The sequence below is a fragment of the Amphiura filiformis genome, chromosome 1 (genome assembly GCF_039555335.1).
Source record: "Amphiura filiformis chromosome 1, Afil_fr2py, whole genome shotgun sequence".
Classification (NCBI taxonomy): domain Eukaryota; kingdom Metazoa; phylum Echinodermata; class Ophiuroidea; order Amphilepidida; family Amphiuridae; genus Amphiura; species Amphiura filiformis.
The window spans coordinates 99,421,842-99,553,532 of record NC_092628.1 but is presented as its reverse complement, the minus strand read 5'-3'; the positions used below and the strand labels follow the sequence as shown (position 1 = coordinate 99,553,532).

Sequence of the window (131,691 nt, the reverse complement as noted above, 5' to 3'; positions counted from 1 at the left end):
TCAACGGGAAATTTTACAACTCAAACAAACTAGTGGCGGGAATAAGAGTATGTAATTTACCCAATGTTTGTTTTTTATAGTGTTTTCTTCTTCATGAATATCGACGAGAACGATCGTGGATCATGCAATTACAACAAATAACTCAATTTAATGATATCATTATTAGCAGGTTAATATCAAATACAAACTTGATGCAAGATTTTCAACGCGTAATAAATGTGCAGCTGAAAGGCACCAATCATTTCTGTAAATGTCAATAAATGTTTTAAAATTGTTGTGATTTGTTTAGTTTTCAACGAGCAATTCAATTAATTCGACGAAAGCAAAAGGGGATGATTTAATGAAATGTCAATTGACAACATTATGATTGCAATCAATTTAATATCATCATCGGATCGCTCCAAAATTGCAAAACTATCTGAAAGATATAGTTTTGTAAAGCACAAAACTGGTGGTTTGGATCAGCAAGCTCAACTCTAAATCAAACAAAAATTGAATATGACCCTAGGAATAAATAGAATACATCACATGGACTTTTACTAATAAGTGCGTGCCCATGTCAATCAGCTGAGTGTATTTATGAATCCTTTCATAAATTCTAGTTGTCAAAAAACTTTGCTATCCATTTACGTTTCTACTCATCATGAAAAGAAAAGGCACTGACGTCACTGCCACATCAGGGTGAAAAATGGTACAGTGGGTTAAAAGTAAGCATAAATGATGACCTACAACTAGCCGAAGCCATTTGGTGCGAGAGCATTTGGCGATTTATTTTATCGGTGTAGTACGCTGGATGGAAACATAGGGGTGGTGCAGGAACAAGGGTTAACCTTTTTAAACCACAAAATTGATGTAAAATATACCAAATTTGAAAATCACGCCGTTGTCCCCTTTCCAAGATGACTAACTGACCAAATGTCCACAAAACAGATTTACTATTTTATTGTATTTTTATTTTATAGTAAAAAAAAGAATAAAATCAAATAATAACATTTTGTTTATATTTTAAGTGACAAAAGGACAAAATAATATCAAAAATTCATAACCTTAACATCATAATATCAAAAATTCTAAAGTAAACCTCTCTAAAAGAAAGCAAAAAGATTTTAGGATCAACAGATTAAGAATAAAAACAAAATAATATACTAAACACCTCATAAATAAATTATTAACACAAATATTTGCTTCCATGATAGCAGTATAATTAAAAGAAACAGTCGGATGATTTTTTTTAAAAGGACATATAAAATTTGTAGTACTTGCCTTTCTAGTTACATTGACGGTATTGTTAGACAAACAATTTTTCTAATTAGTGTAATTATTTAATTAAAGGTATCAGTGGAAGTCGCAATGTTTCGATACTTGGCCTGTAGTGATGTCACATTGCACACATTGGGCGGGCGCTTAGTTCGTGCGATAAGCAAAATTGGCAACACGGAAATCAGCGCAAAATGACATCAATAATAATTATTTGATACATTTCAAATCACTGCTATTTTGTCCCAGTTTTAATTTTGACATTCTTTTATTAATAAAAAAGATATGTCATTGGACAATAGGGAGCAATTAAAATATTTTGCGGGGAAAAACTATTTGCATTGTCTAGTGTCTATGGAATTTTACGCGATTTCATATTTATCATTTAGTTATTTTCTTAATGCCCTAACAAAAATTTATTATGTTGGTGATTAATTGATTTATTTTGTTAAAAGTTTTTTTTCTTCTTGAAAGGGAGATACACGTCGCCTAATTTGTTATGTTGTAATTGATTTCTCCATACCAGAAGAGGGCGACATTCCATTGGAGACAGAAGCATGCCGTGTTGAAAAGTAAGACATTAGTAACTTGCAAGTTGCGATTACAGTATTTCTTTATTCATTTACGGTATATTTGAGAGAATAGCCCAGATTAGTGAATAAAGCACTGGTTACCAGTGGGGCAATGTTAAAATTCTAAGCATCATTCACCAGTCCATGAACCGAGCGAACAAGGTATAATGTTACATTCCAAAAGCTCTCAATAATTATAAATATAATACTAGAAATACTAGAAATTACCGATACATAAAGTCGGAACCATACTAAATGTTGGTCCCAAGTTTTGGAATGAATTACCTTTGTATTTAAAATCTGCTCGAACAATAGGTCAATTAAAAAAAATCTGGTGCTTTATCTTCAGATAATGTAATACTTATTTTATAATATTTATAATCTATAATCTTGTTCAGAGGCTCCGGAAGATTTTTAATATTGGTGGGCCCCAAAATCTTGGCCTGCTCTGGAACGCGAAACGCTGAAGGGGTTGGGTGCGGAGGGTGTCCCCTCCCACGCGAAGCGCGGAAGCTTTTGAAATGCATACATTTTTACATGAATTCTATCTTACATTTTGAATTATACCTAAAATTATGAATAGTTACCTTAAAATTATGAATAATTACCTTAAGGGATCTGGAATGAGCGTTTTGAGGTTAAATACCACTAATTATGTATTACACGGGTTTCAATGGGAAAATGCCTAATTTCGGGTGGAATTTTCTCATATTCAGAACTCTCACAGTTCAATGCCACTAATATCAGGTGAAACTATATGATTTAGATGCCATATGATCAAAAAATTCAACATAGGTTGACCTGAGACTTTTCTTGTTCTAACGTACTGACCCCTAAACACCTTAAAATGACAGAGCGCCCTCGAAGCTGAAAGTTACAATATGATAGGGCGAATATTTACTAAAAACCGAAGCCGTGCGTATGAATTTTGGTACTATTACAACAAAAATGTCATATAATGAGAGAAAATGTACCACTTTGAAGCATCAAACTCTAAAAAGTACTTTTTTGGCTATATAACTTGATCAATTTCAGCGATTTTAATGCAGTCTTTTCGAATGCCATGAAAACAAGTAGTTACTCGTCGTATTTCAATGTATCGTCCATGCCTATTAGTGGTATTTAACCTATATAAGCACAAAGGTGCTCCAATCCCGGGTAAATGCCATGAATGTAAACATTGACATTTGCAATACATGTTTTAACAAGAAAATTTCTGGAAAACAGCATGACGAGTAAAATATCAACGATTTTCGGACACCCTGTATGATGACTGTTTCGCTGTTTTTGCTTCAACCTAGGACTATATCTGGAGATTCGTATCTGTAGCCTGTCCTAGCACGATCAGATCAGATTAAGATTGATTTAGGGTTAGTGTTCCGATTTAGGCTTGCTGATTAGGGTTAGAATTGTTGATTAGGGTCAGGTTCGCATTAGGAATAGGGTTTTTATAGGGCTAGGCTCGTGGATAGGGATAGAGATACGGCTAGGTCCGAGGATTAGATATGGGTTTAAAATAGAGTTATAGATTAAGTTAGGGTTCCGGCTTGAGTTAGGATAGAGTGAGGCCATACAGGATGCTGTAGAGGCCCTTAGACAACGTGTACACAAAGACTAGGTTTTATTTTACACGTGACTATAGGCCTTACATGCGCCTTAAAGCTTAAGCAAAATGCCTAGCCTAGGCCTATACTGTATTTACACGTATAGGCCTATGTACGATATTTAGGCAAGGAAATCACCAATAAAATGTGCATGTGGGTCTAATTAACAAAGTGGCATGTCTATATGATCATCAACATTGATTTTTCATCATCATTAAGCTTTCTATATGTATACGCAGGCAAGCGAAGGTTGTTGAATTTAGAAGCCCTGAAATCACAGAAACCAGCCGTAAACCCAATACTAATGCCACAAGCCCCCCCCTCAACCCGTTACTACCTCAACGGGTTCTAAAACATACCTTAGTAGTCGAAGAAGATGGACGTTTTCTTGCCAGGGCAAATACAGTTAAATATTGAAAAATGTAAGCAAAAAAAAGCTAGAAAAGTCTCCATGACGAATATCAGATCCATAGAATTCAGTGTTTCTATAGGTTAAATACCACTAATTATGTATTACACGGGTTTCAATGGGAAAATGCCTAATTTCGGGTGGAATTTTCTCATATTCAGAACTCTCACAGTTCAATGCCACTAATATCAGGTGAAACTATATGATTTAGATGCCATATGATCAAAAATTCAACATAGGTTGACCTGAGACTTTTCTTGTTTTAACGCACTGAACCGTAAACACCTTAAAATGACAGAGCGCCCTCGAAGCTGAAAGTTACAATATGATAGGGCGAATATTTACTAAAACCGAAGCCGTGCGTATGAATTTTGGTACTATTACAACAAAAATGTCATATAATGAGAGAAAATGTACCACTTTGAAGCATCAAACTCTAAAAAGTACTTTTTGGCTATATAACTTGATCAATTTCAGCGATTTTAATGCAGTCTTTTCGAATGCCATGAAAACAAGTAGTTACTCGTCGTATTTCAATGTATCGCCCAGGCCTATTAGTGGTATTTAACCTTGAGCGTTTCGACAGTATTTTTTTGGGACATGAGAGCACATCAGACATATCGAATTGCATTCTGAATACGAAGAATGTCTTTCTGATATCAAATTTTATGAAATTCACGATATAATACAAATTTTATGACAAATTATTAAAATTTGATATTTTTCACACTTTTGATATAACAGTCCTCGAAGTAAATTTCATAAAGTGTATGTAGCTGGAAGGAAAAGCCGACGATCAATTGAAAATTTTGACCTTTCATATTGAAGATATGTATTTTTTTCCCAAAAAGACCTAATTTTTTTTGGTGTTTTGGGAAAAAATCCATATCTTCAATACGAAAGGTCAAAATTTTCAATTGATCGTTGGCTTTTCATCCCACCTACATACACTTTATGTACATATTATCAGATTTATAAAGTTTACTTCGAGTACTGTTAAATATCAAAAATATCAATTTTTGCCATAAAATGTGTATTCCCAGCAAACACAAAAACGTTTTAAAAACGTTTTAAACAAGTTATATTTTGGCTTTTGGTTTAGGTAAAAACGTTTTAATAACATTAAAATGTCGGGTTATATAAAGGTCATGATAACGTTTTAAAACGTTTTGTATAAAAACACACTGCAACAATATTTTTAAATGTTTTCAAAAAATGTTATTGTAAACTATTTTTGCAAACATTTTTGCCAAATATTGTGTCAATACTTAAATAACATTATGTTAAAATATTTGAACCCAGCAAACACAGAAATGTTTTTAAAATGTTTTTTTCAAAAGCTTTTAATAACATTTAAATGTCGGGTTATATAAAGGTCATGAAAACGTTTTTAAAACGTTATTGAAAATAGGTTTTGCATTTTTTGCAAAATATTTTTCAACCCCAAAATAACATTCTGTTTAGAATGTTTTGTATCAAGTTTTCAAGAATGTTTTTGGAATGTTATTAAAACGTTTTTATACCCTTTATATAACCCGACTTTTAAACGTTTTCTGTAAAACATTTTTGCTTGCTGAGCAGTAGATGATCAAAAAATGTTTTTTAAGGTTATGAAAACGTTTTATACTCTTAATATACCCTTTATATAACCCGACATTTAAACGTTTCTCACAACATTTTATAACCTTTTGCGAATGATGTCGAAAACGTTTTGTGTTTGCTGGGTTACATTGCGAATTTCAAAAAATCAAAATTATTTGATATCAGAAGGACATTCTTCGTATTCAGAATGCTCTAATGTCCCACAATAAATACTGTCCAAAGGTTCATACCCCACCCCTTAAAATTATGAATTTTATCCTAAAATTATGAATTTGACCTCAGATTATTGGGGGGTAAGGTACTGGGCCCCCTCACCAAAAATTATTGAGGGGCAGTCCTCCTGGCCCCCGGTTCCGAAGCCACTGTTGTTGATTCAAATTGCTATGGTATTGCAAGTTTATTGAGCTGCTTGCTACATGTTTCACTGTTTTTTAGTAAATATGTTTTGGCTTTGTTTTTGGCAGTATTTTTGTAAGGTAGTATTTTTCTCAGTTTTGCATAGAGGGGTCAACATTTTGCAGGCATATTGCCTTTCGTTGTCCCTCCTCCATCTTATTGTATTTTGTTATTTTCTATTTGGTATGTTTATAATGATGGAAATAAAGTAACTATGAACTATGGACCATGCTTTGAGTAACTGTTTAACTTTCTTCATGATGGATACCATGGGTAAATCAATGTCAAGTGCAAATCGGTTAGCCGTAAGACAAAGGAATATCAATTGGTAAGCCTCGGTGGAAATGGCAATCTCTCAATTATTCATACTAAGACTTGATGTAAGTTCCCTCAACAGTAAAAGCATTGACCGGTTTTAAAAGAGGGCGGCATTAAATGAAATTGAACACTCAGTTTATATAGGTACCGCGTCTCAAATGCTTGATTTAGCTACTTGATTTAGTAAATATGATAAAAGTAAAGTCAGCATACATAATGTATCAAGCAGCTTAATCATTCACGCAAATATAGGTACGCAAGATTGTCACCGGACATGATAGACCTTTATTAAATTTGAATTATTTTTCCATAAAAATAGCCTGTTGGAAAAACTACCGTTTTGTATTTGATTTTGCTCATAATAATTATGATATGGAAACCGTTCTATTTCAGATATGTTATAAGCACATATGAAAATTTAAAATATTAAGAATATAAAATATGAACAATTTCTATAACGCTTGGGTTATAGGTTAATAAATGCGTATCACTTGTTGGGAGTGAAATTGTACAAAATAATCAAGCAATAAACAATCGTACTGAAATGCTGATACTCATTTATTTACCTATTTTATACACAAGAAAAAATTCCATGATGTTTGCTATTTTTGTAACAAAATTGTCATTAATGTTTTGGAGAATACAAACAAATATAAATGCATCAAACCGCAAGTAAAATATCGCGTCCGCGGAGTTCGCGCCCGTGCATATATACACAATCATGAATTTTTATAACGCTTCTTCTGATTGGTTCTCGCTATCTAAGAGTTTATGAATCACATTCAACATGGAAACTTGAAATTGAATTGCTTAAAGCAATATTTTAAGATTATGCTTCTGATGTTTAAAGGCTCATGTGGTTGTAATTTTGACAAATTCTGAAATAGATTTGATATTTTCGGGATCCCTGGGTCTAGTAAGCAAATCAAATTCGATGTTACTCGCATTTACGATCTATGAGCTGGAATAAAATAATGCAAATCTTAACTCAAAAAAGGACTTTCATTTTATCCCAATAAAGTAATAATAAAAATATAAATATAAATAATAATAATAACAACAACAACAACAACAACAATAATAATAATAATAATAATAATAATAATAATAATAATAATAATAATAATAATAATAATAATAATAATAATAATAATAATAATAATAATAGTAATAATAACAACTAGCGGCAAATGGTGGTCATAGACCACAAAACTAGCTGGGACATGTTGGTGTTTTGGAGGTATCTGACCCCGGCAAAATGTTCCAAAAATATTCCCCTGGTCATGAGATTTGTTGTCACCGAATTTGAGCCCCATACGAGTTACAGATGTCCAGATAATACGATTCTAAGATTTGACCCCAGATAACCTTTGACCTGCCCCCTGCACAGTGTTCCAAAATGTTCTCTTGAATTCGAAATTAACCTCTGCATGACCTTTGACCTGACCCCTGCAAAATATTCCCCTGGTCATGAGATTTGTTGTCACTGAGTTTGAGCCCATACCCCTTACATATATCCAGAAAATGAAATTATACTATTTATACGATATATGACCCCTGCAGTGTTCCAAAAGTTGGTTGTCACTAAGTTTGAGTCCCGTACCCTTTATAGATGTCCAGGAAATGCATTTCTACAATTTGACCTCTGCATGACCTTTGACCTGACTCCTACAAAATGTTTCCCTGGTCATAAGATTTGTTGTCACCGAGTTTGAACCTCATACCCCTTACAGATGTCCATATAATGCAATTGTAAGATTTTGTCCCCTTAATGACCTTTGACCCCAATTCCGTGTATAATTTATAGGTACTGGGTAAAGCCGATGCATATGTACAAGTCACGATATTGTGCTATGTACTATGTGGCCGAAGAAGCATTTTGAAGGTATTTGATTTTATACTAGAAATGCCCCAATTCTGTTTACTCCCTATGGGCACAGGATATAGGCGATACATATGTGCAAGTTACATAATTGTAGGGTGTAACATGTAGGAGGAGATGCATTTTAAAGTTTGTTGCCAGAATAAGAAAGAAAGAAGAATCGCATATCATTACAGTACCTAGCTCGGGGTGTAAACCCCCAGCTAGGTAATACATGTAAAAGAAATAGAAGATATTACTAATATTATCCTAACTTTAGTGCAAGAAATAACAGCATACTATATTTGACAGAAATCGTATAATAGGTTTTATGTTGTATATTAAAGCTAGCATTTGTAAAATGATGCCATCTGTTAAAACTCTCATCGGTGATCGGTAAAATGTTTGGGTAATGCAGTGATGTGACGCAGTGCCGTATGATCTTCCCCCACTCGGTATTGGGTTAATACATACTTGTTCTCTTTATGAAATAGGTAACCTACATGATACACTGACTGATATAAAGGATATAAAGATACAGAAAAGCAAGTAGAAATAATGGTGGGCGGCCCAAAATAAAAATGGGGAACGGGGACAAAAAGGCGGATAAAGGGATCGAGGTTGATAAAAGGTTAAATTGAGGAAAATTCAAATTAAGGTAAGAGGAAAAAACCAAGGACTAAAAGAGAAGTAAAAAGGGAATTAAAGGAAAAGAAGAGTGGATTTGGAATAAGATATTGTTTTACAAGATCAAGTTCACCCAATGGACAAAGTATAGGCCAACATTAACGAATGTGCAGAAATGTTGCGAAATTGAAAAGCATTTCAAACCTAAAAATTATATGGATATTTGGCAAACCTCCTAGCCGTAGAGATTTGATGGTCAGCTTTACTCCATGGTGAGATGGTAGTTAAAAATATCACTAGAATGAAGTCATTTGGAAGTCATTTAGTGGAATATAATAGGGTAACCAACACATTCCCGTATCAGTGGTGTTCTATATGCATGAGTAGCCTACTGATGGCAATACGAACTACGCAGGTTTGTCTTTTACGCCGCCACATAAATATGCTGTATTCTTGATCACCTAACAGTATTAGCATATAAAGTCAATAACTTATCAAAGCCAACTGGAGGCTTACTACATATTTTCAAATATCTCGGGAATAAAGTATGCCTACGCAATCTGTTGCCGTTTGGAATGAAACTAGACAAATAACCCCTACTTGACGCCATGTTATCTGTAGACCTAGACCGTTACCATTTCTAGTAAATTTACGGAGACAAGCCTAATTACTTCTTTCAATAAAACGACATAGTAAGTTTAAACGCCAAAAATGCCAAATATTAAAAACAGATATAACTTTGAAAATAAATTAAGTATAAACTTCATATTTGATGCGGAGAATACATGCCACTTGTAGGGCCTATAGTCAAAATTTGTTAACCAAAAATTTCATCTTATATCTTGATGCAATATTTTGGGTGAAATGCATTATTTTGATGATTTTGTTCAATTTTGAACAAAAAAAACACGTTTATTTTACATGGTAAAAATGGACTTCAAATTTAAATAAAAACAATCGAAAAAAGTATACCCATCATGACAGCTTCCTGAAACAAAAGGGGTTTGACTTATGACATCTTGATAATCGAAGGTCAACATAAAATGGCAGTTTGGCTATCAAAATCGACTGGACAATGTCGGGAAATGTGACTGCTATTGTAACTAACCAACCTATGACTTCTGCAACTATCCTGAAATTTTGACGCTAGTTTGTATAAATAATATTAGTTGAAATAAAAACTTGTGTATAGTAAGTAAGCAATAAAAATGTTGAAGAAAAATCCCAATCAAGTTGACATGATTCACTTTTTTGATGTACACATTCATATCAATACATTGGTATACTTTTTATTTCAAATGTTTTTAATTTGAAAAGAAAATTGATTTACCATGTAAAATTCAACTTTTTGGTCAAAATTGAACAAGATCCCTAAAATATGCATTTCTCCTTTAAATATCTTAATTAAATATAAAGATACATTTTTTGGTTAACGAATATTGAATATTACTGTAACAAGTATTCTCCATAGCAAATTATGAAGTTCATACTTTATTTAGAATTGCAGATTCATAATTAGTGGTAATAAAATGAAAGTAAATTAAATTAAACTTCAACACTACTTGTTTATTTTCGCTTACCGGGAGCGCTTTCGAGGAACTTCCTCGTCAGCCGATGTTGTTGGCTCTGATCGACATCGAGACCAACCTGATCATCAGAGCCAACAACATCGGCTGACGACGAGGAAGTTCCTCGAAAGCGCTCCCGGTAAGCGAAAATAAACAAGTAGTGTTGAAGTTTAATTTAATTTAATTTACTTTCATACTTTATTTTCTTTCAAAATTATAACTGTTTCAAAAATTGACATTTTTGGTAACAAAATATTAAAAGTTCACAAAAATTGCATTTTTAAACCCAAATATCTCAGCCCATGTCACTTTTCAGAAATGCCAGCAGGGTAAAATGAAAGGTATCGAGCGTGTAGATACATTTTAACACCATAATTGTTGGACGAAAATGTCAAAATCACTATGTGGCCTTTATAAAATAAAATCTAATCATAGGGCTTGTTATAGCGACCTTCCTGCTATTATAGGTCTATGTTTTTACATGTATAAAAGTGTAAAAAATGTATTTCATGTTGAAATGGCTTATGGTTTTCTGGAGGTCAAAGGTCAAAAACTATGTGTCACAGACATATGTCACTGTAACTTTTTCAATTCAAACATCCAGCTCAATACTTTGATATACATTTCGTGTGAAATATATTTTTAAAAAAAAAAAAAGCGTAAACATTTTGTTCACAGATTTAAAATATTCATATGCCCTCTATTATTCAGAGCAAAAATTTGCAGTCAATTTTCTTTTGAAGTTATGGCTACTTTAATATTTTGACAATTGTGGGTAAGAATGTTTCCACATTTGTCGATGAAATATCCTAATGTTTACACATTCAAACATGCATGCCATCTACGCTTGCACAGATTTGGATTTTGGATTTGAATGATTGTACTGAGACAATTCAAAACAAATGTTCTCATCTCATGTTAATATCTAGTTTATGAATTCCCAGTTGTCACTGCATTTGTTTTGTATTATGTATATCTATCTTATATTGTATTACTTTTGTATTATTATATAATGCTATAAATATTATGTTTTGCATTGACTGAGGGTCTGCTTGGAAAGCAGTGCTGGTCATTGAAGTTGTTACCCTCAATAAAGAAAGAATAAACTACTGGTAACTATCATCTCTTAAAAACCCTACCAATCATTATAGTTTTCTTTCTTTTACTTTGGAGATCAATGTGATCTTATTTCTCACGTCTTTCAGAATTGTATTGTTTTTCTTAAAATCACATTTCTAATGAAATTCAAAATAATCAAATTTCACCTAGTTTTATGGACACACCTCCTAAATCAAGCACGCATAAAGTGAGGTTTCACACTTTCTTGAATAGGGAACTTTATGTCTGCCCCTCGTTGTGCAATTTAGCGTACCGATTTCAAACCACCCCCTCTCTTGATCAGACCAGGAATATTCCACGAAGTTGCAGAGTACTATAAACGTGATAGTGCTTTAAGGGATGAGCCTATAGGAATAACGACCAAACAAAGAAATTCTTGTTTATGCCGTAATATTGTAGTCTTTCAACCCTTTCACAACTTCAGCTGTGTAACTTACAAAAATTCCCGCTAAAAAGTGGTTCTTTTAATTTTAGAAAATACATTAATAATCGCATTGGACTTTTCGTACTGATCGTACTATAAGTGACCACCAGCCTATAATGTTCTAATCACACTATAGACTTGTATTACATGTGACGTCATTGCCAGGCAATTGGTCTCTATTGTTCCTTGTCCGGAAATATGCCCACGCAGTCAGGGACCGTGCTTTTAAAACGCCCGCCAGATCACAATAAGGCCATTGAACTGCGTAGTAGCCATACGTACTCACTGGAGTATAACGGTAGCACGTTCCCTTACCGACTCATTATTAATGTGTTGAAAGGGGTCAGGGACGTCATTCTGATCATTCTAATCCTTTCTTTTGAGGTCAATGGATAAAAGAAAGGCCTTGAACACAGGTGCAGAGTTGTATAGATAATATTTAATCATCAAAGCTGATGGCATAAGAAATTTCGAGGAGGCAGCGCTTATTATTTCTTGTAAACACAATCTAATGTGGTACTCACTACATGTGGAAGGCCGGGCGGGTCTGCAAATTAGTGCATGAAGCTAGTAAAGATATAGCTTCATGTTCAGTTTAATCAATTAAAATACTATGGCTGGATATCAAAAAAAAAATCGCGAGGCATTATTTCTTGTTATGGACGACAAGTATTAATTTTATATTATTATGACAAAATCCAGTCCCTTCTCAATTGAATAGGCTCCGAGATTAGACTTTCCTTTCCAAAAATAAATTATATGGCCTAGAGGACATGATATAGGCCTAATCTAAACCCATATTCGGTATCCAGAAACCTTCACAGTCCGAGCGGCGCTTGCACTCGCATCGCATTAAACTAGACAAAGTTCGCTAAACTGAGGCCTGCTTCAATTGCCAACCTTTATCGTGCGTGCGTATGTACACCAGCGCCATCGAACTCCAGCGAGTGATGCTGCGCCTAATAAAATTCGTATAGACCTTTTTCCCTCTTTCCCACCATGCACTATTCCAGGGGGTATGAGTGTCGCAAAATACATCATCTCCCCGGGGGAGTACAGAGTTATGTTAATTGCATTCTGGAAAACGGACATTTCGGCTGGTGCCTTCATCACAAAAAAGGAATCCCCGATCATCACGATAATGGCGCGCGATCACGAACACCCGGCAAGCGGCAGAGCGTTTCAACCAATGACAAGCCTTGATTGTGTCCGTTTGTCTGCAATACGCGTGCGCCACGCCGCTCATTGCAACCGGCAGGGAGGGTAGTATGAAACCAGCTTTATACTGACGTGACCCCGGATGTGACGTCACTGTCACATCAGGGTGAAATGGTATTGAACAACGCAAACCAGCCAAATTTGTCATAAGTTTGAATAGCCATTAGAACAACCGTGAATATAGTGTCAGAAAGTCACATCTTAGTATAACCTTGTCGTTAGTGTGATACTGAATGCAGCGCCATATTTGGAATCTATTCGTACACGGTGTGGGCAAATAGTTGGTCAAATGTAGGCTAAGTAGGCCTAAATCATGAAAATTGCTTAATCTGAATAATACCAACCAGTAACGGACACTGAGACAGCACTACGTTTGAAGTTTGAGGTTTGAGGCTTTTCCTTCTTATAAAAAACAAGGAAAAGGCAGTCATTTTTATCACAACGCGATATTTAAAAAAAGTACATTTTGAGAGGGCCTGCGCTGGTTCTTTTGATTCTAGTGTAAAATCTGTTCATCAAATGCAGTCCGATTTGGTATCTATGGTTTCATCAAAGTCTTGAGAACTCTTTTGGATGGTATGTTGGTTAACAAAAACGATACTGTTAAAAATAGCGGTATTTATGCAAGCGACGTATCTATTGTGTAAAATGCATTGAAAATTGTCGGCTAAAGAGGGCATAAATTAAAATCGCGAAGAGTAATAACAACAATAACTATCTACATTCCAAGCGGAAACGCTTTTCAAAAACATACCAACTTTTTCGGGCAATCGCTGAAACCAAAATATGAAATTCCAGGCCATCTGTAAAAAAGTGCGTGAGCAGAAATGACCATGAACTTGGGTCACCGAAACAAGTGTTTATATTGGTGTCAGGTCTATCATAGTGATACAACAATTAGCCCCCAATAATGGCTTTCATTTGAACCGTTATTTGTTAAACTGCGATTTTTACTTTTTGAAAAATCAATGAATGTATCAAAAAACTTTTCGAAAGTCGATTTAAAATGGCCTAATCCGTTAACATAGCTTCTAGCTTCATTATTTTGTTGTAGTGATGCATTCACAGAAAAAACACTACCTTCAGTTGACCTATATACACTACACTCTGATGTTGTTTCCGTCGGTACGCCATTTGGACTGTCGGTCCTTTTGGTCTCGAAATCAGCTTAAGAACCAACTTAAGCCTTAATATAAAACTTAGGGCTTGGCTGTTAAGTGTTTTTAATGTTGTTTTAAATTGTGTATGAAACTTAGTTTATTTCTTGCTTTCTATGAATATTGAATTTATTGTTTAGTGATGAAGTTTTAACTCTTACCTCTTCCATTACACTTTTTGAAATAAATATTTTGATTTCATTGTATTTGAAGTTGGCTAAGCCGCAACGATGAAATAGATGACAAAATAAATGATTTTGATTGATATTATACAATACAATAGCAGATGCGAATTGTTTAGAGCTAAGATGGGAAATTAAAATTAACATTAGAGTGAAGAATCTTCCTGGAAATATTGCTCATGAAGACAGGGGGAGAAAATTGAAATAAGAACCAGCTAGATCAATCAATCGTGATGTTCTTGAGAATATTAAAACTGGACAGATATAGGCCAAATTAGCCGGGAGAATTAGAAGAAATAAAAGAGAAAGGGGAAACGGTTTAATGATGAGATCAAACATAACTGGAGTGGGACACGGAGAAAGTCATTTTGAGAGCTAGAAAAAGGAAATCATGTTCACAATGCATTATTAGAAAATATGAAACAAACAAGAAAAACGAAAGGACGAAACCTTTAAGTTCTATTCAAAATAATATGAGTTTAAGAAACAATTTAACATGGCGAAACAAATGGTAATCATTATCAAGTTATGAATAGATGGTCTCAAGTTCCCTCTCAACATTTAATTGATAAAGCAGATTTGTTCTTCGAATTTATTTCATAGGTAGAATTGGGCATAATAATATTGATAAACTAAAAAATTAATGATATCTTAAAGGCCCAAAAACATACTTTCACAGACGCGATAATTCTTGAAAGAAGTTCCTTTACGTGAACAAATGGTACCCCATGGATTCGAACCTTAGACCCCTCGCATGCCAAGCACACTTAGCACACGATCACTGACCGGTAGTGAAATCAATGGGGTAAACCATAACCTAGTAAACACATCCAGTCATAACCTTCACTCTTAGAGCGAATGTATTTTACACTCTATCTTGAATAGGGAACTTTATGTCTACCCATCGTCGTGCAATTTAGCTTACCGATTTCAAACCACCCCCTCTCTTGGTCATACTAGGGTTATTCCACGAAGTTGCAGAATATTATAAACGTGATAGTGCTTAAACATAGCTTCTTGCTTCAATTATTCTGTTGTAGTGATGCATTCACAGGAAAAACAATACCTTTAGTAGTACCTATATGTGATGCAATCAAGCAAAATCAGTCGGAACTCGGAAATATTAAGTTTTTCAGTTTCTTACAGGATAGTAAATAGCATTTACAAATGTGGATTGTGCAGAAAACCCCGTTGAAATTGAACAACCAGTTTCAAAGATATGAGCAATCAAAGAGTTTCCAAAACAAGAGGGAACAAAAGGGAATCGCATTACATATACACTACACTATGATGGTGTTAAGGCCGTCGGTACGCTATTTGGACTGTCGGCCCTTTCGGTCTCAAAATCAGCTTAAGAACCAACTTAGTTGCATGAAAGTTATGCTTGGCTGTCTTTTGTAATTTTGTATGAAACTTAGTTTGTTTGCTTGCTTTGTATGAATATGGGTAACCTTTATTGTTTAGGGGTGAGGTTTTAACTCTTACCTCTTCCATTACACCTTCTTAAAATAAATATTTTGATTTCATTGTGTTTGAAGCTGGCTAAGCCGCAAAGATGAAATAGATGACAAAATAAATGATTTTGATTGATATTATACAATACAATAGCTGATGCGAATTATTTAGAGATGAGGTGGGAAATTAAAGTTGTTTCAAGTAGCATTAGAATGAGGACAGGGGGAGAGAATTGAAATAAGAAATAGCTAGATCAATCAATCGTGATGTTCTTGAGATTATTGAAACTGGGCAGATATAGGCCACATTAGCCGGGAGAATTAGAAGAAATAAAAGAGAAAAGGGAAATGGTTTAATGATGAGATCAAATGTTACTTGAGTGGGACAAGGAGAAAGGTATCTTGAGAGCTAGAAAAAGGAAACCATGTTCACAATGCAATTAGAAAATATGAAACAAACAAGAAAAACAAAAAGACGAAACCTTTAAGTTCTATTCAAAATAATATGAGTTTATGAGGAAAAATATTCTTGAAAGAGGTTCCTTTACGTGAACAAATGGTGCCCCCGGGATTCGATGGTTTTGCTTCCCGGCCAGCGATTCCCTGAGCATATAGTCTTTAAATCATATGTTTAGGGAATAACGAATTCAATTGACCATCAAAAATTACGATTGACCAAGTAGAAGTATTTATTTGATTTCTGCTCTTTTTCCTTTCCGAATAAAATTGAAAATAAATTGTTTGGATACAGTAGTGGTATCGTGTATAGTTATACTTTTGCTACAATTTAAGACACATATTTGAAATAAAGGTGTTAAGTCCTCCATTGATTAGTCTGATCGTGAGTGAAAGATCACAAAGATCAGAAATATTCAATCTGAATATTATTAATTTACAACTTCGCAAATTGTGCAATATGTACGACCTTTTCAATGCACGGTAGATATGAAATGAAATACCACTTGTTTCAGTATAGAATTCTAAATTGGATTCAAACTACAAATGCCAAAGAATTAACATAACAGAAAGAGCAACCGGAAATGATGGAGCACCTCTTATTATGTTCGTAATGTAAAAGGTAAAACATATCTTGGCTCAGCCCCAAGCCTGGATTTTACAAAAACTTTTCTGTATTCTTGTTACCGCCAACCAGAAACATTAAACATTCCGGTGCTGAAGAAAGTAAAAGTAATCATGCTGTCAACTTGAATCTTATTTTAAGCAACCGACTACATTTCTTTGATCATTCTTCAAAAAGAAATTGAAAAATATTATAAGCTCGAAATATTCTCTTTTGTTGAATCCTTAAATAATCGAATTTGGCGAAAAAAATGTCAGGTTTGGAAGGGATTATTCTACCAATGCATGGAAAGAGGAACCAATAGCAAGCATTAACAGGTGGGAGGGATGCAATAGTCCCCCATCGTTAGACTACTCCCTTTAATTTTTCGACGTGTTACAAAAAATGCCTCAATGAGAGGGTTAAGGATTGTAAATTAAGGACCAAGCAATAATAATGTCAACCTAGAATATTAATAGGTTTGGATTTAAATGGATTGGTCCATAATCGCAATCCTTAAGGTTTATTTTAAATTTTCTATCTCGATTTTGTACTTTCCTTTTTAAAATCTGGCAGAGAACGAGCTTATTGTGTTTGTGCATTTTAAAAATAATATTAATTTGCGTTTATGCCTTTTAAAAATAATATCAATGATATTTATTAAAAAGATTGTAACAGTACACGCCTTTAGTATAATAGCGAAACCAATCATTGTCCTTACTATATGTAGCGAGAGAGTATATGCAATACGCCAACCCGAAAGCATACAAGCTCTCATTGGCTAACCTGTTATAAATATTAATGCCATTGGTAGTTGAATGAGTTGGCCCTTGTACGTGTCATAATGAGATTTGTCACTGAAGTTTGAAAGCGAATGAGCAACGCATCGCAATAGTTTGCGCTCTTCTTCGTCGTCTATAGTATTTTGCTTGGTGATATTATTATTTTCTTGTCAGTTTTGGACCATCTCATAAACGGCCACTGGGTTGAATATTTTGCAAGGCAATTCCTGAGTGGTTTGCGGTTCGTGGTAAGAATCTCTTTTACGTATTTTAATAGACGAATGCATTATGAAAATATAGTATATACTTTTCCAAACAACTTTAATTGGTAGTTTTGTTGTTATAAGTCTGTTTGTCTAAGAAAATGTAATTGAAGCGTGTGTATTTGTATGAGACCATTAACTACAACGTCATTAGGGCATGTATTCATTACTTTTAGCTGTACTAAATGCATCAACCATTAATAACGTCAGCAAATACTATAAATTCCTTGTTTAGTACCGTATACTAAATACACCAATCATCAGTGTATAAGCTTATTGATTGAATCAATGTATCTATCTGGCAGCATACGGAGATATGCAGTCTATCTGCAATAATGTACACGAACCATGACGTATCTCTTAGAAATTACTGTCTTAAGAAGTATAGATTTGTACAAACAGGGAAAGTTTGGGCAAAATTGAGTACCATATTTTGCCGTTTTATCCTCGTCTAAAATTTGTTTTGCATTTTTTTTAATCCTCGACATATCAATTTAAGGTGGGTGACATGATTGACAACCCCATCCTCACTTAACATAGTCATTTTGGAAGTTTGGAATCAAGTAAATTTGGTAAGCCCAGAATTTATTATTTTGAAATATCATGTACCAGGGCTATACAATTCAACAATTGAAATGCATATTTGTGGTTCACAGATATTTGACTCCAAACTCGGGAATCTAATTGCTTTGATGCTTTGATGGTAGGCCTCCATGTATTAAAGATATAATACATCGAATGAACTAATCGGAACACTCAATACGCAGGTTAAATAGAACTTAAAGTTTGTAACACGTTTTTATGTTAGATGTCATGAATACGGATCATTTAATATTTGAAACAAAGCGGAGGTATAAACTTTAGAATACATAATCCTTCGAAGACAAATGACATTTAATTAACTTTATACATACTATACGTTAAAACACATATTTGTACTATAAGACGGACGCTAAACTAGTATTATGACGCTACTCACATTCTTATCTACCACTTGCTGACAAAAATAATTAAGTATGCAAGCTATTGTTCTGTAAGGTATTACATTTATAGAATAATAAATACGATAGATTTCTTTCTTTTCCTCTATTTGCTTTACTTTCTCATTTCTCATACTCTCCATTTCCCTACCGCTCTCTATCTCCCTCGTGGCTATATTTAACAAATCTTAACATTTTCAGAAAAATGTCTTTTGGAATCGGGCTAATACCTTCAAATGTAAGAGTATGATCAGTTATTTCTGTGTGATAAATTTCTAATATGGCAGTAATTATTAATGTAACAATATTCGATTGCACTCTTCCGACACGTTCTTGATCATTGATGAAAAAACACATGGGTTATGCAAAATGGCTGATGTCTATCTGTGTTTTTCGCGAGAGTTTTCACGTATGCCTTTTTGTTTTCTATTTTAGCTTACGCACATATATAATGCCATTAAAAAATTTCCATTTATACATGTGGCGCTTGCAACATTAAACATGCATGACATTTATCCGAAACATATTGAGATTTGGTATATTTCACGACTATGATATGAGTTCAAATTTTAATTCATTTTGGTATTAGGTTAATAACTAATTAATCGCACGATTGATTTCAATGTTACTTCCAAACTTTACGATAATAAAATAACCTAAGAAAAGACAAAAAGCACAATAGATGACTTTTGCTCCCGAATCAATATTATGTAAGCAAATACCACGCCCATCTCAGAGGAATTACCTGGAAGAAGATACCTTAGTTGATGAAATGTGATCTTAATCAAATCCCATACGGACGTTCTTGTACAACCTGTTTATGTGTTACATTTACCAAAACACTTGTAGAAATGCGATATAAGAGACCCGGGATAAGAGATTGACAATGCGCAAACAGTTTCTAATACCGATCTCTTCAATTAAAATCAGTTTTGAACGTTGCTCGAATGACATTTTGACGATAAAAACGAAAACATAATATATAAAAAAAAGAGGCCAATTTATTAGCCGGGTTGGTCACTAAAAATGATGAAAGGAAAATACACTGATCAAGCTAAACAAAACAAAACCTGTTATTTATTTTTTAAATTCCGTAATCATAGAAGACAAAGAATAACAAAAGCTAATACCAAGAACAATTCCAAAGAAATTTATGAACTTGTAAGTATGCTTGTTAATCTATTGCGACATTTGATATCAAAAAGGATTACGCTATGATCATGATGGCTGATCACAATTAAGTCAAGAAGGTGGAACACTAACAAAAACATTCCATTACATAACTCATTTATTATCATTAAAGCAGTATCAACTGTCAAGGAGATTTTTTGATCATTTTAACACGAAATAGTGAGGTAAAATGAAAGAAAACAGAACTGTGGAGCTCTATGGGCGAATTGGCGAATTCCTAAATTTTTATATATTATTTTAGTACACCATTGGGCATTACAATCACGCAAAAAGTAGAAATCTGAAAAAGATTGAAGGTGTTGTTGTGGAGTAAATCACACATTATGGCTTTAAACAAGTCATTTTATTTTGTACAGAACATGTTGATTTAAATGCGTTAAGGAGATCGAGTAGTAAAAACATGTGAAGAACTTTTATGATATATGTTTTTGTTTTGTCATCATGTTCGTCGCTATTCTGCTAACCTTCCAGCGTACAGTTCTTAAGGGCAATGTTTATACATGTAAGTAATAGTGGGTACACATGTATTTTCAACATTGACTCCTAATTTGCACTTTATTGAACTTATAACATTAAATATCATGATGCGTACAGATGTATTGCCTCCTTTGTCCATGAAATGTATGCTTAGCTCGCGGTAAGTTACGCCTTTGTCAAAGCTACCGATCCTTTTCCCCGATTATTAACTTGAAATTTTCTTCTAACGAAGGCCCCAAAGGCATGAGAATACCGAGTAGGAAAAATCCATTAGACGAGGCTGAAACGAAAACGCCTCCTTTATAAGTGTGTATAGAAATGAAAACTACCCACGTCCCTGCTGATTAGGGCAAAAAAAGCCTTAAGCTAACTGGAGAAAAGTAAGACCGCATTTACAACCAATCGCGAAAATCGAGACTCACCGTTGAGAAAATCTATAAGGCGTGCTTGTTATTAAACAGGACCACGTTATTGAAGTAATTTCATCGCATTGGTAGAGATAAAAAAATGAAGATTAATCAAAACGTGGTCATTACGAAAGAATACATTCCTAATGATTTTGGACATTTTTTAAACATTTCAAGTACTAAGATAGGTAGATACACATTGAGGATTTCAACGGGTTCACCGTCGGACAAGCATAAAAATATTAATCCTTCGTCAGACAAATCTATTTAGAGTTCTGCATGTAGGCTGCCTTTGTCTACAAAATTTCATTGTGGCCTGATCCTTGCCCAATGATAGAGTAGATTGTAGTAGGTTTCTTTTCATACTGAAGATTCAGTGGCTCTGTAAAGAGCCGTTTGTAGTACGCGCCCCTTTCCTACTAAAGATGATGCAAGTGACGAACCCGTTGAACCCTTAATTTATATTATGAATACCCATTGTAAAAGCTTTGTCGTGCAATAGGCAATCATATTAATAGAAAGTTACATTAATATCTAAAGAAGGCAAAATTACACACACTCAACATGACAGGGAGGTTTGCTTTATCCGTTAAACAATTAATATATCACGAATGTCCACGCTAATGCGATATTTGCATTTATATCTACTTAAACTTTCTTATGCAAAATAATGCCCAAGGGAATTTGTCAATCTAACATAACCTTGAGACAGACAGATCAGTATTATATTTCTTATAAGACAATGCTTTTATAGCCACCGATCAAGTTCTTATTGTTTACCCTTCCCAAGAGATGACATACAATACTAGATTCTAACGCCCGTTCTTTTCTTTGCTAGCAGTGGGAGTTCACTTACTAAAACTCCTCAAGCATACACGAGCTATATATGATACTTCCCTTATCATCTTTTACAACCTAAAATACAACTCGTCAATGTAATAAAATAGAAGTTAACCGAATTATTAGCCTCTTGATGCATGCAGCATTAACGCAACAAGAAGCTCAACGGGTCTTAATTTTCTGCATTTGAATGAAGACAAAACATCAGTAGATTTTTATCTCGACCCAGTTTCTGTATTGATACCTGAGGATATAGGCAACGTGTAATTTGTTAGATAAAAAGTACACTCACATCATAGGAACGTTATAGATAAGTAGATTTGTTATACCTGATGGACAAAGTTTATTTGATTTACTTTGTTTTGATATTATTTGTCATTAAAATATCAATCAATTAGTACAGAATGTAAATCATGGTATCAGTACCTTTTATAAAGAAGTATGATGCTAGATACCTTTTAAACCACTATTTGGAGGAACATTAAAACAAGATATATTTGAGAGTATAGAGTATATAAAACAAGGCCACTTTACATTGACCCTAGAACTACTGAGCCATATTTGTAACACGGACTACGAAGGGGGGGGGGGGGTTGCACCCCATAATTTTCAAAAACAAACGTCATATACCGTTATATCTGTCCCAATGTACAAGCTATGGGTCTCTTGTATCTAATGATAACCAAATAAGTACAAATATTCCCCACATAATATCACTATGACGTCATCATGTGAGGGCGCCTATGAAAATTTGGGAAATTCTGGCTATGTACAAGAGTATAGGCAAAATTAATTTTCGGCTCAAAAGCCAAAAAAAAAAAACCGCTCCAAGTACGAAAATGCAATTTTCACCAAATTTTCTCCTATATATAAAACGAAATGACTATTTCATCATAAATGACAAGTAAAAAGTCAGTAGCTCTTGGAAATGAAAATCATTGATTTTACTGTAGAAACCAATGGTAGGCATCATCACCAACTCCCCGGTCAATTTTGATGGCCTACCCACGGGTAAGGTGCTGGATAACAATTTTATCACTAAAATGAGCGCAAAAGATGGATCTACGATTAGCTAATGTCGTTTGGGCGTTTTTATGACAGATAAATAACCTTAGGAGGTTTGTATAACATCCCCCTTCGTAGTTCTAGGGTTAAGAATTCCATTAGAGAAAGGAGAAATTATGGTCAGTGCGTGACAAAGAGCGTATAAACAGGTGAATAAAGAATACCAACATTACATAGAATATTTGCGTAGGAGAGATATCAACTTTAATAATACATATTGATTCGTAGTTATTTCACATTATTGCGATTCAAGCAGTATATGAAACGCTTATATTTGCAAATACAATTCTAACTAAACTGCTCAAATAAAGAAAGTCCGCAGTCATGTAACCTGTCCTAGACCAAAACCTGATCTTGTTATGACAATTTGATTGATACGGTCGTGTGCAGACTCTTGTTATCTCCAGTTTGATACCAAATTTGCTACCAAACACTCAAAAGTGACAAAGATTGATACCAGTTTATGACATTTGCTACATTTTCAAAAGTTGAAAATCAAACTATGCACGCGGTCGAAATTGCTTAGCGTGGCAATGTGGTCAAGCTTGCTTGCCCACGATGGGCCCCTGTCGACTATCCCAAGTGCGCGCTTTATTCAATTGTTAATTTAAAACGCATGGATTGCTACAGTGCTTTACTGATGAATACTAGGGCACGATGCGATTGATATGACCTAGCAGTTGTTTCGGGCTATGTCAATGGTCGTGCTCTGCCATTCACCTCTGCAGGTCCGCGTGGTCCGTTTTTAATTTGCAACTTTTGAAAATGCACCAAATTTCATATACTGGTATCAATCTCTCTGAATTTAGAGTGTTTGGTAGCAAATTTGGTATCAAATTGGAGCTAACAAGATTCTCCACACGACCTTATCAATTAAATTGTCATAACAAGATCAGGTTTTGGTGTAGGACAGGTTACATGACTGCGGACTTTCTTTATTTGAGCAGTTTAGTAATGTTATGTTGATTTTAGTAACCATATCAATAATTTGAATTATTTATAGGATTTACTAATTTCAGTCCCAAGTGAAAACTAAAACGGCAAATATAATATTTATCATGTTCAGCGAAGACAGTCTTAGGGGTTTGGTACAACTCCTTTCGTAGTTCTAGAGTTAAATGCAATTATGCTAGTATGATATTAGCATATGCTTTTAAGCAAAGGAACTTACAAGTTCTTTTGCAAAATGATGCCTAAGATAACTTGTCAATCTAAAATAATATTTGTCATGTCAAAGAAAAAAACCTGAGTCGAGGGCTTCAGAAAGATCAGTATTATGCAATACTTTTTATTACAACCGATCAAGTTCTTATTGTTTTCGCTTTTCACAATATGATACTAAAATCTATTCATATATTAATTAAGGCCCATCTCAACTTTGTCAAGAGTGGGGGTCAATCTAAAATAATATTTGTCATGTCAAAGAAAAAACATGTGTCAAGGACTTCAGAAAGATCAGTATCATGCAATACTTTTTATTACCACCGATCAAGTTCTTATTGTTTCGCTTCCCACAATATGACATATAAATGTATTACCAGAATCTATGTATATATTAAGGCCCATCTCACCCTCGCCAACAGTGGGGTTAACAAACTAAAAAGTCTCAAGCGTATACACGAGTCATATACAATACTTTCCATATCATTTTTGCAGCTCGTCGATGTAATAAACTGGAAGTCAACTGAAGTGTTAACCTTTTGAAGCATAAAATATTAACGCAACAAAAAGTTCATCGGAACTTATTATTATTATTTTATTCTTTGAAAGAACACAAAACATTTGTAGATTTTCTGTAACCTTAAAAACAACTCGTCAGTGTATAATAAACTGGAAGTCAACTGAAGTGTTAACCTCTTGAAGCATAAAATATTAACGCAACAAGAAGTTCGTCGGAACTTTTTTTTAAAATTATTATTTGAAAGAATTGGTCGATTGTCTATATTGACACGTTATGCAACGTGTAATGTATTACATAAGAAAATACACTCAGAAAGGTTGTAGATAAGTTGATGAACGAAGTATTATTTTTGTAAATAATATTTAAGGTACCTAAAGAAAGGTCGTACAGTAACGTTTGAACTGTTAACCGTGAAAAATATAACTGATGTCTACGCTGATGCGATATTTGAATGATTTACTTAAATTTTCCTATGTTAGTTTTAGTTTATTAATAAAGATTTAAACTAAACTAACTAAACTGTTAAAGAATGCCCAAGGAAACTTGTCAATCTAAAATGATTGCTGTCACGAGAAAGGAAAACCTTGAGACAGATCAATAATGTATGTCATATAAGACAATGCCTTTATAGCCATCGATTAAATTCTTATTGTTTTCCCTTCCCGCAACGTGACATACAATACTAGAATCTAAGGCCCTTTTCTTGATTGACAATGAGGGTTCACTTACTGAAATGCCTCAAGCGTACACGAGCTATTATACGATAATTCCCTTATCATCTTTTAGAATACAACTCGTCAACGCAATGGAAGTTAACCGAATTATTAACCTATTAGTATACAGCATTAACACAACAAGAAGCTGAGCGGAACTTAATTTTTTGGATTTGGATAAAGACTTTTTTTATCTAGACCTAGATTCTGTATTGATACATGAGGGGATATATGCAACGTGTAATATGTTAGATGGAAAGTACACTCACATCATAGAAACATTAAAGATAAGTTGATATGATTTGGACGTAATATATATGATTGAATTTTGTTTGTTTTATATTATTTCCTGCTCTTGATCTAAAATATCAATAAATTTTGTAAGTCATGATAAATTTACTTGATGGTAGAAACTTTTAAAGCACTGTATAATTATGCAAAATATATTATAATAAGGTAACGTTAATTCAATGCAATATGTCAGTAAGGTTTCTACCGTTAACTGTGGAAAATTTAAAATGTCACCAATGTCCATTGAAATGCGATATAAATCTGCTTAAAATTTCTTTACTTATACGCAAAATAATGTCCATGGGAATTTGTCAATCTCAAATAATTACTGTCACGTTAAAATAAAACCTTGAGACAGATCAGTATTATATTTCATATCAGACAATGTTTTTATAATCACCGATCAAGTTCATATTATTTTCCCTTCCCATGATATGACACATAATACTAGAATCTAAGACCCGTTCTTTTCTTTGATAACAGTGAGAGTTCACTTACTAAAACGCCTCAAGCATACACGAGTCATATACTATACTTTCCTTATCATTTTTTACAACCTAAAATACAACTTCAAGCATAAAGCATTAACGCAACAAGAAACTCAACGGAAAACATTATTTAAAAAAATTTGATTTGAAAGAAGACAAAACAGTAGATTTCTATCTAGACCTAGTTTTTGTAAGGATCTATGCAACGTGTGAGTTGTAAAAAAAAAAGTACACTCACGTCAAAGGAACGATACAGATAAACTGATTTGTTATAGTTGATGAACAAGGTTTATTTGATTGATTCTTGTTTTGATATCATTTATTGCACTCGCTTTAAAATATCAATATACATTTGCAAAATGACGATCAACAATAAAGGTACGTACCTCGATCAATTCTGTATTGATTTTTGTTATAAATGTCATATATTCTTTATTGAGAACCTGACGCCAATAAAATCTTCATTTTCGCTTTCATTTTTTGTCAACTTTGATTGACCAAATATTAGATTGTAATGCTCTCTTAACATCGCCTTATTACACCTGCTGTAATGGAATAGGTAAGCGCAGTAAAGCGTTTTGCCCAAGTGTACCACAAATTGATGCTGCAGGGATTCGAACACAAGGTCTCCTTACACCTCATGAAAATAGACAGGATTTAATAGTTTTCGTACGTGGACGAGGTACATGAACACATGATGTCACTTCAACCGCAGTATACAAATTGGCACAATTGAATGACATTCATATTGGGGTCACGCATTCACATACCCTTCACACATACCACTATAACACGCAGTTACACGAGGCTTCAAGAAATATCATTTAGTCTTGGTCGTTGGTTGAACACTAGTACACTACATTCTCCTTCACTGCAAAAGTGGAGCAGTTTCTGAACGTAATCATAACACGTCACCACAAAACAGTTTTGAATAGCTTTATTCCGGCATTGGCCATGCGGGGTCACTTTCGTGTGTCATTTGAATAGCAATATGCTAATCTTAAAGGTCACTTCCGGTATTGATATTCCGTACTTACACCTCAGAATCACAATGATCGACTAAGTTGAATTAACCAGATACCTGTTCGTAATTGCCAGTCCTATTATGATATGATGAATGTTTGCTGTCAACCTTGAAATTGAAATGAATCAACAAATAACACCCAAAATGTAACTACTTCTACTAATCGACGGCCCATCTCCATCATTTGCTGTTTGTTTAATATACCTATGAGTAAATTATATGAGCTGTTTTTAGATTAATACATACTAGTACTACATTTAAAGATGAGAAGAGAAATATATTTATTACAATGTCCAACTTCTTTTCATTGTAATTTGTGATTCCCTACCCATCCAAATCGTGGCCATTAAGGAGCAGAATATAAAAGCTGCGAAAACGTTATTCAATAATGAAGTCGCTTAGTAAAGCACTTGAGGTAAAGACTATATGAGACAGGAATGGTGGGAATCTAACACCTTTCGCTTAAGACATGAACGACCTAAACATTACTGTCGTTACAACGCCGAAGGCAAAAACCGACTCACTGGACCAAATGCTTCTTGGCTTTGGCTAATTTAATACGCATCCATATAACTAAAGTGGTTGTTACAATTTAGTATTGAAGACAAGGCGTTGGTATTTCAGTCACTAACTGTTAACAGGTTGTGAGTTTCATCTACACGATACCATCAAATCTAAATCAATCTGGAGTGTCAAAATGTGGTTTCTGCATGTAAGATTTTGGTACATTAGGAATGTGTGGTGCTTAGTTAGTGTTAGTTCTAACATTGGCAAGAGCTCCATGTGGCCACTATGGTACGGAAAAGTTGTTTGGGACTCTGAGTTTCTTGCGTATAGTCAAGTACTTTTAAGTAAAAACCAATACAAGTTATGCCCTGTTCTTAATGATATTTCTCTACTAGGTATTGAAGGTAAAAGTGGTGTGTTTATTTGACCATTGAAACATCAACTGATATACCAGGTGTCCCAAAAAATGACATAATCTACGTACCCACTACTAGTACCCCTGTGAATATCAAGTTCACAACCTACGTACTTAGCCCGCATTCCAGGCATTCCTGACAAAGCTCTTTGAGTGACATAATGTAACGCGAGGTTCATTATACCACCGTCACAGCCACCGTGCATTTGGCGGGGCACTTGAGTAGGTCCAGCTATATCATGGCAGATGCAGTATTTTATTCTGATAAACAAAGAATAAAACTTGTTCAGTTTTATTTCAAGAGTTCAGTCGGGAATGTAAAAACAAACAGCAGCGATTTTAAGTTAACAAAATCCAAACAAGGCCTAAATGAAAAAGATTGTTATTCATTTCACTATGTTGATGAATACAGCGTGCAGAACTGCTTTCACCAAAAACGTGCTCTTCTCTAATGACCATTTCCCTTTATTTGTCACCACCAAGAGTCAAGAAGCTCTAAAACTGATTTATTTTCATGTAAAATATTTAATTATCCAATATGTTTGTTTTGTGCAACAATGAAAAATAAGAGAAACATAAAAGTAATAAAGAAAAAATCTGAAAACAAAGGTGTGCGTGTCACTCTGGACACCCCTGTCATCTTGCGCTCATAATTTAAGTTGCATTTAAGATACGGAATTGAAACTTAGCGAACAGTTACAAGAAGGATACATAAATAATATCGGAAAACATGACACTGTTTTGTTGTACCATCACAAAATGCGGTTCAGTTTCTACATGTAACCTTTTTATGGGACACCTTGTACTTAAACGGTTAGGGTATTATGAGATCCTTCGCCAGGAGCCAAGGGAAGCAATTGGAACAACAGTTAGTGGGTGCCGTGTTGCTGACATGTCAACTACACATATTCCAGTAAACACAGATCCCCGTATACAAATCCCCGTATCTTAATTCGACCATTTTTATCGTCAAATTCGGACAATAAAAATATCCAATATTCAGGAAATTATATTAAGTAGCCATGTCGTTTAGGGGCACGTTGGCGCAGCGGTACGTATATCTTCCCACAAGTGACAAGATGTGTCAAGCATGTGCATACATAAGGGCGGTATATTCAAATGGTATTGTCTGGATCATTGAGTATCGATTGCGCACGTATACACGGATGTGTGTGGTCCTCCCCAGGTTTTGACATGAATTACAAATGACGTCGTGAATGACCCAGCGTTTTCATTTTATTATTACAAAAATAATCGTCGTTTATCACGAGTCCTAAGAGTCGTACCAGTTCAATTCATCAAAATTAATTTGTATTAAATGAAAAACAAACAGACAAGTAAAGTCATATGTCTTTCTATGACTGTATCACTAGAAACTTGTTGATATGTATATCTTTGAAAATCGCCAAATATTAAACACAGTCACCGTGGCAGAGTAGCCTATGCATCTTTAGCATTCATAGTGCCTTGGCAGTGGTTCGAACCCTGGTGAAAATTTTAGTATTTTTTATTCTTTTTACTAATGCGCTGTGCCGTTTTTCAAACACGCCCCTGAATGAAATTGATGGGCAAGTACCCTTAACAATAACTGCATGATGACTAGCCTCCATTCTGGCTACCAGTACATATTTCGGAAAATGGTTGAGGTCCAATGTTCTTCAACCTTATTCCGACCCTCCAATGTAATATGGAGTCTATTATAGTAGCAATACTTCTTACTATACATAAAAGGCAACGTGTACTTTGGTATTTACTCATAAAAGAAAATACCTACGGCAATTTAACGGCTAACGCAACGTAATATTCCAATATAGCTTTTCACTTATGCCCTTTTGACGTGATGCGGAAATAATTTACTACAACCTTTACCCCAAATATCTTAATTATTATTTATTGCAAGCCTTGCATCAATTACCCGATTTCTTTATTAAGATGGATGACATAATTAAGCATTCGGCTAATGGTCTCAAAATTAATCGAGTGTATACATCTACAAGTAGCTCTTCAAGTGTTATTTTACCATCCCCAAGTGTGATGATATAGTCACGTAACATGGGAGAGATTAAGCTTATGTTTGCAGACATCAAATGTTTTGATTTTGCAATCAATGTATTCAGCCTATAGCGTTACATTTTATCACAGATTTTACAGTTGAAACACTTCTCGTAAGTTAAGATATTATCGGAGGTATTTTTTGGAATACTCTGGAGAAATCGATCATGCATAATTATGAAACATTTTGTATGGTGCTTGAGGTGGGAGATACTAGTGAAATATATTTTTGTTTTATTTCGTCACAAGATTTGCACATGTACTGTTTTCCATAAAGTCATCATCATCATCATCATCATCATCATCATCATCATCATCATCATCATCATCATCATCATCATCATCATCATCATCATCATCATCATCATTTCATGCAAATCGTCACGAACCAGAGATAACGATCTGTATGTATAACGGTTTGGCAATCTAATTCCAGAGGTTATGACATTTCCTTTTTACGTTGACAATATTGTTTTAATATAGATCATTAAAATTAAACATAATTGGAAATTGAAGCCCGATCAGCAGAAAGGCAAATGTTCGAATTTGTGGACTTATTATTTCCTATAGAATGTGCAAATTATTCCGCATGATATGAATATGACATTCAAAGTGACAAGCACGAGAATCGGAAAGACACAAACTTGAATACAAAACAGCGGTACTACAGTGATTTTGGATTTATACATTATACATCTCAGAAACCGATGTATCAGCTGTCAAAACAAAAACTACTTATTAAATCATTTCGCAAAGACTGTTCAGCCAACGTGAAGAATGCTCTGTATTAATTCATCGGTGTAACATTTAACACCCGTTGTCACCACTTATGTCACAAGAGTATTTGACATAATAATATAATTGTAGAAAACGTGATTTTTTTTGTCATGCTATGCATTATATACTTATTTCTTTTGTTTAATGGGAATTTTATCTTTAATCTGGGTCTTTTTAAACCTTATTGTTCTTGCTTTGTCAGTTTGTTGTGATTGTTTTTGCACTTACGTGACATCCTAGATCAGACTCCCCAAAGAAATGTGTTTCACTAGGACGATCGTTCAAATGGCAGTAAAATAGTATTGAACACAGAACTTACTTCTGATCAGTTACTGGTACCAAGGGTCAATTGTCAGTTGACCAACGGTCAAAGATTTTCTCCATGTGCATCACTTTGGCCCGGTATTATCTGTGCAATTATTTACTTCTAATTATCATAGGTTTTTAGATAGCCCGATGTACATGATGTAAGCAGTTCCCGCCGACTGGCTTCAGAAAATACTTTACTGGGACGATTTCAACCATGTGCTCTTTTAAAATATATTTTGCCTATAAACAATAATCAAACCTAATTGCTGTATTAAGCGCGCAAAAACAAGATATAGACAAAGAGAGAGAGAGAAAGACAGAACGAAAGAAAGAATAAAAAATAAAAGAAAGAAATAATAAAAGAAAGAAAGAAAGAAAGAAAGAAAGAAAGAAAGAAAGAAAGAAAGAAAGAAAGAAAGAAAGAAAAGAAAGAAAGAAAGAAAGAAAGAAAGAAAGAAAGAAAGAAAGAAAGAAAGAAAGAAAGAAAGAGAGAGAAAGAAAGAAAGAAAGAAAGAGAGAGAAAGAAAGAACGAAAGAACGAATAAACTAAACTAAAAATAAAAGAAATAAATAATAAAAGAAAAAAAGAACGAAAGAAAGAAAGAACGAAAGAAAGAATGAAACAAACAAACAAAGAAAGAAAAAAAAAACAAAGAAAAAAAGAAACAAAGAAAGAAGACACATTAATAAATGAAACAAAATGAAAACGTTTTTTAATCTATTGTTTCAATCACACCTGGCATGGGCCCGATATACGTCGTCTTATTTATAGAAAATACAACTTCGAGGAGACGTTACACCAAAATTCAAAGTGCATTCGTTTAAAAGTTGCTCACATTGATGGTTAAACTATTGAATATCTAATTTGATTTTTTACGTACTACAGCTACATTCTACGTTGAAGCAAGGAATGTATGTAGATTATCATAGTACTTTAGAATTGATTTTACAAGAATTGCAGCATCAATATCGATATATAACTCTTTTTAATGCTGATTATTTTCTGGCTAACAGGTATCATTGAAAATAGACTAAATGGATGAATCAGCTATTACCTTGATGTAGGAGGATATGTTATATATTTCGAGAGCGTAAAAAGGTTCTCCTCAACTTAAGTGGGTTACAAGGTTCATTTAGCTACAGGCTATATTTCAGCCCTGGTAATTTTTATCTTCCTTTTCTTTTTTGCATGAGCAGATGACTAGGTAATAAGAAACGTTATGCTAAGAAATAGTAGAAGAACCTACTGCCACCTTAATGAAAATCCTACTCTCATTTACATAATGCCGCTAAAATATGCGGATCAAAACCTCGATTTATAAACATTACCTGTTTTGCCATATGTATACAACTAAAATCTAACGATACCAATGAGATATTGATTAAGGGTTTGCTGATTGGAAAAGGGTAAAATTAGAAATTTCTAATAAGTAATGATCATTCAGAAGAAGAGAGTACAAAGAAACGGATAAGGAACGTGGTGGTAGAAAATTCTATGATTCTTTGACCATCTTTTGTATTTCTTTGCGTAAACAAATAGGGGAAAGATACTTTTAAGTAAAATATACACCATTAATTTATTACTTATTGCATTATTCACACTCTTGGCATTGTAAGTACTGAGGCCTATGATTAGTGGTGAGACACGTTATGATAATCTGACTTATTAAGGTTGTTAACGACGGTCCAAGATTATCTGTGATACTGTATCTGTTATGTATAATCTTCGTCTTCTCTTTCTCCAGTTCTTTAGAGTGACAACAACACTCCTACGCTGATAACCCATATGGTAAATACTATTGACACATGGGCCAAATGTTTACCCAGAAGGTCGGTCGTTTCCGATCAATAAAGTTGACTACGCCCCTAGTTGGCTAGTTGTCGTGCCATGCGACCGACCTCTTAGGTATCCCTTGGGTCTATTGCCATTTGATCCGGTATCCCTTGGGTCTATTACCATTTGATCCGGTAACCATTTGGTCTGATAACCATTTAGTCTAATAACCAATAAATCTACAAACCATTTGGTCTAAGAAGCATTTAGTTTACGAAACAATTGGTCTACTAACCGATTAGTCTAATATCACTTCATATGCAAACGACAAAAACAGGAAAAACTATTTTGTTGGAATGTTGGAATGGCATAACTCATACCGGCACATGCCCTGCACCCGTGGCACCCCTGTAGTGATGCATGATATGATATTTTAACCTTAAAAAGACTAGGAAGAGAAGGACAAAATGCCACTTTATGTCACTTTAACTAGATTGTATACAATACCTGCAGGCCGCATATGTCTTCTTAAATTTTTTGGATACATTAATAAACAATAATAAACAATAATTCTACTAGACTTACTGGGAATAATGCATACGATTTGATACATTGGTTTATAGACGTGGTCGTCTCATTTAGCGTGTTTATACTGAGCACCTCGCATTACCGCGAATTCACCTTCACCCGCATTTCAATCCTCTCGCATTCACTGGGTCGTTTCTACTGCGCTGTTAATGCAGGGTAACAATTCGCTACCCACATATTTAGTAGGGAAGGCGGAAGTCCAGCAAATAGTTTTTGTGACCTTTCAAGGTCAAATTTTGAATGCTCACACTGTATTGTGATAGGCTAACTTCCGGTGTCACCCGCAAAATCGTCACCCGTACTGTTTCTACTGCGAACGTTACCGCGTATTAACCACTATTAACCACCTCAATAGGTGGTTGACGGATTCACTCGCATTACCGCGCATTAACCTTCACCCGATCTGTTTCTGCTGGGGCCGTTACCGCGTATTCCTCGCATCACCCCGAATTCACTCGAATTAACCCGCAACCGTCTGCTCAGTAGAAACACGCTAATTGTTGTGCTTATCTCAAACATATTTACAGCCCATATTAACCAGCAGTAGACGAAATGGCAATTTTTAGACGAATTGCCAAATAGACGAAATATTATTAGACTAACTGGTTATTTAGACCATACTGTTATTTGACCTAACAGTTATTATACCAAACGGTTAAAATACCAAATGGTTATTCAAAACTTTTTAGACCAAATGGATATTAGACTATATAGTTATATTAGTAGACATGCTGGTTATTGGACCAAACAATATTAGACCAAATATACCTTACACTATATGATTATTTAGTAATTAGCCTTTCTGGCAATATGCCAATTGATTATAGACTAAACGGGAATTAGACAAAATGATACTAGATCAAATAGCAATAGACCCAAGGGATACCTAAGAGGTCGGTCGCATGGCACGACAACTAGCCAACTAGGGGCGTAGTCAACTTGTCGATTCAACACCATATTTGTATAAATAAATAGATAATATTTCATTGCAGCCAAGGGGTTGAATAATGGTACCATTCGGTGTGTGCGTTCTCTGTTTGGATCGAGTACCTTGCCAGGGTTTAGGATAACGATACAGATCAACTTTGAATCATATGACCATTGCACTTAAATGTTGTTGTATTCGTCTGGTAAGATCAGCAGAACCCATTTCAAATTTTTACACACTTGTGTCTATATAGGGTGTATAACTATTCAGCCATATTGTTACAGTCATCGCAAATTAATTAACACTCCTGCCCATTTGACAACACACATGGTCAAGTGGGTTGGTCGGTTTTTTAATCACAGAAAATGTGAATCTATTATCTATTATTGTTTCGTAATACTGATGTTCTGGTTGCTTACAAAACATTCGATATTTTTGTTCTAGCAGGTAGATAATATTCAAATCATATTAAAATAAAATAAAATGCAGTTACAAGAACATGAACCCAGAGACAAGGAGAGATACAGTCCTAAACGCAATTATAGGAATCATCGGAGCAAATCCGCTTCCCGAAATTGTAAGGCTAAAAACCTGCGTCATAATATAATATGAAAGTAATTTAAATTAAACTTCAACACTATTTGTTTATTTTCGCTTACCGGGAGCTCTTTCGAGGAACTTCCTAGTCATCAGCTGATGTTGTTAGCTCTAATGTTTTCTTGGAAACGGCTAGAGACCAACCTGATCAGGTGACATCACACACCGAAGTCGGTGAAGTCACACTCGGTGACGTCATTGAGTGTGAAGTTCCAATTCTGCCTAGTTCAGACATAAATTGACTTGTCTATAACAATGTCTGGGTGGTTTGGGTGGGGTTTCCAATATGGTCCGCCCCGTATTGTTGGATTTGATCCCTTATGTTGTCATTCATTCAGGAATAGTTAAACATCATTATAAATGTTTTTGCTCCTTGTAGTATTACGATAATGATATCTGAGCACAAAGCATTACATGATGCAGTCATGTCTACAGTAGAATTCATCTCGACCTTTGCAGGACTTAACCCCATTAAAAGCTATTAAACCAAGATAACACTCATTGAAACAGCTCAACTGATTAAATCGGATCTTCTCTGGTTGTGCACAAGTGACTGTTTTCATGTGCGATATCGCAATAAAGCTGGTATTCATAGCTTCAGTTGGGTAACCGATTATAAAGGAAACGAAAGGAAACAATGTTATGTGTGGCTTTGTTCACGAAATCAGACAATGTCGTGCTTTTTGTAAACCAGCATTCTTGAAAATGAGCAACATAATGATTTTTGACTTAACACGGTTTAGAAATAATTTCTTCATATTTTTGGTGTTATCTGTCGTTTACATGTCCTTCCTAAAACACAAAAGTACGACCCTCTCCAAACACCTAAATTAGCTAAAAATTTAGGACATGTTACAAAACTTTATTTTCTAGAACCTATTTAGAATAATTTAAATGTAGCTTTTACCGGTTTTTTGTGGCATCCTTCAGAAGTGAGCGGTCCGATACCAATATTTTCGGTCAAATCTCCATTCAAATAACACGGGGAGTTGGCTAGCTATGCCTTGCCCTCACTCATATTTTACAAAAGTGCGACCATTTCTGAACATCTAACCTAGCTGTAATTTTAGGTCATGTTAGAGAAATATATTTGCTTTTGGAGTTTAAATAAAATATTGGCTGGTTATTTTTCACACAGTGATGTTAACTAGGCAAGTGTCCATTCTCCCAACATACATCATTTGTAGGGGTCACGCGTCAATGGTGAGAGCACTGTGTATTGTGTATAGGAAAACGGACAGTAACTGCAGTATGAGTCAAGACAGTCGCACGAGACCATGGAGTTATTGCATTTAGCTCGAGACACGTTAGGCTCGGAAGCTAAATGCAATAACTCCACGGTATCTTCACGAATGCACTTTTGCGAAGTAATTATCCGTCATATACTTTCAAGTGCATCAGTTATAATAAAACGACATTCATTAATTGCTGGATTGAGTATTTTAGTTTGACGATTAAGGTTAATATCTTAAATTCAATGACTTGTCGAGAAAATCAATCACTGCATAAGTTAACTGCTGTATACTAATTGTATTGATATAATCAATTGCCCATTCAATAGTATTATTATGCATCGCGAAATTGAAAGACATAAACTTCGGCTGAGCTTCAAGCGGGAGGTTAATAACTTTCTTGGCGCTAACCCATCAGCGCTATCGTACGGATAGCAGCTGTTGATACCGCGAGTTGGGAGGGCGAGTTAGCGCAGCGATAGTTCTCTCGCTTTGCACCACTGAGGTCCCGGGTTCAAGCCCCGGCGCGGCCCAAGGACTCATGTGCACTTGGTTTATCCCGATCCATGCTCGCTCTCGCAGGTTTTCTCCGGGATCTCCGGTTTCCTCCTGCTTTCAAAATTGGTGATTAGTTGTTTCGTTATCAAAACTTCCTTCACCCAATGGAATTTGGGGAGCTGCATTAAAATGGGTGGATGTTACAATCTAAGTGCGGATAGGTTTGCGCCGGGTTCGGCTGCAACTAGCCTAGTTGATGCGATCTGATTGTGATGATTCACCACGCAGCGAAATTACAGCGCTTTGAATCCTCTGGAAAAAGCGCTATATAAATTCCGAAATTTATTTATTATTTATACCGTGCATAGTCCACACATAAAAATGTAATTCATTTTCTCATTAGCTAACCACAATCTTCAATCTTCAATTAGTGTTATCCCTTTAAAGTTAACACGCTGCTGCAAATCCAAGGTCAAAAGTCTTGCCTTATTTAGTGTTGTCTGGGACTGATTATGGGATCGACTAACTTTCGACTTTTCCAAACAGTGAACCTTTAAACATTCTCTGCTTTGAACCTATCATGATTATTGCCCAAAATGTCTGGTGCATAAAAGGTGCCACTTCCAACACATCATTCACTGATGCAGTAAGAAGCTTATTGTTGGTTCTGTAAACAATAAAACAAACACATAATGTGTCAGGATACTGCGCAGCTTGTCATGGGTATACTGAGGTAATTAAACTGAACATTCGTGACTAGTGTGTCGCCTAAGCCGTACTCGCTAAAACAAAAGAATACTGACGTCAGCAACCTGTTTTGTTGAAGCAACATATCTACAAGACATTTCAAAATTCAGCTGCAATAACCTTTTAATGTGTGAATACTTGAAGTTGCCTATTAACAGTGTCATTTCTGGGCTATTTAGCACTCTTGATGGCTCTTTGAATGTCTGGCCATTGCAAAAGTTTGATCAACATTGACAGACTTGAGAGTCTGTTGTTTCCCTTCTGCTTCTAAATTGCTACGGGGTTTAATTACAGGATCGATGTGTTCTAACACTTACATGGTTACCTGAATTATTTTGATGAGGTCATTTCACCCGCAGGAATGTTACATTAACAGAGCAACATCAAGATACAATTTACTCAATAGTGAGTTTCAAATTCATCCTTTAAATACTTTTGATACCACTATCTTATTTTTGCACCCGGAAATGTAACAAAAGTACATCAATCACAACATTTACTCGTGAAGAGCAACAATATTGGTCTAGCTCTAAGTTGTCAACAGTCAATCATACAGAAGCAATGCGAATGAAACAATTCAAGCCTAACGCTTCTGAAGTCTGCCATATTGCGCCAAACAGTTTGTATGTGAATTTTACCTGTTCCAATGCAAAATTTATTACAGAAGTTTCTGTCGTCGGATTTTTATTTGTTGGCAAAATGCAAACATGAAATAATCTCATACACCCGGACTGTAATAATTTCACACACCAATTTTGAAGCGACTTTCATGAATTAGGTTCTTAGAATTACCATTCCAATTCTTTTGTGTATATTGTGTGGTAGGGAGCACGGTGGCCGAGCGGAACGGGCTACGACTCATAATCGGAAGGTTGCTGGTTCGATCCCCGGCGACGCCATCGTGTTGTGCCCTTGCGTAAGGCACTTTATCTCGATTACTCCTCTCCACCCAGGTGTGAAATGGGGAGCTGTTATGAATACTGTCCATTGAGCGCCGCCCAAAGGTATGAGCATGCCTTGGGCATTGTATGGCAGCTGACATATTCTAACGACGGCGGAATAAATGTAAAGCGCTTTGGTACATGTTCACATGTCAAAGGCGCTGTGTAAATACCAACATTTATTTTTAGTGGATCACTCAACATTGCTCAGTGGCCTCTTTATGTTGCTGCTTATATTGGTCACTAGAAGAATCAATCAATTCGTAGTGACCAATTCCGTGTAATTGACTGTTTTAAATACGAGTGATTTTAAAACTTTGATCTTGGTATGAGCTATAATAGCTATATGTGACCGTCCACGGCGAATGAGCCGTAAATTCCTCCCCGGTCAATTTTGTTTTATTTCGTGTTTAAAAATAAACATCATAAACTTAAAATGGTATATCATTTGACTTCAAACGATATCCAGAAGCGGGGTTATGGTTTGTTAAACTTTGCTCCTTCAACAACATTATAGCTTTTACGTTTTTACATGTGTCTCTTTTTCCACATTGTTGGCAATAAATATCAAACAGTCATAATTGGCGGTCATTTCAAATCATCCCCAAGTCAACGAGGTTTAAGAAAGTTCTCTCATTGTTAATTGTTGGTTATGCATACCTGTACAAAATACAATGCCTGGTAACCCACCACTTGAACAGGATTTAGCAATATAAGCAAACAAAGACCAGAGCTATTAAAAGTAGGTAGAAGCTTATTATCCACTTCAACAATAGGATTATTGATTAGTTTTTGACTATCGAAATGAGACGGATGTCGGGCCAGCTTAAGTTACCGATGAATATGACCTTCGTACACATTTTACACCGTAACTCAGAATACAATTTAGGGAATTTACGGCTCCTTTGTGCTGCCGGGTCACATATACGACTTGTAGACATTTTTGCTGCTGCGTGAGTTTTTACACGTTCTAGTAAGAGCAATGAAGGAATTATTCGTGTCCGTCAGTTTGTGTATTGATACACTAAGGGTATTCTAATGGCAATACTATTAAATATCATGCTTGTATATAGGTTGCAAGGTATTATCGTTTGAAGTTAATTAAGTATCATGTTTTCGTGTCAGACCTGGTAGAAGCATTACTCTCAAGAATGTATTTGTGTCCGGTACTAAAGACCACAATGTCCTGTAGATTTTGATTTTTTCTATTAAATTAGATAGACAATATATACATAACTGCGTCATAAGTAACCTTATAGACTGCTCGCAAGGATCAAGATCCCACGCAAACATCGGAAATGCATCGCAAAAGCCCGATGTTTCCGGAGTTTTAGCACTTAAAACACCATGGTTTTTACTTCAGTCCTGTAGATTTGGGTATTGATGATGCTGAATTTGTTTTCTTTTGTTATATCAAGGCATTTATATACCTCATCTAAAGATTCCCGCCATCTGATTGGTTAAAAGAGCGGGCATAGTTTTGACTATGCCCGCAAAAGTAACTATTCCCCGGGCATAGTTCTGCGTGTGCGTTGTTCCCAGCGTAAAATGATATTATATACCTCATATATAGATTCCTGTCATCTGATTGGTTAAAAGTGCAGTCATTGAATTAGCTATGCCCTCCTTTTTAAGAATTACGTAAAAACTGAACTATTCCCCGGGCAATAGTCTTTTAAAAAGACTATTCCCTAGGCATAGTCATTTTCACGTGCGTCCCGATCAAACTCTACGCGCGAGATGGCGAGTTCGCATTACGCACGCGGCGCCAACGCGCTGCCTGCCAGTTGCGGTGACGCGATCGGTTCATAACGAAAAACTTTCTTTGTAAATTTTACCATTAGCCTATGAACAATAAAATAGGCCTTTTAACCAATCGGATGACAAAAATCTATAATGCGGTATATAAAACAAACATTGACTGCTTTATTCGGGTCATGGTTAACATTATAGGCCCGCGGTGATCTCAAAACCATGCTATGACCCTCGGCTGCGCCTCGGGTCATAGCATGGTTTTAAGATCACCTTGGGCCTATAATATTAACCATGCCCCTCATAGCAGTCAATATTTGTATATTACGCACGAGTTAATATTTGCGCGCGCTATAATTACGCGGAAATCGCAGATTGTAATCTGTGCCGTTCGCATTGAAACTATTAATTTCTCTTTCCAAAATCGATGCTTTTAACCAAAACAGATGACAATAATCTTTAGATTTGGTATATAAAACAAATATTGACTGCTTTTTATTCGGGGCATATAATTATTATTTTAGCCATGTGGCCATGCACAGTACTATGTGAGGGTAGTAGGGGGTGTAACCTAAAGCAGTGACCACCATGTCCTTGTCCCACCGCACCGCTTATAGTTAGGGGAAAAAGTTCACTTTGGTGACCACTCTCTGGCTAGTAAGGTTTGACGATTGATTCGACTTCTATGGACCATTTAGAAAAAAATAGCCACCATGTCCCTCGCGAAAATCCCGGCATTTTTCGCTAGAGGCCAAAATCCAAAATGGCTGCCACCACCATTTTGAAAATTTAAGTTTTGAACCAGAGCACCTATAATCATGCACAAAGACACTTTTTCGGATATGTCGAGTACAAGGATTCCGATTCTGACATTAGTTTGACATTACGGCATCATTTTCACCCAGAAATCCAAGATGGTGGCCGGCACCATCTTGAAAAATTTAGTTTTGAACAAGAGGACCTTAAATCGTGTACAAAGACACTTTTTGGATAAGTCGACCACAAGGATTTCAAATTTGACATTACTTTGACATTACGAACTCATATTTACCCAGAAATCCAAGATGGTGGCCGCCGGCGCCATCTTGAAAAAAATAAGTTTTGAACCAGATTACCTAAAATCGTGTACAAAGACACTTTTTCCGGTAAGTCGACCCCAAGAAATCCGAATCTGACATTAATTTGACGTTACAAAATATTTTTTGCCCAGAAATCCAAGATGGCCCCCCTTTGGTAGAGCGTAAATGTGATTTTTGAATGAAAGCAGAAGCATAAATGTGTCATTTCCGTCTTATCTGGGGTTCATGTCCCTTATATGGGGTTTAAACTGCCTTATCTTGGGTTTACATCCCTTATCTAGGGATAAGGCACCTTACCTGTGGTTTAGACGGCCTTATCCTGGGTTTACGTTCCTTACCTGTGGCTAAGATGCATTAATCTTAGCATATCGCAGTCTAAACCCAGATAAGGCATCTAAACCCCAGATAATGCGCCGTAACCCCAGATAAGGGACGTAGACCGTCGATAAAGCAGTCCAACCCCCAAATAAGGCGCTTTAACCCTAAATGAGGAATATAAACCTAAGATAAGGCATCTAAACCCCACATAAGGTGCCCAAACTCTAGATACGGGTCGTTAACCCCAGATAAGGGTCGTAAACCTCAGATAAGACATCTAAACCCAAGATAAGGCGCCTTAACCCCAGATAAGAGACGTAAACTCAGATATGACAGTTTAAACCCCGATAAGGCGCCGTAACCCCAGATAAGGGACGTACACCTCAGATAAACCAGTCCCAACCCCAAATAAGGCGCCTTAACCATAAATAGTGGGTCGATCATCGTATGATCTAGAGATCTGGGAAAATATACATCCATTATTGAGTGCAAACCAACGCTCTGGAAATGTTATGTTAGTGACTTTGTTGAAGATTCTGGAAACATTTCCCCATTAAAAGGGAAACGAAAAACAAATAATATTTTGGATTCACTGGTTGTACACAAACATGATGGGATTGTTAAGTAAGGTTTATATAACCCTAACGCCCCAGTTGTTTTTTGCCGAGGTGGAAGGAAAGAAGGAAGGAAGAAAGAAGGAAGAGGAAGAGAAAACTTTTTTCCACGGGTGAAGTTTTGAACCCCCGGCCCCTCGGGTGCCACACCCGGGCCTAGCTTGTCAAAGGGTCTAGCCTGGCAGGCCAAGCTATCTGTGACCATGTGACCGTTTGCATCATGACATAATCGCATCACGTGGGATACCCGCGCGTGCATATGGCATTTTCCATATACTCGGTTAGTTTTGTGGGGTTCATTATCGAACCCCAACGGTTTTAGCTTGTATTTATATTATTCATCAACATAGGCCTATTTGTTTGTGATATCTCAAGCGTTTTAAAATTTCAAAGTAATCCCATTAATTACACGGTTGACGATGGAAAATTTACTGAATTTAGAGAATGCACGTCATTCACCACCTGGGTTTTTTGATGTTTGGTTCGGTTAAGGATAGGAATAAACCGGTACTTCAGTTTTGAATCCCAGCATTTACATTGTTAGATTAGATCAACTACGTTTACTCCACCTTAAAGCCATGTTGGTGTATTTCCATGAGATATAGATTTGTATTATTTTCTTTTCCACAAAATGTAAGTTTATCTAAATTTATTATTTAATTCCAGCGCCTTGGCTCCATCGATCGTACTGATGCCGATCCTATTTATGTGTTCAGCTAATATTTCGAAAGAATGAATAAAACGACGGGTTAAAGCATCATTTCATTAAAAAATCTCAGATTAAGTCACAAATACAGCACTTAAAGCCTGATTTTTGCAGGGTTCGTTAATTTATTCCAGTACATTACAATATAGATTATAAAAAATTGTGTGATTTTTGAAAATCATAGAGGGCGTTCTCCTTAGCAGTGTTAAATCAGCCCTGATATATTTTAATCAAAGTCATGTAGTATCTGGCTGTCAGATGTTGACGGTCTTACTACTTGATACAAAATAAGTTATTACCTTTGATTTGACTACGGAAGCGGCGAAATATTACATATTTTTCAAAAGGCATGTAAGTTAACGAGGATGAACAATATTATTACACAGGAAGGAAATAGTAAAAAGAGGAAAGAATCAGAACATCACTGTTAGCTGTGACTACACTAAGTGGGTGTTATGACAAATAACATTTGAAGCTACTAGGAAGAAAGACTTATTACGGACAACCCTGAACAGAGAGCGAAAGGCATGGTCACTAAATCAAATGATGTGATATTTTAAATAGCATATTATGTGATGTAGTCTATGCCAATCAGAATAGCAGTTGCTACTTATGAAATAACTGTCAAGCAAATTTCTACATATTGTATTTAATTTGTTATTAACATGAATGGTAAATAATATTATATAGGTTCTACATTCTCAGCTAAAATAGACTAAAAATATATACACAATTTTGACATGAGCACATGACAAAAAATAACGCGTTGCCATGATACCGTTGGCCGCATCTGCTGCGTAATTGGCTTGATATGTCGATAATTATGTTTTCTTACTCTATATGTATTCTTATAACTCAATTTATTGATGTAAATTGCATTAACTTGATATATTTAACAACGTGGCACATTATATTTCCTGCTATTTCTAGTTTTGATTTTGGTATTGAAATCACATTTTAAAGGGATGTGATATTTTCATTTGTTGGTTTTCTTTTTGTTGTTTTTAGGATGATTTGAGCTATTCACTCGCATAGATAACCTTGTTGGGGCTCTCTGCTGTGATATATACCCAGCAAACACAAAACGTTTTCGACATCATTCACAAAAGGTTGGAAAAGGTTGCCAGGAAACATTTAATTGTCGGGTTTTATAAAGGGTATGTAGGGTATAAAACGTTTTCATAACATTCAAAAACATTTTTTTTAACTTACTGCAAATATTCTAACATAATGTTATTTAAGTGTTAACAAAATATGTGGCAAAAACGTTTGCCAAAAATATTTTTCAATAACAAAACGTTTTAAAACATTTCCATGACCTTTATATAACCCGACATTTGACGTTATTAAAAGGTTTTTACCAAAACCAAAAACCCACGTATACGTTTTAAAAACGTTTTTGTGTTTGCTGGGTATCAGCAACCACCTGATTCTTCTCGAGCTTGGAAGTGGTTTATATTAATAAGTTATTACTATTTATTTGACTAAATAGGCGGCGAAATATTACATATTTTTTAAAACACATGTAAGTTACAGATTGTGAACAACATAATTACAGAGGAAGGAAATAGTAAAAAGAGGAAAGAATCAGAACATCACTGTTAGCTGTGACTACAATAAGTGGGTGTTATACAACAAATGAGAAATAATACTGCAGCTACAACTATTAAGACTTATGGACAACACTAAACAGAGAACCAAGGGCATGGTCACTAAATCAAAAGATATGATATTTGCATATTATGTGATGTAGCCTATGCCAATCAGGATAAGCTTGGCAGTTGTTATTTATTTCTACACATCTAAACATCGTATTTAAATTTGTCATGAAGAATTGAACAGCAAATTAAACCTTAGTATTATCAGTTCTTAATATTGTGTAGCAAACTTTTTGACATTTCAAACAAACAACAAAAATCACAAAGAGTGATCAGACAGTGGTGAATATTAAAATTACGAAAACAAAATATCAACGTAAACTGTAAATACTATCATTAGAATACACATTTTAGTTAAAATACATATACATACCGTGTGACATGAGCACAGGACAAAAAACAACGTGTTGCTAGTATAATACAGTAAGCCACATCTGCTGCGTAATTGGCTTGATATGTCGATAATAATGTTTTCTTCTTCTATATGTATTCGTATAACTCAATTTATTGCTGTGAATTGCATTAACCTGATATATTTAACAACATTACGTTTCCTGATATTTTTAGTTTTGATTTTGTTATTGAAACCGCATTTTAAAGGAATGTGATATTTTAGCCAATAAAGTAAAAACGAAACCATAATTATACTCTATCTTATCTTTTTTATAGTTTGTTTAAAGGTTTTGTCTGTGTAAATGTGAACCTGCTACTGCGCAACTTAATATAAGTATACCTAATAAAGGTAACACCGTGGTTTTGTTATCGATGTCGTCGTAAGTTTGCGAGATACAAGTTTCTGACAAAATTCACAAGGTTAAAACAGGTTTTGTAACCCATACCAACGTAAATATGGCCCTTAATTGATGTCCATAAAATCACCTGTTGGCCTTTCTGGAGTGCGCTTGTTCTTTACCCTAGGTAATGATAATACTAATTAGATGTTGAAGCTTTTCTGTCGTCCCCTGTTCTCGAGGTATAATTTATTTAAATATAACATTTTTTGATGTTTCTTTAAAATGATATGAGACTTGGTGGTTTGAAAATGGAGGCCCCTGACATGCATGCGTTTCTTCACCAAAGGAATGTATAGTTGACATAAACACCTTTATTCGGACTGGGAGAAAACCAGTCTTAAGAAAGTAGTTTTCTTTGCTGTTGTAATATTGCTTGATAAATCATTTATTTTTAACAAAACAAGATCACTCAAGATATTTATGAGGTGATAATCATAGTCCGCCATGCAGTAAAACTAGACAATTGAGTTTCAAGATCTGGTCTTGATAGTGTAAATATGAAGAAGTCAAACGATTATTCTCATATCGGCAGATGAAAAAATTTGATAATACAGTTATTGAACGCAAGAATGTTGTGTTTATAAATAGTTTCTCCTCTCGTTTCTTATTATGATCGTCGCTTACGTTGTGAGTTATTTGTTGGTATTCCAAGGACAGATAAATGTAAAATAGATACAGGGATGCTGTGAGCTGGCCAAGCTTAGAAAGAATAGATAAGAAAAATTGGTTCGACAGAATATAAATACTAGTAGACATATATGACGTGTCATGTCAAAAGCAGACACTTTTGGGCAGGATCGTAAATGGAGAAATAGCCAAAAATCTGAAGGTGGGCGATTTTTTTCACAATTTGGGTTTGCTGCAAATTTGTGATGTTATTAATGTTAAAAATATTGTCTGATAGTTTCAGACCGGAATATAAATGGCATCTTGTATTTTTTGTGACATTTTTCAAGTTAATTCCTACTCTCAACATTGTCAGTAATATCTTTAAAGGCCGATATCTCAATTTCCAATTTTATAATACCATAACTTACGAACTCAATATCTTTGGTTAGGAATCTCAGATTTCATTGGGGAAAACGGCGTTGTAGAGCAAAATATCTCTATATTTAAGATATATAAAAACCTCAAAATTCATTACCTGCCCAAAAGTGTCTGCTCTTGACATGACACGTCACATATCTGGGATAACCCCTTGAAAGCGCTATTAAGCCTGCGAGAAAAAAATTAAACATAACATATTTTGATGTTTCTTTAAAATGATATGACGTTTGGTGGTTTGAAAATTGAAGCCCTTGGCATGCATGCGTTTCGCCACCAGATGAAATGTATAGTTGACATAAACACCTTTTTTCGGACTGGGAGAAAACAAGTCTTGATGTATTTAAGAAGTGATAACCATAGTCGTCCATGCACTAAAACTAGACAATTGAGTTTTCAAGATCTGGTCTTGATAGTGTAAATGTGAAGAAGGTATAAGATTTTGAGATAATGTTGCGTTTGATCGTTCTGACGCTGGATTTTAAAATATTCGCTTCTAGGTTCATTAACAAAGGCATAACTTTCATTCCATTCATTATGTTCGGGATACCTGTACAGCAAAATGCACTTTAAAACGGCTCTAAGACGCTTGTATTAGCTTGTATTTCGTTACCGCTCCATGAGATATATTTGTAATATCTATGCGTAATATGATACGGGCGTCAAGGAGTTCGTTATCGCTCGCTTTGTATATTTCATGAGGGTCAACAAAAAATTGATAATTACCTGTACGTGATGTATTTAATTAATGAAAGTTTACATATTTTAACATTAAACTTAAAACACTTACAATTCACTTACGTGGGATTAGCAAAGAAGAATAAAGAGTGGAAAGATAAGAGAATCTTTTTACAAACCACTCAATCATAAATAGCCTGTAGCTCTGAACCACTGAAGATTGAAGACACATTCTTCAAAGAAAGTTGATACTAATTTAAGCGTTTTGATGAGGTGATTGAGTGTATGACGTTTTGTGAAGTTGATTTACTTATGAGGTGAATGGACGAGAAAGTGAAAGCTGAGTGAAATTGTTAATGCTTATAAACACGGTGGTAGATGTCTTTTGACTGCCAGTGATTACGCGATACTTATGTAACACCACTGTCATGGTGGTTTATAAGCTACGGATGTTGAAAAAAAATCTTTGTTATATTACAAAATAAAGTATTCGATGGCATGGTTGTTGAGCTTATAAAATATCTATAAAGTGTTCTATTTTTAATAGTTTATCACAGCGTATGAAAGTATGAGACCGTCACAAAGTCTTACGTAATTATTATGCCCAGGTGATAAAGAATGTGTCAAGATTTACATAAAAATGTCAACGCAAGCCGAGTGGTAGGAAACCGCAAGGCCGGTTAAATTCGCCGTGATCACAACAGTCTGGATTTTCCATTTAGTCAAACAATTATTCTGATATCGGCAGATGAAACATTTTGATAATACAGTTATTGAACGCAAGAATGTTGTGTTTATAAATAGTTTCTCTCGTTTCTTATTATGATCGTCGCTTATGTTGTGAGTTATTTGATCCAAGGACAGATAAATGAAAAATAGATACAGGGATGCTGCGAGCTGGCCAAGCTTAGGAAGTATAGATAAGAAAAAAGGTTCGACAGAATATAAATAGACATATCTGGGATAACCCCTTGAAAGCGTTAAGCTTGCGAGGAAAAAAATGAATTCCCCCATATCGTACTTGTCGTTGGGCCTGACTTAATAGACAGTACTAGGTGATTGAACGTGAACGTAATACGTAAACATGGTGCGATGTCACGTGATGCCGGTGTAACCAATCAGCACTCTTGACATCACGCGTTTACGTACCACGTTCTCTAGTGCCGTCTACTTGATTTCATATGTCCAAATGTATCAATCAGGGAAAGCACAAGTCTTATTTTAATTGCCTTAATTATAATTTCACAATCTCAGCGAGGCCAAAGGGCAAGCCGAAGGAGGGGGGGGGGGCGAATTTTGGCACACATTTATGGGACACCTTTTAAATACAGCGTTCTAAAAGGCTTAGAAAAAAAGTCTGGAAACGGTTAAATATGCAAAATGTCCTGCTCGTTACACGCTCGCATTGGATATCTCTACATTTTACGGTTTTCAAATTGGGACCCACAACATTTATCTCTTCCCCCTTCCCTATCTCTTTACCTTGTTTTTATGAGTTTGAAACCGTAAGGGAGCAAATGCCAAACTCGGTAACAGGATTTTAAAGATAAAATCGGAATCATAGTTTTAAGTTGTCTGCGAATTATAATTTGTAAGATTAAAATCGTTTGCTTCCACTCGCATGAAGTCACAAGTGAGGGTACTATAGTATGTAAAGTATTTCTCAGGACACCCACAGTTTTGCAGCCACCGGGATATAGCCCTTCTTGCCCCTTCCCGCCAACGATACTAATACCCGTAGGTGTTGTGATTACTGTCAAATTGAACGTATTTCACGTATATCGCGATCCAATTGAACCCAATTATCTCGTATCTTGATTATTATTATTTTTGTAAAGTGTCACAGTATTGCGAAATGAATAGCTCAGAATTCAATAGCTATATTCTTTTATATGATTATTAAATCTGACATTATTTATAGATGTTACGTGTATTTCTTATCATTTCTGACAGATTCAAAATTTTCATTATTAAAGATATCTAATTGGACAAATACACTATAAAAACGATACTGGCATTACATTTATTGTGTTTTTCTTTCCAATACAGGTCAGCATTGACCAAACCTTTTCTTCAGTGTGTTGCTAAGGGGACGCATCTGAATTGAGAATATAAAAGGAACAAAATTGAAAAACATATCCTACCTGCCTGCCTGCCGCAATCCAATATGAGGAACTGTTCCGTAGTTGCCAGCGTGCTTATAGCTGTAATCTTTGGCAGTATTCTATGCGATGCACACAATACATTCTCATTCAAAGGGAGCAATAGGTGGAGTGCAGGAAAAAGAGCACAAATGGACACAAATGGATTAACAGACAGATTGACACAAACAACAAATAGTTTTGTACCAAAGGTGAGAATACGCATAATGGCTTCCTAAAACATGCCAATCCGTTCATCCGAGAAATTTGATTTGAAGGTTTATATGGATAAAAGTAAAAATATTCGATTTTTGATTAATTGGGCTGGAAACGTCAACAAATTCCTTAATGTTTGTGCTTGTAAAACGATAGCTGTTGCTGTTGCTTTCAAGAAACATCTTAGTTTTGCCTTCAGAACACAATAGTTTTGATTTTGCATCCTGGAAAAAAATTCCAAAGAATATAGATGTCTTTTGAATTCCCCTGGTAGTATAAGAACCGTTAGATTCGTCCTCGTGGTAAAGGTGGCTGGATATACCTCATTTCCAGCTTACTGGGCCTTACGGGAGAATGGGATGGCTGGAGCCATATTCGTCAAGTTTTAGCCATCTAAGCATGTATGTGTCCTTCTTGATATTAATACATAGGAAATGAGCCAATGAAGCCAACAATTACATTTACTTTCCAATACGTCTTGCGTTTCTTGAGTTAAGGCCTTATATCATGCCCTGAGATCGCCATTATCATTACTCTTGCGTGTCCGCTTTATTTGTCTCAATACTTGACTGTAAACACCACCAGGTCATGCTCCTCCAACTTAATGTCACAGAATGATATGTTGAAATGTCTTTCCGCAGCAACAATTGTTGAATTTTCAGCAAATAATACTAACTTGAAACCTATTTATTTACTTCAATATCATCTATAATACCTTTAATCAGTTTTAATCAACTTTTCAATATCTAAACATTGCTAGAAAATAACGACACAAACTTTCTTATGATCTCATGAAAAACCTGTACAAAATCCCCATAGGAAAAGTGGCGGCGCTGTGCTTAATTGGCTAATTATGACGTCAGTCCTTGTCGACCACCATAACAACAGATGACGCCCGGGTTATTTGAACTCTTTTTTAAAACATGTGATTCATAACAAATGATCAAGGTTATGAATTGTGATACTAGAGGAATAAAGGTATCCCCCGATTACAACGGATTAGTAATTGATTGTTATGCGATTATGTTATTTGCCACGATCCAAAAGAGATAACTTCCATACAGTAAATAGCATGCATCCTCACTACAGGGATTTCCTATCTAGCGGCGCATTATAGTTTAATTTCGACTTCCAAAATTGTTCAGTTTTAACATCAGATCAGGCTCAAAATGTCAAAAACTACCGATCACCAGAAGGGAATGATATGAAGCTTATCATAGTCAAGGAAAGACAATCGCCCAAAATCTGGACGGCCAAAAAAAACAACACCAAGATAATAATAACAACCGAACCCAAATAGCGTTTGTATCAAACATTGTTGATGATGACCAGCAGTGCAGTCGGGATAACTGCAAGTCGATGATAACTTTTTGAGAGCAACAGGGTATTGACGTCATAATGAGCCTCATTAAACAGCGCCGCCACTTTTTTCAATGGAATTTTACTGTGCAATTTACTGAAAAATAAGGATATTTTTTCTTTCTTTATTTTTGTAATAAATGATGGTTCCAGTTTCCTGCAATTATGACTATTATTTATTAAAGGGTTTATATTTTAGTGACAGTTAGGTTTGATACGTTTTCCATTTGTAGTATCATTACAATTTAACACTTTCTGCGGTTATAGGGGGTGCGGAAAGACATTTCAACGGGGGAGTAGGTGGACCATGGGGATGTTCCAATTCCCTTAGTAGGAAAACGATGACCAGACCCGCAAACATTGAGTTATATTCAAACTAAATAACACAGTAGATATTATAGTTATCTGTGTTGATGTTACGATAAGCTTGGGGGGTAATTGAAATACATGAAACCTGTGGGAATTTCTTATAATTTATTGACCAAGAGCATACAGTATGCACAGTGTCGAATAAAACAGAATGGATAATCCGTAGATACAGGAACGGAACAGGAAGACTACAACCTCAATTGCCATAAGGCAATTAAAAAATCAAGGTTAAGATGAACACAAGTAAAAGAGATAAAGCACCTCAGTGCAACATTGCAGTTGATCGTTTAGTTCCAAGATGTATCAAGATCACTCCTTTAAGTCTTGGAAGTATGTGAGTTTAGCGGGCTGTCATTTTTCCGGAATTCGGAGGGGGGGGTGGCGGTGTCATGAATATGCTGGTGGGTCATAGAATTTTATACTCTAAATAGGGGGTCATATTTTTTACACAAAAAATGGGGGGTAAAAAGGTATTAAGGGCTGGTGACTGCGCGCTACGTTAGCATTCTTTTAACTTAAAATCAAATTGTGTCCGCGATCTCTTAGTTATATAAATCAAAATTTTTGCGCGCTCCGCCCAAGGTTCACACACATACAAGGAACACACTGACTGATATTATACGGTAATTCACAACAAATTAGTTATTTATGAAAAGTATAATATGATTTAATACAGTGCTTTAACATGTAAAACATACAAGATGACAAAAGTTTTGTTCTTGATGCTGATTAGTTTCTCTGTAGTATTATCCAAATTTGTGCCCCCATGAAGTCCACTGGTGATAACTGCCATAATCCTTTGCATACAAAATCATGCACGATGCCAATGTCCAAATTGCTGTAGCTTTTGCCATTCCCCCACTTTCTTCAGGACATTATTCCTCGCTCTTTTCCACTTACATTCGCAAGTGTTGGTTCATAAAGCAGACTTCAGTATTTCAACAGACAACAGGGTATCAAGATTTTTAGTAAAGATGCGCACTTTTGACTAACTCAAAATCTTCGTTCTATTGGTAGCACCGTGTCTACGCAAAACATATGACTGGTTCGAAAGTACCCTTCTATGAGATCACGTAGCTGCAATCACATTGAACACGACACAACACAACACTTGGATACAATCTGTCAATTTGTACTAATAAAGAAATTGTGATTATTTTTTCCAAGCGTAAGGATACTTTTTTGGCGCAATATAGTAAATCAATCTGCTTTTCCCCATGTTCTACTATTATATCACATTCAGCAATTCTTTGATGTTTCCGTATGATGCAGATGCAATGCACTACTAACATTACAAATCTGGGAATGTCCCAACATCTTATTGTAAGCAACTAAAGACCCCCCTGGAGATGTAATAAATTGTATCAAGCATAATAATTAACAGTTGCATAGTGTTATTGTTTTTCATTTAAATTAAAACAAACGAACGCACTGTACAAATGTTCAGGGTACGATAAAAAGTACCATCAGTACCTCTCCGGGCACCGATACCGCTATAGGACCAAACAGATGTTGTGCCTTACACCCTACATCAGTACATTACTGTCCTAGACCTTACATAACCATAAACTATTACAACATCAAAGAATAGAGATAAAGATCTGGATCGTAATTCTATAAAAATTCTTTCTTTGACAATTATAGATTGCATCACATATAGAGGTGATAAGTGCAGTCTATCTGTAAGTGCTGGGCGGGGAATTCAAACAGTCACAATGTTTGAATTGACACATGGCTATGGTAATGAATCCTGTTACTTCACCATTTCTACGTTAAATTGTTATGGTCTTCTGTAGTGGCATTGGTCAATTTGAGATATGGAGTTATGGAGTTGAAAATTAATTAAAATGTATGCATTTAGGTATTGCCCTTTTCGTTGTTAACCTCCTCAAATTCAGTATTCCTCTGCTGCAAACAACTGCAATAAGAGTAGTTGGACCTCTATGATGAGGAGCAGTGCAAAACAAGTCAATGGAAGTCCTATAGACTTTGACGTATCGAGTAGTGCTTATACCCCGTTAACCTTTTATGGATCAGGATTTACCTTCCATCTTTTGTACTGGATTAACATTGGAGACCATTTTGGTGAAAATCAGAGCATATTACAGTTTTTCCAAAGTTGACCTTCGACCATCCTTATGTATAAATTCAGAACAGCATACTTCACATACAAGTCAGACTATACTTTAAAACACATTTTAGTCATTTTGAATTTTATTTTGGGTATAAAGTTCGACACTATCCGTATTATGCGTATTTCTGACTTGTTACAATTTTTCTTAGTTGCCTATTCGCAGTTTCCTATTGCGTAAACGTCAAAGAATGAAAAAATACCTCACTGTGATTTAAGCGTCAAAAAAGCTTTCAAAGTCAATCAATGAAGACGTTTGAAATGTGGTATAGAAAGTGTGACTACATTACTAACAGTCCTCCAGAGACTTCTTAGGCCACCATAAGGATTATTATAATAATAAAGGACAAAACGAACCCTTAGTGTGCAGAGCTGCTTAGTGTGATATAAAGTATGTACGTTATATCCACACGGAACCTTGAGCATTGTAGGGGCATTGGCAAAGATAAAGGGGGTGCTGATGCTGTGTGAAAGCACTAGAGCGTGTTATTATAGTATTATTTGCATAACGATTACAATTCTTAGAGGGTTATTCCATTTTAAGAACGCCAATCTTTTTTAAATGCAAATTCAATATTTCTAATCTTTCCAGAATTGAACGACAGATCCCTTGCTTGTGCTTCAGAAAATACAATAAGAAATTTCACCTCAAAATTAATATAAAAATATTCAGGTTCATATAAAAATAAGCTGGTTTGATTTATTTCACATTTACTTTAAACCCTGTATCATATATCAAAGTGTACTGTTATTTCAAGCAAACGTGCACCACGTATATTGCTGCTTTTTAATATTGTTTGCAATTACATTTCAGATCGTTATTTATGTTAGTATAATTCCAAGTGTCAGAAACACATCTACCGTAAAATCAGGGCATTTAAGATGCAAACAACGATGAATAAAATTTATTAGCCAGTCAACTTGCATTTATCACAATAAAGTATGATTTTATATGGCATTATTATCCAGCTAGCACATACGATGTCAGCGTTTTATTGAAATACTATCAAGTTGGAGTTGGGTTAACTGGAGGTTGCAGCTCGGACGTTGGTTGGAGGTGCTCCGCAAAGGTTCTCGTTGTACATAAGACTTCTTCTACGTATTTACCTTGCTCCTGATTTGATAATTTTCTTAGTTTGGCGTGCTTTTGCATCCTTCGCTGGCAGTTGAATCCTGAACTGCGGCTAATATGTATTCTGTACCCCGGCCACATTGTGAATAGCACAAGAGCATTAAAAGACTAAATGACCCAATGTATAAATCAAATAAGATTTTTTTAAATGATATCATACCACTGCATACGATACAAGCATCAGTAATATTGGCATTCACGGATGCTATTGTTGGTTCCTTCTTCTTTTCAAACTTCCTACTCTAAGCAAACGAATGTTGCAATAATATTGCTACTTCAAGTACCTATACGCTTTATTACGTCACTATAGGTACTGCACATTATAATGAATTGTTTTCATGGAAACCCACATGAATCATAACAAAACCAGTCAATACCGGTGAGGCTTTTGTTTGGCATCTTCTATATGTCTCCCTCCCTATTTCTAATTTGATTTGCCTCTCCCACTTCACGTATGTTTCACTTGGTTTGTATTCATACGGAGACTCTAAAGATTTTATTATTACAGTTTCAGGAACGAACAAATGAATTTAAGGTATCTTCACTCGGGGAGGCTATTCTGTTTAATGCAGCTTAATCCGAATTGGGTTGGATCCACAAAGTTGCTTAAGTATGTGATTAGGTCAATGACGTCGACGCTAAGCTGAGATACGACCCAAATCGGAATGATAGAGCCAAACTGAGTTGCGCAAAGTTTTACTTTTTGATCTATCCTGCAAATTTCATATGCTACAGTATGCCAGAAACTCTATGGCTTGGACTTAAAGGGCCTGCAATATGAGTATAATCTTATATTGCAGAAACGCAAATGAAGTTCAATGTCGCTTTCGCCCTTTAATGTTTAAAATCGATATTTGCGATAAACGTCTATACTGCCCAATATTACTCAAAATCATCCTTATGATTCGTGTATTATTACGTAGTTGAACTGGAATTATATGGTTTGATATTACTTTACATTATGAAGGCTCGTATGAGCTCGTATGGACAGTCCAAGTATAAAAGCAGAACCAAGCAACGAACGTCAAGGCCGCGTCGAGGGTAACTCAAATAAAGTCGTGTCTAGCAATTAGAGTCTCCTATCACGAGATCTCGTGGGGAAAATGGGTCTATTTGCACTGTACATTTGAACAAATAGTTCAAAGTATTACATGCACTTAAAAATTCTTTGATTATTGGACGGTCGTAATATTAGATATATTCAAAGGTAGATCATTACAATCTTTTATGATGCATTAATTTAATATATCATGTATTAATAGGTATATCACCTCAAAAATAAGGGCAGCAGAAACACGTTATTTAATGTTTCTACATGAATGACCTTCATTAAAGCATCAAAAATCCAAAAACCGAATTGAAATCGGTCAATGCATTGTGACGTAGTGTCAATTTTAAGATACTCATAAATGGAATGCAAATCTGCCACAAATTGCTATAATGACAAAATTGGCACATTTCGAGATTTTGAAGGTTTATTTGGACACTTGCTTGAAAAAGCAACGTTAATTTAAGTATCACAGGTTAATTGCCTATCTTTTTTAACTTCGTCAAAGAAAACAAAATTAAAAAATCTATCATTGAATAATTATAATAAATTGACCAAATATACTATTTTAGCAATTCCGGCCAATCTGCAGACAAATAAAAGTTGAAAAAATGACTAAGTTCAGCTAATTAATATGCAAAATTGATGCCAAAAGAAAACCGTACATGATATCAGGGTGCGGTTTTTTTCACAAACATATGGATACAAAGTTCTTTCAATTGATAACAAAAAAATACACAAAAAGTAATCAATTATGCAAATTAGCTTATTACAGCTAATTATGTATTCATGATATTATTATGTAAATTAGGCATGAGTAATTTTTTTTTTCAATATTTAATGAAAGTCTTTTTATTTTTATCATGAATTTGTCAAGTATGAACCTGTTATGATGTTGAGTAAAGAATCTGCAGTTAATTACTTTAATATAATACAAAAAATACAAACTTTGACATTTTGACGGTGTCTGGAATAGAATTTTCATTTTTTCTGTAAATATGGTATTTGTCACCATTGCTCAAAGCCAAATCCGAAAAGTAAAAATAAAAATTCATTTGCAATGAGACTTTAAATTAACATTTTGGTTATCTGGATTAACATGGGCAGAGAAACGGTAAAAGGAACAGCCCCTCTATTATACCGCGTATACAAATATGGTGTGGCCTTGGACACATACAATGGCTTAGAGCTATTGTGGTTTGGGATATTACTCCCTTTAAACTCACTTAAAAAATGTTTTGTTTCAAATCGTTTTCCTCAAGTGTGCCATTCGTTGTCGACGGAAATAATTTACATGCTTAGAAAGATTAGTATTTCAGCTAAATGGTGGTAGATCTTGATTTTTCAAAAGGCCTATATTTATTGATTTATGAGGGATCTTCAGCAATCCATAAAAACAGGTAGTAGCTCTTAAACGAAGCAATATTTATTTAAAAAACAACGATGGTAGTCACAGAAAGGTTTCACACACCATATATCAAAATTCAAACAATTGTGATAAATAGCACATATGAGGAAATTAATTTTTCGGCATGGATGTTTGCCAAAATTGAACAACTTTCATGCGCGCGCTTTTCAATTTACTGTTATGCTTGCATGCACAGTGTGGCAGAAGTATTGTGCAGCCACTGTGACATGCCTAGTATTAATATATAGTTCAATCGATTTTGTCTTTAAAACTCAAATTACGTTTGGCACGTATTTAATTCAAGTAACAGATTAGTTCTGATTTTGCTATTCAACTATTCTAATTTGTTTTATAGTTTTTGAGTATTTTCTCACCCTGTTGGACAACTAAGAAATAATAGAAATGAACGAGTGAATGAACAAGAGGTTGTTTTCCCTGCGGTGACTAGCTAGCGCGATGCTTAAGTACTGATCGTCACTTCATCACTGCTCATGTTGATTCGGCTGGGTGATGAGGATGTAACTATTAAACGTCTGCCACTTGAATCTCTAGAGAACCGAGAGAAGCAGTTTGCTTACGCAATCTATTTTTAAAGTCGTTCTTTCAGCAATTCTTTTCTCTTTCCACATTCTTCAAGCTTCTCTCAAGCATTTTCTATCAATCACATGATAAATGTATAGGGGGTTGGGGTGTGGGAATAAGTGGCTGGGAGTGTGCGTTGAGAAAATTATTCGTGCCGGTCAAACAAGGAACATTACACATTCAAGAATATGGCAAAAATACTTGGTGTTCATTTTCCCTTTCTCTCGCACATATTTTCTGCCTAAAGAAATCTTTGTTACATTTCACGAATTGGCATTCTAATAATCTTGCCAAACAGTCATGACGAAGCAATTTTTTCTCATTTACACAAGAAGAAACATCTATAATATATTACTGAGTTTAGGAAAAATGGGCTTTTGCGAGGCGTAGTACAAGGTTGACCGCACCCCAATAAAACATCCAATTTTGTTTTTGTTTACGTTAAGGGTGTCAAATTAAGTAAATTAGTTTCAAGAGCACTGAAAGCTCCCTGCGAGCTACACACTGAGAAAACAGTCAAAATACACTACAATATATAGTCTTTTGTGAGAAGCCTCAGCCCTGTGTCTGGTATCCGGTCACTAAGTTAACTAGGCCGTATTATTATACCTCAGGCATTCAGACTCAGGGTTGCCAAATTTTTCAGTCGAAATCGCGGGTCAAATCATTGGGAAATTGCCCAATTTTCCTCTTATAAAACCATTGGCGTTCTATGTAACTACTGGAAGTTACGGGAGCCAATGTTGAGAACTAGCTCAATTTTTTTCCTTAACCATTGCTTTATATGAGACAGGAAATAATGTGCAAATCGCATGGAACAAAAATCACCCAATTGGGTTACCAATTCCTGGCTTTGGCAACCCTGTCCAAACTTTGAACATCTCATTTACACCTAATTGTCACACATCTTGAAGAGTCACCAAATCAATAATGTCAACATTAACTCAAAAGGGTAAAATGTCCGTTTTGGAGGTAAAGACTCTGAACATCTAATATATCTAATAACAACCACTAACCAATTGCTACACAATATTGATCTGCCACACACACCCACCCTGAACATGTACAATGTATGTGACCCAACGAGTTTGTATGAACCTAATATAGTTGTCATTCTCTGATGTACATAATGACAATGATATTAATCTGCACTGGAGTGAGGGGTCATCATTATTTTATAATATGCCCATCAAATAATGACAATGATTATATTGTATTAAATAGAACATTTACACACCGAACATATCACTACAATTTACCAACCGAAAGGCCGTGACCCCGGGGCCGTGACCGCCAAAGATTGTGACCGCGAAGCACGGTTGACCGCTAGTTTATGCAAATTATATATCAGGAGAAGCATAATGAGAAAACATCAAGCAACGATTTCGCTCCCTTGTTGAAAAGTGGAAAAATCACCGGTGTTTGTATCAGACGCGAATTTGAGTTTCTATACAATTATTTGTGTATCTGTGTATTTTCCTGGTAATGTTAAACTTGACGCTATTTATTTATACCAAATAATAATATTGTGTGTGTCTTTCATTTCCTTTTTATGACTCGGGTTAATATAATTTTAAAAGGGACATATAGCGGGAATTATGGACCACCTGGCATTGAAATGGATAATTTCTTTGTCGAAATAACAGCCATTTACATTTTACTAAAATTTGAGAAGCGTTAATTGCATCAAATGAATTTTTCGTGAACATTAATTAAATAAGTGTTGCATATACCTTTGGCAAAGGCAAGACCGCTTAGGCGTGATTAATTCTTAATTATGTAAATAATAGGAAATTGATCGTACTCATAAGTTCTGTGAGCTTTATGTGCCACATTCATAACCTCATTAATAAACGCGATGGGTGCGATCCAATCATATTTTATTATTTGTGAAAACGCGAACGCAAATCGAGGTCATTAATATCTCACAATTGACCGCAAAATGCGTAATTGTTCCAATGTCGCACACAATTGACTTCTGCGTGCGCCGTATTGTGCGTCCAACGAACTGCGCGCGCGCTGGCTGCCGTATTTGGATTGCGCGCTACCATATTTGCACAGATTCTGATACGCACTTTTGTTATTGGTCGTTTTGTTTTAGCCTGATCGATTTTGGGAAAGGGAAGATGTAAAAATTGTTTATTTTTACAAACTTTTGAGGAAAATTTTGTGTTATTTTGTAAAGTTAAAAGATCAAAGTGACGGTTATGAATGAGGTTAATAACTTTGCATCGGTTATATGTCGGGCATTGTGAAAAATCTAAACAATTTTGCTTTGGACCTCGGAATATCCCTCGGGGCTGCGCCCTCGGGATATTCCTCGGTTCCAAAGGCAAAATGTTTAGATTTTTCACAATGCCTCCAAATAACCGATGCGCAGTTATTAACCTCTAATTAGAGACTTTCAATCCATGGTTATACTTTTCGCAATATAAATTGGTTTAGGATGTGTTCATAATGTCTACACAGAATTGCCAATTTTGATAATCGCTCAATTTCAGTTATAAATTAACGTAAAAGTGAACTCAAGTGAACTCCAACCTTGATCCAAAATTTTAAGTCAATCAGATAAGTGGTTATGGGTAAAAAACTGCGCGCAAGGTTTAAAATGACGGGAATAGACATGTGGGTGAAAAGGAATTATGCAAATGATATTGTAAAAACCTTATTTCTACAACAATGTTAACCATCAAAGAATGACAAAATCTACACCAAAAATCTGTGAAATTGCATATACTATGATATTTTAGCTATGAAAAACAACAGAATATAAAAGAGATAGAGCACTACACATTAATTAACATAGGTGAAAAAGTATTTCGCGTAACTGATTTAAGGTTGAACAACCATAATTTGTGATCTAAATGTCTGATTTTAGTCAAATATAAAGCAAATTTAGGCTAAATTTATGCACAATTTGAAATTAAAAAGAAAACAAAATGGTCAAAATATTGTGTGAATTGGCTTCCATTATGATCTGAACCGTGTCTAAAACAGTCTAATAAAATTATTAGAAAATATTAAACAAATGCATCTGAACTGGCTTCGCAGTTCTTATGATCGATCATATGAAGTATAAATGAAACTCCTAGTCTCTAATGCTTCTGCTTTTAAAGTATACATCATACAATGTTGAAGATAAAAGGGTGAATTTCATATAAATGCTAGCTGATATTATGCACATCAAGATCACTGTACACCCATATCCTGCGAAAATACGCAGTAGCAGTAGTGATGTAACAGGATTAATCACCGTAGCGATAGGTGAAAACAATTTTAATATATTGCCCTGCACTATAAGTAGGCTGCACTCATCACCTGTTATGTATGTATGTGTGTGCAATCATTTGATTGAATACAATGTCGCTCTTTTCGAACACACTAATCGTACAGGTGCGGGTGAAACGTACATGGACTCTGTAGAGTGTGAAATTTCCATAGGTCTTTATGCATATCCATGATAATCAATGCCGGGAATTAATGGTGCGATGCAGATTTACAGCGTACGTCTAGTGCAGGCCTATACATTAATAACTTGTTTTCGCCGTATTGCTAAAGTAAATAATCCTGTTACATCACTACTTCTCCAGCGAATTTGAAGTCGATCTAAACAGAAAGCATAATACATAATGCGATCAAGCAAAATCAGTCGGAACTCGGAAATATTAAATTTTCAGTTTCTTATAGAATAGTAAAAAGCATATACAAAGCTGCATTTTGCAGAAATTCCCACTGAAATTGAACAACCACTTCCAAAGATATGAGCAACTAAAGAGTTTCCAAAACAGCAGAAAACAAAAGGAAATATGAAATATTTCCTTTGTTTGGCTATATCTCAAAATCAATATTTCCGAGTTCCGACTGATTTTTCTTGAATGCATCACATATAGCAACAACAGTTTGCTGCAACAGTTTGCTGCCCTATACCACATGTCTTAACCCTGGCGCTGCTAGACCATACAAAACAATATAGCACGAAGCGACTGCAAGACCATGCATCTCACGTGATCCGATTGCGTAATCATGTCAAAATACATTATAAGTACCAAACCGTTGGCCGGGCGACGGTCACACGCGTTGCTATTCCCATTCTGCTGGTTGGCACCAATTGGTCGGTGGTTCAAAACTGTGGTGAGGAAAACAACAATCTCTTTATTGTCTTTTTTCTTTCCTTCCTTCTTTCTTTCCTTCCACTTGAGCAAAAATTAGAATGGGAGTTGGGGATACATCATAGTAGCAATGGAGGGCAGAGGAAGTTTTGACTTTAAAGTCCTGACCTTACTCACTTGCAGCTGCATTTCCAATACAAGTTTTCTATTTTGTTCTGTGTCAATGCAGAATTAAATATAAAGTGGACCTACAGCGCCATGCGGTAGAAGTAAACGTTTGCTTTGTAATTATTATTATGTAAATAGTGGTGATCATTAAATATAATCAAATGATTTCAGATACTATTTCAGGAACGTCTTGCTTGCACTCGTACACCAGACAGTAAAGGATCATACTTTGCATGTAAACTCCAAATAAAGAAAAGGGTGTGCAAACCTTATGTGTTGATGACCGAAATGTTTTGTATTTGCAGGGTAAGATTGAACAAAATACAATACAAAACAAAATAACCCAAAAAAATCAAGCAATCCCAAAGTAGATTATGATCTCATTACAATTATGATCTCCTTGCTCTATATTGGCTGATTAATATCAGTTCGTGCAACGCGTCTCATACGGTAATTTGGTTATCATTTGCTACAGGTAACGGCTTAACTCATGTTCGAAAAACTTGTACTTGCTTGAGGTTAAAACAATTATACCGGTGTGCTGATGTTTGGCCCTGTTAAATTTAAAAAAAGGAGTGTATTTTATTCACAGTAGAAAACTAGTTTAAAATATAGCGGTAAGAAAAAGAATGAACATGGCATAGTGACTTTGGAAGAGGATTATGTATCATGTTCGTCTTCTTCGATTTCAATTACGGTAACTGATAAATATCAAAATAGGTAATTACTCAATTTGATCTTCAGATGTATCATATTTTAATAAAGTTTCCAGTTTTTGCAATCAGGTAGGGAGGTGAGGCACTTCATGAGAAGTAATCCTGAGATTCAAACCGTATGAACACGCACCCCACGCTAATCCACACCCAGACACCCACACATGTCCAAAAATTTCCATTCCCATTTCCATTTGAAACTTTATCAAATAAAGTAGAAAATAAACTTAAACATCTAGCATTTCAAGAATTCTATTTAATCATAACCGACTTGTATTTGCGATATAGCGGTTCTTATCTACTTGCATGTTCTTTCCATTCCAAATTTGGAAGAATTACGAGAATTACAAATATTAAAAAATCTTTAATTTGGGGGAAATGCAAGAACTTTGTGTTATACTACATGTATTAGAAAACCACATTTTGTCCTCTGTCATGTCTACTTTAAGGGATCTGGAAGCGTTTTCGACAGTTTTTTTGTGGAACATTAGAGCACATCAGACATATCGAATTGCATTCTAAATACGAAGAATGTCTTTCTGATATCAAATAATTTTCATTTTTTGAAATTCACGATATAATACAAATGTTATGACAAATTATTAAAATTTGATATTTTTCACATTTTTGATATATAACAGTCCTCGAAGTAAATTTTATAAATCTAATGATATATTCTTAAAGTGTATGTAGCTGAAAAGACCGATTTTTTTTTGGTGTTTTGGGAAAAAATCCATATCTTTAATAGGAAAGAATTAAATCTTTAATTGATCGTCGGCTTTTCATCCCACCTACATACACTTTAAGTATAAATCATCAGATTTATAATGTTTACTTCGAGTACTGTTAAATATCAAAAATATCAATATCATTTGCCATAAAATGTGTATTACATTGCGAATTTCAAAAATCAAAATTATTTGATATCAGAAAGACATTCTTCGTATTCAGAATGCAATTCGATATGTCTGATGTGCTCTAATGTCCCACAATAAATACTGTCCAAACGTTCATACCTCATCCCTTAACAATAAAATAAAATCACAGATGATACAAATTACCATTTACGTACTGAAATGTAAATTACAAATAGTCGAAACGCTGGTTGACGTAAGTTGTAGGCTTATATATGCCCCTAAATTACATCGATTTATCCGAGTTCATATAAAATCTATTGGAATTCTAACCACCATTGGAAGATACCTGATGATTGTGTGGTTCCCGGGTGATTTGTACAACGCTTGGTGGTGTTCGTGTTATAATACTTGTGACTGAACACGTTTTTGTGATTAGTGTTGAGACACTTTTGTGTCATATTGCAAGCCTGGAATGTTGACATCATGACACATCTCAGAGACACCTTTTTCCGGGACTTTTTGTGCCACCTTAACAACCAAGCTAGCGATTGAAAAGTGGGTTTCAAACTAATATGCTACTAACAGGATGGCTTATATATATAATGTCTTCCTTGAAATAATAATTGTACACTTAAATCTTATAAAATTCAGTAAAACTCACTGAAAATGACACTGGGCTACAATTTCCTGTGGCTTGAATTTTGATCCACTGCTCTTGAATTGTTCTGTTCTATAACCTGATTCTTCTGCTGCTGTGTGACATATTCTCTTTTAGTTTTTCAATCAATTCAATCGGAGACACGCTTGGGTTGATCATGAATGGATCAGGCTCAAGGTAAATGCCCAATCCAAGCGAAAAGGCTTATATAAGCATGTTGGCCTGTATGAAGAGAAAGAGAAACATAATTTTAAAAAAGAGCAAGAAAAAGAACGGTCACTTCTAACAAATGAAGTGTACAATTTTGCCCTTGGGTCGTCGAGAAATAAGAAATTGGTAATTCTTATTTCCATGCCCGACTTTTGGCGAACTCAAACATAACGTTTATTATGGTTCCCTTCTGGGTGAGCGTGTAAACAAACTCTAAGTCACTCGATTGAATATAAATTGTATGTAATTTTCACATAGTCTACGGGACACTAGTACAAGGATGAGAGCATTAAGCGGTGGATAAAAACGGAACTTGGCTTGTCCATCTTATCATGGGTCAATGTGGTGTGGCCAAACCATTAACTTACCATACCCCATTGTTCAACATAGCGTTAGCATATTACTCTCAGGGACAAGACAGTGTTGGTCTACTGATAACAAAGTTAAATTTTCTATTAAAGTAACATTCTGATGATAACTCTGATATTGCGCTACTGGTTAAATACCACTAATTATGTATTACACGTGTTTCAATGGGAAAATGCCTAATTTCGGGTGGAATTTTCTCACATTCAGAACTCTCACAGTTCAATGCCACCAATATCAGGTGAAACTATATGATTTAGATGCCAAATTATCAAAAATTCAACATAGGTTGACCTGAGACTTTTCTTGTTTTAACGCACTGAACCGTAAACACCTTAAAATGACAGTGCTCCCTCGAAGCTGAAAGTTACAATATGATAAGGCGACTATTTACTAAAAACCGAAGCCGTGCGTATGAATTTTGGTACTATTACATCAAAAATGTCATATAATGAGAGAAAATGTACCATTTTGAAGCATCAAACTCTAAAAAGTACTTTTTTGGCTATATAACTTGATCAATTTCAGCGATTTTAATGCAGTCTTTTCCATGAAAACAAATAGTTCCTCGTCGTATTTCAGTGTATCGCCCAGGCCTATTTAGTGGTATTTAACCTACTGGAATCCACTATCTCCTGGCCACAGGCCCAGCTGACCAGAACATCGGCATTAAAAGATCTCAGCCTCATAATTAGCATATTCAGGAGAGGGTACATGATGGTAAACTACCAAAGAGTCTTATGGTGAACCCATCAACCATGTGACAGATTTTTAATATCTTGGCTCCATAATGGCATCTGCTGCAAGCGACCTGAGAAGACACAAGGCAGAGTTAGAATTATTCCGCATTATCTGGGTCCTGTGTGACCACTCTCCTATATGATTGTGAATTATAGGTGTTGTCACAGGAGGGCAGAACGAACGCGTTTGCTACCTCCTGCTTAAGAATTATGCTAAATATGAAACGGGGGATATCGTGTCTCAAATACCAGCATATATGCCACGACCAACATTTATCCTCTTATCTTCTGCGTGAGGAATTGCCAACTGAGATTCCTGGGGCACAACCTTCGTCTACCGGAGGTGAAGCCTACTACAAGATATGCTCTCTACTTACCAACGGATGGCAACAGAAGACATGGACGACCACCTACCTCCTATGTAACCTACATTAGTCGCACTTGTCAACATGGTCAAAGATCAATGTGCATATGGAGAAATCTTGTAGTCGCCTGTTCCGCAGCTGAATGGTGATGATGATTACGTCATTGGTATATAGATACGCTTGGACTTCTTAATGTGACATTATGCTATCATTCATGGAAAATCTAGAAACTAAAAATAGTTTATTTATTCTATTTGAGGTTTGATTTAGGGTAGCCCCTTCAAACCAAGGTACTGCTATCCTATGGGGCCACGTATCTCAAAGAACAAATTCCGTCGTTTCAATTGGCATTGAAAAGTGATGAAGACAAAATAATGAGCTAAAGAGATACAGACCAATCACCCATAGGCAAAGTCCCACCATCACCCATTAATGAGGGCCAATCGTGCCATGAAGTGCGAGAGACGAAATTGATTCGCGCATAACGAGTATATATTTACGGTCTTTCAAGTAAACGCAAAAAAGAAACAACACGCGCTATCTCGTTTCGCAAAGGCACTCAATGTTGGCATAATTTGTTAGATACGGACGATTGAACGCTCGGCCCTCATGAATGTGCACAGTTTCGTAGCATACAAAGTACGGGGACTTTGCCTGTTGGTGAATGATCTGTATATCTTTCGTCCATGATACCGTATCTAATATGTTTTATATGATCTATAGGTAAGGTTTCCTGGGAAGGCAATTTAGATATCACCTATAAGGGAATTCTGGTATCTCCTTTCACCAGATATTTCAAACGACATGAGTGGTAAAAAACTACCATTGCAGTGCATCATTCTTTACATGTCCCTTGATTGTCTACATTTCCAATAAGTTAGCTTAAACTAACACAGAACAAACCATGTTAATCGCTGCTTCAAAAGCCCTCACAGAAAGGAAGTAGTGCACCTGGCATATTAGTAAACATGATATGTTAAACAACATTTTTTGTCTGACTTTGTTCCGCCGTTTATGTGCTTCCTATCCCACATTTCCTTCACCTTGTAAAGTATATGGTGAACATAGTTGCACTCATGTTAACATTTCATACAGGGTTCACTAGATGTACGTCCCCCTAAGACATTTTGGTATAATCCTAAAACTACTTGATTAATTCTCTTGTTTAACGCGGCTGTATGCTTTAGACGTTATTTCATTCGCGAAATTGAGCTTTTTTGATATGTATGAACTTTGTTATGTTTTTTTATAAATAGAAGGAAAGGAAAACCAGATTTGTAAACTCCAACTGCACTATGGGTTTTTTAAGTTCTTTCCTGCGATTTAAATATCAAGTTATGAATGGATTTCGCTTAAACTCCTCAAGGGGCTGTGGATTTACCCGATGTTTACCTAATGTAAGGTAGAAAAATGAGAACAGTCGCATTCTCCTGTGAGATTCGATAAAAGTACAAAATGTGACTACTTTAAACTTCCACGGCCATTATTTCAATGTTCATTTTCTCGGTAAAATGACGCTTTAGGTACACGATAACTCGATAAATACAGCATCTAGGTAAGCAATTATCGTAAAAAGTAAGATCGACTCCAGAAACAGTTTAAACAAACAAATATTATCACAAACACCAGCCCATAACTTAATAGCTAACGTTTTCTATTGATTAAAGAATCCTTTTTGCGCGTTAAGTCCGTTTTTTAAAGAAATAAACACTAACACTTCAGTTTTGATTTTTTTTTAAACCTTTTAACATTCATTGCAATATTGAGATGTTGATTTACCAATTTGAGCTTCAAGAGTTGACATTCAGTGTCACGTTGCGCCTTCCTTCCTTCCCAACTCCGCATTCCTTTAACAGCAAAACTAATAATTTCAGACAATACTATTTTATTAAAATTATGTCAATACCTTATATTTTGTCAAATATGTCATTACACTTGACATCTCATAAAAAGAGTATTTCACAAACAGTTTAATTGACCATTATACAATATGATCTACTACAACAATATTGATAAAAGGATTTAAAGAGTCAGACTAGAGGAAATTTACCATGACGGTTTCTGTTTCACCTCATATTGAAATCGAGATAATTTATGTAGAATTTATATTTTAATATCGTCTTATCATTATTTTCATTCTGGGTATCAATAACTTCATAAAGCCACATTTTTGATACAGTATTGTGCCCAGGCGTTCCATTCGGGTTCATTTCTGTCAAGCCTTTGGAAAAACAGAATGTATTGATTTTAGATTTTTAAAATATTTAGTTATTTATTATTTTGATATAAGCTGACAAATTATTATCTATAACTCAAAATTCCCCCCATTCGTTCTACGCTTTAAAATTGCGTCGTTGAAATAAATTTAGTATTACTGTAACACCAAGACGGTATAGGTAATAATATTACTTTCTGCTTAATATTACTTTTTACTTAATGAAATAAAGATGACTTTTCAATCCAGTTGTCGAGGCTAGCATTAAGGAATATGACAGGAATATGTGGTGTGAATTTTCGTTTCCTCCTCATCAAAATTGATATTGCATGCTTATCTTATCCATACATCGTATCTGTTAAACCAGTGTAATGTTACATTTCATGAATGTGCATACGCAGAGCATTTTAATGAGTGTACCAATTACGTTCCCAGAGGAGTCATGACGAAGCATCATTTTGGTCTATAAGAAAAGATGAGACAACTATAAGCACCGATTTCGGCACCTTGTTAAAAGAATGGCAAAATCGCGTGCACTCATAGCATACTTGAACTTGAGTTTATTTGACGTCCTGTTTCGTAATTATGCCGATAACGTTACACTTGACTCCTGTTTGATTATCATGTTATGTCTATTTGATGATATTTATATTTGACTTGACATGGATATTATTTTCTTCACGGAGTGAATATTTCTCCCACTTGAACCCATATCTCATATGCACAGTTTATTCCTTTCATACACTGAACTCCCATGCCCCCCCTCCCAGAGAATCAAATGGTGCGTCCCTTAATTTTTGTGAATAAAATAATAATTTACTTCATCGTAAAACTTTAAGTCTTCGCTTCCAGTTCGTAAAATATCACATGGTTGAGGATAGCAAAAATAAAAATTCCTATCGTTTGTTCTCTAACAGACTGCTCAACGTCAAGATCTTCTTAAGGAATCAGGTGCAATTTTCAGCAATATTACACCACCCACTATTTGATGAGGGGAAAATTCCAATTCTATCGACCATACTTGACCCCCAGTAAAATATATTTTAGTGTTAACAAAGAGCTCCAAGAATGCAGCAATCTTCTTTTGAAAAGAACCATAGATTATCATCCTATGCATGTTCAAATATGATGAATTTTAGATACTATGTTAGAAACGTCTTTGGTGGAATGATGTAAAAACATTTACATTGGTTGCACACGTGCCAAAAGGCTTAATTTATCTGCCGGTGTACATCAGACTTTGATGTGTAAGCTCCATGCATATTTGGGGTAAAGGGTGTGCAAACCATACATGTAAATGATCAAAACGTTTTGTAAATCAACCGTTTGCATCTCAGGAGTAAGATTGAGACATTAAAGAGAGGATGTCTTCTTAAAGTCAATTTGCGAAGTATGTATGTTCTCATTATTTCATTATAATTATGATCTTCCTCTTGATTGACTGATTATATCCTGAATTCAATTCGTGAAAAGCGTCTTAAGGTGGTTCTACACCCATGATAAATTTTGTGACTAATTTTGCATTTTTCTCAAAAAATAACTACACACTGGTAACAAATGTTATGTATATTATAGGGGCAAGGAATCCAAATGCTTCACTGAAATGTCGGTGATTCAAGACAAGTGTTTCATTATATGTTAAGATATGAGGTACATTCTAGCAGTCAGTACCTCTTTTCTTATCATAAATAACGGACCGCCTGTCTTGAGTCACTGAAATTACAGTGTAGTAACTGGATATACATAGCTTTTGTTACCAGCGTGTTATTATTTTCTGAGAAAAATGCAAAAATAGTCACAAATTTATCAAGGGGTGTATATAGTACCACCTTAAGTACGTGCTATTTACGGTAATTTGGTTATGAGTTGCAAAAATTAATAGCCTTACAGGTGTTCGAAAAATTTCAAAATAATAACGGTTGTGCTGACCTGTTGACTAAGAACAGTAACGGACTGGATTCTTTTAGTCACGGTATGCAGTTCTTTGCAGTATTAGTGGTCATTAATATCCTTGGGGTAATATAAGAAAGGCTGGCATAATGCGCTTGGGAAGTACTCATATGGCTTTATATCCTGTACGTCTTCTTTGAAGTCACCCTTGGCGATTTAAACCATTATGAGGTATATTTTACTTAAACAATTTTATCTTTTAAGTATCAAATATATATATACTTCTTCTGAAGCAAACTGATGAATAGGTAAATCAATGCTAAATAGAATCATTGTTATTTAGTATATAGTCGAAAAGCTGTTTATGTGATGTTGAAAAAATCTTGATTATGTAGAATATGTGTATATCTCTCCAAAATGCGCGGTACAACAATACGTGGTAGTAACGTCTTAGCAAAGTCTCCTTGAATCTATTAATAATGGTGGCATTCCACTAAAGGTATACTACATGTAGTAATTATATATGGCACACAAAGATACGCACGTTCTCTGGCCATTCAATTTGACTTGCAAATCAAGGTTATCGAAGGGCCTTACTGCATTTTGTGTCGACATATTGAATAGCTTTTGCATCATCGTAATAGATAGCCTATTCCTTTCAATTGTTAATTGTATAGCCTATAGGATCACTAGGTGGCACTCATATCGAGGAATTAAGTCAACAAGTGTTGATCGATATCGATACATTTCTTTTAAAGGGGAATGATCTGATTCTTACTTCGTTCCCCCTTTTTTCCTGATACAATTGCAGAAATTGGTACCAACAGAAAACCTGAATTCTTTCTCATTAACTGTAAGATATATTTGAGCTTTGAGATTTTTGTTTAGATTGTATTAGCCAATACAAATAAGCTAAAAGAGGGTAGTCTGTAATATTTGAAGGAACATTCAAATGCAAAAAGACATTGACAACTCGGCATTAACAAGTGAGCTGTCGAAGTTAATGTTATTCAGCCGATCATGTCGATCAAATTGGTAAATATTTAACAGTAAATTATATTAGAATGAAAGTTCATCTGTGTTGGTAGTAAACATAGTTTAGTGGTTTAAACCTTTGATCAAAACACAAAGATTTGCGTACCTGGAATTCCAGGTACGCAAATTTTTGCGTTGTGATCAAAGGTTTAAACCACTAAACTAACTAAATTATATGTTAGATTGAACATTAGCGTCTAACCATCTAATCCCCTTGCAATTGACCAGAAATATGGTACACGTGGTTCGATTAAAATTACCTGATAAATTTGAAACGTTGTCCAATAAACAAGTAGATTGTTTATTTTAATTTTATCACAACCGAATTGTGTTTGCCATAATTATATTAAGATATATATATTTACATATTCAAATCTAAAAATATGAAGTCAAAAGAAAATATTAAAAATATTTGATTTGGAAGAAATGTGAAAACCTTTAGCTAATGATAGAAAAATCACTGGTTAATATGCTGGTGAATTATGTAAGTGGAAAACTGTTATACAATATTTGTCTTTTATGTAGCAATAAATATGATTTGCAGGTGACAGATGATACAAATTTCCTCTTATTTATTGAAAATGGAAATTACAACAAAGATTGACGTAAATGGTAGTCTTCTATCCGCCCTAAATTACATCGATTTATCCGAGTTCATATAAAATCTATTGAGATTCTAACCAGCATTGGAAGATTTTGATGATTGTGTGGTTCCCGCGTGATTTGTAAAGCGCTTGGTGGTGTTCGTGTGATAATACTTGTGACTGAGCACGTTTTTCTGATTAGTGTTGAGACACTTGTGTGTCATATTGCAATCCTGGAATGTTGACATCATGACACAATAATGCATCTCTTAGACACCTTTTTGTGCCACCTAAAAGACCAAGCTAGCGATGAAAAGTGGGTTCCAAAATACTATGCCACTAACATGATGGCTGATTTAAATTATTAAATAATAATTGTATACCTATTAATATTCGAATTCTGTAGTTTTCATAATTCAATGAAATTAAAACAGAATTTACCATCGCCTGAATTTTACCTTTGGCTTCTGCTCTTTAACTTGTTCATCTTCAGCTGCCTTGTGGCCTAGTTTCTTCTTTTTTATTTTATTATCTTCAAATCGGTTCGTTATATTAGTAGATAGTCCTTTCAAGAGCCTTACTTAGACTATTACTGTGGTTCACCGCTAAAGTAAATCAAAATGTGAAATTATGCAAACACATTCATAATCAATCGAGTAAGGTCCTAATTTGTTTGTTTAAAAAAAAATTAGGATCTTACTCGATTGATTATGAATATTATTGTATGGATGTGTTTGCATAATTTCACATTTTGATTTTTAAGGTTAGCAACTATTTTAAACTGTTGTGATTTGGTAGTTCACAGCATCTTGTGAATGGTAGTGAGCTTTGGCAAAAATTGCAGTGATCATTTCCTAGCAAGTGTGTAGAAGGATTCAAATATCACATATACACTTTTGTAGGACCTGTGGTTTTTGAGTTATGTTGTAAAAAGGGCTGAAACATCAACACTTTTGTAAAACGTAATGTACAACAATAAATCAAGCAAGTTTTTAAAGTATATGATTTGTAGAATGAACTTTTGCAAAGCATCAAAGTATAATTTTGCAACAATATATCGATTTAGATAATGAAAATCGATATTTGGCTGCTTCGACCAACAATACCGCGTCTACCCTTAAATGTAGTGTACAAAGATTCTTAGAATTAAAAAGAGTAGAACGGTGTCTAAATTTGGACAAAGATGTTATGAATTGTGGGATCAAGATAAAGAATTTAAAAAAAGATAAGATCCTACGGACTACACTAAGGGAATTTATCTCCTTTGATAGACATTTCAAACGACATGAGTGATAAGAACCATATCTTGTAAGTGCTCGTTGCTTGTCTACATCATCTCGAATGTTCAAAAAGTTTGCTTAATTAGAATAACAGTAAAACAATATTACTAGCTGCAGGCCCGTACGCAGGATTTTTTTTGGGGGTGCTGATTTTGAAAAAGTGGACTTTTATCCAAGGGGGGGGCGATTTTGTGAAAAGTGGACTTTTCCCTAAAAATTTTGACCTTTTTTGACCAAAAAACGTAAAAAAAAAGAATTTTTGCTCGCTACGCTCGCAAATTCTTCAATTTTGGGACTTTTTGTATACTTTTGCAAATTTGGGGAGGTGCGGTCGCACCCCCTCCCCCCTGCGTACGGGCCTGACTAGCTACTTTAAAACCCCTTGCGGAAAGGAGGCAAATATTATCAATATACATGATATGTTAAACACCATTTTTGTCTGACATCATTTCGCTGTTTAGGCACTCATATGATGCGCTTCCTGCCCCACATTTCTCACATCTTGCCAAATATATTGTAAACATTATGGCACTCATGTCAGCATTTCATATTTTTATAATCAATAACCTACAAGGGAATCAGTTTTAGCGCAGTGAGTCCCTTTAGTAATGTAAGCAGCGTAGAATGCTAATTACAGGTCCTGATTATAGTTTTGCTATATATTTTTTATGTCAAGCATTTTTTTAATGTAGGAGATAACGATGATGAAACTTCGGCCGGGCACAAGTGACATGTTGAAGGGGGTAGCCATGATAGATACCTATCCTCTGGGTCCTCTTCTTTTTCTACTCTGCATCAATGATCTTCCCTGCACAACATCTACTCTACATTCATATTGTATGCTGATGATACCAACATACTTTTTTTTCACACCGTGACCCTAACTTGAATTGACTATAAATACAGAAGTAAAAATAATATATAACTGGTTCAAATTAAATAAATTGTCACTAAATTTGATAAAGAAAACGAACAATATTGTATTTAACAATAATCCCGATATTTCTTATGATATTTTCTTATGATAATTTTACTTCGCTGCTATTTGTGTTCCCTTTGTGTGCTTTAAATGTCTTCTACTGTTTGCAATCTTACAATAGTACCAACCGAACTCCACATTAATACGGCATCATCAGAATCATCAGAAACCGTAGCCATTTGTTTCCATTATGCTCTAGATGTAATTAGTAGCTATGAGTATGACCTTCACTATTCTTCTCTTTCTCTTTTCTGTTTCTTCCCTTTCCTGTCCACTTCTCTTTTTTCTAATTCTTCTCTGTTATCGTTCTATTCGGGTTTAGTTTTGTCATTATTTTAATTCCATACTTCTTCCCAGTTTAACTCCAATTAATAAAATAATAATAGATACTTAACATATGTTACAATAAATAAGCCTTAGGAAAAATCAAAAGGTAGATAAAGCTCATAAAGTATAAATGCTTACCTTCAAAAACAACTCCATTCGTTCTGTCCTCAAATCATATCAAATCATCCTTTATAATTGTGTCTTTGGAAATTTATTATAATCGTGTATGTGTTTCTGGTAATATATTGCTACATGAGTAGAATTGGTTCTATTTTTCTATATTATGTCCCCTATGCTTCCCACGAGTGGTCCAAGGTCATAATGAGGCCAAAAATCCTTTCACGTTGTAATGTATCTCAAAATATAAAGGAAATTGTCATTGTTTTACAGTGCTTAGTTCAAATGTTATAACATCGAATAGGTCATATGTCAAACAATTTATATACAAAGGTAGAATTTTAAAAATGGTCCGATTTCACTGAAAGTGGTCTCATATTACTCCATTTAACGTAGCAAATCTCAAACATGTACTAAATTCATAAATTTGGTGCAATTTGTATTGTCATGTCCTTCAAAATTTCACGACTGTGGTCTGGAAGGTGGCTGCATAAACCGCACGGGCTAAATATCAATAATGGGGGGTGTTGGGAGATTGGGTTAAATAATTTTTGATAGAAAATGCGCTTTTCATGAGTTTACATTATGGTGCTTATAATGTAGTGAATTTACCTAAAGGGATTTAGGAAGACTGAATTTGAGCTTTGTGGGGGACACAATTTCGGACATTGTTATGTTATTATCAAATTTATTCGGGTTTGAGGTGATATTTCCTAAACTTCGTCAGCAATTGGCATTATCACAGCTGAAATACACGTTCAATATACCAATTTCTGGAAAATGGGAGGAGCTTAAAAATATTGCTCTTAAAAATTTGAAGGCCTCCCTTGCGTCAAATGTTATAAAGTTACGGTACAAAAACAACTGCGCGGATTCCTGGTTGTCCAATGAACTCATGCTGTTTGTGTATACAGTAAGTATGTATATAACATTTGGCCACAGGGGGCCTTTCAAGCTTTCTGAGTGCGTACCACTTTTAAGAGCCACATTTTTTTAAAGCTCCTCCCGCTTTCAAAACTGGTAGATTGCAAATGCAATTTAGATCTTACGAACACGTATTGGTTTTTAGGTTCAGTAAATATCACTTCAAACCTCAATAAATTTGATAATATCAGAATAATCTTGTTTAAATTAAGAAATTTTACCACAAAACTCAAATTCAGTCTTCTTGAATCCGCCATTTTAAGCAAATTCACTACATTATGAGCGCATAATGTAAACTCAAGGAAAGCACTTTTTCTATCAAACTATTATTTTACACCATCATCTCCCGGCACACCCCAATTAATATTTAGCCCTTTCGGTTTATGCAGACCCCTTCCAGACCAGTCTTGGAATTTTGCGACAAAACATTCCATACTTAATGTCAAGTCTGAATTTGTCTGGGCTTAATGATCACAAAAATGTAACACATCTGCGCATAGGACATGTAGTTACCAAGTTATGAGGCTCAACAGGTCCACGGTCAATTTGCATGTTGTACAGGGGTGATAAATTAAACTTTTTTTAAAAGATTTTCGTAGAAATGAAGGCAAACTGTTTCTCAAGTTCACGGGATTCAGGAAAATAATAGTTTAGAAGATAGATGATGAATAAATACAATGTCAATGAATCCTATGGAATCCTACATATCTTTTAACTCATTGCTGTGTAACATGATAAATAGACATCGCAGATAGTGCAAACTATTCTTTTTCTGAAACCTTTAGGCTAGACGAACAATTTACCTCAACTTTTATGGAAATTAGAGCAACTTTGACTTTTGACGAATACACAACAAGAAAATCGACCTCAAGACCTTTTGTGCCCCATAACTTCTAAACTATAGGTCGTACACGCACAAGCATTACATTTCTGAGGTGCATGTGGCCAGACGCATAATATGACATATCGGAATGAATAATTGGAATCAAATTAATTTTTGTCCCATATAGTGTCACGGTCTAAAAGTACTGTTTGGAAGACAACAGATTCGAGTCCACTGGCATACCCAAAGTAACAAAAAATAAGCTGGTTGCCAACTTATACGCAAAATTTGGTCCCCATTATGACCTTAGACCGCTCTTGGGACGTATAGGGATAGCAAAAAAGTGAAAGCTATTCTAGTTTGATCATTTGAGGTGTCAGAATGCCAAAAAACATTGGTTCCACTAATGTAGCAAGACAAAATGACCTCAAATATTCAGAAAAACATCCGACACACACGAGAAATGGTATTGTAAAGGGTATCCAAAGACCTGATATAAGGGATTGTCTCATGTGCCTGACTTTTTCGGGAGGGAGAAACGTCCAACACTTTTTGATATGTTATTGGCTTTAATTCAAGAATCCAGGACCTATGGATATACAAATTCGTTTATTGGTTTACTTGACTCTTTTGATAACATTAAGAAATACACTGCAGTTTGTTTTTGTTTAAATTGCTAAACTGGAAAATTTAGCTCCTGTCATCCCACTCGCCTCAGCCGTCTATGTTACATTTCATGAATGTGCATACGCATAACATTTTAATGACTGTACCAATTACGTTCCCAAAAGGCTGCATGTAACAAGCCATGACGAAGCATCGCTTTTGTGTATAAGAGAAGTCAAGAAAACAAAAAGCAACGATTTTGGCCCCCTGTTGTAAGAGCGGTAAAATCGCATCCAGTCGTAGCATACGTGAACTTGAGTTTCTTTGACATCCTTTTCGTAAGTTTAACTTAACAGTTCGCGCTATCTCATATCGGGCAATATGCTGTTTTTGTTTTTATGACTTTGGTTAATCATAATTTTAAAGGAACTTTTATAGGCAATTAAAGCTGGAATTATATAAAAATGAATATGCTATTGTCAAAATATAAATTAAGAAGCAGCATGTAGAATTTCACAGAATTTTAGAAGCGTTGATTACAATATAATACTTTTATGTGAACGTTACTCAACTCATTTAATTATTTTGTAATATTTTGAAAGCACATAGGTTTGTCTGGTTTTGCCTGAATTGAAGCTCGAAGAATGGTAATATATTGATATTTTCGAAGGAATGAAAGTTGTTATAAAATTTCATCAGGGTGTTGACAGAAAGGTACTGATTGTCTGTGAATCTAGACCTTTCGTTCACTAGAAACCCTGTAACCTATTTGCTAGACAAAATTCCATGAGCAAAAACAACGATCAGCTGAATAATAATTCACGAGGCTAGGGTGTGACGAAAAAACACCTCTTTTACATTAAAATATGTAAATACCTCATGGTTTCATCAGAAGTTCGGATGCCTTTCTCAATATTTTTGTTCTTATCTGGTATTAAAAATAGTAAGTTGTTAACAAATATTTAAATACTTACATTGACCGAGTGAATGTAAATATATATATATTCCATTTTGCTAGAATATATAGCAAAATGGAACATCTATCATAATGCTACCTCTTGTTCAACAAAATGACCCTGAGCTTAAGATTTTACAATCACAAGTTTGCGTAAACACTATACCAACCGCGTGATGAGATGTGAAACTTATTCTTGTATTGTTAAAATTGTATTGGTGCATATCGTTATGAATTCGGCAGAGTGACGAATCGAGAATTTTAAGCAAATTGAGTTACTGTATGCTTGTGATTATGTTTCAGGCGATCTTTCATTTCCACCAAAAATTAATTATAAATCTTACTTTCCGACGTAGATATTGAAATTGTGATTTGGTCATATACTGTTATTTTTGATACCAATAGGTAGCTATGGGTATCATCTATCCAGTGATGCCAAAATAAGTACAAACATTCCCCACACGATATCGCTATGGCGTAATTATGTCAGAGCGCCGTCGCAAAATAAGGAAATCACATAAACGTATACACAAAATATAGGCCAATATTGTTATATCTACTCTTAAATCCTTGATTTCAACCGGAGTTTTCACTAAATATTACGGGGATGACTAATTATAACTTATATACCAAGTTTATAATTTATAGCCTTAGGACAACCAGTAATTTTTACATAAAATCCCTAAATAAAGGATGAGTGCTATAGTTTACACGTAGTTGAATGCGGATTCGTCCCCGTTTGCGCAGCGGTTGACACTTTTTGGATTTAGCATAAAGCCGAATAGCTGTAAATACCTGTTTTTAGGGATATATCGATTGTTTCAGAATATGCAAGTATTGCAAATAATTAGTGCACATTCACTTCTAAAATATACATTTCAAATGAGTGCTCACGAATGATCTCATATTTTAGAAGGGCCGATGGAATGCTATCAATATTTTCAAACGCCGTTTACTCAGAACATCGATTTTGCGGATTCGTCACTCTGCCGTATTCATAACGATATGGAAGGGTTTGGATACAAAAACGATTCTCTTATAAACGCATTTATGCACAGTTTCCACCTCGATACACCTGAGCACACATTTTCATCCAAGCAGCAGTTGCTCCGAATGCCTAGCTTCAGGCAGTGAGATAAAGATAGATTTCTACTAACTGTGATGCACAGTTAATATTATGAGAGAATGGAGCAACCAACGTTGCATTCAGTACCACTGACCTTCAGCTGGGTTGTGATGTTATACACCTTGAGTCCCGATGACACCAAGGAATCCGAAACTGAACTCAGGTGGAAAAGACGGTATTAAGAGCCCACCAAACATCGGGTCTCAAGGTGTATAACATCACAACCCAGCTGAAGGTCAGTGGTACTGACCGCAACGTTGGTTGCTCCAAGGTATGTTTGGATTAATCTGGTTGAATAGATTGAAATTATTCTCTCATTGTATGATTCCCAGATGACTGAGAGTATTCACAATTTGATACAGTTAGTAGTATGTTCTAGGTTTATAGGTTCTGACATTGGTTTATCATATCAGTTCTACCTTAGTAACTATGCATCACAGATAGTGGAAACCTATCACTTACTGCCTGAAGTAAGAAGAACAATTTGATTCAAATTGTTTGAAATTCGGAGCAATTTTAATTTTTGACATATGTACAACTTGAAAATTGACCTTCAATCATTTTTGGCACATGACTCCGCAACCGAAGGTATACCCCTGTATAACCCTACGGGGGTCATTTTTGGGGTTACTTTGAGGGTCACAGATTTAAAATAACACTTGATGATTAATCACTTTCTTGCATTCAGCAAGTCCAAATTAATAAAGATACATATGTTACCAATATTTACTCAAAAATGCTTTAACCATTTTATGCAAGCACAAATTTGTGATTTTCCTCTGGTATAGTTGAAGATAAAAGAATGATTTTTACAAAATGTAAGACTGGCTGAATTAAATCGTATTTGTGTGCAACAAACTTATATACTATTATATTATATTTATTAAGTCAATCCTATCGGGAAAACGTGTTTCCAGACAGAAAAGTATAATGGCCCATAATGCACATATCACCAACTGTTACTTGCTCCAACCACCTGTCTGATAGCAGCAATGCAGGGCGGAGGACAGTTGAGTCTTGACCTAACTCCCTAACGGCTAAGATACATATTTTTATCGATACGAGTTTGTGTTTTTATGATGAACACACTTTACAAAATACCGCAGACATGGAAAAAGCATAAATTGATTATGTTTGCAATGATGTAAGCGTTGCTTATTTCTTTTTGTGTTATTTCTGATATTAAATATCATGATGAAGTAGACATTGAGTAAAAGGAAATAAATATTATATTGATGACCATTCTAATACATGTTCAAATAATGATGGATTTCAGTTGTCAGAAACGGCTTTGGCGCTATAGTGTAACAAACACATTATACTGATTGCACACGTACATAAAGTGCCGGTGACAATCAGACTTTGCTGCGTAAAGCTCCTTGCAAATATGGGGGTGAACATTACTGGTGTGTAAACCGTATATGTAATGATCGAAAACATTTCGTAAATCAAAGATTTCCAGAGTAAGATTGCAATAAAAGAGATGTGTCTCCTTAATGTCAATTATATAAGTCAAATTGCGAAGTTGATTAAGTTCTATTTATATGATTATGATCTTCTTTCTCCGTATTGACTGATTAATATTATGAAAATCAGTTCGTGAAACGCGTCTTAACTGAGTCATATTTACTTAATTTTATTATCAGTTGGGTAACAGCCTAAGGCCCTTCACATAAAATTCTTAGCTTACAGTTTAAGATTTTAAAAAAGGAACGAGGTAATTTTTAATTATTAATTACTTATTATTTTCTTTATTTTGAAACGAGTGATCACAGGCCAATATCAAGTACATTTTGGCACTACGGATTTAATTATATTGCAGTTATGGTTGATGTTATACATTGATAATAATGCAGGGGTGTTCTTTATTTGTTCAGCATTATAGTTAGGATGATCAAAGTAAGAAAGTAGCAAATTAATGTAATTAAAATGTCATTTAATAACGAAAATATCAAATAAAAATCAAATAATGAAATATTTTGCAATTATCAATTTTGGATGGGGGAGGGAAAAAGTAAACTCAAAATCAATTGTGAAGAGCCTAACAGGTGTTCGAAGAGCTTCTACTCTGTTCGGGTTTCTAAACAAAATATATCGGTTAGGTTGATGCTTATTCACGGCATAGAGAGTTCTTTGTAATAAAGTGTTCATCAATTTCCTGGGGTATAAACATGATAAAAGAAAGGCTGGCATAATGCGCTTGGAAGTGGTACCGATAAGGTTATGTATCCTGTACGTCTTCTTTGAATTCGCCCTTGGTGAATTAAACCATTATGGGTTTTCTTTTAATATTTACTTACTTCACTTATACAATTTAAAATTGTTTTCTAACTTTGAATTATCAAATATATAATATTTATATACTTATACTGAAGACAACTGATGAATAGGTGAATGAAAATAGAATAATTTAAAAACAAATTAACTAGTCAAATTAACTAATCAAAATATGGGATCAAACGTGGGATTCAAACGTCTTAGACTTTGCAAAGTATCTTTGAATCTATTAGCATACCAATAGTGGTAGCATTCCATTAAAAGAAACTGGTATACTATTATCTGACACAAGTTAAGATTAAGTCTCTGTACAATATTAAAGCTATTCAATTTTAATTGCAAATCAAGGTTATCGAAGGGCCTCACTGCATTTTGGCTATACATATTGATTGACTTTTGCATCATCGTCATAGATATTCCTTTCATGCGTTAATGGTAAATTTACATATCATCACCGGGTGGTACTCAAAACAAGAAATTAAGTCAACAAATGTTAATCGACATCGATACGTTTCTCTAAAAGGGGCATGATCCGATTTATTTACTCCATATCCACGTTTTCTCTGATGTAAATGTACAAATTGGTACTAAATAAAAATTATTTGTTTAAATTGTATTAGCCAATACAAATAAGATCAAATGGGGTCGCCCGTAAATATTTGATGAGACAGTCATCCTTTGTCTCTTTAAGAACTTTGTCTCTCAAAGGTATTGAAAACTTTTGGTAGTGGAAGTTATTGTTAATGTTATTCAGACGATCATATTGATGAATTTGTTAAGGGGGTACTACACCCCTGCCCAATTAAAGCGCATTGGTGGCAAGTAAGATATGTATATTATAGGGGCAAGGACTACAACTACTGCACTGGAAATTTACTTCAGCACAGACAACAGTTGTGGAGTTACAGCCAAAAATGAGGGAAATCCACTATTTGATCAATAAATCAATAACTACTTGCCTTGAGTTGCTGAATTTTCAGTGCAGTAGTTGTAGCTCTTGCCCCTATAATATACATATCTTACTTGTCATCAATGCGCTATAATTTTTGAGAAAAATGAAAAAAAAATTATAGGCCAGGGGTGTAGTACCCCCTTAAGCTTTAGTATTAATTATATTACAAAATAATGTATTATGTTAAACTTTTAAAAGGGTCTAAAATGTAAAAAAAATTGCTTCAGGATATTGCAAATAGCTTTCGGTTACAAGGGCTTACGGTGTTCAGAGGTGTCATCTTTTAATAATGTAACGGGTTGTTTTTGTAACCAGTCATTGGGAGTAGACTGCTGCCCTCAGTCGTCAACCGTCTGGATTGACGACTGAGAAAACTACGTGGAAAAAAAGTGACGGATTTTGCAACAGGATTCCTGTGGCATAGAGCATGCGCAGTTGTGTCCAAATTGACCTTTTGACCGAGTTTGTTGTTTTAGAAGTTCAGAGCGCGATCTTGTCACAGCGGCGCGGTACAGCGACGCGGTACACGGGCGCCGCTAGTCAGTCGCGCTACGGCGCACAACCAAAGTCGCATTGAATAGTTTTCAGAAGTCCGTCATGATATTGGCTGTAAGATAATCAGTCGTCACTACGAAGCATACACAGTATGCGAAGTGTAGACGGCTGATTGGAATTAGTCTACATTGGGAGTAGGTATGTGTATATGTACGCATGTCATGAGAAATACGCCCACGCTTATCCACAACCACCCACCCACATACGACCAGAAAGCTGGTTCTATTAAAATTACCAGACACATTTGAAATAATTTTTTATACAATATGTACTGTACAGGTCACAGATGGTACGCATTTCCTTCTATTTATTGAAAATGTATATTACAAAACGTTTGATTGACGTAAATTGTGGGATTATTTCAGCCCTAAATGACATCGATTTATCCCAGTTCATAAACTCTTTAGATTCTAACCATCAGTGGAAGATATTTGATGATTGTGTGGTTACTGCGTGATTTGTAAAGCGCTTGGTGGTGTTCGTGTGATAATACTTGTTACTGAGCACGTTTTTGTGATTAGTGTTGAGACACTTGTCTGTCATATTGCAAACCTGGAATGTTGACATCATGACACAATAATGCATCTCTTAGGCACCTTTTTTGTGAAACCTAAAAACACCAAGCTAGCAATGAAAAGTGGGTTCCAATTTATTTGAATTCCTTGAAATAATGATGTTACACTTTGTAATATTCGAATTCAGTAATTTTCCTTACTCACCATGGTCACGGTAATTGACATTGGGATCACGATTCACTATCGTTTAAAATGTGACCCAGGGCTTTATATTTGTTCTGATCTTTAACTTGATTCTTCTGTTGCTATGCGGCCTAGTTCTCCTTCAGTTTAAGAGAAAGGTACCTTAAAAGCCTTAGAAAGACAACTTGCCGAGCTCGATCAAAATTTAAGACCTGGGCGCAAGAAGACCGTAAAGTCCATTTTGAGATATGATCGTTTAAACTTTTTAAAATAAGATAATTTAGAAACCAAAAAGGTCATAATATTGATACTTCTCAGGTACATGGGTATAGGCAAGAAGAGTCATTTTGTATATCAACCAAGTAAATATCTGTAATATTGATCGATATTGATCGATTTATAATTTTTGGACTTACGGTCTTCTTGCCCTTGGATTGAAACAAAAGCTTATAACTCTCACCGAGCTCAAAATGTATGATAAATTATATATTTTCGTAATCGTTGTAATTTGGTATATCTCTTGACGGCATTGGACAATTTTTCATTTAGACCCCGCTTAACCCCACACGTGATCCCTATGGGGAGGGGGATAAATGTCAAAAAAAAATTGTCCTCATCCAATAACTTCAAAACCACCTGCATCTCAATTTCGTCAAAAGTGGACTTACAGTCTTCTTGCGCTCAGGTCTTCAATTATTATTGCGGTTCACCTAAGAATGAGCGTTTACACAAACAAAATGACTGATGTGTGGATTTATTTTTGCATGAAGTAAAATGTAATAACGGATCACTACTGTAACAATGATCACTTATAAGCTAAGCTCTTGTTTTTAATTTTGAACTCGGCAAAATCGGAGAACTTTCTAATATATATGACTATGCTTCATAAATGTTATCAAAAATCCCATCTAGTCTAGAACAAAATGTTGCAAAATAACACGGTTACAATTACGTAGGAAAAAGAGGTGGGAGCAATAATATAAGCAGTCGATAAAAATGGAACTTAAAACGTCCACACTTATGATAGTATCATGGGTCAGTTACGTAGGAGAGCTAATTTCCTTGGGGAATGTCAATGAAAAAACAACTTGTGGACAAACAATTAACTTGCCATATCTACGACATGGCGTATTACGTCATTGGTATAGAATTGGTTTGTTCTTTGTTTATCAACTAACACATAGCAGACTATGTTAATCACTCGTTTAAAAGCCCTTGTGGAAAGGAAATAGTGAACCTGGCAAATTAGTATACATGATATGTTAAACAACATTTTTGTCTGACTTGTTCCGCTGTTTAGCTGCTCCTATAAGGCGCTTCCTGCCCCACACTTCCTACATCTTGCGGAGTATGTGTTCTTTATACATGGTATATAAGAACACTCGTGTCAGCATGTCATTTGTTTTCTTATATTACCATTGTTTTCTATAAGGGAAACCATTTTGAGCACAATGAGTCCCTTTAGTAATGTAAAGGGGACGGAACCCTAGATATTTAATATGCTATCAATTGCTTTAATTTCTTCATTATCCAGTTTTTCAGCGCACCCGTGAATGAACACTTTCCTAATAATCCTAATAACACAACAAAATATAACGACGTCTAGTTCTAGTTCTACTGGATCTATGGGTAGACAACTTTTACGTTGTATCGCGCCCAGGTTGTCCTCATGAACCTAGAGGGTGAGTACAGGTATCATGACCGTAGATGGTCCCTCTTCTCTTCAACATAGCACCAACGGCTTTACGTGACTTCCGAACCACGAGACGTCGCACATACACTGACTATTATACCTGCACGTGCTTAACATTCACATTCTGTGGTGTAACCGAACGCCATTGCAGGGCTTAAGGAACATTTTGGGAAAGGAAGAAAATTTTCACCTAAGACAAGCCCAAGGCTCGAAACCATTGCCGATCGTATTCTTCAGGCCGACAGCACAACGCCTTAACCGCTCGGCTATCTCACCCCTTTACACATCATCATTGTCCTATAATATACTATGCCAATTGTATGTGCTTTCTAAAAAAAATTCGTGTATGGCATTAGTCTTTTAGAGACCAGTTTTTTAGAATATGTATACGGTATGTATATCAAAACGTTGCTTTCCCACTTCCAGCTTACACATGGAACCTATGTGCGTATACGCTTACGAGATAAATTCAGTATTTTGGAAATGGTGGCTCAACATTGCCGTTTTATTCGGTAGTTTTATTGCTGATATCAGGCCGTAAGACTGAGTGGCAATGATTAACTGTCATTCCTCATGAAATGATCATGTGAATTAGACTTTGTATAAGTAAGCCACGTAGACAGTCTCTAATTAAAAAGAAGCGACCTACAATGCTAAAATTTGAGGCTAACACTGTAAGATCTGATGGCTAAAATAACCCTTAAACCTCCATTAGCGATTAATTGACGAACAGGCCGAGTCTTTTCTTCTGGGACAAAACGACTCAGTCCAAGAATCAGTCGCTCGACGGCAGCGTCTAGAGTATAACATGCACTTACTTGTTCTGTGTGTAATCGTTGGGATGGTATTGATCTAATCTCGCCTACATCAAGTAAAAAACTTCACACTTCGCATAAGCTCAGAAACCCAAATGGTTTAGGTTTCACTAATCAATAACCTAAAGTGCCAAAGATACATCAATTTCACATGCCTTATAGAGTGTGTATCCTTGTTCATTTGGTTAATAGTTGTTCCCCTCACAACCTCGCTAAAGTGCCTTGAATTTTAATATCAAGTAACACAAACCTTGTTATTCTTGTAATACAATAAGTGCTGAAACCTCAAGTGTGTACGGTGTTTTAAGTTGTATAACCATTGTGCAACAGCCTGCTGTCTTCTCATAAATATTATACTGTAGGTCTGCAATATATATATGACATTGATTAAGATCCTTGCTTAGGGTATAAAAGAATGTTCATTAATCCTTAATCTGAATTCGACATGTAATACGGTTCAATCTATTCATTTTAGTTTTAGGTTAGTTTTGTCACTGGAACTGGAACGATGTTAAATAAATATATTAAACTTAAAGCTTACTTTTATGGTACACATACTATACAATGTACACAATAGAATGGGTGTGGATAGGGCTTATGTAAAAACAAAAATGGAACAATCAAACCGACGGCTTGAAATTCCCTCCCAACGATCCTTGAAGACAAACCTGTTAATAGTCAAGTTGTTTGAAGAACCTCTTATCCAACTGCTGCAGCTCGATGCAACTCCCCGTTGCATTATTTAACGTTTAATCCATTTTTGTCTTCATTGGGTTTTGTTCAGCCATATAAAACTTTAAACAAAATGAAATTTGAATGAATGTTGTTGCAAGTGTCTTGTTTGTTGCTCAAAGTATCTTATTTCAAGTCGCGTGTAAGCAGACATCTAAGAGATGGTATGTGTGCTTTGAAATAGTTCATCGTATATATTTCAAAATACCACAGATTGGATTTTCCACATAGTTGATTACTTCTGTAAGTGTGTGGATGTCGAGGCGGGTGTATGCCTCAGCAATCGTGGACTTTTAATATGAATTTTAAAAGAAAGCGCAGTGATTTATAGTGCGCTACTCACAGGCACAACGCCTAGACGTTGATCCACAAGCTTCAGCACACTTTACAATTTACACGCATAAAAGGTGGTTATGTTGAAACCGTGGAAGTCCATGCTTATAAGGCCCACCCAGTAGGGGTCAAACAACCTATATTTATTTAGCTTGTAATAATATGTCCCCCATTCGATGTGTAATATCAGGTCCACGGTTAAATAAGTGTGTACAAGTCTACGGTTTCAACATTGAAATGTCACAATGTACATGTACTCGCTTTGCCTCAATTCAAACAGGGGTTCACCGTTGTGGGTGCAATAACTAAAATTGGCGTATGTGAGGTGTGTGTGTGTGGGGGGGGGGGGGGGGTGAGTATGCAATATAATATATAATATAGTTGTTTTTGAACAAAAATATTTAGATAAATAAAGCTGACCCGAGAGCAATGGTATGGTATAAGGAGACCTCAAGGGGTAAGGGATATCATTTCCATCTCACGGGCATGTTTATTCTCGGGAGGAGGAAAACGATCAAAATTTTCGTTTTGATGCATAATTGACCCTAACACAAGAACCACCTATGAAAAATACAAATACGATTCCTTATATGGTCAATGTATTAACAGTAATACACTTCAGTTTTTCTAGGTTCAATGGCTAAGACTGGTAAAATATAGCTCCTGTCATGCCACTCGGTTTAACGTCAATTATTATATTGGCTAATATATTCATATTCACTTTAGTAAATGGAATAATGTCAGGAAGAATATGAGATAATGTGTTTGGTTCGTGCATTAAATAAAAAGGCAGCAACGTATTTTAGAAAAATATATATCGATACTTATCGATTACAACGAGCACCTGGCAGTGCTTTATGAGTGTGTAACGTGTTGTACATCCCGATTGGATTACCTGGCTGGCTATTTATAAACAAAAAGTGGTCTTATTCTCTGGGGCAAGCCATTTAATTGTTGATGTGGATTCCCATGATGATGCCTGCAAGTGTAGGGTCCAGACAGGTCACAAGAATTAAAACAGCTGAAAAGTAAAAAACGACAAAATATGGAGGAGATTATATAATAATGTTCTCCAAATATTACATTTCAAGAAGTTGATACAAATAAGTTTCGACCTTCAAAAATATGTTTTCCCTTAGGTGTCGAAACATAAGGGTTTGTACTTCTACTAGCGTGTTAAGGTTAGCAACTACTTTAACCTGTCACAGCATCTTGCGAATGGTAATGAGCTTTGGCAAAAATTGCATTTATCATTTCATAGCGAATACGTAGAAGAATTCAAATATCACCGATATATTTTTGTAGGTCCTGTGGTTCTTGAGTTATTTTTCAATAATATATTGATTTAGACAATGAACATCGATTTTTTGGCTGATTCGACCAACAATATCGCATCTACCCTTAATTAACATGGCTAAATGTTGAGTGACTGAAGTTATGTCACCCCACCTACACCTACACTGAGCATAACCCTGAATAAAAGGTTTTTAACGAACCAAAGTTTATTGTCGAGTAGGCTATAACATTACACAGCCCGTTCAAAATCCATTGCCACAATAATGTGCCACGTGTATTGCTGAATGACACATGAAAATGTTGCAGTTCTTGAGAACAAACTCGAAATAGCTAAGAGAAAATTTACAAAATTGTTAAATATTTCATTTATCATTTTATTTCATTTATTTTGCCTTTTGCTTACAATAACTGTTCAATGTCTACCACTCCCTTATCAATATTTTACACCCATTATACCAAAAATAACTACAGATTAGACATTAAGTATGGAATAACTTTTTCACGAAATGTCAAAACTAGTCTGAAAACGAAATCAAAAGGAAGTCTCTTTTGTTTAGAAAGTAAATGTGCCTGAAATGGCGGATTTAAGGGATCAGGAATGAGCGTTTTGAGCGTTTCGACAGTATTTTTTGTGGGACATGAGAGCACATCAGACATACCAAATTGCCTTCTAAATACGAAGAATGTCTTTCTGATATCAAATAATTTTCATTTTTTGAAATTCACGATATAATACAAATTTTATGGCAAATTATAAAAATTTGATATTTTTCACATTTTTGATATATAACAGTCCTCGAAGTAAATGTTATAAATCTAATGATATATTCACGAGGTGCCAAGACAAGTCTAAAATTGTCTGCATAAACCGCACGGGCTAAATATTAATTGAGGTGTTTCGGGAGATGGTGTTAAATCTATTTTAGAAAATGTGCTTTCCTTGAGTTATTATGAGTTCATACGGTAGTGAATTTGCCTAATTTTACGGATTTAAAGAGGCTGAAGATTGAGCTTTGTGACTGGCAAAATTTCGGAATTTATGCAACATTGTTCTGTTATTATCAACTATATTGGAGTTTGTGATCATATTTCCTAAACTTCGTCAGCAATTGGGGTTCATCAGAGCTGAAATGCACTTGTTATGTACATGTTTTGTAAAAATTTTTTAATTCTTAAAATCACCTCAAACTCCAATAAATGTGATAAAAACAGTACAACATTGTCCAAATTCCGAAATTTTGCCCCCGTCAAATTTATCCTCGTTAAGGGGTGGGGTATGAACGTTTGGACCGTATTTATTGTGAGACATTAGAGCACATCAGACATATCGAATTGCATTCTGAATACGTAGAATGTCCTTCTGATATCAAATAATTTTGATTTTTTGAAATTCGCAATGTAATACATATTTTATGACAAATGATTAAAAATTGATATTTTTGATATTTAACAGTACTCGAAGTAAACTTTATTATTGAAGATATGGATTTTCCCAAAACACCTAAAAAAATCCATATCTTCAACATGAAAGGTCAAAATTTTCAATTGATCGTCGGCCTTTCCTCCCAGCTACATACAGTTATACAGCTCTAATGTTTACCCCCCCAATTTACAAAACAGGTACATAACAAGTGCATTTCAGCTCTGATGAACCCCAATTGCTGACGAAGTTTAGGAAATATGATCACAAACTCCAATATAGTTGATAATAACAGAACAATGTTGCATAAATTCCGAAATTTTGCCAGTCACAAAGCTCAATCTTCAGCCTCTTTAAATCCGTAAAATTAGGCAAATTCATTACAGTATGAACTCATAATAACTCAAGGAAAGCACATTTTCTAAAATAGATTTTACACCATCTCCCGAAACACCTCAATTAATATTTAGCCCGTGCGGTTTATGCAGACAATTTTAGACTTGTCTTGGCACCTGGTGAACAAATATTCCATATTTAATGTCAAGGCTAATATAATGTGTAGCTAATAATCAGCTTTACACAAATCCATTTTGGTTTAGTCGTTGGTGAGACATGTCATTATATATAAAGCCGACCAAAAGGTCCGTCTAATTTTCCATACATTCAAGATATGTTTAAGTAAAGGAAATACAAAAATGTATGTTTCTTACCATGCTTACGTGGGAGAAACAAGGAATAAGACACGCCATAATCATTAATGTAATTCTTTTCCTAATTCGAATTAAAGAACATGGAATTCTTAATGTTATCCGAAACCTAAAACTTGAACCTCATTCTTAACCCTTGTTCCCTTGTTAGAATTACAAAAAATTTAAAAGATAGAACAACACATTGTGTAAAAACATTTAATTTTATAACATAGAAATACTTAGTCTAAAGAGAAAAAAGCGGATATCATAATAAACGTAATGAGCAATATTTTCAAGACAAGAGTCGAACATCGTTTTCAATGGATTAAAGACTAATGGAAATGTCCTTTTCCTGTTTTCCCAAACAAAGAAATCAATCCAAATACATTACCAGGCTTACACCCATCAGAGCGCAATAAAGCTTAATCAATGTTAAGGTACAAGTTCTTGACCGGAAAATGAATACATTATCGTTATAAAGAATAAGATAAAATCTTAAAAACCAGATGACCTCGAGTAGGTTACATTAAACCTGAAGACACTTGTAGCTGTGTAATATCAACACCGTACAACCCTTAGTTTCTCTTGGAATAATAAAGCGGTACTATAATGATCCTACATTCCAAAGCTTTTCTAGTTTTGAATTTGTGTACATGCAACGGTTATGGATTACAAAGGATGTTTTATCAGATGCCTAAAAGATATTGACAATGTACTACGACGTCTTTGTCACTATGGTGTATAAATATTGCAAAACTTAGTTGCTCCTTCAAAAAATTGACGATTACAGAGATAACGTAATTCAATAATTTCATGACGTGTGCATTTTAAGCAATATATTTCAAAATAGAGAAGTTACGCCCCCAGTTCGCCCAAATAATGACACGCCATTTGATTTGTAACTGTAACATCGCCGTTTCTTCAAATGAAATGATAAAAAAAAGTAAAATTAAGATAAACGTTTTGTAATTACTGGCAGACCAATAAATATTGTAAAAATAAAATCGTGACTATTTGATTGAAGCGTATGACCAATTTAACATGAGTATTTGATATTTGCTAATCTGTCTGTAAATCAGAGAATCTGATAACCTATGGTTCCAACCTGCCTATATTTGTTGTATGGTAATTTCAGATGTGCGAATCACACGATTCTTGCGAATTTCCTCACTTTATCACGTCCACGTGACGATGCAAAGGTTTCAAGTACTCATATTCCTCATTGCTTCACATGTGGTTAATAACAAAGGTGGTGAATTCTCACAATTTGAAAGCTAATATCAAGAACTACCATTGCATCCTAATTGTACTCATCTGAGTCAATTTGGTCTCTTAAATTCAGTTAAGAATTTCATAATAAAAAAAACCAATTTGTTTCTTTAACCTACAATTCGACAACACTACATCAGCGAGAAGGGAAATATTGCACTGTAAATAAAGACACTAACATTACCAGAAACGTAATCAAACAGCTTGTTGCAATCCATCGTAAAGTATAGAGTATTAGTGGAACCACACGCACTATTTAAGTAGTGGAATAGAACTAGAATGAGTGATTTCCTTTCAGATGAGACTTATTCAGCCCTTCCTTGTAATAGTCTTATCACATTACGTTTATTGTTCAATAAATCTTGAACGTACTCGGAAAGAGTACGGTATGTCATTACATCTGAACAGTATTATGTCCAAGTGTTCAAATATCAGAAAATGTAGTACGCGTGGTTCACGCATTATTGTTTCGGATTATTCTTTACATTCTTTTATATTATAGTCATGTTTCAACAAGAGTCACTTTTAAATTATATGCAAATAATCTGGTACTCTATGGTTTCACAAGCGCTGTGTACAACAGTGTCAGTTTTGGCATGTCGCCTTGAATTCACCTTGTTGTCTATACTATTACATCACTAATACACGTAAACTACATGTCTCGTTTATATATGGGCATACAATTGGACACATGAGGAGTAACAAAACAATTTTAGATCCATTAAGAAAAACCTTAGACTCCAGGGGTAGGGTGCAGATAAGGTTACTCACAAATCAAATTACGTGAACTAGGTGCCAAATGTCCAGTTCAAATACACCTTACCATTAACGGTAACGCGTTAGGGGCAAAACTGTTCAATACTTTGCCAATGCCTATATTATAGCACAGTGTAGGGTATTGAGTGTGCAATAGCGGTGAATTCGCAGGTTTTCATTTGTGATATGTTTTGCACATTGTAAATTGTTGTAATGCTACTATTGTATAGTATTCATCGCCTGTAGAATGTTATATGAATTAACGTCATCATTTTGGGTACAAAATGGTGTAACTAATACATCATAAAGAGTATCATGTTATCATGCGTGTTCATTATTCGGTTACATACAAGCTTTGAAAAGGCTCAATCGATTGCTAAAACAATTCCATGTTTATACAAAAACTATGAATTTTAAGGCAACAGCTCGTGCATTACTTAGTAGCCGACAACAAAGTTGTTAAAAGTAAAGTGTAAGATTCTAGCCCTATATGTAGAATCCTTGTTCCAGTCCACATCAATATAAAAACAATCGTAAAAACAAATTGGTTAAAGCATATGGGCATAGACTGATCAAAGTAATGAAAATAGTCTTTGCCTATTTTCCTTCTTCTAAAATTCAAATGCTATTTGTTTTCGGAAAATATTATTATCAACAACCATGATTCACATTATAATTTTACGTTGAAGCCTATTACATATTAACCATTATTACCTGAAAGGGGTATGAAATCTTGATACAAAGAATTTAAAATCATTTTTTTATTATTAATAACGATAATCCTTACATAAAATAAATATTTCATAGCCCTTACCATATAATGATCTTTTTACTTTATGCTATGCCCTTATCAATCTACATTTTGAATGAGAGTCTGGCATGGCGGAAATGCCAAGATTGAATTTGATAAGAAGAACGTGCTGGTATGTCACATGAAATTATATAACATTGATGTCCTAACCAACTCCTTTCTCTTCTCAGTAGTCAAGTAATGTCGACCTGCATGAGAACAAAGAAAGTGATAATAATTCTGAATGGACATTACCTTGATATATATATATTTATTTCGAGTTTGACGGAAATAACATGAGGGAAAAGTTGTGTAGGCTTCAATTTAGCCCATGGCTAGACCCTGCCCAGATGTTCTTCTTTTTCTTCTTGTTGCCAATCTTTTTTTGAATATATAGTTAGTCTGAATCTGGAAAACATTGATATTTAGTTCGACACCGCGTTATTCGGTCTAGGGGATAAGTTAGAGACTAGGGATAAGGTTGGCCATTCTTCATCAACTTCACAGTCATTTCTGAGGGACACGATAGTTACATAGTCCCAAATTAAGTGTCTTTGTTGAGCAATAACTTCAAGTATTATATCTTTGAAAGAGTTGAATTGCTTATGTCATATTCATATACTACCTAAAAATATAGGCGAACCGCACCGCCGATTCAAGGCATTCAATCTTGGATTTTACACATTTTCAATCAGAAAATAGTCTTCGCTGAACATGATGAATATTAAATTTGCCGTTTTAGTTTTGACTTGGGGCTGAAATGAGTAAATCCAATAAATAATTAAAATTATTGATATTGTTACTCAAATAATACAAACCTTTTATTCACCATATCGTAACCAAGGACAACAAGGTACCATAACATTACTAGTTAGAATTGTATTTGCAAAGAAAATACAAGCGTTTCATATACTGCTTGCATCGCAATAATGTAAAATAACTATGAACCAATATGCATTAAAGTTGATATCTCGCCTACGCAAATATTCTATGCGTATGTAATGTTGGTATTCTTTATTCACCTGTTTATGTGCTTTTTGTCACTCACTTGCCATTAAAAAAATCTTATATCAGTTCCCCTTTCTCTAATGGAATTCTTAATATCGACATCTTTATCAATATTCATGTGTGGACGTAATAAAAAAACAAGTAATACTAAATTGCCGAGTTCCTTTTCAAATTATTCCCGTCTAATGAACTAGCTGGCCCCCGCTAGCTGAGTAAATTGAAGCGTTTACTAAAACAAAGAGGAGTCACTGAACAGGTAGAATCATTGAAAAGTTAAATTTTATTTATCTAAATCTGTTTTTTACATTTCCTTTGTAGCATGTCTTTTTGTTTGCTTCATATTTTGTTCCCATTGTTGTATTTGTTGCTTAGCATGTGATTTCCCGTCTCCATGTTATTTATTTATCTGATCCCGTTCCCATATGTTTTAGCTTCCTTCCGTTTTCTTACATTTCCTGATTAGCCTCTTTTTTTCCTTCTTCATTTTTTTCCGTTTTCATTTTGTTATTGCTCAGTTTTGTTGTCATGGTTGTCATATCCTTAAGGAAGTTTTCGCACTTCCGATCTTGTACCCTTAACCATAACCCCGTAATCGTGTACTCGTGCACTCGTGTACTCGTGTACCCGTAACCAGTCCATGTAGTCCGTTAAATACTTTTGTACATCCTACCTATCTTCAAAGTACATGTATGTCCAAAATATTAGCCCGTGTGACAGTGTTCAAAAGTGAACATAATTTATCCAATCGCACACAAAATACTGCAGCCATCTACATGACGTTCTGAAACGAAATTGATCTAGAGCACCGATATACTGTGATTGACACAGTGATACCACATCTGTGGTGATACTTTTTGACTTTACCTCAAAAAGCATAAATTTTGGCGAATAAAGTCTTATGTATACAAAGAACTTTGAATAGAAAAATCCTTTTGGTCAAAATGTAGAAAACCTTGGACAATAATTAAGGAACCACAAGACCTTTGGATATTGTGCTAACATTTTTCGAAATTCTCGTAATTTTCTCATATTTTTGTATCTAAAAGTCCTGTTTAAAAAAGTTAATGTAATGAAATGGCAACAGAGCCATTTACAAACAGACTCAGACTAAAACGATGTTAGAATTCAAAGTATGTCACTTACGTCTACATTCGGAACAGTATTATTGCCAAGTGTTCAAATGTCAGAAAATGTAGTACGCACGGTTCACGCGTTATTCTTTGGGATTTTTCTCCACATTCTTTAATATTATAGTCATGTTTCATCAAGAGACAATTTTAAATTGTATGCAAATAATCTAGTACTATATGGTTACTGACGCATTGTGTACAACAGCGCTAGGTTTGGTGTGTCTTGCGAGTTAATTTACGCTATTGCAATTCTCTTTATGTTCTATACTATTGCATCACTTACATGTTTTGTTTATACATGGGTTTACAATCGGAGACATGGTGAGTTACAATACAATGTTAGATCCATTAAGAAACTCAGACCCCCAGAGGTAGGATGCAGATAAGGTTACTCACAAATTAAATTTCGTGAACTAGGTGCCAAATGTCCAGTTCAAATACACCTTACCAATAACGACGACTCGTTAACGGCAAAACTGTTCAATACATTACCCATACCTCCCGTGCTCCAGATCTACATACTTTCGAAATACCTTTAATTTGCAAGGAGGATGTTCTAATATCAAGTTTCACCTGTCTGTACATCATGTGTATGGTTTTCTTTACCAATATTTTGAATTAAATGAAATGGAAACATCGAGTTGTTTCATTTTCTTTGAATTGTTTAGTATTCGTTATGTTATAGCACAGTGTAACACATTGAATGTGCGATAGCCGTGAAGTCTCATGTTTTTCTTTTCATGTGATATCATGTTTTACACATTGTAAATGGTTTTGATGCTATTATTGTATATCATTCATCGCCTATAGAATATATCCAAGTTAAATGAATTGTGTTCATCAATTTGAGTATCAGGATGTAACCTTTTTAATAAAATTTTAACATTGTCAACAAGTTAGATTCTAACAGTAATTTTAAAAATGCATAATGGGAAATCTACCCACAACACATTTAGTACACATAGTATTATTAAGAGTATCATGTTACCATGAGTGTATATTATTTGCTTACATGCAAGCATTGAAAAGGGTAATGATATCGATTGCTAAACATAATTCCATGTTATACAAAAACGATACAATGAATGTTAAGGCGATGGCTCGTGTATTATTTAGTAGCCAACAACTGATGATCGTTCACAGTAAAGTGTAAGGTTCCTAGCCCATATCCTTGTTCCAGTCCGCACCAATACAAAAAACAATCGTAAAAACAAAACGCCACAGGTGAATTAATCAAACTTATTAAAGCAGGTGGAAAGGGCATGTGGTGTGATTGGACAAGATTCAGGATACTTCTTTTATCCCATTATTTAACTCTATTTTGCGACTTCTTTCGGCGTAGCCTGTTTTCTGCCTATTGGTGATCAAAGCATAGACTTATCAAAGTAATGAAAAAGTCTTTGCCTAGACTCCTCGCATAATCAGAGGAATACCTGAAAACAACTACTCAATCTACTGGAGTTCTGAGAATTTATGTCTCCTTAGTGCTAGCTACGAAACTTGCAAAACCACAAAATATTCTACGTTTTACAGCTATTTAGCTGAAACTTGCTGGTAACAATATTTCCATAAAGTGTACCACATGATTTCAATGCGAGTAAAGCTGACTGTGTTGATGAACTAAAATGGTTATTTTAGGGTTTTGTTTTTGTTGGTCTCAGACATGTCAGATGATTACTGGTGTAAGTTGCCATTTTATGTTTCCGTTTTGTTGTATATTATATAAATGACATTGTTAATCGTCCTGCATTGCCTTGCTCTTTCCTATTTTATGATAAAATCGTATGTAAAACAGCTACATGCGTTCTTTTATTTTATCTATTACAGTTTGGAATACAATCGTACAATTGACAACCAAATTGACAATCGAATTAGTCCAATCTAAATATTAGATTTCCTAATCGTATAAAACGATAGTTTCACTTGCGCATTACTTTAATAACGAAACATATCACTTAAACGCAAATATAAAAAGGTGATGAATTATGAAATGCGATTTTCATAGAAAAGACAAGTTCATGCCTTAACGGAAATTTTCGACTAAACCGAGCGTGGACTGCGCAGATAATATCAATCAATTCATCTGCTAACAAAAAAAATGACGCTTCGTAAGTGATGATAGTTTTTTAAAAGGAACCGAGGCATTGATGAAAACAAAATGTAATAGGCTTAGAATAGCCTAGAGATGTAATCAGCTCATCGCAAGATTAATGCATTTAAGGCTATAGTTTTTTACTTTGTATTTACTTTAGCATTTGGTAGCTAGAAATGTAACAAGTCGTAATAATTTCTTCTTCTAAAATTCAAATACTATTTGTTTTTGGATAATACATGTATTATTATCAGCCATGATTCACATTACAATTTACCGATTACATATGAAGAACTATTATGTCCCGCAAAGGGTATTTAATATTGCTAATAAGAATTTAAAATCACATTTTTATTAATAACAATGATGAAATTTTCAAGCCCTTGCACGCCTTACTTTACCATATAATGCTCTTTTTACCTTCTGCTTTGCCAATGTCAATATACATTTTGAATGAGAGTCTGGCATGGCGGAAATGCGTAGATTGAATTTGATAAGAAGAACGTGCTGGTATGTCACATGAAATTTTGCAACATTGATGTCCTAACCAACTCCTTTCTCTTCTCAGTAGTCAAGTAATGTCAACCTCCATGAGAACAAAGAAAGGGATAATATTTCTGTATTCAATGAACATGACCTCAAATATCTCTATATATTTGGAATTTGGAGGACAAACAAGAGTTAAAAGTTGTATATGTTTAAATCGAGCCCATGGCTAGACCCTGCCCTGATACCAAATAGATAACGGATTGGAGAAGTGAGCTAAATACTCTTTATCGTCTTTAATGTTCTGCTTTACTTATTCGAGTAATGTACTATTGTAATACTGATGCTAAATCTTGAAAGAAGTGCTCTTTAATTGTGTCTGTTTCCTTAGTAATCACAATGTAAACAGTTGTATAAGTACCGTAACATACTTTTGTACATCATGCCTATCTCCAACGTACATGTATGTCTACAATATTAGCTCTTGCGGCAGTTATCAAAGTGAAAATAATTTGCTCAAACAAGCGCTCTATTTCCATTGGCGTTTTGTCGATTATCCAATCGCCCAGAAAATACTGAGGCCATCTACACGACATTCTGAAACTAAATTGATCTGAAGCACCAAATCACTTTGCACTGTAAGTTGTGAACCACAGCTGTGGTTGTAATCTACGGTAAATGAGAAACAGTGATATTTATCTCAATTCTGTTTGATTTTACCTCAAAAAGCACAACTTCTTTTTTTTTTAAGTTAATCAAAATATAGAAAATATGAGACATATTGCATACAAGTCTATTGTATTTGTCAACATTCAGTAGTAAATCTCAATTTACAATGCATATACCAACATAAATATGTGAACCTATGCGTGCTCCAAAAACTAAAGAAGCTGTGTCCCAACATGGTTTTGTCACTAATCACAAAATTTAAGTAAAAATTGCAGTTCTTGAAATGAAATGAATTTTTTGAAATTCTCTGAACATTTCCTATAAAATAAATACAATTGTCAGAACTATTTTGTGTTGCTTGTATTTTGTGTCAATAAGAAAACTTTGTACCCTCTGTTTACTATATATGAGATTGTTTTAAGTGCATTTGGAAACAGATTAATCTGCATTAAAAATGCCATATAGTGGGCTCTCGTGTCGCTTAACGTGATCGGTGTCTATATGCATTAGCTTTGCGTATCAATACAGAAAAAGATATATAATGCTAGAAATACTCGAGATTTGTTGTTTCGTTGAACATCAGGTCAAATGATCTTCACGTTCTGTCAATCATGATTAAAATTAATCAATTTGAGATGCAAATTAGTAGTGTTAGGAATTTATCCGTTAAGGTGTAAATTTTAAAAGGCTCCAGGTATTTTGATATCAAGATGTAATATCATCGTTTCAAAATATTATGACGACCAATTAGCCACGATTGGCTTCAATTGACTTTCAGAAAATTACATTTTATCCTCAATTTTCAACAATTCATTGTGTTACACACTTCTGCCTTAAAACCTATATGAAATTAAGGAATGCCATGTAAGAAAACTATGTATTCACGTAAAAACAATAAAGTTACCAGATATCATCGATTGATTTTAACTCCTTTAGAAAAAATCTTGAAGACAAATATACTTTATCCGGAAGCAAGACAATATTTTGACATTGCCTCCAAAAAGAGAATGAAAGAAAGATGGGGGAGAGAGAAAGAGATAGAGAGAGTTAGGAAGAGGACGAGGGAGAGCGAGGGAGGGAAAGGGTGAGGGAGAAGAGAGAGAGAGAGAGAGAGAGTTAGGAAGAGGACGAGGGAAAGCGCGGGAGAGAGAGAGAGAGTAAAATGTTACTGGGTATTTAATGAGCCTACTGAGAAATACCAATAGTCATTATAATAATTTTGTTTCATTTTCTATATACATTTAATATTTTGTTATCAATGTATTCTTGACAAAGAATGAAACTATAAAAGCATCATTAAACAACTTTAATGAATACAGCCATGCTACAAGATGATTTAATGATTGACAGCAGTAATTATTTCCATGATATCAACAATGTTATAACAATCATGTTCTGTATCGGTGCTTATTAAGGGGGTACTATACACCCCTCGATAAATTTGCGTCTATTTTTGCATTTTTCTCAAAAACTAATAACACAGTGGTAACAAAAGTTATGTATATTATAGGGCCAAGGAATCCAATTACTACACTGGAATTTCAGTGACCCAAAACAAGCGGTTTGTTATTTATGATAAGAAATAAGGTACCGCTAGGATGTACCTCGTTTCCTATCATATATACTGAAGCGCTTGTCTTGATTCACTAGAATTTCAGTGTAATAATTGGATTCCTTACCCCAATAATATACTTTTGCTATCAGTGTGTTATTATTTTGTGAGAAAAATGCAAAAATAGTCACAAATTTACCACAGGGGTGTAGTACCCCCTTAAGATATCTTTAAACAAATAATAACTATCACTGAATACCAGCCATAACGACAATTTGTAGTCTCATGAAGACTATAATGGATTAGATGCCGAAGTGCTTATTTGGCTCTAAGATATGTAGGTCATCTTCTTGAATCAATGCTATTCATCACAAACTTCACTCTTTTGGTTTAGAGTTGTGGTATTTATAGTTTCTGTTTGACAATATTTGTGACTTTCAGATATATAAAAGGATTTGCCCATTTTATTCATAAAGCACTTCTTTTACTACAATATTCTATTCAAGATACAATCCCGTTTTATCTGATGTGAGATTTGGTTGTTGTTTAGGGCTGTGTTTAATAATAACTGTATCCAATTTGCTTATATTTTTGTTTCATTTCTCATTACTTAATCCTGTTTGAAAAACAGATCATTTAACTTCTACTCAATGGGTTAGTTAGTATGATGAAATGGCAACAGAAGTATGAACCATTTACAAATTAACTCAGACTAAAACCATGTTAAAAATCAAAATGCCATTACATTTGAACTCATATAACTCATTACTATAATTTGCCTTAGGTTCAGGTACCACTGCATACCACTCTTATAGTGCATACAACGAAGCACTCCAAGGTTGCTATACAACACTCTAACCTGTCTACCTTGATATTTTTTTTTGATTTATTTTTTACAGGACTCGTCTTCAACGACACTTAGGCAATTACTAGTGGACCTCCGTGATTACTGCGATTCACTCATTCGAGTTCTGGACGAATCCCGGATAGAATCGGAACGGAAATAACGACTCAGGCGGCCAGGTAGATTTTCCAATGAATCCTATAATAACCCCTTAAGCCCTCTTTCAGTTGTTAGAAATAAACCAAAAAAGACTGTAAGTGTCCACCGATAAAACAGAAGACGGCATCAACAGCTTCAAGACGCACAACTGTATCAGTTTACTAAAACGGAAACAGGATTCCCCACAAACGGTCTCCAACCTTTCTCCATGTGATACCCGGGTGGGATACTACACACACGCTTTTGAATTCGCAACTGTGTCAAATTTTATCATTGGCCACGTGTCCTGATATTTTTACCGGTCTTTCTTTTAATGTTTGTTTGAAGATGAGTTACACCAAAAAGTGAACAGAAAATATATATTTTCTACAGCTATGTCAATTTTCAAAATGTGTTAGATGTATTATTAGACGATTACAAGGGTACAAAATGAAAAGATTTATATGTAGTGCACAGTAGATTGTGTTTGAAAGCCTGCTATTATGTCTGAACATGCCTTTGAGGTGCGTTGAAATTCTGCGTGATAACAATAAAGTGATATTTCTATTACACATGACAGGGTGATGAAGAGTTGGTTTTATTAACGCAAAATTCTGAATATATATTTGGATCAAGAACATGTATCTCATTATTAAGTGTCACTATTAACCCGTCATATTCTGAATCTTGTTACGAATAAATGTAATCACATGATGTGTATTGGTATGAATTACTTCTTCAAATCTAATACCTTCATGTGATTTAAGTTAATATCGTCTTAATGTCAAATCAAGGGATTGATACTTGTGTTGTTATTGTGATGCAAAGCAGACGACACCGATATGTGTAAAATATGAAACTTTCCATTGAAAGAATTCATAGAATTGCAAACGCAAATTGTAAAATATTAAACCTTGTTTAAGTGAGAATTGAGTATTATGATTTCAGATGTACATTAGATTGATACTGTGTGCAATGAAAGATTACTGATAGTTTTGAGTTATGAGTGTAGACGTGTGAATCTATACCACGTAGATTCTTTATTATTTGGAATGAATTATAAGTGTATATCCGAGAGATTCATATATTTTGCAGATGTTGAGGAAAAAGAAACTATGAAGCTTTTCGCACTTAGTAAACTGTTGAATGTTGTAATTAGATGTGTTGCTTATAGATATACATTTTAATCTTATTTTTCTTCAAAGTATTATTATTAATTCGCTGAGATCGGCAACTAAACATTATTTGTGACATAGACAATGTTCTAGTATAAATACATCAGTACTTGTATATGCTGTAGAGTTCAATTATAAATAATATAACATGTATGCAAGTTTGAAGGAAGTATCTTCACATCCCGTACAATGATTTAATATGTACATAAATTTAATAGCTATGATAAAGGTATGAACATAAGAATAAATAATGAAGAGTTATATATATGTTAAAACTTTAAGATTATTAAATAACTCTACTACTCTTCACGATTAACAAATGTATGTAAAAAGGAAGATAAATCAAACTATAATAAAAAATCAAATAAACATAATTGATTTTTATCAATCTATTAACTACTTAAAATGCTCACCATGTTCACGTTCGAATAATGTTTGAAATAAGTAATTTAAACTTTAAATGTTAAGATTCAATAAACCACCAAGTTATTGCGAGAATTATATTATTAAGTTCAACTTAAAAGGCATGTTAGTTTTTGAATAATTTTGTTCTAACACACCTGTAAACACAGCTTAGATGTAGTTAAATAATATTCCTCTTGTACTTTTATCCACTAGGGCTGACATTTTATTTATATTTGTTTGAATCTAGAAGGAGTGTCAATGCATGGCGTCTTCAGATTTAATGCGCCATATGATTATTGCAACTTATCATATATGCGCTGCTGCAAAAATATTACCATACTAGAATTAAACAAATATAAATCAATTTGTTGGTTAATATGCATAAAAAAGGTATGGGGGAAATTTATGTAATAAATTTTTGTTTAATAAAATAAAAATATTATAGCTTTTGAAGTAACCTATGATGTATTTTTCGTCTCTATTTCGTCTCTATTTTAACGAAACGAAAGCTTTATTAAAGTGAAAATAGAAATGATTTCCCGTTGATTTTTACACATCAAGATTTAAGTTTGATTTCAATCAATACATTACTAAGAACTTTATTTCAAGTATGATTATTTTTATTGTTAAGGAATCGGATAGCAACGTTTGCACAGTATTTTTTGTGGGACCTGAGAGCATATCAGACATATCAAATTGCATTCTGAATATACAAAGAATGTCCTTCTGATATCAAATATATTTGATTGTTTTTTAAATTCGCGATATAATACAAATTTTATGGCAAATTATTAAAATTTGACATTTTTCATACTTTTTGTATTTAACAGTCCTCGAAGTAAACACTATAAATTTAATGATATGTACTTAAAATGTATGTAGCTTGGATTAAAAGCCGACCATCAATTGACAATGTTCACCTTTCATATTAAAGATTTGTTTGGTGTTTTGGGGGAAAAATCTATATCTTCAATACAAAAGGTCAAAATTTTCGATACACTTTAAGTACATATCATTAGATTTATACATTTACTTTGAGGACTGTTAAATTTCCAAGATATCAGTTTTTAATAATTTGCATAAAATGTGTATTACGTATCACGAATTTCAATATTTCCTCGTATTCAAAATCCAATTCGATAATTATGTCTGATGTGCTCTTAGGTCCCACAAAAACACGTGAAAACGTCGCTATCCGAGCCCTTAAATGACAGAACCCAACAAGAAAAAATAATGAATATCTAAAAAGACGTCGGAGCCAGACAAAACAAAATACACACGAGTTTAACCCTTTAAAAAGGTCCATTCAGTGATTTGCTCATCCGGATGATCGTAAAAATCATCAAAATTCAGATTCAGCCAAAAACTAGGTATTTAAGAAAAAATAAGGCATTTACACGAATCTGTAATTTATATACTGACAGTATAACAATTACCTACACGTATTTGAATGGGGCCTCAACTTCGTCAATACTGCTGTTTTCTTAATATTTTGCCAAATATTTCATTTCAAAAATACCAAATGACAATTTGAATGACTTATCCTTCAATTTTAAGCAATTTATAAATAATTTTAATTTTTTTACACTTGCGCTGAGATCACTAAATGGGTCTTTAAAGGAAGTCTCCTGCAATCACAACATTATACCTTACAATGTAAGAAAAATAATTATCAAGCACGAATCACATTAAAAACAAACTCATACTCATAGGGACCATAAAAACGAATAAAAACATTCGTCTCTCAACCCCCGATATTCAAAATTCCCGGGAGCCGAAATTGTCGAGTGCAATGACGTCCCAGTAATACAATGAAGGCTGACGACAATTGAGCACAGATATTGGATAACCATTACGTCATTGCACTTAGACAATTTTGGCGCGGGAATTTTGAATATCGCGTGTTGAGAGCGGACTGTTTTGATTCATTTTTATGGTCCATATGAGTTCGTTTTAAATAAAACCATGTGATTCGTGCTTAATAATTATTTTTATAACATATACGGCATAATGTTATGATTGCCGGAGACTCGCTTTAAATGACTTCCAGTGCTAGCCCACCATTGTATTGATAGAGTATACAGTTTTCGCTCAAAAAAAGTAACTAACCCCCCTTAAATAATGACCATTATTCAAAAACGGGTGATTATATTACAAATTACAAAAAAAATTGGTAAAATGCGTTGGAAGCAGAATTTATTTCTGCACATTTTGACACTTCATTTGAAGCAATTGACTAAATATTGACGTCACAGCGTACATTTAAATCAATGTAGCCCAAGATTTGAAAGTTGCAGTAAATTATATTAATTTTGCATTCAGTGTAATGGAAAGAAATCTGTGTAATGATATCTGAGTGTTTTTGTATTGTAAAAATTTGTATGTATAGTGCAACTTTCAAATCTGGACCTCACTACATTAAATTGACAGGTGTTTTATTGTTTTCTGGTCTATAGTATCAAATGAGGTGTCACAATGCGCAGAAATAAATTCTGCTTCCAAAGCATTTTACAGATTTGTAATACAATAGTCCCTTTTTGAATAATGGCCATTATTTAAGGGGGGTTAGTTACTTTTTTTAGATGTTTCTTATGGGATCATTACACCTAAGCATCCAGACCAAGATCCTTGATTCGGTCGATTCGTTGATGGACAAAGGCCAAAATAAGCAGTGCATCATGGGAAAAGGTCGATATCCAAGGCCTGCGTAATACGAATACAACAACATAATGACACTGTATGTCAATATAATGATGTTATACACGAATGTACACAAAGACAGTTAGACAGCAATTTAAAATATTCGACGTAGAAGTGATGATGTAACAGGATTAATTACCGTAGCAATAGGTTAATACAATTCTTGAATATATCCCCAGCAAACACAAAACGTTTTCGACATCATTCGCAAAAGGTTATAAAAGGTTGTCAGAAAACGTTTAAATGTCGGGTTATATAAAGGGTATATTAAGAGTATAAAACGATTTTATAGCATCAAAAATCATATTTTGATAATCTACTGCTCAGCAAACAAAACATGTTTTATTGAAAACGTTTAAATGTCGGGTTATATAAAGGGTATAAAAACGTTTTAATAACATTCCAAAAACATTTTTGAAAACTTGATACAAAACATTCTAAACGGAATGTTATTTTGGGGTTGAAAAAATATTTTCGAAAAATGTTTGGCCAAAATATTTGCAATAACGTTTTGAAAACGTTTTCATGACCTTTATATAACCCGACATTTAAATGTTATTAAAACGTTTTGAAAAAAACATTTTAAGAACATTTCTGTGTTTGCTGGGAGCAAATATTTTAACATAATGCTATTTAAGTGTTGATAAAATATTTGGCAAAAAATGTTTGCAAAAATAGTTTACAATAACATTTTTGAAAACCTTTTAAAAATATTGTTGTAGTGTGTTTTCATACAAAACGTTTTAAAACGTTTTCATGACCTTTATATAACCCGACATTTTAATGTTATTAAAACCAAAAGCCAAAATATAACTTATTAAAAACGTTTTTAAAACGTGTTTGTGTTTGCTGGGTCGTCATCCCTGTTATTAGGCCAATCAAATTAAAAAAATCACCCACCACTAATTGCAACAGAATCCATTTTGCATGTATCCATCTCCCAAAAGCTAACATAAAAACATATCAAAGTCCCCAAAAATCTAAGTACTGGAACAGTGCCTAATTTGCATAAATCCAAAATGGCCGCTTATGCAGGGGTGAAATTTCAAATTTGGTCAAATCTTGCTAAAAACCATACCACTGTTTTCCTCTCGTCATAAGGATTCAGAAAAATTGTAGTTTGACCTATCTTCGATGTACATTTCTTGAGTTATAGGGGAAAAGGTGAAATGTCAACTGAAATTTGGACTCTTGGGGGCAAAAATGAAAACTTCTCCGATTTTGATAAAAAATTGTCTCACATTGTCCCGCTTGCAAAAGCATTTAATAAAAAAGAATAGTTTGCCATATCTCAGGTGGTTTGTTACCCTGATAACATGGCAAAGAAGATCAAATTATTGCTGTATTGACTTTGATCTATTTTGTGATGTTACCTATGTAACAAAACATCCAAAACAATGCAACGTTTCTCGTTTTGATTTATTTTTGCCAAAGGAACAATTTGAGACCAGATGGATTAAAATTGGAGCATGTTTCCATTGTTGACCTTTTGCCTATAACTCAAGACCTGTATGTCAGAGATTGGTCAAACTATACTTTTTCTGTATCCTTATGATGAAAGAATGTTTAGGATGATTTTTAACAAGATTTTACCAACTTTCACCCCTGCATAAGCGGCCATTTTGGATTTATACAATTTAGGCACTGTTCCACTACTTGGATTTTTGGGGACTTTTGATATTTTCTTTAATATACTGTTCTGAAAAAAATGGTGATTAAATGCTTTCTGTGGCAATTAGTGGTGGTTTTAGCCCTGCTTGTCCTTAATTTGAGTGGCCTACATCTGTTATTCAATTTATAGGTACCGCGTGAACGTTGTAGCGCTGGGCGATATATTCAAAAATTGTATTCTTCTATTGCTGCGGTAGTTAATCCAATTATTACATTACTTCTACGGCGAATTCGCTGTCGAAGTGATGATGTAACAGGATTAATTACCATAGCAATAGATGAATACAATATTTGAATAGATCGCCTTACACTACAACGTTTACGCGGTACCTATGCATTGAACCATAGATGTCAAAGAAAATGCTAATCACTCGCACCTTGAGGAGTGTAACCTGCCTGTAGTGCAGGGCGATCTATTTAAAAATTGTATTCATCTATTGCTATGGTATTTAATCCGATCATTACATAACTTTGACAGCGACTAATAGATCCATTTTCTATGATCAAAACATTTTTTTTAAATTAATATTATCACACTCTCGTAAAAATCCAATGGTGGTTAGAACGGCGATGTTGACCCTGGAGATAACATTTGGACTGTCAAGAGTAACCGCTGGTGGCGCATCGCATTGAAAATCGCGAGAATCAATTAGTGACTATAGCAATTACCATTACTGATGTCTTAATCTAAATCAAATTTTGCCAATTAAGCGAGTTGTTATTTTTTGTCCTGTTTAAGTGAAAAACAAAACAATTTTTGAAATATACGAATACATATTTATATTCAATTCAAAATTATAATAATGAGGTGTTCATGTTCCCCTAACGATCCAATTAAAATGCTGTACAAACAGGTTGATTCTTATATCATTTTCGTAGTGTTGCTCGTTGTTGTTATCAAAACAGAATGCACGAGGCAAACAGGCATCATCGAATAAGTCAAATTAATAAAATCATTTTAGTGACGAATAAAAAAATCTACTTCTTTAGCTTGCACGTATATTGAGATGATCGAGGACAATATTAATTTTTTCACAAGGTCATATCTTAAAATCCTGTCCATAAAAATGAACCAAAATTACACGCAGGAATACTTCAATATTTCACTAAGCAGTTGTCCAACTGACACCACAGCAAAATGTACCGACAAGGAACAGCTTCATGGACCACATTCACGGGTGAATAATTGGCATCAAAAGAAATGCGTACAAGATCCTTACACAGGTGATAATTTCCAAAGAGTAAGTGAAATAGTGTGGAACGGGGTTGCATCTGCTTTTCACACACTTTCTTCAAGAAACAGGTCTTGTTCCACAATATTCCACTTACTCACATATTTCTTGTGTTGGGTGTCAATTATTGGACTGTGAATGTGGTCCAGGAAGCTGTTCCATGTCAGTGCTTTTTGTCACTTGGACATCTGTTTGGTTACTGACCAGTGTTTAGAGTAGAGTATTGACGTAATCTTGTGTGTAATTTTAGTTCATTTTTATGGACCGAATTTTAAAATATGACCTTGTGAAAATTATAAAGTTCTTTTTGAGCCCAGTTTATACGAAAGGGGTTAATGCAATTTTCTATATTAGTTATAGATTAATAGAAGCGTATCACTTGTTAGGGAGTGAAATTGTACACAATAATGCACCCCTATACTGAGATGTTGATGCGTCTAATACACAAATACACAAGGGAGTGCATTGGACACATCAACATCTTAGTACAAGTACATTATTTTGACAATTTTAAAAGACATCCTTAACAACATATCCAAAAAGGACAACAAAGCGAATAGGGAGAAATGCTAATATACATAAACAAAAGTGTCGCCTTATGCATTACTCAAATTTAGAAATTGGTCAATTTTGGGCAAAAGCGTATCACTTGTTAGGGAGTGAAATTGTACACAATAATGCACCCCTATACTGAGATGTTGATGCGTCTAATACACAAATACACAAGGGAGTGCATTGGACACATCAACATCTTAGTACAAGTACATTATTTTGACAATTTTAAAAGACATCCTCAACAACATATCCAAAAAGGACAACAAAGCGAATAGGGAGAAATGCTAATATACATAAACAAAAGTGTCGCCTTATGCATTATTCAAATTTAGAAATTGGTCAATTTTGGACAAAACCCATACTAATGTAAAAGAAAAAGTATAGTTTGACATATCTCCGATGTACACTTCTTGAGTTATAGGCATTAAGATCCAATGTTCACAGGGCTAAAAAAATTCAACTGGAATTCCGACTGGAACAACATTTTAGATAAAGAATAGTTTGCCATATCTCAGGTGTTTTCTTATCTGGATAACATCACAAAATAGGTCACGGGTTAACATAATTCAATGGGGTTTGACCTTTTGCCCTGTCATCCAGGTAACGAAACACCTGAGATATAGCAAACAATTCTGGATTAAAATATTTTTTCAAGCAGAATAATTTGAGACCACTTCGAGCAAATTCGGAGCATTTTGTTTACCCCTGTGGACAATGGTTGGGACCGAAATTTGACATTTGACCTTTATGCCTATGAAACAATAACTATATTTCAGAGATAGGTCAAACTATTTTTTTTTCTGAATCTTAATAATGAGAAGAATAAATTATTATATGGGGTTTTTTAAATCCATATTGGCCCAATTTGAAATTTGAGCTATTTTTGTTTTATGCAAATCAGCATATCCTTTTTTTTCGGTCAATTGTGAGACATTAATGACCTCGATTTTTACAAAATATGATAAAATATGATTAGATCACACGCATGGCGTATATTCATGAGGTTATTCATGCGGTGCAATGACTTCCGCGTGTGCGTATTCCGTTGCGCCGGAACACTGCACGCGCGCACAACCACCATATTTGTACGTGGCGTGATTGCGCACTGCTGTAATTGGTAAGTCCGTTTTAGCCTGTTCGATTTTTTGAAGGGCGAAATATAAGTTGTGATTATTGCTTATTTCAATTCAGTTAATAACTTTGAATCAGGTATACAGGGTTAGTCAAAAAAGTGTCTAACCAAGTCGAACTTTCCCATTATTGAACGATTCTATAAATGCCACACTCAATAATCACATTCTGTGAAAAATGAAGTGAATCTCAACTACTGTTTTATTTTCATGAGTCTTTTTGCTGCGATACCCAATTTCGTTATTTGTCCACGAGGTACCATGTATTTTGAATGAGAGCATACAATGCACGGTAAAGGCACCAGCTCTGAAACTGACTTTAACTTAAATAAGGTTGATTTTGCGTTATTTTAATTTCTTTTTTCTGTTCAAACAAACTTTCTAACATTATTTTAAGTCCTTCATACCTCACTCGACTCCAACTCCAGTCCAACTGCTGGATATTTTGTAATTCACTCCACGTCAATTTGCGCGCATTTCATTTTGGCATTTGAAAACCCCGCCTACAAATTAGATAGAGAATAAAGGTAAAATGAGGTTAAGAAAATGGCAGTTGTTCCAAATCTACCTTACACAGAGTGGGCTGACATTCAAATTTTAGATGTCTCTTTTTAGACAAACATTAAAATTGGGTATCGCTATAAAATGTGTCATAAAAACAAAACGGTAAATGCTAATTTTTTTTCATACAAGATCACTAATGGATATATCATATATAAGATGTTTTAAAACCTGAAAGTTTCAACTCGGTTCTTAAATAAAAATGGATTGTTTTCTCTATTGCACTTTTTTTACTCACTCTGTATGTCAGGAATTGTGAAAAATCTAGACATATTGCTTTGGACCACAGTATATTCCTCGGTTCCAAAGGTAAAATGTTTAAATTTTTTACAATGCCCTCCAAAGAACTGATGCGCAGTTATTAACCTATAATTAATCACACGCATTGCGTATATTCATGAGGTTATGAATTGACGTTACAAACTTTCCCCAAATTTGAAGTGTTTTACATGTGTTCTTTCCATGATATATTACATTTACATTGGCAGGTTGAGATATAAACTGTAGCAAAATGTTTTCTCCGTTGTAATATTTAATGGATCTTGTTTTGCAGAACCAAATACTCCTTTTGCCATTTTTCCAAAATTTGAAACCTCCATTCATTAAAGACAAAGAGGAAAATATATCAAACATAGGTATCGTGTCCATTGATTAATAATATGTTATGTCATCCAGGTTTTAAAATTTGATGTTTTTCATTACAGTTCAATCATGAGCATATGCATTGTGGGTATAACGATGGCTTTGATCAAATCCTCTTTGTCAAATCTATCCAATTGACTGTCTTAAGCCACATTAGATACGATAAGGGAAAAGACAGGAAGAAGAAGACGAAGAAAAATAAACTTACTCAATCATATGTAATCTAAGAAGCACTCAATAAAGCGTTGCTTTATGAAACAAATACGGAAAAATGTCAAGGAAACATTACCGTGGATGTTAATATCTGTAAAACTTGTTTTGGATAAACTTTCAAAATAAACTGATATCATCTTCAGAACAAATTGAAATTGCATAGTAAAGAGCTTTATTGGAAAACTACTTAATGGCCGAATCTCTCGATCAAATCAAGCCATTTGAGTGTATACGGAAGTTCGTTGTCATCTAAAGAACAAAGTACAACGGAATGGCCACTGAAGTTTTGGGTACGCTTAGTATATAATTTAGTAACTAATAATTATGTAATTGCTATATTTAAAAGGTTGCCACAACAGCAATTCAATATATGTGATGCGATCAAGCCAAATCAGTCGGAACTCGGAAATATTGATTTTGAGATATAGCCAAACAAAGGGGATATTTCCTTTTGTTTCCTTTTGTTTTGAAAACTTTTTAACGGCTCATATCTTTGGAACTGGTTGTTCAATTTCAATGTGGCTTTCTGCTAAATGCAGCTTTAGAAATGTTTTTCAATTTCCTATAAGAAACTGAAAATTTAATATTTCCGAGTTCCGACTGATTTTGCTTGATCGCATCACATATGACTAAAAATCTTTAATCTGTTTGATTTCAGTTGCCCACTACTTGCACAAGTCTTGGAAAATTACGGACTCTTTCGCCTTCAGTTATGTTATTATTACTGTAACTATTATTAGAATACTTACAAAGTACATACAATAAAACCTAAAGGCTATTTGGTCTGAATTATGAAAAGGCAACCTATTAAAGTAACAACTGAAAATACATTCTGCTGGACAGACCGTATGAAACGTATACGCTTGTCCATATCATTGTGATCGAATCAAACCAGTTGATTGTGTTTGAGTTCAGTTCAATGTCCAGTACAAGGTCAAGATGAAATCTTCATCGAATTAGCTTTGCTCGCTTCATTTACAATCTCCAATATTTTAAAGACATTTCTGTCAGTAACATATCACTGCAATTACCAAATCCTATAAACATTATGTCACAGGAAATTGTTGGCATAAAATATAATGTGTATAGTTAACAACTTTTTACACATAGTTTGAATAAAGTGCTCAATCTCAAAAGAGAGAGCGTATAAAAAATCAAAGAACAGACTTTCCAGAATAGGTAGTCGTTACTCTGAGTTTCATGCCTAAAAAGCAATTCTCAGACGACACGATGAAGTGCTTTGGCGGGACTACCATCCCTTTTGACTGTATATGAATATACATTCTATGGTGTCAACACAGCCAAAGTCTATCCCAGAGTCAGTCTGGAATTGAGCACTTTATTGAAAAGATAGTCTAACTATGAGTAAAATGTTGTTATTACACTCCTGTTTTGCAGTTGAGCACGTTCTGACTTTCTCCGATTAACAGACTGACTCTGGGATAGACTTTGGCTGTATTGACATCATGGAATGTGAATTCATTCATATTACCAAGAGATGATAGTCCATCCAAAGCATTATGGAAGGTTTGTTCTTTGAGTTTTTTTAATATGCATAGTCTGGACTCAAATAAATCTTTTGGTAAGTAAAATTGACAGGAGACGAGAGGTTCCAAAAGCAACAATTGCCTTAAAATACAAATATATATGTATCTGGCCCCAAATATTTTGGAAACACAAAAAAATCATTAAAAACGTCTGGCTTTAAATATCTCAATTTAATTTGAAACAGCAGACTTCACTTTAATCAGACAATGGTTGGACTGGTCATTTAGTTGTAGCATGAGTGATTGAACTACTCCAATAACAAGTTTTACACGGGAGGGCAAATGCAAGGAAAACAAAATGGTCATTCATCCTGAAATGAGTATTGTTCCGGCAAATCACTCAATATAAACACATTGATATAGCACCACTTAAAATGTAGCAAACAACATACATGACATATTATATGGTCAAAGCTAGTAAATTGTATACCACCATCTACTTTAAAAATGGTATATTACCACATGACATTTAGTGTGACCAATGTGATCAACGTATTGAATTGCTAAGAAAGCGTGATATTGTGGCTACTCTAAAATGCGCCTCATAACGGAAATCAATGACCATCACCTTGTCAATAATTCAAAGACCTTTACCATGTTTACCAAGTCTTAAACATTGAAAATAGGTTCTTATCCCAACCGCAAATCATAATACAATGAACTACCTGTCTCGTGTCCTCAGATAACCCAATACTCATTCATTCTCATAAGCATTATGCTTATCTATTACATACGAACAGACTGATAGGTGAGCAAAGCTAACGTCATTGTTATGTTTCATTTTAGATAACTACAATTTTCCAGTGAATTACATCATCGCTCATAGCGTGTTTTTTTTCAGACAAAATTGTCAGTTTTAGTAACATGGACGTGTCATGAGTGGACTTTGACCATTCTAACACTGAATGCTATTGATTTGGATAATCAAATTTGAACAACGCCGTTCATAGAGTTCAATGACGGTCGAGAGATCTTACTCTCTAACATGCTCTACAGGTAGGATTTTTAGACATCTTTGGGAAGTGTATTTACTGCAACAATTAAACATGATATAAATGTTAAATGCTTGATACCAATGGCAAATATATGAAGGATGCACAACACGTATGACGTTATCTCAATGGTCGGATATACGTCATTTTAATGCAAGTTTTATTATGAAACATTTGAATCAATACTATTTTGACAGTCGCTTACAGAATATGTAAATATTTAATATTTGTGTATGCCAGCAAATTTTAGAAAAATAACTTTTTATAAAAGCTGTTAATTTGTTATGTTCATGACAGTTATGGTGATAAAACTATAATTTCGCGGTTTTCGGTTTTTGCTATCATCAAATTCAAATATGTTGGTGGCCCACCGTTAATCAAGCGGTTCGCAGTGTTTAGTTGTATTAATTGTGGACGACAGATGCTAGTTAGACAAAATGGATGCCAGTTAGACAAAATGGGCACCCAGAAATAATCAAAATAAGCTCACTAATTTACATTGAATTTCTGACAGTACACAAGACATATACAAATGACCTACTTACTTTGTATTTTTAGGGATAACAATAACAGATTTCATGATTTTCTGTAAATTGTACAAATACCTTTGCATATGAGGTTTCAGCAAAATTGGTCGTTCCAGTTTAGAGGTTACAGTGAGGCAAAAAACTATGTTCGTAAAAATACAATATTATCTTATTGACATTACACAGACACAGCTACATAAGAAAACTAAAATAACCATTTTAACTCAATTTGTTTGGGGCTTATCACCACAATTTTAATATACTTTGACGACATGTACGCCCCACAAATTATGAATCACATAATTTTGGTAGAAATTGAAATAGAATTGGGTTCAATGGTCTCCAAATGCGTCAAAGTTTGAGACACGATAAGCTATACTCTAATATAAACCATCGATCAAATGAAATATATATGATTTGAAATGGTCTGACATTGAATTCTTTATTTATATGAAACTCCGTAAAATGGCTGGAGTGAGTGAAACACACTTTATAAATTGTATTCATGTAGATACATGTGTTTGATTGAAGACCCGTTTCTGGTTAACGTACATTAATTCACGTACCTGTGGTGCTCATGCATAAGAAGAGTGTGACGGTGGGATTGTGGGGTGTGTCATGTTTGTGTGTGTGGAATGGAGGTGTTGTGGGGAGGGTGCTGTGGGAAGAATTGTTTAGAGAGAGAGAAGGTGGGGTGAGTGTTTAGAGCTATTCCAGAAAATAGATGCACACCCCCTATAGAGGAGTTCGGATATCCAGACTTTTTGTCCAGTCGTGATTGTTGGAAATCCAGACTTTTTAAGTGTCCAAAGGCGAAAAAATCCAGCAGAAAAATAGTTCAAAGTAAGAAATCCTGAATTTGAGAGCTCATTTTAGACATTTCCGTGATTTTTCCTTCATTTAATTGGATTTCCAAGCTTTTTCAAGCGACATTGACAACTGGAATTCCAGTCGATTTCAGAAGCAGACTTGGAAATCCAGACATTTCTTTGATTAAAAATTTACTCCTCTATAGGGGGTGTGCACTTATTTCCTGGAATAGCCCATTGCTTGTTTATTGTATGTATGTGAATATATTAATAGATGGGCTATTTTCGTAGAAAGTGTTGTTGCTGAGTGCAAGCCCAAGAGAGTACCATCATTCGAGTCCGCTTTGGTATACTTACATAATAATTCGCTCATTATTAAAACTTACACGGTACGCGCCTTGACCTATGTATAAATGTAATGTTAGAGTAACACACGGCTTAATACAGTTTAATCAGATACTAAACGAAGCTTGAAATTGAATATATTTTACAAACAGACGATTCGTGGGCCCTCATCATCGCGGGTCACGCTCCGTACATACTTGATAGAATTTTAAATCGACCATCACACCAAGACACAGTAACGTTACACTTTAAGGTAAACAGTGCAAAATTATATGTGATGGTATATGCCAAAATAATACGTATTCGACAGTAAGTGTTTGATACACCCACAGACAGGTACTGTCCATTGAATATTGATCAAATCTAATTATATTTGAAGACAAAACGTAGCGAAATACTTACGGATTCAATTTTATAAACAAGTGTCATGTTTAATTATTAATTACATAAATCAGTTATGGTCTTGATACCTTTTACTCCGTTTGCGGCCAAGGATGTTTCTATGTATATTTTTCCTCGTCCCAGTTCTCCACCATTAAATCATGATGCAAATGTCTCCCAGCCCAGGTTCTTCACTATGATAATCTTAATGCTAATGTATTTTCCCAGGTCCAAGTTTTCTGGTCTCCACTATCCTAAGGTTTAATAGTCAATCCTAAATTTATTTTTCACTGCCCCCGATCTTAACTATTGATTTTTCACTATTTTCCCTGCCCCCGATCTTCACTATTGGGTCCCAATGCTAATGTAAATTTTCCCTGCCTTGGTCCTGCACTATTGAATCGCAAAGCTCATGTACATTTTCCCTGGCATGGTTCTCCACAAGACTGTTCTGGAAGGGGTCTGAATAAACCGCAAGGGCTAAATATTAATTGGGGTGTGTTGGGAGATAGTGTAAAATAATTGTTTGAGAGAACATATGCTTTCTATGAGTTGACATTATTGCGCTCATAATGAAGTGAATTAGCCTAAAATGAAGGCTTTAAGCAGACTGCATTTGAGTTTTGTGGGGGTACTGAATATGAGCAACATTATTCTGATATTATCAAATTAATTGAGGATTTAGGTGATATTTACTGAACCTAAATACCAATAAGCGTTCTTCAGAACTGAAATGCACTTAACCTGTACTCTACCAGTTTTGAAAGTGGAAGGAGCTTTAAAAAATATTGCTTTTAAATGTGATACGCACTCAAAAAGTTCTGGCCTCCTGGGGCCAAATGTTATTATCTTATTATACACAAAGAAACAGTGAAACAGAGTGAGTTTATTGGATAACCAGGAGTCCGCGCAGTTGTTTTTGCACCGTAAGTTTGTAACATTTGACTCCCGGGAACCATTCAAACCTCTCATTTTCAAAAAAATTTACATTGCAAGTGCATTTCAACTGTGAAGAATGCCAATTGAGGAAATATCACAATAAATTTGATAATAACAGAACAATGTTGCATAAAGTCCCAAACTGTGTTTCCAAAGCTCAAATTCAGCCTCACTTAATATGCCATTTTAGGCAAATTCATGTAATATCATGGAAAGCACATTTTTTATCAAACAATTATTTCACACCATCTCCCGACACACCCCAATAAATATTTAACCCATGTGGTTTATGCAGATCCCTTCCAGACCAGTCGTGGAATATGAATGGAAAATAGTCCATACTTAATGTCAAGTCTTTACTAGATAGCAATGCTAATGTATATATATTTTCATGCTCGGGTTCTGCACTATTAAATCTCAATCAAGTCAATACTAATATAGATTTCCCTGTCGCGGTTCTCTAAAACATGTTCCGAACCCGGGTCCTCTATCAATGTTGAATTAAAAAGCTAATGTTCATTTCCCAAGGTTTCTCTATTGAATCTTAATGCTAATGCCCATTTTCACAGCCCTGGTTATGAATTTCAGTGATACATGTACATTTCCCTGCCCTGGTTCTCAAATTATCGAATGTCAAAACAGATGTACATTTTCTCTGACCGGGTCTCTATTTTTGAATCTCAATGTTACATGTACATTTTCCTGTCCTGGTTCTCCAATATTGAATGTCAATGCTGATGTACATTTTCCCAACCCGGGTTCTCTACTATTTAATTTACATGCTAATGTACATTTTCAAAGCCTCGATTCTACACTATTGATCCTAATGACCAAGTACATTTTCTATTGAAGTTCATGCTAATGTATAGTTTACTATCCACAGTTCTTCACTATTGAATCTCAGTGCTAATGTACATTTTTCCAGTACCAATCGTTATCAAAATGCATATTAAAAACGTCCAACAATAAGGAAATACAATTGGAGAGTGAACTTAGGAAACAATTGATTTGAGCCTGACGACATTGTCTTGATAAATGAAAGCTGTCAAGCCAATTTCAAATGGAATGAAAGTAACATCCAATTCAATCTCCTTAACCAGCCCGGTCCGACTGCCTGATCAGGAAGTACTGCCGAAACAGGCAGTATGTTGCCGAGTCAGGCAGTATGGTATCCCACAATGTAATGCTCTATTTCAAATAGAGCATCTTTTAATATACCGTTATTTCTTGGATTAGAGTAAAGAAGTAGGTAAAATATATAAAATTATCAATGAATGTACAATTAGTAGTAATTTTTCATCAATTTTAGTTAAAATAAAGTTAATTTGCATATTCAAATCAAATTTTTAAAAAACCGTTAGAAATTGTTTTGTTATTTAAATTATTTGCCCGGTGAAAAATTGTCAACTTACATGTAGCTCATGTGTGTCAAAGTAAAATTTCCACCGATCTTTTATAAAATCAATATGAACAATTTAGTCCTTAGTCTGTCAAATTCGGAAGGGTTACCAAATCCTGTGTTGCCTGACTCGGCAACATGCTGCCTGATTCGGCAGTACTTCCTGATCAGGCAGTCGGACCGGACTGTTAACATCAAAATTAAGAGAGCATGCTTGTTGAACTTAATCAGAAAAGGTTTCCTGAGAGTCTTCCAGAGAATAACCAGGTCAGGTTTAAGAATGGTTGGTGAACAATGAATGTACTAATTGAATGCGCTAATGTGCAATCGAATGTGCTAATGTATATTTTCCAACACGGTTCTCCATTATTGAATTTCAATGTTATATGTACATTTCCCTGCCCCGGTCCTCCAATATTGAATGTCAATACTGATGTACATTTTCCCAACCCGGGTTCTCTAGATTTCAAAGCTTCGATTCTACACTGTTGATCCTAATGACAAAGTACATTTTCTAAGCCCGCTATTGAAGTTCATGCTAATTTATAGTGTACAAGCCACAGTTCTTCACTATTGAATCTCAGTGCTAATGTACATTTTCCCAGTGGAATTGAAGTAACATCCAATTCATTCTCCTTAATATCAGAATTACATCTCACCGGATGAGGTCTCCTTGGGAAAGGAGATCATATAAAAACGATAATTATGATGATTTCAGTCCAGTTCAACAATATGTAATTTAAATGCGTACAGTTTTCCAGCCCGTATTCTCCACTATTGACTCTCAATGCTAAGTCCCTATCCAGGTTCTCCACTAATGAATTATAACATACATTTTCCTAGCTCACTATTAGATCTCAATCCTATAGTACATTTTCCAAGCCTCGTTTGTCTACTAATCAATCTCAAAAATCAATGTACAGCTTTCCATACAGGGTTCTTCACCATTGAACATCAATGCCAATGATCATTTTCGCAGTCCCGGTTCTCCACTATTTACTCTCAATGATGTACATATTCCATGCCCGGGTGCTCCACTATTGAATATTAATGCTAATGTACATTTTCCTAGCATCTCCCTTCCCGGGTTTACCCCCTTTGAATCTCAATACTAATATACATACTCTCCCTTCCCGGCTCACCCGTATTGAATGTGAATACTAAATGTGCACATTGTTCATGCTGTCCTGGTTCTTTACTATAAATCTCCGGACTCTTCTCCATTGAATCTAAATGCTACTGTTCATTTTCCCGATACGGTTCTCCACTGCTGACGCGCTATGTGCATATTCCCAATCCCAGTTCCCTACTACTAAATCTCAATGCTAATTTACATACCCCTGCCTGGGTTTTCCACTAATGAATTTTAATGCTAATGTACATACTCCCTGCCCGGGCTCCTCACTTTTGAGTCTCAATGCTGGTGTACATTTTCCAAACCACTTTTCTGCACTATTAAACATCAATACTAATGTACATTTTCCCAGCCAGGGTTCTCCAATATATAATCTCAATTCTAATGTACATTTTCCCAATCCAGATTTTGGTATTCCGCTGTTGAAGTTCAATAATAAAGTACATTTTTCCAGGCCGGTCCTCTAACAATTGGTTAATGCTGAGGTAATGAAGACGAATTCTTCTACATGTACGGGCAGGCGGTAATTTTAGGAAACTGTTGGTTCATCAAAATGACGGTTAAAGATTAAGTTTATTTTTATGCGTGATAGTTTGCCATATCTCCGAGCACTATAATAGGCCAAAATAGTGATTAAAGATCAAATGTCAAGGTAGGGTCAATTGTTTAAATTGATTTACATCAAATTCGAATTAATTCAACAATACAACAACATTCAACATTTTTATTATATCTTAATTAGAAAACAAATATTAATTGACACCAAGCATAAGTTTAGCATTATTTCCTAGGGTAAAGTAAATAAAAAGTCTAGACATGCTAAACAAATAACATAAAATCAGGTATATTTTGATGATTCATTTTAAACACACACATTTAAAACAAGAAAAAGGTTTCCACCTGTTTCTGTGCCCTTATTATAGGAGTAAATCAGCCGTTTTTGGTCACGCCACATTTTGGGGGGGACAGGATTTAGTAGGTAACTGTACAACAATTACATCATGTTTGCAGAAGACACGTCCACCTTAGATATAGAATAATGGGTATGCTTTCATTTATCATCATTACCACCTGATTATGTTTTTTTATCAGAATCGATTTAAAGTCATCTTTGTAGGTCATAGTTTTTAAACTTATCGACTATTTCATCGCATGATATATCGTGAACAAGTAAAAATAACTTCCTGCCATTCCAGAAGTAGTTTGAGAATAGGTTATGTCCATGCAGACTACAAAAGCATATCTCTCTCACTGAGTTATTGCCACTTTGAGATATCGATCTATGACTATTGATGGATGTGGCAATCGATACTACCCATTTTATGGCAATAAACCTGTCAAATTGACTGGAACAAATTTCCCCCCGTGAGCGGACTAGATTTTATTGGTTACTATGGCAATGAATAATAATCAACTAATTTGATTTTAAAGAGGCCATTTTTCTTTGACTATTATTCTTATAAATCATTTTGTTTGGCATTTGGATATTAACTTCGGTTGAACTCTGAGCTTCATTAGCACTGATACTGAAACATAACGCTATAAAGTAATATCCTCCATATTTCATATTTCATATTTATTTCCATAAAATTCATTACATTACATTAAATCAAAAATATACAAACACGATACATAATGGAGGAAAAGGCTGGAAGATCAAAAAGGCCTGAAAGTTAGCCTTTCCCTAAAATCAAATTAAATAAGCAAAAAAACCCAACTTTACCTAACATAAACCAAAAGACAAGACAAGGGACGGGGACGTGCTCACGGAAAAGATTAATTATATTGAGAAATAATTTTTTTTTAAATTCATTGCGGAAATGTTTGACAGATTTTGAAGCTTTCAGATTTTTATGATAACATGTTCCAAGTTGGATTAGTTGCTATAGAAATTGCACTCTGCTAAATATCATTTTATCAACATCAAATTCGATCTTTTTTATTTGTATCAGTATCGCACGAAAAAGAATCAACTTAAGGTGGTACTACACCCCTGTGGTAAATTTGTGATTATTTTTGCATTTTTCTCAAAAAATAATAACACACTGGTAATAAAAGTTATGTATATTATTGGGGCAAGGAATCCAATTACTACACTGAAATTTCAGTGACCCAAGACAAGCGGTCCAGTTTATATGATAGGAAATGAGGTACATAGTAGCGGTACCTTATTTCTTATCATAAATTATGAACCGCTTGTCTTGGTTCACTGATATTCCAGTGTAGTAATTGGATTCCTTGCCCCTATAATATACATAACTTTTGTTACCACTGTGTTATTAGTTTTTGAGACAAATGCAAAACTAGACACAAATTTATCGAGGGGTGTAGTACCCCCTTAATGAAACAAAACCATAAACGTATTACTTACATAAATGATATATATAACCAGACGCATGTGTTGATACCGCGGTTGGGTTCAATCTTTATAGCATAGAAGCAAATTATTTGAAACCTCTTTTTAATAAGTACATAAAGAGCGTATAATTATTTTCAACACATTTAGTTATAATATTAATGAAAATTCATGTAACACACAAATTACAAGCTAATACAGTCTAATTATACTTCCGCCTCTTCAATCTTGTTTGCAAATACAATATCAAGCTGTTTATGGTATCACATTTTTAACTAATAAGCATTTTTTGGAAACATTTAAAACACCTTTATATCAAATCAAAAAGTCCGCCTCCTACACTATCTGACGTCTGTTCATTAAGACGTGTTTGATGTTTACCAATTAGCCATTATGGTCATAAAGACACTCGTATATGTGATGTAATTCCAAATTGCTAATATTATAAATAGTTTAGCTTAATTTCACTGAAATATCACAAAAATAAGACAATCTAATTCCAATCCTGTGTCTCGGTTCAATGAAGGTCCCTGCTTCTTGATCTGGATAGCTTCCAGGACCATCCTGGGAAACTTTTTTGTTTCTTTCCCCAGTACCTTTACGTTGTCCCAGTCTATTTGGTGCGTGTTTTACTCGCTTTTACATGTTATTGTACAGCCGATTTGGAGCCAGCAGCTTTCGAGTATGATGTCACCTGATCAGGTTGGTCTTTAGCCGTTTCCAAGAAAACATCAGAGCTAACAACATCGGCTGATGACGAGGAAGTTCCTCAAAAGCACTCCCGGTAAGCGAAATAAACAAGTAGTGTTGAAGTTTAATTGAATAACTTTCATACTAATGTCTTATTTTGGTTGATCACATCACATAATATGAGTTATTATATTTGGCGAGAACGCATACTGACCGGCGGAAATAAAACAAATATCGGCGGTCAAAACATGTCTATGACCATTCAATAGTGTAAAAGATCATTCATACTAACATACTTCCTCCATCAAGGTTGGAACGTATCATTTAATTTCTACACCAAAGAATATCATCACCATTGTACATTTAGGGTAGGGAAGAGGAGAAAGATTAGAAATATCCCATTTGTTTTGAATTCAGCATCCCAAAGTTTATTCCGTATATAGCGACATGTCAGTATGTATATTACCAAACTCAATATATATATATATGTGTCCTATCTAACCTCCAATGGTTGTTGATGGTGATTTAACCTGACTCATGACCTGCAAAAGCACGAAGAAACCCCTTAAAGTTTAATGAAGCATTTATAGCTCGTCGTTGACATCAATTTTATTTGGTACGTAGAACATATTTTTTTATACTTTTAACATTACAGATAATATGTTAGATAGGTAAACAGCGTTATGTTTTCTCAAGATTTTATTCAACGCACTCCTATTTCAAGTATGTTAGTGTCTGTCTTAACCCTTTACCTCCTTCAGGAAAAATGGTTCATAGAATCAGTCCTTTAGAATGCAGTAAACAAGAAGGGAGGCCTTCTTTTATTTCCGTCATATGATGAAGTAATCAATTTTACTTCGCTTTTTGGAGACTAGGGTCAGATCTTATATAAAGACCCCTTCAAAATAGCGGAAGTGTCATTCAGGTGCCATACATGCTGTAGCTCACTACCTGGATGACAACAATATAAGTTCCGATAACATGGAATTAAGTGGGTTGATCAGATCAAGCAACGGTTGACAATTATCAGCCCTGTTCTTAAAGGGTATGGGTCTCGACATATTATTGTAATTTTGTTGTTTGCATGAGAAACAGAGAAAACATAATTAAAACTTAATATGAAATCTAAATCTAACATTAAACCTTACGCGGGACCTTACGGTGAGCAGAAAGATGAGCGCTTCAGTATTTGATTATTTTATTTCAGGATTTCTCAAACTGGAAGGTAAACTACAGGACAAAAATAATTAGCCATTTATAAAATGACGCCAAACTCACCAGTCAGATTATAGCAACATAAACACATTACAAAAAGTAAATACACCCTTTATTACGAAACATAACTCAAAACATATGCATCAAATTTTGAAACGGATTTAGCAAAATTAATCCATTTTAGTTTTGCAAATTTTGATACCTCATTTGTTTGGATGGGGATTAGCCATTTGGTCTAATACCAAACGTCCAAATAAGTCCAAAACCATTTAGTCTAACAACCATTTAGTCTAATACCCATTTGTTCTATAACCAATAAGTCTAATACCCATTTGTTCTACAAACCATTAGTCTGAAAAGCATTTAGTCTACTAACCAATTGGTCTACTTTTAGCCTTTCTGGTAATACACCAATTAAATATAAACTAAACGGGAATTACATTAAGTTTATTGTTATGCTTGATAGTTAGCCATATCTCCGACCTCTAGCTCTAAGCAGAAGCTCGAGCACTATAATAGGCCAAAATTAAAGTCAAAAGTCAAGGTAGGGTTAATTGTTTCAATTAATTTACATCAAATTCAAAATAATTCACCAATACAAGAACATTCAACATTTTTATCTCAATTAGAAAACAAATATTAATTGACACCAAGCACAAGTTTAGCTTTATTTCCTAGGGTAAAGTAAATAAAAAGGTCTAGACATTCTAAACAAATAACATAAAATCAGGTATATTTTGATGATTCATTTTAAACACACACATTTAAAACAAGAGAAAGGTTTCCACCTGTTTCTGTGCCCTTATTATAGCCGTTTTTGCCACATTTTGGGGGACAGGATTTAGTAGCTAACTGTACAACAATTACATCATGTTTGCAGAAGACACGTCCACCTTAGATATAGAATAATGGGTATGCTTTCATTTATCATCAATATCACCTGATTATGATTTTTATCAGTATCGATTTAAAGTCATCTTTGTAGGTCATAGTTTTTAAACTTATCGACTATTTCATCGCATGATATATCGTGAACAAGTAAAAATAACTTCCTGCCATTCCAGAAGTAGTTTGAGAATAGGTTATGTCCATGCAGACTACAAAAGCATATCTCTCTCACTGAGTTATTGCCACTTTGAGATATCGATCTATGACTATTGATGGATGTGGAAATCGATACTACCCATTTTATGGCAATAAACCTGTCAAATCGACTGGAACAAATTTCCCCCCGTGAGCGGACTAGATTTTATTGGTTACTATGACAATGAATAATAATCAACTAATTTGATTTTAAAGAGGCCATTTTTCTTTGACTATTATTCTTATAAATCATTTTGTTTGGCATTTTGATATTAACTTCGGTTGAACTCTGAGCTTGATTAGCACTGATACTGAAACATAACGCTATAAAGTAATATCCTCCATGATAACATGTTCCAAGTTGGATTAGTTGCTATAGAAATTGCACTCTGCTGAATATCGGTTTATCAACATCAAATTCGATCTTTTTTTATTTTTATCAGTATCACACGAAAACGAATCAACTTAATGAAACAAAACCATAAACGTATTACTTACATGAATGATATATATAACCAAACGCTTGTATGATACCGCGGTTGGGTTCAATTTTTATCACGGCTGTGTATCTGAAATAGCATAGAAGCAAATTATTTGAACCCTCTTTCTTAGTACATAAAAAGCGTATAATTCTCTTCAGCGCATTTAGTTATAATATTAATGAAAATTCATGAACAGACAAATTACAAGCGCTTTGTGATTTCAACCTAATTATATTTCCGCATATCTCTTCAATCTTGTTTGTAAATACAATATCAAGCTATTTATGGTATCATATTTTTAACTAATAAGCAGTTTTCTTGGAAACATTGAAAACACCTTAATCAAATCAGAGAGTCCGCCTCCTACACTATCTGACGTCTGTTCATCAAGACTTCTATGATGTCTACGAACTATGGTTATATAGACACTCGTATAATGAGATGTAATTCCAAATTGCTAATATTATCAATTTTTTAGCTTAATTTTGCTGAAATATCACAAAAGTAAAGAAATTTACATACTTTGTATTAAAGACAATCACACCTCGCCCACTAAAATCTGCAAACTGCTAATGTCTAATTTTGCTTGATCACATCACATAATATGATTTATTATAATTGGCGAAAACGCAAGGCATCTACTGCCGGGCGGAGCGGTCAAAACATGTCTAGGAACTTTCAATGGTGTAAAAGATCATTCATACTAACATTCTTCCTCTATAAAGGTTGAAACTTATCATTTAATTTCTACACCAAAACATGATATCATCACAATTGTTCATTTAGGGTGGGAAGAGGAGAAAGATTAGAAATATCCCATTTCTGTTCCTCAAGAGTTCAGCATCCTAGAGTTTATTCCGAATAGCGACATGTCAGTATGTGCCAGTATATTACCAAACTCTAAATATATATGTGTCCTATCCTATGTGACCTCCAATGGTTGTTGATGGTGATTTAACCCGACTCATGACCTGCAAAAGCACGAAGAAACCCCTTAAAGTTTAATGAAGTATTTATAGCTTGTCGTTTCATCAAGTTTATTTGGTACGTAGCACCATTATTTCTTTTTTATACTTTTAACATGTTAGACAGGTAAACAGCATTGTATTTTCTCATGATTTTATTCAACACACTCCTATTTTAAGTCTGCTAGTGTCTGTCTTAACCCTTTACCTCCTTCAGGAAAAATAATTCATGGAATCAGTCCTTTAGAATGCAGTAAACAAAAAGGGAGGCCTTCTTTTATTTCCGTCATATGATGAAGTAATCAGTTTTACTTCGCTTCTGGAGACTCGGGTCAGATTTTATATAAAGACCCCTTCAAAATAGCGGAAGTGTCATTCAGACGCCATACTTGCTGTAGCTCACTACCTGGATGACAACAATATAAGTTCCGATAACATGGGATTAAGTGAGATGATCAGGTCACGCAACGGTTGACGAAACGGTTGACAATTATCAGACCTGTTCTTAAAGGGTATTGGTCTCGACATATCAAATTTAACGTTGTTATTTGCATGAGAAACAGAGAAAACATAATAAAACTAAATATAAAATCTAACATTTAACCTTACGGTGAGCGCTTCAGTATTTGATTATTTTAGTTAGGACAAGTACAGGACAAAAATGATTAATGACTAATATGATAGTACGCCAAACCCACCAGTCAGATTATTAACGATTCAAGCGCAATTATAGCAACATAAACACATCACAAAAAGTATTTACACCCTTTATTACGAGACTCTAACTCAAAATATATGCATCAAATTAGTAACTTCGGCATCTTTTTCATTCAACATATTTGGGGTATGAAAGACAAATGAGACATCATAATTTGCAAAGCAAAACTCATTTCTTTTTCCTATTTCAGTTTATAAATTTGATGCATAGATATTGAGTTATTATCTCGTAATGAAAGGGGTAATAATTTATGTGATGTGTTTATAGAGTACAATAAATAATAATTATAATGTGGTAATCCAGAAATAAACGGTTCCAAAAAAAGTAAGTCCCCCCTTAAGATATTTTGGTATAATCCAAAAACGGCTTGATCAATTCTCTTGTTTGAAAGTTTGGAACATAGACTGATTAGTTATGCATCAAGTGAACGGGATTTTATTGTTATCTTTTATCATCTTCACTGAGAAATACAGCCATTTATAAAATTGTCGGCCAAAAAAGTTGCACTTTTCTACATAAGCTTTTTATGCATCACTTTTGGTTTCAGCCCTTTTTCACTTAAAGCAAGTTAATCAAAAAGGTATGTTTAATTTTTTTGTGTTCTTTATCAAAATATTAAGTTAAGATGTTCATGAATGAATTTTTACACATTTCAAACATGTTTTATGGTTAGGTGAGAAATCATATAGCCATTTATGAAATTTTATACATCAACAAAAGTTGCACTTTTCTAAATTGGCTTTTTTTATGCATTAAAATGCGTAAATGTAACAAGTTTTTCATTCTAATTAAATTTATTATGAAGGAACAACTGTAACTTCCCAGCAAACACAAAAACGTTTTAAAAACGTTTTAAATAAGTTATATTTTGGCTTTTGGTTAAGGTAAAAACGTTTTAATAACATTAAAAAGTCGGGTTATATAAAGGTCGTGATAACGTTTTAAAACGTTTTGTATGAAAACACACTACAACAATATTTTTAAATGCTTTCAAAAAATGTTATTGTAAACTATTTTGCAAACATTTTTGCCAAATATTGTGTCAATACTTAAATAACATTATGTTAAAATATGTTAAAACCCAGCAAACACAGAAATGTTCTTAAACTGTTTTTTTTCAAAACCTTTTAATAACATTTAAATGTCGGGTTATGTAAAGGTCATGACAGCGTTTTTAAAACGTTATTGAAAATATTTTGGGCAAACATTTTTCGCAAAATTTTTTTTTTTCTGTTTAGAATGTTTTGTATCAAGTTTTCAAGAATGTTTTTGGAATGTTATTAATACGTTTTTATACCCTTTATATAACCCGACATTTAAACGTTTTCTGACAACCTTTTATAACTTTTGCGAATGATGTCGAAAACGTTTTGTGTTTGCTGGGTTCAATGATAAATCTTGTGTTCATTGATTAATTTAACCAGTGGACCAACAGATTCTTGGTTAAATTTGTTATGCTGGGTCCCAATAATGTTTCATTGGTCATTCCTTGAATGGTTCAAAAATAATTTATATGGGTGGCCGTTATCAAGACTTAACTTGTTGCAAGCGGATAAGTGAGGGACAACATCACCTTAAGGTGGGTCTAAACCCTGGAAAATGGAAACTTTCGGGCCTCATAACTGCTAAATTGTTGGTGTAAAGTATATAAAAGTATACATATTTAGAATGGCAAAGACTTGATAAGTTCATCTGTGATGTCAAATTTGGCCCAAAATCCCAAAAAAGATTTTTGACCCACTTTTTTTTCGTGCAACGTAAAAAAAATTCTTGGGCCAAATTTTTTTTTGTATTAATTTTTAAAAACTAGACCAAAATATCTAGGGGCCGTTTTGAATTTTGACCAACTTCACCAAAAATATTTGAAAATTCAGCATTTTTTGACCATTTTTGGTGCAAATTTCTTGAAGTTGGTCGAAATTCTAAAAAATGAAAAAAACGGTCCCTAGATATTTTTGTCTAGTTTTTAAAAATTAATTTAAAAAAATGTTTACGTTGCACGAAAAAAAAGTGGGCCAAAAACAGTTTTTTGAGATTTTGGGCCAAAAATGAGCATTTTGTCCCAAATTTGACCTCACAGATGAACTTATCAAGTCTTTGCCATTCTAAATATGTATACTTTTATATACTTTAGACCAACAATTTAGCAGTTATGAGGCCCGAAAGTTTCCATAATTCCAGGGTTCAGACCAACCTTAAAGAACTTTGCAGCACATCCTGCAGCATGTCGTAAGCCATCTCACATGCAGAAAGACATTAATAAGCTGCAGCATTCATTTTAATTTATTCACTGAACCATAAAAACTCTTTTTGAATGTGTGACACCTAAATCAGGAAAAGCTTAAATTTAATTAAATTAAATATGCTTCTTTTTGATTAAATTACTCACTTAAAGGGGAAAAAATGTCAAAGACAAATTGAAGCATAAAAAGCCTATGTAGAAAAGTGCAACATTTGTTTTGGCCAAAAATTTCATAAATGGCTGCATTTTGCAATGAAGATGATATAAAAAAAGTAGCAACAAAAACCCGCTCACTTGATGCATAACTAATCAGTGTATCTTCCAAACTTTAAAACAAGAGAATTGGTCAAGCCGTTTTTGGATTACACCAACATGTCTTAGGGGGGACTTACTTTTTTGGAACCGTTTATTGGTGTGCTTATCATTTCCATGATGTTTTTAAATTATTTCATTTTAACTGAGAATTCCAGTACTGATGGCACCATCAAAAGATGGAAGTTGTGGAAAGCTAAGAAGTTACATTGCAACGAGATCATGTAAAATGCCCAAGATCAAATAGAAGGGCAGAGAACATTGAAATAGAATCACAAAATCAATACGATATTTAAAATGTGTTGCAAATGTAAATATTCTCAAACTTTTTCCATATCTTTGCCTTAAATGTGTATTTTGTTTCTTTCTTAATATCTGTTGTATTTCTTGTATAATGTATTTCGACCGTTTGGCTGCGATGTTGTACAGGTTAATAAAATCATATATCATATCAGATATTTTAATTTGTAACATTACTGCAAGCAATACGTCTTTATATACCAATCTACGTTCGACAAAGAATAAACATTCAAACAAAAATTATCGTTTTAGTGAAGTTATTTTCACCGTTTAACACCTTTACATTTCTTACTTTAAATCAAAGCACCAAACACCTATGAAATCACCACAAATTCAGCAATTATGACAACTCCTACTAGCTGTCTTGCACGCTTTGTGGTACAATCTAAATATGTTGGTGATAAAGCTATAAGGTTATCCGGGTACAATAACATTTTCTTAACACTAAATTGATCAAAACCTACAACGCATTTATCTTCATTTCTCAGAGTCTGAATTCCAATTTTTCCCACAATTTTCACATCGATGATTGAACTCAGCTTACTGGAAGGAAATGCACTTTTCGTTCACTTAAAAGGCATATTTAGATGATTTCCTGGCAGACGAATAGATCATTTGTTAGCTAAGCTTCTGCTAACGTAACACATCACACAGTAATATAGAACTAATGAAAGGGTTATTAGGTCTGCTTTATCATTATTTAATTGAACAATGCAATGAACAATAAATAAATCAATTAATTAATATATACATATAGCATTGGATTTAGAAAGACTTACGTAATGCGGCAAAAAAAAACCCCAAAACCACAAAAAAAACCCACGACATTCTTCCATTGAAATATTTCGCTGAATCAGAGGCACACGATTCTTGTTTTGAATAGCAAACAGTACGACTTCAAATTGATTTGGCACAGCTTTATTCCATTAAACAATATCAAGGATTCACAAGGATTCAGAAAATATATAGGTTAACCTACCTACGACTTATCAATCTGAAATTATTGGCAAAGGCTCTAAGGTTGTAATTCGGGCTCAATATGGGTCAAATGGTCTCAAAATGCTTGTTTTATCAAAATAATTTAGAAACGATATAGTTTACACTACCTCCGATGTTTCGTTACCATGGTAACACAGCAAAGGCCCATTCAATGTAACCCCTGTATAAACTTTGATCTCATATTTCTTTTATTGCTTACGGGTGCCCATTTTGACCTCTCAAAATGTTAGCCATCAACTTTTAATAAGAAAATGTTAAGGAAAAAGAACAAAAGTCGTCTGCTAGACTATTCGCACTTCTCACAGCTGTTATTTAACTGATTTAATGGGCAGGGAAATCTTATGCTTCCCTTATTGTATTTGGTAATGATCTTTTTGTGAACTGGTTGAGGTGTAATGTAATGTAAATGTGATATCGATAATGCCTCTAATAATGGACATTCGGGTTAAATAATGTAGCATTGTCAGAAAAACACAGAAGTGTCAACGAGTCCTTTCCTCGACTTTTTTTTCTGGTCATATGACTTCACTTAATTAAAGCAACACCGTTCTTATTGAAAAAGACAAGTGGCGTAGCCACTGGCAATGGACAGATACCTCCCTGTTAGAAGTCTTGTTCCCCTGTCGGATGCTGACTGCCCATATATCTAAAATTTGTATGACTTTTTGGTACTACTTTTGACAATTTTTGTAGGTTTTCCCCCTTGAACTTGAAAGTGTTCTTGTCTGAAAAAGTCCTGGTTACGCTATTGAAAGAAACCAAATGCCACAGATTGCAAATTCAAGGGAAACATCAGCCTGAAAGATAATTCTACGAATCCTTACCCAGAGGGTGGAATTGGAGTGATGAAGATACTCATCGAGATAAGCCCGGAACGTGACGGTGATGTATGGGTTTGTTTCGTAGACTTTACGAATTTGACCAGGGGTGAATTTTTCTGTAGAGGATTGGAGTTGTCTGGAAAGACGGAATATTGATAAGCCAACTATACATGGGACACGTAACATAGATGGGTGGTAGATGGAGTTTCTTACCCAAGTGTATTTGGGAGAGGGATGCGTGTCTACTATCAGTCAATGGTGCTATTTTCAACATAATGTGGATATGATAACGATAGAACCAATGGAAAGCGCGTGCACTTGTTGGATGGGAGTGGTATTGATTTTCTTTAGCATGACCAATATAAGTCTATGCTACTAGTTTAACTTGTGCATCTATTATGATACGTATTTAAAATTTCAAAGGATGAGATATTTGGAATATTTCTTTATCCCTTTTGGGTTGGATTTTGGACTCGATCCAGGTA

At 34.6% G+C, this 131,691-nt stretch overlaps 1 protein-coding gene across 1 annotated transcript; it reads left to right on the top strand.

Annotated features, from left to right (window-relative positions):
• Positions 1 to 17,674: 17,674 nt before the first annotated feature.
• LOC140159926 (uncharacterized) lies at positions 17,675 to 102,109 on the top strand. Its single transcript, XM_072183222.1, has 3 exons — positions 17,675 to 17,858; positions 49,088 to 49,391; positions 100,583 to 102,109. The coding sequence occupies exons 2-3, from the start codon at positions 49,206 to 49,208 to the stop codon at positions 100,688 to 100,690; spliced, it is 294 nt and encodes a 97-aa protein (XP_072039323.1). The 5' UTR covers positions 17,675 to 17,858; positions 49,088 to 49,205; the 3' UTR covers positions 100,691 to 102,109.
• Positions 102,110 to 131,691: the final 29,582 nt, after the last annotated feature.

Bases quoted from the DNA above. Each gene is read 5' to 3' on its own strand.
- LOC140159926 (XM_072183222.1), top strand. From the start codon at position 49,206: ATGAGGAACTGTTCCGTAGTTGCCAGCGTGCTTATAGCTGTAATCTTT. The intron at 49,392-100,582 runs GTGAGAATACGC...TATTTTTTACAG, and splicing joins CAAATAGTTTTGTACCAAAG to GACTCGTCTTCAACGACACT.